We start from the raw sequence: 135,001 nt of genomic DNA on the forward strand, positions 1-135,001 counted from the left end.
GTATCATAAAATAAAAAGCACCGCGTTGTCCTATAAAAGTTTGACATACCTTACGCAAAAGTACAGAAGTGCATAATTCCAACTTGCTAAGAATAAATAAAGACTATCTTAATTCTTAAAATAATTATTTAATTAGCGAAATTAGCATTACAAATAACTCAGTGGTTTGTCAGGTAATAGTACCACCTTATGATAAAACCGATGTTGGGAATTCACCTACTTTGGAAGCAAACTGGTTTCGTATCGTTTAATGACAATGTACTGAATTTTGTGGACTAAATTACCTCACTATTATATTAACATTATAAATCCTCCAACTATAAAATTGCTAGTCCTAACTCATTGTTTTTATTTCCATATTATTAATACAATGGGTTCGAATGCAATATTACCTGATCAGTTGTATACTAAAATTGAGGAAAACACCAATTGTGAGAATTCCACGAGTTATTGGTCTTGTACTCATATTGAAAATATATCAGGTTCATAGGCAATCATACCTCGTATAGCAAAATTGGGGAATACACTGACTTTGAAAATGGCATTCCTACATTTTGGATTCGTATCCATATTGATAATACACCGGGTTCACAGGCAATCCCATTTTATAATTTTTATGGCAAAAATGGGGAATACACTGACTTTGAGAATGCTATTCCTACCTTTTTAAGTTAGTATCCATATTGATAATACACTGGGTTCACAGCCAATAATTCTACGTCATAATTTATATAGCAAAGTTGGAGAATACACCGACTTTGAGAAAGCCATTCCTACCTATTTGGATTCGAATCGATATTGATAATGCCCTGGGTTTACAGGCAATACTACTTCAATTTTTTGAATGCACTAACTTTGGGATGTATCTCCATTTCAATATGACTCATTATCCCGCTCTCACTCTCTTTTTTCTCTCTTTCACTATCTGTGTAGCGGTATAAAGTCAAGTACTCTCTACTCAAATCCAACCTCCAATTAAATAAAGTTCTATAATGTACATTTTTATTATTTGAACATAGCACACTATATCGCAGAGTAGTTCAAACCGCTCGATTAAGCTTTAATTATAAGGACATTATGGAAGTGGAAAACACTTAAAACAACGCACCGGTACAAAGGAGTGGCAAACAAGCTAATCATCGCACCGCTGATACACAAAGGAACAATGGCAGCAATTAATCTCAAAAGCTGACAGGCGGCTAATTTATAACCTGTTGGCTTGAAAGCTAACTACACGCTACTGAATGGCTATTTGTGTTCAAGATAGTTTTTGCGTGGTAAAGCCCACCTAAATGTACTGATCATTAGTTTTAAGCCGTGTCTCCTTTTTGTTTCTTACGTCCAAAACCATGCTTTGATTTTAGAGCGTTGATTATTTCAACATCTCATCGAAGATACAGCAGAACCCACTCCTTGCATAGTCTATGAAATCTTGGTCTATAATCAGGAAAGTTTGGTTACTATTACTAATAAATATGAATTTACACTGAAGCTATTCAGTTAAAAATATTCTTGTTTGTTCAATGTTTTCTTACACATTACAAATTACTACCATATCAAGAGTATGCTTGGTTTAACTTTAATTGATGTTGGTAAATGAATAATATTTGTAATATAATCAGTAGTGTAGGTTTTACTATTTAATATTCAGCTGAAGACTCTTTGATGGCAGTGGAAATAGTTTAGAGCATTTCTCTGCTAAATCAATCAATACTGATGATCGTATCAAAGTGACCGTTGTACCTATCGTCCGGTTTGACTGCCGTCTCTCATTGGTGGACACAACGCGTGGTCCTGTTTGACTGTCCGCTGTCCAGGAGCGTCCCTTAGACGCCCGAACATTCAGTTGTGCCATAGGAGCCGCTCTGGAGTTATGGCCCGGTCGCGATTACTCTTAAGTCTCGCATTTTGTTCTTCTTGTAATCTCGTATTAGAGCTTGCCATGTCTTTTCTCTCTTGGATAGAGTAGTACCGTTATTTTTTAAATGCCATTTTTCTCGTATTCCTCGTAAATGAGTGTATCGCAGCTCCCGTTGGATGTGACCTGGTCCGGCCGCAGTCGCTTACCCCTTTGTTCTCGTGATGGTTCCTCTCTATACTTGTTCAGTGAAATTAAACCCGTTATTCCGTGGATCCCGCTGGAGCCCTGAATGACCTGGAAGTCCCACCTCGGATGAAGTGAGGTAAGAACCAAGATCAACATCGCCATCTATCCTTAAATTTGCCCTTTATACCTCATGCATAATACGTCTTTTCAACTCCGGGTGTAATTGACTCCAATCTAAGTCTCTTTGTAGCTCTTCCTACGTCAATATTTCTTCCTCCGAACCGGATTTTCAATATTTCTTTCTCCTCTCAACAAATATTTCCAGATTTATATGAATATTACTAAAAGGGCATTATTAAATAATAATATAATAAAAATTATAATAATTACAATAAATAAGTAGTTTGTTTTGATGCCAAGAAAAACACACACACAGTCTATAAAGGTTCGAAAGTTTACTTCTTATTCTTATTAGTTTACACGGGTTTCATAAAGCCTTATACAGTATCTATAAAAAAGCTAGACAGTAACATTATCGTTAATTCTTGCATTACACTACTGATCAATCGCTGATCAATTCCACTGTCTGGATAACTAATGTGCTTCATAAATGATTACAGAAAACATTGAAATAATAAGTCATGTTATTTTTATGCATTCTCTATGGTTTCAAGACTATAAATATCAATGCATTTAAAATGCTACTTAAATTAGTTAAAACTATCGTAGTGCTGTAATATTATAATTTTTAAATATAACACGTGATTACATTTTTACAGGTTCTTTTAATAAATGAATATCCTTGCCTCTAGGGCGCAGTATGAAGTTATGTAACAAATTTCATCACTCTATTTTTCATGATTTTTGCTAGGCATTGATAAGTAATTAAGAACACTTCCTTTATATAGATAAGTTTTAATAAACTAAATTAGTCATAAAGAATCAAATTCCGTCTTATTCAATTCACTTCTGCCTAAGATATTTCCAGTACCATTTTTTAGTTTGCCTTGTGCTGTAATCTAGAAAATATATACTAACAAGAACAAACTTCTTTTAGAAGAACAAATTTTAATTAACTTTCGATCAAACCATATTCAATTACATTTGTGGTTGCGTACATTTAAATTCACAGCTCTGTACATTGAGATACTGTTTAGAAGAGCGTAAAAATAGTATTACATTACAAAAGACGGTTTATTGATCATTAGAGCAATCTAAATTAAAATGTAATATTAACTTCGTCTTTGCAATCTGCATTAAAATTTTGATCAAATATATTACATTAAGCTAATATTTTCTTAAAGGTTAAATGTATACACATGTTTCTGATATTTATTCTGATATTTATGAACTACAGCTGAGAGTGTTAACAGCTGTTAAGTATCAGTTCACTTTATAATACGTGTAATAGTGCAGTCAACAATAATAATCTTATAAATAAAAATGAATGTCGAAATGTGTTGGTAAGCGCTAATCTCGATAACGGCTGGACCGATTTGGTTAATTCTTTTTGTAAAATGTCCATTGAAATCCAAGGAAGGTTGTTATGAAGAAAAGATAAAGAAAAGTTTCCTGGAATATTTTGGAATTCAGAAAAATTGTAGTTTTTTACGTTTTGTAATTCAAATTAAACTGGCACTAAACAGCTGTTGACCTTCAGCTACAGTTCGACAAATTGGCTGAAACATCTGTTTACATTTAAAATTGATTAATTATTAAGTAAACAGTGCTTGATCAATATAGTGTAATGCAGATAGTAAATAAAAAATAATATATAAATTTTACTCCAGATAGCTCCAGTGACGAATTTAAATAATCTAATGCATTTTAAATACTATTTAAACAATGTTATGTTACAAACCTTAATGAACAAAGTTATGAATGTTTTCACATAATTTACTTTAAACAGGTGGGTTTCCTTTACATTGTGATATGGCATTTTAACAGTGGCTCATGGGACAACAGAGAAATGAATACTAACATGCCTGAACGATTCATTCTTTCCCTAGCTACCGTCCAAAAAAACAAGTGTAACGGAAAACTTTAATAACGATTATTTCGGAATGTTGCATAACTTTATTAAGAATATTCCTCTTATACCGAAAGTACATAAGAAGTAGGTAGGACTCCCCCCTAGGTCGTAATAGGCTTTTCAGTCCTACTTATGTGTGTATATTTTCTTCATCAGAAGAAGGCAAACTCAACTATGTCAACACGATTTTGACCAAAATAGATTTCCGAGAACTAGATAATCGAACGTATATAGTATTTTGATCGAGGCAATATGGCAAGCTAAACTGTGACATAGTAGGTAAGTGAATTTAAACGGTCTTAAGTAGGCACTTTTTAACCGAAGTAGGCATCTCGGTCCTACGTAAGTATATATTTTTTCTTCGTCAGAACAACAAGGCAAACTCTACTATGGTGCTGGAAATATCTTAGACCTGAAATATATGACAAGGATTGGAAATATACGCTTTTTGACAGAAGTAAGTTTCTAAGACCTGTGTGATCCCAGATTTGTGTTTTCTTGATCGGGATGACAAGGCAGATTCAGCTATGACGCTATGTATATAATTAATTAGAACCGGAAATGCCCCTACACGTGCCAAACATGATATAATAATTAAGTAAAACTCTGATACTATTTACCATGAACTTAAATAATATCTACCTGATATATGCCTATTTACGTTTTAAAATTTGTATAGGACTCCCATCATATTACACCATAATTGCTTTTAACTAAGTAATATAAGCACTTCGGTTCTAAAGATTGCGTGCGAAGCCGCGGGTAACAGCTTGTAATACATAAAAAATCAATCGAATAAACAATTTAAATTAGATCAAATTGTAAATCTTCACCATTTTCGTATGCACCTGAAGGCACACTAGAAATAAATACATAATATATAAAATATATAAATATAATATATATATATATATATATATATATATATATATATATATATATAATAAATATATATAAATAAATAAATTGAATTGGTTTATTTCCAAAAGCTTACATTTCAATGGCCCCGCTAAGTACAAAACTTGTCAGCGGGGTCTAAATTAAACTATCTTAACTAAACCATACAATATATTTATGAAATTACTTGCCAAAATTGGCACTTATTAGTTTGTTAAAGTCTACAAGCAAACATAACAGCATACATGTTTTTTTTATTTTATCTTTACATTTCAAATTATAAACACTGATAAAATCGGTTTCTTAACTCTTAAAAGTCAGTTTATGTTCCTAACTAAAAATTTGCACTGGTAAATAAATAAATATATATAGCTTCTTAAGTGTTTTATGTAAGGCAGTAATGTAATTGTTTATTGTGTAAAAGAAATTTCTACGTTGGAACTTTGTATTTGTGGAATTCAATAATTCAGTTAATCCATAAACACAGCAAGGCCGATAACGATCACATGATAAGTAGGACATGCAATATACCAATCATTTACGAATCAGATTATACAGATTAAAGTACTTCATTATTCAATTTATCCAGAGCTTACAGTTCCTTTTTTCCTTAACCTTTATTGAATTATCTACGTTAAACAGACTGGTAGATACATTATAACTATATCAAAGTACTCGTAAGCATATTTTACTCAAATATTTAAATTCCAGCTGTATTATAAATATTGAAATGAAATGCATACAATTTAGGATTACGGCACAATACATGTCGTATAACACGCTTCACTGATTTCCTTGCTAAATATTTATTGCATATTAATTAGGCCACATTTAAGATCTTAAAATTTCGTTACGATTTTACTCAATTTGTTAACAAGTATACTTACTTTTCAATTATCTCCCTGTCATCAAGGTTGCCCGTAAGACTTATATATAAATGTTCGCTAACACCTAGTCAATGTCATACACCACCATAGAAATCGAGGATACTTATAAAGAAATGCAGTTTCAATATAAATACAAGTCTGTTGGTTAGTTCGTTCCGGCAGACAGATAAAGCCAAGATAAGAGTAATTGTTACCAAGCCCCTCAACTGATGGGCTTCCCTAACGCTCAGCCAGTAAGTAACTATTTATAAAGTAAATAAATTAGGTGAGTCTTAAGTAAATTAGAAATAAATATTATTGTGCTTGTCAGATCTTACTCGACATATCTAGTGAATAGTTTTGTTGCAAATATTAATGTCATGTATTAACAGTTCATATAATTGTGTTATATTGATTTTCAAAACCATGTATTATCCAGTTTTCTCGTTGCCATTAAGGTTATCTTTGACTAAAGTATAATAGCACGACAAAGCTCTGTCTTTCAAATCTTCTGAACTCGATAATACTTTTATAGAAGTTAATCTTCGTTATGAAATTAACAGTTCGTTCTTAAGATATTATCATGGGAACACACACACACACACACACACACACACACACACACACACACACACACACACACACACACACACACACACACACACACACACACACACACAGGCGCACAGTCAGAAATGAAATGATTCAAGCCTCTCAGGTGATGTTTTCAGCTGCTTCGCTAACGCTCTGCTAATGACTCCATTATAAAATGGAAAAAGTAAATCAGTAACAGTATAAAATATAATTTTAGTTTGTATTCAATTTATTGTATTAAATGTTCCATGTATTCAGTACAAAAGTCCTTCTACGACTACAAATTAATGAATTTAAGGTAAATATTCATTACCATCAATTTTTTCATTAATAACGATTTGTGACGTTATTGAGTTAGTTTTAAAGGCTAAATTCAAGTATATCAACGACCTGAAGCATTCAATTGGTTTTGACCGAATCAAACTACTAGTAAGTTACCTACTTACTGCGATTTTATTATTATTAAATGTCACAAACAGCTGATAATATTAACATTTTATTAATACAAAGCAAGTAAAATATTTTAGACCGATCGAGTTTAGTTTACATTTATTTGCTTACCTACTGTACAAATTATGTGGAAATAACTTTTAGACACCTAACAGAACACAAGTACGAACGGGAAAATGGTGAACGTGTTGTAAATATTTAAATAATTGTTATCTATAACACTACATTGAACGGTTTTAAACCGATATTTAGTTCTATTCTCAATTATGTATGTAAGTATGGTAATTAGGCTTTGTAAAACGATGTGGTGAGAAAGTGTAAAATAAGATATCACTGCGAAGGAAGTGAGAATTAAGTTTGAAACTCAAATTAAGAAAGTTATGAAAGTTTTGGAGATTCCTTGCCAAGTGGAAGGGAAAGTTTTTCCAATAATACAACTAATATTGCTTTTGGCAACCCTCGTGGTTGGTTCCTCTAAGTATTGACTATTCTTATACTTTCATTAAACTGGTGTTTGTTGGTTGTTCGGTAAGTATAAACAGCGAAAAATGCAAATACTTTTAAAGTTCGTAGTTTATTTGATACTTAGTTTTACATAGTTTATACGTGTATGTTGTATATAGGTTACGTTTAGGTTTGTTTAATTTTTTTTAAACAGGATGCGACGAAAATTAGGTAACAGAAAATAAATGCAATTTAGCTTACTCACACTTTCACTACGAAACGCCTGGTGGTCTAAACTAAAACTCCTGAGATTTATACAAAACTAAATTTAATCGAGACGCTGTAGATTAGATAACCAGCGGAGTTGAAAAATAAACAACGGTACTCGCTGACCTGAATCGGCTGCATCCGACGTATCTAAGAAATGTATTGTCATCAAGACATAATAAATATTTTAGGTTATGTTCAGTATTATTCGTAATAAAAGCAACAGGTTTAGACAAAAGGAAATGAAAAGATCGTGAATGTTCCTTGCAATAAAATTCTGATTCGTACTGAAAAAATATACAAAAAAAGAAATTGTGTATTGAACAGAGTTGAGATATACAGGGTGTTTAATAGTAGTAATCTTCCATACTGCACAAGCTTATTCCTCTCATCAAATGAATGAAAAAGTTCACATAAACTTCGGTCCGGAAAATCTTCGTTGCCGAGTTATACAGGGTCAAAGATTACTTTAGTATAATATTCAGCTCCATTAGTGAAATTAATTTGCACTTAAATTAAGTTTGTCTTAGTAATTAAGTTTGTTAACCAGATAGTTTTGATGTAAAACGAGCTGACAAATCATATAAAACCTGTTCCAGAAATCGAATTCCAATAGTTTATAGGAGATATAAGAGTAAAGGAAAACAAGTTTAAGGTCGAAAACGCACTTTTTGCGTTTGTATTACAATAAATTCTATTGCCTAGAAACAATGAAAATGTTGAATAAAATTTGTAGAGAGTTTTATTCTCAAAAAGTTTTTTAAAATACAATTTTATTAACAAAAATGGAATAGTTTTCCTTTAAATTATATTTCATTCAGGAACACGAGAAACTAAAAATTATAAAATGCTTAATCTCTCCATTTCTTAGAACATTTAGACGTGAAACGGTTAAAGATGATGTTCTAATCACAAGGAAAAACCTAACTTAATTGAAAGAGATATTTTAAAGGGTACAATATAAAATAAACTGCTCACTCTAGTGGTAAGTATCGTGTATAATGATACGCTCAGCTCAACTTGAGACTAAAATTTCAGTGGGCATACAATACACAGCGGGAAAGTGTTATTTTGTTGGAGACAGCAATACTCACTTCATGAATTATTCAACCGACTGCGATTCCCACTGCTGGAGTGAATTCTACCCGTCTTACACAGGTTTCCACCTCAGATTACCGTCATTATACGTGTTTAAGACATCAAGGACGACCTTTTATATATTGGCAGGGTTTTCCTCGTAAAGTTTGAAAACAGATTCTTGGTTAGGCTTTAGTAATACCTTTCTCTTAAGAAGTTTAAAATGTCTTATGGATCTAATTCGCTTATATACTGTCTAAAAATACCAATTAAAAAAGCTTTTTGAACAGTTGATGTAATGCTCGAAGTATTGTGACATTGATTGTGTTTATAATATAAATTTACGTTTGTCACTCAATGTCTGAATAGCGAACGCTGTTATATTCCCCAATAAACATGTCTCAATAATGAGCTTCATTGGCAAATAATTTGGAATCTTTAAAATTATTTCTAGGGTGTCCTCACCAATGGACACGTGTGGGGTCATACTTTGGTAGAGTCTAACACTGTATTGGTACATACTATGTCTTTATTATTAAAAGGCTAGAAGTAATCAAAGAAGAAAATAACTTGAAGAATATACATAGTACCAAATAGTAAACATTTCTGGCGTATGATAGGAATTGCCATATTGATCTGATCGTTGGTCATAATAGTCGCTGACTGTGTATGCTTCAAGATATGCAATTAAGATACAGCTCCACCCGTATAAGCGGATAATATTTGTAACAGTTTGCGTTTAACTATTAACTGAGTTATTTGTTTCAAGTTTGTTATTGACGATGGAAGGTTTGAAAGGATAACAGGACTGGACATTTGCTATCGTTATAGGTTATAACTGCATCCTACAGTGGGTAATCAGTATTCCACTGTACCCTGTGCTAGTGTGATGTGTGATTTTTGCTCGGTACTTTTGGTGAAAATACCCTGGACTGGACTCCAAGAAGCTTGTTGGGTAAGCTTGAGTCCTTTTTCTTCCTTCTTTACTTCTCTCGCTTAGTTATTTTTGTATGTAGTAATACCTTCCTCACCTGACGAAGGGGATAGATTCCAATCCTCGAAACGTTGTGTTATACCATTTATAACCTATAAAGATGGAATATTTCCCAAATCGTGTTATTCTTTATTAACTTAGGTTGGCTCTCTACAACAAAATCTAAAGGTTTAGAGATTTTCAACTTTAGCATCAATAATTTGACACAATGAGAACCATAAAACTTTAATTAAAGTCATGAGACAGGCCGAGTAACGTAGGAACTAAAGTTACTACTAATGTTATTCCATACTATACGTCCGTAGGTAATTTCAAGTTACAAATCAGATACATTAAGAGAGGATTTATTTGTTCATTACTACCGTCAAAGATGGTTTAATACGTATTTACTTCTCAGAGAGGGCAATATTTTATGCATGATTATATTCAGGGACGGCGGTGGGATCTCGTGGAGAAATACCAAGTCAATTGGTAAATAAGAGACCCTTGTGTTGCAGAGACTCTGGTGGTAACTAGAGTTGGAATGTTGGAAGGTATTCATGCATCTAAATTGGTGGATTATCGTGATAAACATCCAGTCACTGAGTATTGTTTTGCTCGAGAAGTAGACTAATGTATAAGTATCATTCTCTGAAGAGCACTGTACTTTTTACACCGTAATTCACTCGGGATTAGATAGTTAAAGAACTGACGTAACCTATATAGGTGTACAACCAATTAATATAATTATTTTCTTGTTTATTGATCAACAAACCTGCAATAAAAAGGATGTAAATATTTAGGCACTTTCATTACTCTGATTTTATAGTTAGGCCCACTTTCTAGACAAAAATGTTTCAAACAGTATGAGTGATACTGAATAAATTTATCCTGGTCTGAAAATAGGAAACATACTCTGTATTATAGAAAGCCTACAAGATTTTGTTTATAAGTTTCGTTATTTGTATCAGGGAAGCCAATAGATGTAATTTATCCATTTTTGTACAAATAATATTGAAGCAAATATAAATTGATACTTGTCTAGCATATATGTTTTCGGAAACAACTTGGGAATAATAAGGAGGGAAAACAATTTAAACCAAAGAGACAACACCAAATTATCGAAAACCTGCAGTCTGTAATAAATACGCTACATTGATAGCTTATTGGGTAAGCTTCAGCTTATCACTATAAAACAATTAGGTGCATTATTAGTACTGCCAGGTTTGGTTTTAAGAGGCAGCTGTACTGACGGTCTTCTTGATTTTCATCCCATTATAACAATGCCGAATCAAATGCATTTTTCAATTTTATTTTAAGAAGTGTTATTTAAGATGTCTAAGATTAAAGATATAACTAATAGACATTCCAACGATTTTTAATATTCAGTATAAAGTTTCAAGGAATTTTGTACATAATCCTTATGAATCATTGTCGTTTTCACTATTTATATCTTTAAAATAAAATATTTCTTATAACGTTATGATCAATCTTAAGGGCTTGAGGTTTAACATTGTTGTTATAAAAAATTAAACTTAATGTTGTTTCACTATAGCTTGTTCTTAATATTTGCTGACGTTATATGTGTCTACGTAGCAATATCACATAACTTAAGATTATATAAGTAATTTCATGATCAATTCTCCATTCAGTGTAAACCGGAAAACAAATTATTTTCTCTAAATTACTCCTTAGATTCAGTAAAAACATACTGATCTATAGAATTACTTAGAGTCAAAATTGAGTTGAATACGTCATTAGATTAATATTTCACATCTATTTGACATGTAATTCAAAGTAAAATTAAGTACGTAACAATAACTAAATTTGTTACAAAGTTCTTTGGAGACGCATTATAATGAATGTTCCGTCACGGATATTAAAATATAAATTTGTAATGGAGTAAAATAGATTATATTGCACGATTATAAAGGATCAAACTTGTGAAAAGGAGTTATTCTAATTTTTAAACACTGACACAACTACAGAGACATATTTTCACAGTCGTGTTTAAAGTTTCGATAAAAAAACCATCTACTTCACATATTTTCTAAATTATAATTTTGATTTATATTTGGTTCAAACAGTCTATTACTAGACAAAACGAGTGGGTAAATGTACAAAGAGAGGAAAGCAATGTTTATGGAGATTCCAGCAGACAGATGTCGGTCCCTATCATTGACACAGCCGACAACCCTGGCACAGTTACCCGCACGCTACGCTGTTCTAACGGCTGATAACTTTCCTTAAATCCTCACCATCTGCATGACTAATCACGAAGTTTAGTCAGTTTTACCCACTCTTTTTATCACGGTATTTTAAAAATATACTCAAAATAAATAAACTGTGAAAGGCTGCTTAGGTTTTAATAATTAAAAGGATGATAGTGTTCCAGCAAAAAAAAAAAAAAAACAAATTATTCTTCTGAAACCTCTGTTAATCACAATGGGATTAAGTACATGGAAAGTAGTTTCAAATGGAAGCTTGGTTGTGTAAAGATTTGGGTGATTTTCAAGGTCTCTATTTTCTCTTATCTTGAGAGTTATGACATCTTGTGATGTTAACATCTTTGGTATTTTACAAAGACTATGACTAGATATACGTAAAGAACCCAAAATGATTTACTTTTGAATGGCAAATCAGACCTAGACAACAAGGCAAAGTCTATTATGGCCCTAAGTTCAGATCGAAAGTATATAACAATGTGTAAAAGTAAATACTTGTTGATCTACGTAGGTTTCTGAGACCTTTGTATTTGAATTTCTTGATCAGGGCAACAAGGCAGACTCATGTATTGTGACATAAATATAATTAATTCGAACCAGAAATGTTACTTCACGTGCAAAACTTTATATGAGACTCAGGTTAAAATCTGATCCTCTTAAAAATTGCGTGTGAAGCCGCGGGTATCAGGTAGTAATTAATATTGTCTACAGCTTTGAAAATAAACCAACACTGATTAATATGCACGACAAGATTTGCTGATAATATTTTATAGTCTCTTACGTAAACTCGTACAGGAAACTGTAACAATGATATAGTACCACTGCAGAGCTTAGAACTATAGATTATATCGTTATATTTATCAACACATTAAAACACTCACGACAAGGTTGATGTTTATTTCTTCGTTCTATGCGGAATACTTGGGTCACGTTATCAATTACAAGAGATATCGTCAGAGATTTGGTAAACATCACAAGCCGTACAGAATTGGGTTGGGACAAGTCAATTGTGTCCAGACAGTACATACACTACCGCTTGTTGGTGCCATGTGAATCCGTTTTAGAGATCTAGAAATGTTACCATATTAAGAGTACTCTCAACTTCAAAGTTTGGACTTTAATCTCTCGTAAATTTTGAACGATCTAAGGAACGAAGGCTTAAGATTCTTTAATTAACTGCTGTCCATGGGATGAACGGCTATAAAACATTAGACATACTATAGGAAAACTCACGTATTATCAAAACGATACTTCATTAACATGTCAAAACAACTATTTTGGATTAAAAAAAATCATATGTTACGATTTGTATCGTGAAACGGTTTCACTAAAGTTTATTATGTGACACCTAAAAAAACTAAATTTTCGGTACTCACTCAATTGACTTTTACAACCTATAGACAGTAAGTCTACTTCAGAGTTTGAAGTAAATTACTAATATACAAAGTGACACGTCAGCAACATTCAATGATTTGACTAATACCAAAATATACCAATCAACGTTAATATAAATTGTAACATATTATAAATAGCCATAACTATTTAAGAATTTATATATATATATATATATATATATATATATATATATCAATGATTCCAACCGGCCCCTTCAAGTTATTATACTTTAATATACGAGGATGTGTATAATTCAAAATCCTAAATAATTTTTATCAGGCCCTTTAGTTTATGGATTTCCAAAGTTTTAAAGTATAGTAATTTTAAAAGTATCTAAAAGAACGTATTAATACAATTAGCTGTATGTATTAAAAATGGGCTACCCTATTTTCATGGTATAATGAAACTCATTTTACAAAGTCTAATTTTTTACATTGTTATAAGAAACACGAGGAGTAATGGCATTAGCTAATGAATCGCGTTATCTGTCTTCGCCTTTATAACGAAGACTTTTCAAAGATACGAAATTAATGAGATTACTTGTTGTTTAACTAATTTTCATTTTGTCTCTGAGAGAAAGATCACACCTATGTTATGCTGTATCCAAACTTTACATAAATACGTATACAAGCATGCAGCTTATTGTAAAAAAACTAGTGTCGATAAAAAAATACACAACAGAGTGTAAATAAAATTTAATTTAACATAATTACATACAGTATTCCTAGTTAATGTCTCATAATAAACGTGACTTTTGATAACTATATTGGAACCCACTGTACGGGATTCAGCTTCATTTTGTAAAAAAAAAGAAATAACACCTCACATAACTGTAACTAATAAATAGTAATTATATCCCGTGATATGACAAAAACTAATTATGTGTATTATTTCAAAATTCATTTTATAATACTTACACTTTATTCCAAATTACATAAGGCTACTGTATATATTGAAAATGGCCCTGCTAAAAAACTGAAAATGTATTGAATACATTTCGTAAATTTTGAAGTGTTCAGTTTGAATTTGTTATATATAACACATTTTGCTTTTAATTGATTAAATATTGCATCTTGTATATTTCACGATTAGAAAATACCTCATAAATATTTTGCTGTATATTGTGTTTGAATACAAATAATTTATAATAAATATAGAATATTCATAAAGCCTGAATTACTTTATTTTAATTTATGTATGATATATAGTCTTGTTCAAAATAGAAAAAGTAGCTTTAATAGATTTAATGCTGTTATTAATAATGAATGCTTCAGTACATGTATGAGTTGTTTTCCACTTAAGACGGAGCACCGGATGCAACTTTTTTTACTATAGGATTAGGAAATATCTTTAAACAAACACTCTTAAATAAACTATGGAAACGAACAAGGAAGCTTTTCTAATAAGTTTTTTAAAGGTATAACAATACCTAGGAGTTGACAGTAACATGTAATAGATTACGACAAATCTTTGAAAAAGTAATTCGAGGATATTTTTACTATATTTTAACAGTTGAATATATTTGATAACATACCAACAGTATTTGAGCTGCGGTACATTAGCAATAAAATAAGTTATACTGTTATATTTTGATACAACAAGATCACAAACAACCCCTAATTATGCTGCCCTCTTTTGGTTTAACAAATAAATCCTTAATATATCCTTAGCGTACAACTTGTTCTGTTACCCATTAGACTTTTCCAAGTTCACCGCTATACATATACATTTATTATGTGTGATCAATGTTTCTTTGCCATGTGAAGAAGACGATAGATTCCAGTCCTCGAAAATGATTATTTGTTTTTTTTGTAATATAAATTGTCTAAAGTCACTATGTAGTTAACATCTGTTTAATAATCCATCGTTGCATATTGTAAAGAGATTAGCTTAGAAAATGTGAAATATTAGATTAGTATGCAACAATAACTTTCGATAAATAATGCTCTGCATTTATTAATACTCAAGCATTTCTTGGAATAAAAATGGATAAATCGAATAGTTTTACCATTCAATGGCATTTAATTTTAATGAACTGTATTGTGGGAATTTCCATTTTGCTTTTATTAATAAAGCATGATTATGGAAAATAGGTTTTATGATTATTTTATCACGGTTGATTGTCTGCTGCACAACGTTATTAGTATCGCGTGTTTGCGTTGCGTGCAATCATGTCAGCGTGCATGTTGTCTCTTGTCATTGTGCCAATCTGTGATATGAACCTCCAACTGTTTATCCACACGCGAACATGTGTAGACAGGTATTTATAAGGTTAGACAGGCATTCTAACTGTGTGGTTTTAATCAAGCCTAAAATAAGAAACAAATATCACCGTTTGGTTTTCATTTTATGTTTTATATTGTATTTTATATTTTTGTAATATTTTAACGTTAACTTAAGACACTTAGACATACAAACTTAAATTCATTAAACTGGTGTTTGTTGGTTGTTCGGTAAGTATAAACAGTGAAAATGCAAATACTTTAAAAGTTCGTAGTTTATTTGATACTTACTTTTACATAGTGTATACGTGTATGTTTGTATATAGGTTACGCCTTTTCCGGCTCGCAGGCAATGAAACAATGACTCTTATAAAAGTACACAGACTTTAAATATATACGAGTATCCCTGTAAATCGCCTATCTTATATATAATATGTGATAAATTTAGTTCTATCAAAAACAAAGTATTACAAATAGTGTTGTAATTAATCATATTTAATACTATAGTTTTTTTGCTGACAAAAATAATAAGTTTTAAAATGTTTGAAAATTAATTACAATTTATATGTAAATTATTGAAATTTTTAATTGTTTTTTGGTTACTTAATAAAATAAATTTTTGTAAAACAGGATACGACAAAAATCAGTAAAACAGAAAATAAATGCAATTTAGCTCACTCACACTTTCGCTACGAAACGCCTGGTGGTCTAAACTAAAACTCCTGAGATTTAGGCAAAACTAAATTTAATCGAGACGCTGTAGATTAGATAACCAGCGGAGTTGAAAAATAAACAACGGTACTCGCTGACCTGAATCGGCTGCATCCGACGTAACTAAGAAATGTATTGTCATCAAGACATAATAAATATTTTAGTTTTATGTTCAGTAAAATTAAGTACGTAACAATAAATATAATGTTTTCCGTCACGGATATTAAAATATAAATTTGTAATGGAGTAAAATAGATTATATCGCACGATTATAAAGGATCAAACTTGTGAAAAGGAGTTATTCTAATTTTTAAACACTGACACTACTACAGAGACATATTTTCACAGTCGCGTTTTAAAGTTTCGATAAAAAAACCATCTACTTCACATATTTTCTAAATTATAATTTTGATTTATATTTGGTTTCAAACAGTCTATTACTAGACAAAAACGAGTGGGTAAATGTACAAAGAGAGGAAAGCAATGTTTATGGAGATCCCAGCAGACAGATGTCGGTCCCTGTCCATTGACACAGCCGACCACCCTGGCACAGTTACCCGCACGCTACGCTGTTCTAACGGCTGATAACTTTCCTTAAATCCTCACCATCTGCATGACTAATCACGCACTTTAGTCAGTTTCTACCCACTCTTTTCGTCACGGTATTTTAAAAATATCCTCAAAATAAATAAACTGTGTAAGGCTGTTTAGGTTTTAATAATTAAAAGGACGATAGTGTTCCGGCAAAAAAAAAAACTGATTCATCTGAAACCACTGCTAATCACAATGGGATTAAGTACATGGAAAGTAGATACAAATGGAAGCTTGGCTGTGTAAAGAGTTGCGTGATTTTTTTAAGGTCTCTATTATCTCTTATCTTGTAAGTTATGACATCTTGTGAGTTTAACATGTTTGAGATTTTACAAAGACTATGGCTAGATATACGGAAAAGGACCCAAGATGATTACTTTCGAAACGGTAAATCAGACCTAGACAACAAGGCAAAGTCTATTATGGCCCTAGGTTCAGATCGAAAGTATGTGAAAAATGTCTAAAAGTAAAATACTTGTTTGACTTACGTAGGTTTCCGAGACCTATGAATTTGAATTTCTTGGTCAGGGCAACAAGGCAGACTCATGTATTGTAACATAAATATAATTAATTCGAACCAGAAATGTTACTTCACGTGCAAAACTTTATATGAGACTCAGGTTAAAATCTGATCCTCTTAAAAATTGCGTGTGAAGCCGCGGGTATCAGCTAGTAATTAATATTGTCTACAGCTTTGAAAATAAACCAAACACTGATTAATATGCACGACAAGATTTGCTGATAATATTTTATAACCTCTTACGTGAACTCGTACAGGAAACTGTAACAATGATATAGTACCACTGCAGAGCTTAGAACTACAGATTATATCGTTATATTTATCAACACATTAAAACACTCACGGACAAGGTTGATTTTTATTTCTTCGTTCTATGCTGAATACTTGGGTCACGTTATCAAATACAAGAGATATCGTCAGAGATTTGGTAAACATCACAAGCCCGTACAGAATTGGGTTGGGACAAGTCAATTGTGTCCAGACAGTACATACACTACCGCTTGTTGGTGCCATGTGAAACCGTTTTAGAGATATAGAAATGTTACCATATTAAGAGTACTCTCAACTCTAAAGTTTGGACTTTAATCTCTCGTAAATTTTGAACGATCTTAAGGAACGAAGGCTTAAGATTTTTTAATTAACTGCTGTCCATGGGATGAACGGCTATAAAACATTAGACATACTATAGGAAACTCACGTATTATCAAACGATACTTCATTAACATGTCCAAACAACTATTTTGGATTAAAAAAATCATATGTTACGATTTGTATCGTGAAACGGTTTCACTAAAGTTTATTATGTGACACCTAAAAAAAACTAAATTTTCGGTACTCAATTGAATTTTACACTCTATAGACAGTAAGTCTACTTCAGAGTTTTAAGTAAATTATTAATATACAAAGTGACATGCCAGCAACATTCGTGATTTGACTAATACCAAAATACACGAATCAACGTTAATATAAATTGTAAAATATTATTAATAGCATGACTATTTAAGAATTCTATATATATATATCAATGATTCCAACCGGCCCCTTCAAATTATTATACTTTAATATACGAGGATGTGTATAATTCAAAATCCTAAATAATTTTTATCAGTCCCTTGAGTTTTGGATATATATATCAATGATTCCAACCGGCCCCTTCAAGTTATTATACTTTAATATACGAGGATGTGTATAATTCAAAATCCTAAATAATTTTTATCAGGCCCTTTAGTTTAGGATTTCCAAAGTTTTAAAGTATAGTAATTTTAAAAGTATCTAAAAGAACATATATTACAATTAGCTGTATGTATTAAAAATGGGCTACCCTGTTTTCATGGTATAATGAAACTCATTTTACAAATTTTGATTTTACATTGTTATAAGAAACACGAGGAGTAATGGCATTAGCTAATGAGTCGCGTTATCTGTATTCGCCTTTATAACGAAGACTTTTCAAAGATACGAAATTAATGAGATTACTTGTTGTTTAACTCATTTTCATTTCGTCTCTGAGAAAGATCACACCTATGTTATGCTGTATCCAAACTTTACATAATACGTATACAAGCATGCAGCTTATTGTAAAAAAAACTAGTGTCGATAAAAATACACAACAGAGTGTAAATAAAATTTAATCTAACATAATTACATACAGTATTCCTAGTTAATGTCTCATAATAACGTGACTTTTGATAACTATTTTGGAACCCACTCTACGGGATCAGCCTCATTTTGTTAAAAAAAAAAAAAGAAATAACACCTCACATAACTGTAACTAATAAATAGTAATTATATCCGTGATATGACAAAAACTAATTATGTGTATTATTTCAAAATTCATTTTATAATACTTACACTTTATTCCAAATAACATAAGGCTACTGTATATATTGAAAATGGCCCTGCTAAAAAACTGAAAATGTATTGAATACATTTCGTAAATTTTGAAGTGTTCAGTTTGAATTTGTTATATATATATATATATATATATATATATATATATATATATATACCACACACATTTTGCTTTTAATTGATTAAATATTGCATCTTGTATATTTCACGATTGGAAAATACCTCATAAATATTTGTTTTATATTGTGTTTTAATATAAACAATTTATAATAAATATCGAATATTTATAAAGCCTGAATTACTTTATTTTAATTTATGTATGATATATAGTCTTGTTCAAAATAGAAAAGTAGCTTTAATAGATTTAATGCTGTCATGAATAATGAATGCTTCAGTACATGTATGAGTTGTTTTCCACTTAAGACGGAGCACCGGATGCAACTTTTTTTACTATAGGATAAGGAAATATCTTTAAACAAACACTCTTAAATAAACTATGGAAACGAACAACGAAGCTTTTCTAATAAGTTGTTTAAAGGTATAACAATACCTAGGAGTTGACAATAACATGTAATAGATTACATCTTTGAAAAAGTAATTCGAGGATATTTTTACTATATTTTCACACTTTAATATATTTAATAACATACCAAGAGTATTTGAGCTGCGGTACATTAGCAAGAAAATATGTTATATTTTGATATAACAAGATCACAAACAACCCCTAATTATGCTGCCCTCTTTTGGTTTAAAAAATAAATCCTTAATATTTCCTTAGCGTAGAACTTGTTCTGTTAACCATTAGACTTTACAAGTTCACCGCTATACATATACATTTATTATGTGTGAACAATGTTTCTTTGCCATGTGAAGAAGACTATAGATTCCAGTCCCCGAAATGATGAGTTGTGTTTTTGTAATATAAATTGTCTAAAGTCACTATGTAATTAACATCTGTTTAATAATCCATCGTTCCATATTGTAAAGAGATTAGCTTAGAAAATGTGAAATATTAGATTAGTATGCAACAATAACTTTCGATAAATAATGCTCTGCATTTATTAATACTCAAGCATTTCTTGCAATAAAAATGGATAAATCGAATAGTTTACCATTCAATGGCATTTAATTTTAATGAACTGTATTGTGGGAATTTCCATTTTGCTTTTATTAATAAAGCATGATTATGGAAAATAGGTTTTATGATTAATTTTATCACGGGCGATTGTCTGCTGCACAACGTGATTAGCATCGCGTGTTTGCGTTGCGTGCAATCATGTCAGCGTGCATGTTGTCTCTTGTCATTGTGCCAATCTGTGATATGAGCCTCCAACTGTTTATCCACACGCGAACATGTGTAGACAGGTATGTATAAGGTTAGACAGGCATTCTAACTGTGTGGTTTTAATCAAGCCTAAAATAAGAAACAAATTTCACCGTTTGGTTTTCATTTATTTTTTATATTGTATTTTATATTTTTGTAATATTTTAACGTTAACTTAAGACACTTAGACATACTAACTTAAATTCATTAAACTGGTGTTTGTTGATTGTTCGGTAAGTATAAACAGTGAAAAATGCAAATACTTTAAAAGTTCGTAGTTTATTTGATACTTACTTTTACATAGTTTATACCTGTATGTTGTATATAGGTTACGCCTTTTCCGGCTCGCAGGCAATGAAACAATGACTCTTATAAAAGTACACAGACTTTAAATATATACGAGTATCCCTGTAAATCGCCTATCTTATATAATAATATGTGATAAATTTAGTTCTATCAAAAACAAAGTATTACAAATAGTGTTGTAATTAATAATATTTAATACTATTGTTTTTTGCTAACAAAAATAATAAGTTTTAAAATGTTTGAAAATTAATTACAATTTATATGTAAATTATTTGAAATTTTTAATTGTTTTTAGTTACTTAGTAAAATAAATTTTTGTAAACAGGATGTGACAAAAATCAGTAAAACAGAAAATAAATGCAATTTAGCTTACTCACACTTTCGCTACGAAACGCCTGGTGGTCTAAACTAAAACTCCTGAGATGTAGGCAAAACTAAATTTAATCGAGACGCTGTAGATTAGATGACCAGCGGAGTTGAAAAATAAACAACGGTACTCGCTGACCTGAATCGGCTGCATCCGACGTATCTACGAAATGTATTGTCATCAAGACATAATAAATATTTTAGTTTATGTTCAGTATTATTCGTAAAAGCAACAGGTTTAGACAAAAGGAAATGAAAAGATCGTGAATGTTCCTTGTAATAAAATTCTGATTCTTACTGAAAAAATATACAAAAAAGAAATTGTGAATTGAACAGAGTTGAGATATACAGGGTGTTTTAATAGTAGTCTTCCATACTGCACAAGCTTATTCCTCTCATCAAATAAATGAAAAAGTTCATATACACTTGGGTCCGGAAAATCTTCGTTACCGAGTTATACAGGGCCAAAGATTACTTTAGTATAATATTCAGCTCCATTAGTGAAATTAAATTTGCACTTAAATTAAGTTTGTCATAGTAATTAAGTTTGTTAACCAAATAGTTTTGATGTAAAACGAGCTGACAAATCATATAAAACCTGTTCCAGAAATCGAATTCCAATAGTTTATAGGAGATATAAGAGTAAAGGAAGACAAGTTTAAGGTCGAAAACGCACTTTTTGCGTTTGTATTACAATAAATTCTATTACCTAGAAACAATGAAAATGTTGAATAAAATTTGTAGAGAGTTTTATTTTCAAAAAGTTTTGTAAAATACAATTTTATTAACAAAAATGGAATAGTTTTCCTTTAAATTTAATTTCATTCAGGAACACGACAAACTAAAAATTATAAAATGCTTAATCTCTCCATTTGTTAGAACATTTAAACGTGAAACGGTTAAAGATGATGTTCTAATCACAAGGAAAAACCTAACTTAATTGAAAGAGATATTTTAAAGGGTACAATATAAAATAAACTGCTCACTCTAGTGGTAAGTATAGTGTATAATGATACGCTCAGCTCAACTTGAGACTAAAATTTCAGTGGGCGTACAATACACAGCGGGAAAGTGTTATTTTGTTGGAGACAGCAATACTCACTTCATGAATTATTCAACCGACTGCGATTCCCACTGCTGGAGTGAATTCTCCCCGTCTTACACAGGTTTCCACCTCAGATTACCGTCATTATACGTGTTTAAGACATCAAGGACGACCTTTTATATATTGGCAGGGTTTTCCTCGTAAAGTTTGAAAACAGATACATTTTCTTAGTTAGGCTTTAGTAATACCTTTCTCTTAAGAAGTTTAAAATGTCTTATGGATCTAATTCGCTTATATACTGTCCAAAAATACCAATTAAAAAGCTTTTTGAACAGTTTATGTAATGCTCGAAGTATTGTGACATTGATTGTGTTTATAATATAAATTTACGTTTGTCACTCAATGTCTGAATAGCGAAACGCTTTTATATTCCCCAATAAACATGTCTCAATAATGAGCTTCATTGGCAAATAATTTGGAATCTTTAAAATTATTTCTAGGGTGTTCTCACCAATGGACACGTGTGGGGTCATACTTTGGTAGAGGTCTAACACTGTATTAGTACATACTATGTCTTTATTATTAAAAGGCTAGAAATAATCAAAGAAGAAAATAACTTGAAGAATATACATAGTGCCAAATAGTAAACATTTCTGGCGTATGATAGGAATTGCCATATTGATCTGATCGTTGGTCATAATAGTCGCTGACTGTGTATGCTTCAAGATATGCAATTAAGATACAGCTCCACCCGTATAAGCGGATAATATTTGTAACAGTTTGCGTTTAACTATTAACCGAGTTCTTTGTTTCAAGTTTGTTATTGACGATGGAAAATTTGAAAGGATAACAGGACTGGACATTTGCTATCGTTATAGGTTATAACTGCATACTACAGTGGGTAATCAGTATTCCACTGTACTCTGTGCTAGTGTGATGTGTGATTTTTGCTCGGTACTTGGTGAAAATGCCCTGGACTGGACTCCAAGAAGCTTGTTGGGTAAGTTTGAACCCTTTTCTTCCTTCTTTACTTCTTTCGGTTAGTTATTTTTGTATGTAGTAATACCTTCCCCACCTGACGAAGGGGATAGATTCCAATCCTCTAAACGTTGTGTTATAACCTTTCATAACCTATAAAGATGGAATATTTCCCAAATCGTGTTATTCTTTATTAACTTAGGTTGGGTCTCTACAACAAAACCTAAAGGTTTAGAGATTTTCAACTTTAGCATCAATAATTTGACACAATGAGAACCATAAAACTTTAATTAAAGTCATGAGACAGGCCGATTAACGTAGGAACTAAAGTTACTACTATTGTTATTCCATACTATACGTCCGTAGGTTGGTTACAGGTACAAATCAGATACATTAAAAGAGGATTTATTTGTTCATTACTACCGTCAAAGATGGTTTAATACGTCTTTACTTCTCTGAGAGGGCAATATTTTATGCATGATTATAATCAGGGACGGCGGTGGAATCTCGTGGAGAAATACCAAGTCAAATTGGTAAATAAGAGACCCTTGTGTTGCAGAGACTCTGGTGGTAACTAGAGTTGGAATGTTGGAAGGTATTCATGCATCTAAATTGGTGGATTATCGTGATAAACATCCAATCACTGAGTATTGTTTTGCTCGAGAAGTAGACTAATGTATAAGTATCATTCTCTGAAGAGCACTGTACTTTTTACACCGTAATTCACTCGGGATTAGATAGTTAAAGAACTGACGTAACCTATATAGGTGTACAACCAATTAATATAATTATTTTCTTGTTTATTGATCAACAAACCTGCAATAAAAAGGATGTAAATATTTAGGCACTTTCATTACTCTGATTTTATAGTTAGGCCCACTTTCTAGACAAAAATGTTTCAAACAGTATGAGTGATACTGAATAAATTTATACTGGTCTGAAAATAGGAAACATACTCTGTATTATAGAAAGCCTACAAGATTTTGATTATAAGTTTCGTTATTTGTATCAGGGAAGCCAATAGATGTAATTTATCCATTTTTGTACAAATAATATTGAAGCAAATAAAATTGATACTTGTCTAGCATATATGTTTTCGAAAACAACTTGCGAATAATAAGGAGGGAAAACAATTTAAACCAAAGAGACAACATCAAATTGTCGAAAACCTGGCAGTATTTAATAAATACGCTACATTGATAGCCTATTGGGTAAGCTTCAGCTTATCACGATTTCATCCCATTATAACAATGCCGAATCAAATGCATTTCTCAATTTTATTTTAAGAAGTGTTATTTAAGATTTCTAAGATTAAAGATATAACTAATAGACATTCCAACGATTTTTTATATTCAGTATAAAGTTTCAAGGAATTTTTGTACATAATCCTTATGAATCATTGTCGTTTTCACTATTTATATCTTTAAAATAAAATATTTCTTATAACGTTATGATCAATCTTAAAGGCTTGAGGTTTAACATTGTTGTTATAAAAACTAAACTTAAGGTTGTTTCACTAGAGCTTGTTCTTAATATTTGCTGACGTTATATGTGTCTACGTAGCAATATCACATAACTTAAGATTATATAAGTAATTTCATGATCAATTCTCCACTCAGTGTAAACCGGAAAACAAAATATTTTCTCTAAATTACTCCTTAGATTCAGTAAAGAAATACTGATCTATAGAATTACTTAGAGTCAAAATTGAGTTGAATACGTCATTAGATTAATATTTCTCATCTATTTGACATGTAATTCAAAGTAAAATTAAGAACGTAACAATAAATAAATTTGTTACAAAGTTCTTTGGAGACGCATTATAATGAATGTTCCGTCACGGATATTAAAATATAAATGTGTAATGGAGTAAAATAGATTATATTGCACGATTATAAAGGATCAAACTTATGAAAATGAGTTATTCTAATTTTTAAACACTGACACAACTACAGAGACATATTTTCACAGTCGCGTTTAAAGTTTTGATAAAAAACCATCTACTTCACATATTTTCTAAATTATAATTTTGATTTATATTTGGTTCAAACAGTCTATTACTAGACAAAACGAGTGGGTAAATGTACAAAGAGAGGAAAGCAATGTTTATGGAGATTCCAGCAGACAGATGTCGGTCCCTATCATTGACACAGCCGACCACCCTGGCACAGTTACCCGCACGCTACGCTGTTCTAACGGCTGATAACTTTCCTTAAATCCTCACCATCTGCATGACTAATCACGCAGTTTAGTCAGTTTTACCCACTCTTTTTATCACGGTATTTTAAAAATATACTCAAAATAAATAAACTGTGAAAGGCTGCTTAGGTTTTAATAATTAAAAGGATGATAGTGTTCCAGCAAAAAAAAAAAAAACAACAAACAAATTATTCTTCTGAAACCACTGTTAATCACAATGGGATTAAGTACATGGAAAGTAGTTTCAAATGGAAGCTTGGCTGTGTAAAGATTTGGGTGATTTTCAAGGTCTCTAATATCTCTTATCTTGAGAGTTATGACATCTTGTGATGTTAACATCTTTGGTATTTTACAAAGACTATGACTAGATATACGTAAAGAACCCAAAATGATTTACTTTTGAATGGCAAATCAGACCTAGACAACAAGGCAAAGTCTATTATGGCCCTAAGTTCAGATCGAAAGTATATAACAATGTGTAAAAGTAAATACTTGTTGATCTACGTAGGTTTCTGAGACCTTTGTATTTGAATTTCTTGATCAGGGCAACAAGGCAGACTCATGTATTGTGACATAAATATAATTAATTTCGAACCAGAAATGTTACTTCACGTGCAAAACTTTATATGAGACTCAGGTTAAAATCTGATCCTCTTAAAAATTGCGTGTGAAGCCGCGGGTATCAGCTAGTAATTAATATTGTCTACAGCTTTGAAAATAAACCAACACTGATTAATATGCACGACAAGATTTGCTGATAATATTTTATAAACTCTTATGTAAACTCGTACAGAAAACTGTAACAATGATATAGTACCACTGCAGAGCTTAGAACTATAGATTATATCGTTATATTTATCAACACATTAAAACACTCACGACAAGGTTGATTTTTATTTCTTCGTTCTATGCGGAATACTTGGGTCACGTTATCAATTACAAGAGATATCGTCAGAGATTTGGTAAACATCACAAGCCGTACAGAATTGGGTTGGGACAAGTCAATTGTGTCCAGACAGTACATACACTACCGCTTGTTGGTGCCATGTGAATCCGTTTTAGAGATCTAGAAATGTTACCATATTAAGAGTACTCTCAACTCTAAAGTTTGGACTTTAATCTCTCGTAAATTTTTAACGATCTAAGGAACGAAGGCTTAAGATTCTTTAATTAACTGCTGTCCATGGGATGAACGGCTATAAAACATTAGACATACTATAGGAAACTCACGTATTATCAAACGATACTTCATTAACATGTCCAAACAACTATTTTGGTTTAAAAAATCATATGTTACGATTTGTCTCGTGAAACGGTTTCACTAAAGTTTATTATGTGACACCTAAAAATCTAAATTTTCGGTACTCAATTGACTTTTACACTCTATAGACAGTAAGTCTACTTCAGAGTTTTAAGTAAATTACTAATATACAAAGTCACATGCCAGCAACATTCATGATTTGACTAATACCAAAATACACCAATCAACGTTAATATAAATTGTAAAATATTATAAATAGCATAACTATTTAAGAATTCTATATATATATATATATATATATATATCAATGATTCCAACCGGCCCCTTCAAATTATTATACTTTAATATACGAGGATGTGTATAATTCAAAATCCTAAATAATTTTTATCAGTCCCTTGAGTTTTGGATTACCCAAGTTTTAAAGTATAGTAATTTTAAAAGTATCTAAAAGAACATATAATACAATTAGCTGTATGTATTAAAAATGGGCTACCCTATTTTCATGGTATAATGAAACTCATTTTACAAAGTCTAATTTTACATTGTTATAAAAAACACGAGGAGTAATGGCATTAGCTAATGAGTCGCGTTATCTGTCTTCGCCTTTATAACGAAGACTTTTCAAAGATACGAAATTAATGAGATTACTTGTTGTTTAACTCATTTTCATTTCGTCTCTGAGAAAGATCACACCTATGTTATGCTGTATCCAAACTTTACATAATACGTATAGAAGCATGCAGCTTATTGTAAACAAAACTAGTGTCAATAACCAATACACAACAGAGTATAAATAAAATTTAATTTAACATAATTACATACAGTATTCCTCGTTAATGTCTCATAATAACGTGACTTTTGATAACTATTTTGGAACCCACTGTACGGGATTCTGCCTCATTTAGTTTAAAAAAAATAAGAAATAACACCTCACATAACTGTAACTAATAAATAGTAATTATAGTCGCATCCGTGATATGACAAAAAATAATTATGTTTATTATTTCAAAATTCATTTTATAATACTTACACTTTATTCCAAATAACATAAGGCTACTGTATATATTGAAAATGGCCCTGCTAAAAAACTGAAAATGTATTGAATACATTTCGTAAATTTTGAAGTGTTCAGTTTGAATTTGTTTTATATATATATATATATATATATATATATATATATATATATATATATATATATATATATATAAAACACATTTTGCTTTTAATTGATTAAATATTGCATCTTGTATATTTCACGTTTGGAAAATACCTCATAAATATTTGTTGTATATTGTGTTTTAATATAAATAATTTATAATAAATAAAGAATATTTATAAAGCCTGAATTACTTTATTTTAATTTATATATGATATATAGTCTTGTTCAAAATAGAAAATTAGCTTTAATAGATTTAATGCTGTCATTAATAATGAATGATTCAGTACATGTAGGAGTTGTTTTCCACTTAAGACGGAGCACCGGATGCAACTTTTTTACTATAGGATAAGGAAATATCTTTAAACAAACACTATTAAATAAACGATGGAAACGAACAACGAAGCTTTTCTAATAAGTTGTTCAAAGGTATAAAAATACCTAGGAGTTGACAATAACATGTAATAGATTACGACAAATCTTTGAAAAAGAAATTCGAGGATATTTTTACTATATTTTCACAGTTGAATATAGATAACATACCAACAGTATTTGAGCTGCGGTACATTAGCAAGAAAATAAATTATACTGTTATATTTTGATATAACAAGATCACAAACAACCCCTAATTATGCTGCCCTCTTTTGGTTTAACAAATAAATCCTTAATATTTCCTTAGCGTACAACTTGTTCTGTTACCCATTAGACTTTTCCAAGTTCACCGCTATACATATACATTTATTATGTGTGATCAATGTTTCTTTGCCATGTGAAGAAGACGATAGATTACAGTCCTCGAAATGATGAGTTGTGTTTTTGTAATATAAAATGTCTAAAGTCACTATGTAATTAACATCTGTTTAATAATCCATCATTGCATATATTAAAGAGATTAGATTAGAAAATGTGAAATATTAGATTAGTATGCAACAATAACTTTCGATAAATAATGTTCTGCATTTATTAATACTCAAACATTTCTTGGGATAAAAATATATAAAACGAATAGTTTACCATTCAATGGCATTTAATTTTAATGAAATGTGTTGTGGGAATTTCCATTTTGCTTTTTTTAATAAAGCATGATTATGAGAAATATGTTTTATGATTAATTTTTTCACGGGCGATTGTCTGCTGCATAACGTGATTAGTTTTGCGTGTTTGCGTTGCGTGCAATCATGTCAGCGTGCATGTTGTCTCTTGTCATTGTGCCAATCTGTGATATGAGCCTCCAACTGTTTATCCACACGCGAACATGTGTAGACAGGTATTTATAAGGTTAGACAGGCATTCTAACTGTGTGGTTTTAATCAAGCCTAAAATAAGAAACAAATTTCACCGTTTGGTTTGCAGTTATGTTTTATATTATATTTTTATCGTATTTTAACGTTAACGCTCTTCAGGAAATATATCATTTATATCCTTAGATATACAAAACTTAAATATCAGTATTTGGTAGAAGTGGCTAAATAAAATTTAAATGATAGCTTGTATGCAGTATTTAGATTTAATAAATAACAGTAAACATGAAAAATAATATACATAATATTTTCAAATAAGGATTTTGGTTTTTACTCTTTTGTGAAAATTTCTTTTGTTGAGTCCATTTATAGCTTAAATATTTACTGATAGAGTCTACAAATATGCACGTAAATTTTAGGCTATCGTGATTGTTATTTTTTTCATAAAAATCTGTTATTTATAAGTTTAAGTTTAACGGTTTATCTTCAGAAGAATGAAACAGCAAATAATCCTTAATGATTCTGTTTGGGCTAAATTGTACCGCTGATCAATACATTTTGACTGTGAGGTCTTGGTCATAGTTCTTAGATATTATTTATTTATTCATTAACATTTTTCACGTTGTCCTGTTTGATCCTGTTAGAAATCCAAAGTTATGTTGTAGGTGTAGGATAGTAGGGAATCATAAAACTTCTCCTTGTTATTTTCTTTATTTGACACACACACACACACACACACACACACACACACACACACACACACACACACACACACACACACACACACGCACACACACACACACACACATGTAATATATGTATATATATAGTATACGCACATGTGTAATTTTCTTAAGTGCAAATTGCATTCTATTTATAAGAGTAGATTTAGCTTTTAATAATAAGAATAGAAAATATTTATTATAAATTCAACAAACATTATAAACAATTCTTTCAACTTATACGTGAGGTTAGACGTATTCAGGGCGAGGCAGATCACTTCTATAGAATGTATTGTGATTGTACCCGCTACACTGAGCCTTTATTAGTATCTTATAATAATAAAACACAGTTGTAAATATTATACAAGACTCATTCATTAAGTATCTTCTATCGAACTAAACACAAATCGTTGCAATAAATATAATTTTACAACAAAACTTTATGATAACTGTCTTAATTTAAACGGGGATTACGTTTAAAAATAGCATATGCATGTGGCATTTTAATGTATGTAATGAAATGTTCTATTTTAGTTGGTTCATATTTTATTTCAAAACGTCAGTTACTTTCTGGATGGCCCTCGTGAGTGAAGTATTAATTATGTAAAGGATCCTATTTCGTGGAAAAACTTATAGATTTAGCTATTAAAAATATACGAAGTCATTCAATCTTGGAATGGTATTTCCATAAATTTACATAATTTTTGTTGCTGTTACAGAAAAATACAAACTATAATGATATGTCAGAACATGGTGTAAGCGGTTTACCGCAGGACCGCTGCATTGTAATGCTTACATTACACAATAATAATTGCCTCTTACGTCGTACACACGTGTCGCCCGCTCTTGCAATATCACAACCTGTAAATATCTTAGACTGGAAATATTGTGCTATTCAATATTGGAGTGAATGTTTATCTTACTTCACATCTATGCAACAAGTATCGTGTCCCATGTTTGAAAAATATCTATGATATTGCTTTACAGTAATTTCATTATTTTTACACAAGAAATACTGACATAATAAATTTAATATTAGTGACATGTTTCTTTTTTATTCGAGGTGGTAAATACAAGCCAATTATTTAGCTTTGGCACTAATAAAATAACATGGGCAAGTAAGCTTACTTGTGAATAATATTACTTTTGCTTATAAGTTCATAACGAATGTAAACTAGTATGTAAATAATAGTGTAGCATGAAATATATTTTTATCTTACTTGTTGAAACTGTTTTCACTAAACTGTGAAGTTTTAAATAGTGATTTTTGTAAATTAGTGGTTAATTCCCTACGAGGGTTTTAGTATGCTTAATAGCTTTTTGTGAACATTTAAAACCCCGTTTAGATTGTGGTATAATACTATAATATATGAAATTATTTAGGTTACAAGCTTATAACACAGGTCGAAAATACCATAAGTTGCTCTTTAGAATCTGTGTAAACTAGTACTTAATTGAGTAATAGTTTTAAAATATAAAGACTTTTAAGTTGAGATTTTGTTTGTTTAAGGTTCTGGTCAGTTGTAACTAACATACTCTTACTTTTGCTTGCAAAAATGATTTAAGTCTCCAAGTTACTAATTATATTTGGAGTGGTTGATTATGAATTATTATTGTAAAGTTCCTAATCTATCACTGTATTGTCTTTTATCAGCAATTATTCTGCATCTCGTCGTTCTTTATGTTACATAAAACAATATTATTGTATAAAAAAATGAAATGGCTTTTAAAATGCATTATAATGGATGCAGTAAAAGGAATATAAATGGCTAGCTTGGATACATTATTTATACGATTTTGTCTTTGTTGGCCGAATGTTAGCGAAGCTATCGGACGATGGACTGGACAAATTTCATATTTGAGTATGTCTGTCTGTGTGTCTATTATCACGATATATCCAGAACAAACTATTCCACATTCGTGTACCACTCATAAGCGCTTATAACAAGGAGAGAGTAACATACGTGTTGACATGACATATGAACACATGCAATACGAATGTGTTCACGCAATAATACAAGTGGTCACATAATTTAGAAAATATCTACAATATTACTGTTAATACAAAAACCGAGAGAAATAAAATGTTGCAAAATATAAAGCATAGTAAATTAATGATAATTATTTGAAGAATCAAACTAGTACATTTACATGAAATATGTTCAGTTCTAAATACGTTTTTAATAGTTGAAAAACATTAAAAACATTTAAAATCTAGATAGACATCCTAGTACTATAAATAGTATTTCCTCCGTTTCTCCCGGAATTACTCTGCATTACATTGCATCTAACATTACAGGTATTTTATTGAATGCTTCAGTAGCATTAGAACTACTTTAGACCAATATGAAGAAACCTCAAAGCAGAAGTTCATTGCTTTCTTAGTGAAAGCATTTTTGATATAATACGATAGAATGAAAAATGGACACGATGTCCTTCTTTAAATTTATATAATTCGAAAATTGCATTTAGAATATAGTATATTGCATTGTAGTTCTACTTGCAGTTACCCGTGGCATCGAACGCAATTTCATGGGCTCTGTACGTGTATGAGACTTTTCTGTTGAGTGTACTATATTTCCAAAGCTAATGGTCAATAAGCAACAAGAAAATGTTCAGAATTGTAGATTTATGGCATTTTAAATTACTCCGGTCTTAGTATTTTTGTCTATGGATGGTTTTGCCTTGATTTCCCGATGAAGAATACACATACATACATAAATCTAAGAAGCCTACTTCGATTGGTAAAAAAAAACTAAGATTGGTTTTATAGTAGTCTTTAATTTATAGTCATCGTTATAAACTACATCTGCATTACAGTACTGACCAAGCAGTGCGTACTTAATAAAGTAATATTTTTTAACTTTTCGTGTCAGGATATTTCCGTACTTTGTGGCCAACAGCGATTGCAGAAAAGGTTGAAATAAGAAGTGTTGTTATTATCAAGCTTACACATTACAAATGTGAACAATTTGAATATATTGGTTTGATTAAGTAAACGTTTAGTGATGCTGCCATAAAACCATGTTTAGACAGAAAATTTTGTTACATTTCACAGGTTAAAATAATATTTTCCAAATCTGTTTCAAAGAACAAGATGGGATTTCGCGCCACTTTAGACATCAGTGTGCCGTAGCCAGGAGGGACTTTTGAAGTCAGGATAGGACTATATTCGTACTTAGAACTCGAAAAATGTCCATATAAAATATCAGTATAATCGTCTGAATAGTTTACGAGAAAGACCAAAACGAACAAGGAACGTTCGCATTATAATATTATTAGGATTAGGATTAACTAACGGATCTCTGATTATAAACTTCCAATATTTTCCAAAATACCTTGCGTGATATAAAGAAATAAATTAATGATATATTCTCCTTTAAACTTTCTTTTCTTCCTGTATGTTGTACATGTTTTATGATATTTATTTTTAATTTACAATTTGAAACAGAACGATAAATTTGTTTGCACTTATTATTGGGTTACTTATCTATAACGAAAAGACACACGCCCACACACGCACACACACACACACACACGCACGCACACACACACACACACACACAACACACACACACACACACACACACACACACACACACACACACACACACACACACACACACACACACACACACACATACACATATATATATTAACAAAATTTCAAGAATCTCAAATTAACAGAATATAGGCTTATTCTACATTAAACCTCATTGGTAAAATTATTATTTATACAAACTAAAAACAACAACAAACAAAAAAGTTTTGATAGAAATCTGCTTATTTCAGTTATGGTATTTCCGGAATATGTTTTTAGATTTTCTACATCATAATCCTCACAATCCAAAACTACCATACCGGTAATCCGAAAATTTCAAAATAGAGGTCATTCAAAGTTTTGTCAAGAAATTGTTTTATGAGTTATTATACCACCATATTATACACCATAGACATGGTGTATGAGTTATTATATACCATAGTACAAAATAATGAAATGTTTAGAGTTATTAGGTTTTTTAGAATAATGTTTGTTGTTACGTGTTTTCCATATTTTGTAAGATTTTAATAACTGTAAACACCATAACTATCGCAATTGTTAATGTATTCAGACTAAACATGATACAGATGGAATATTCACATCTTAGCAAGATTGCCATCTTGAATATTTCATAACACAAATCACTATTATTACTTTTTAAATTACTAAAAAACTCTAAAGGGGTCTAGATAGTGGTGGTGTGTTAAAGTTATTAAAAGTCTACAATTTAACCGTGCCTGTATATATTTTATTAAAGATGGTTTTGGGTTGATTATAACTAAATCAGGTCTAAGTTTTCAGAAAGAAATATACATTCTTATAAATAATTTTTTTTCGTAACGTATTAAGACTATGGAATATGCAAATTCTTGAAACGAACTACAGGTGATACGAGTCTCGTATATACCATAATATATATATATATATATATATATATATATTTATATATATATATATGAGACGGAAGGAATAGTTTTATTTTAAAATGAGTAATGCTGTGAACTACAATGATAGGAATAAAAGTATTGTAACTGTGTTTAAATGTATTTTATTTATATAGTATATGAATGAAATGGTAGAATTAAATTAAGGTGGTTTAAAGACGAACCACGTCATATACCAAAGTGATATTTCTATCAAATCCCAGGAAATCCTCTTCAGAAATTGTGTTTATTAGTGCTTGATGATGTGAATCATACTGGTACTTGTATTTTAGTTTAATAATTAAAACATAGAAAATATATTGTATTATTGATCACCAACATGATTTCCGACAGCCATAATGTTTGGTTGTTAACAAAAAAGGATATTTAGAAATAAGATAAACGTGTGATTAAGGTAAACTATAAATAATCGCGCACTCAATATACATCCTTGTGGAATGCCATATGGAATTTAGTGGTATTTGGTAAAAATGGCTTGAGGTCCAAAAATACATTTTTTCTGAGGTCCAAAGACAATTTTGAAAATAAGAAGATCACTGTTCCTTTTCTTTACTTAGTACACCCTAATGGATAATTTAATAACCGGGAGAGAATGATTGAAATAATCAAGTTAGACTATATCCATTCAACAATATCTACTGCCTATTATGATTTTGTACAGTGATTATAATACTTGTGTACACTGGCAGGAGGCAATTACTGTTTAATATAAGCATTACAATGCAGCATTATCGCGGTAAGGCTCTAATACTATGTTTGACCGTTCACTTGATTTATGTAATACAACTTAAAACAATCAAAATATTGTTAAGCTTTATATGTCGTGATTTACATCCTAAATAAGTTTAAGAGGTATTTACATGTTTTCCAAAAATTTTGTGTACAAAAGCAGTTTAGGAGTGTAAATACAAAATCAATATCATAATATTTAATAACAAATGGTTGTAAAAACACACATTTACAACTTGCTTACGTTGCAAAAGCAGGCAACCACATGGACACAACGCTAGAAAGCAGTATTGTATAATATAAGAATTACAATGCAGCAGTATTATTGTATGCTCTTTATAACGAGTCTGCGATTTCATGTTTTATGTGTCTTGTGAAGCAATGTGTATTCTGCATAATTTTATAGGATTTTAAATATTATCAGTTTAGGATATTTATTAAATTACGAAAAATATATTCAAATTTCGTGTTATTAATTTTTTTTGCACTTTTATTGAAGTGAAAACTTCTTTAGGCGCGTTGAGCGTTTTGGTAGAGGGTAAAATCCTTGGTTCGCGTCACCGACATGCTAATGATAATACTATATGTAAAACAGCTGATCCCTATCAAAAGACAAACTGGTTGTTGTTCCAGGCTTGTGCAAGCCTACCTTTAACGTGGTTGTGTTTACTTGGATTGACGGAATTTAATGAAACAAGTACCGTTGGAATTGTAATGTAATTTTTAATTTAATTGGTGTCTAGTAAGTTTTTTATAACTGTACTAGTTTTTTCTAATTTCCCTTTAAAATTTTAACCGTAGACTTGGCCGCGGACTACTAACCTGCATGAAAAAGTCAGTCTCGCTGTGTGTTAAAACTGTCCCGGCGGAGTATGAAAACAGACTGCGAAAATCAGTGACCTCTACGGCTTCCTCTTGCGATTTAAAAGTGAAGCCAATGTCGTACAATTCTGTAAGATGCGTTTTGACGCATCGTTTTTAAAGCTCTTAATATTGGCAATCTATTAGTTACATTTTTAATAATAATTTTGATTATTGTTTACATTTTACATAGCGTTTACAATGACAAGAAAAAAGTAGTAAGCGAGGATTTTTTTTTATTTTTTGGTCAGACAAAATTTGTCAGCGAGAAAGTTGTGTGAAAATAGATGAATATTTTTTTTGTAATTTATCATTTTTTTATTGGAAGTTTAGTTTAGCCCATAGTAGCGTATGAAGTGATGAGTGAACGTTTCTGCCGGAACTGTAGTTGGCGCATTGGCTCACTGATACCGTATTAACTCAATAAATTAGTTTATTGTGCAATAAAAATACCTTTACGAAAGAACCAAGTAAATTTAACTAATTTATTAGTCTTAAAAATATTGTGGGTTTAATTGTTATTGCAATTATATACTTTATCCGTAGCAATAACTGTATTTTATATATATATATATATATATATATATATATATATATATATATATATATATATATATATATATATATATAGTGTTAACTCACTTGTATTCTATGTTTAACTAACTATTAATATTGAGCAATTACAACAAGTATAATGATTGCATTGAACTTTTTTGCATTAAAATAATATTCTTTAATACCTACAGTACTTTTTTACAATGGAGCGGCGAGTTCCTCCACATCACTGGCGTCACTATCCTCTTCACTATCGCTGGTCTCAGAATCACCAATGTTTATTATAAAAATTTCACTAATACATCGACTATTTCTGACTGTATTATGTGCGCGTTGGACGCTTTTTGGATAAGTATAATTTTGTGAGTCACGTCAACAATACGTTATAGTAGCAGTACATCTTTATAATTTTTTCATATAGTTTTAATTACTCTCAACTTAATAGTTCTGTTTTCACTTCTATCGGCAGTCCCACGACTGCTACTGTTTTTTTTTTAGAATTAATAGTCACAAGGAAGATCGCTATCTTCATAGGATACGCCTGAGATTGTCTGTATTCAGCCTTTGGCTGAGATCTTACACGATAACGTTTGGTTGTCAAAATTATATCACTAGTAGTACTGAATATTTTAAAAGTATTTTTGTGTGTTAACGAATTACTTTTTTAAAACTATAGTTGTATGTTTGGAACATGTGTTAAAAATAATGTACGAGTTCATGAAAAAGAATGAAATCTTGGAAATCCGCAATATTTATAAATTCTCAATAGCTATTTTCCAAAATTTTTTAACCAATATCAGTCACTGACCGTGATTAGTGTGTATATTATTGTGTATTATACAATGTGTGTGTCATTATAATAATAAACGCAATCACCAGCTAAAATGTTTTCAGGTTATTGTAAATGTTACAAAATAAAACAAGTTATAATAACTGTAGTATTGGTGCATGTGAACTATTTACATTTAGCTTTACAGTACGTTTAGTTTGTCATCTAAATGACTTTTTCTCTTGTAACATACAATACAACACATTCAATTTAAAAAAAGATTCCTATTCACTGAATACATTAAAACTAACATACTACCAGAACCATGCTTTAATGTTTTACTTGAAACGTTTACGTAAAACCTTTCTCTTCCGTTTAAAATTGTTTCTTATCGAATGTAAAGTATTCATTACACAATCTATTTTTTTAATTTTAAATATAAAAGGTATATACAGTTAGGCGTGTTCTTAATCCAACAGCTATTTTATATAAATATTTAAAAAAATTCAACTATTTTATATTATTAAGAGTCAGTACGTCATTGTGTATTAAAATAATTCCCTTAGTAAGGTGGGTAAAACTTTCATTTTCCATATTGAGTGAAAAATCAGCGCATTCCTTCTTTATTTTAGTTATGCTATGTTTGAATCATCGGTACAAACCAAAGTTCAAGAAATACTTTAAAAAATAAAATATAGAACGTACAACGGTAGCTAGTTTTATATTTAGTTGCTTCTAGGTTTAAGAATGAGAACATGAGATATGAGCGCTTCCAGCGAGAAAACACTACGGCAAAGAAAGAGTTATTGCATGAGAGACAGAGAACGACACAGCTCTCATGAATTATTCAAGTTACAGCGAATCCCACAGCTGGAGTGAGGCCCACTCCCCACATCGGTTTCGGTCAAATATGACAGTTAACACCTTTGCTGGGCTCATAGAGTGATACAAATAGAGGTCTCATTCACGATTTGTAGACCTCGAGTTTCTGGCATCGTCAATATTCTCAGCTCTAACGGAATAGCTAAATTGGTAACTGTGCTCCAAAATGTGCCATTACTATTAGTAAAATAAAATTATATATTAGATAAACAGGCAAGAAGTTTTAACATCCGCCCAAGAGACAAAAACTAAATTAAATCAGCTTACTGAATGATGGGGTTTCATGGGCTGCAGTATAATAAGCAGCTACCCACACAATCGGATGATGATTATCGAATGATATGGAATCATCGATATTCGTGAACATCCAAAGGGCTGAAAGCGAAAATTCCGACCAAATAACGTAATATATATTTCAAAGAACAATATACAGTTTTATACTAGTTTTCAATCTTAGAAATTAATCAATTAATTAATTAATTAATCTACAAGTATAAAATATCTAAGAATCTATCTATCTAATCTAATCTATCTATTAATAATAATCTATTTATCTATTTACATTAATTAATTTGTCTATTTTTAACTGTGTTCTTAATGCAGTTTAAAAATTTTAGTATAAAATATAATTAAGATAATACAATAAAATATTCTTACCATATGATTTTTTAAAGGCTAAACGTGACTGTTTATGAAACAAAGAAGACACGTACGTCACTGCTCTTGTCGCCATTAGTAAATAACGAAACACATGATTTTAATTTTAAATTTATTTCCAAACACGTTTAGCTGTATCACGCTTCAGGCATTAAGAATGTTAATATAGAGGAGCTATACCCCAAAAGCAGTTTATTTGATTTAGATTATACAAAATAATTACATTTTATTTAAAGTCCGTTTGAACTGCGTATTTCATACGATTACTTTAGATAATCAGAAATGTTAATTCTGCTGTCAAAACTACATTCATTAATTAAAATGTCATAGTTTGTTTGATTTAAAATAAAATAGAACACAATTTTTTGTATATTCATAACACCAAATTTAAAATGTTCGAAGAAAGTATTCTCAAGTTCGTTTTTTCCGAGTCGTGTTTGTTCTGACTTTTCTTGTAGTATTTGATTTCCACCTTTAATTCTAGCTGTCACCTTCTCACAACAAACATGATACTTCGGATTTAAGGAGCTAGCTCCTCTCTTGCAGCCATCTAAAACATTGCACAGTCCCTTTGAAAAACAAGAAACTTCGAAGAAATTTTGAATTGTCAACAGCTGTTGAGTGTCAGTTAAGTTGGATTATCAAATAAAAATATTACCATTATTTTCCAAATCCAAATTCGTAAGTGTTCAGGAACACTTTTCCGATGTTTATCCACATATAAACCATCGTTGAAATTCAACGAATACTTCTAAAAAAGAATTAACCAAATTATTCCAGCCGTTATCGAGATTAAGCTTAGCAATAAAGTGATTATTTTTATACGATAAACGGATTCTGAAATATCTAATTGAGCAGATCGTAACTGAAGTGTTATCATGCAGAAGCACTGAGCCTAAAGCCATGAGGACGTACAACAAACGTACATTACATTGTATTGTAAAACACAGTCAGTTGTATATTTCACTTGATATTTCGTGATTACCTACAGGGTTGAGTGGTCACTACAACAGACAAATGACCAAAGGGCTATTTCTGAACACACAACACGCTGTTGTGTTGTTTTGTTGGACCAACTTGTTCTCCCTTCGTCTTATATCGTTTTACTAATACAATTACATAATGAATTTAATATATGTACTCAATATGTTACAATTATATGAAAAACAGCTTATTATTGACACATTCTTCGAAATTATGTTTCATAATTACAGAGTAATAGTAAAACATTTAAACACAACAAAAGAATGTTTATTACAAGGTCAAGAATATGACATGATCAACTTTGCAACGTTATCAGTGTTGGATTCAGAAGTCTGCGCTATTTGAATATTAAAAAAACATTCATTATATTCGTTTAATTATAATATTATATCACATCTACATTCTAAATTTGATTTCACAGTTCAATCAATAATATGTTGAAACTGTAATAGATAAGACACATTTTTGTTATGATAAACAATTAACCAAAATTTAATCATCCCAACTAATTCTCATCCCGATTTTTACATCATTCCATATGCCATTAATTATAATTTCAATTGAAAACCTGTAATATATATATATATATATATATATATATATATATATATATATATATATAAATTATAGAAATATATTAAAATATATAAAATTACATTATTTATATACACATTTAGAAATTACAGTATATAAATATATTTGAATTATATCAAATATATACCATTATTAAAATATTACAAATTAAATAATGTGTGTGTATATATATATATATATATATATATATATAATAGGAGGGAATCAAGGTTTATTATGTATATATACAGGGTGACCACCGGGAACCGGACGTCTTTTAAATAAACATAAACCACTTATTTTTTAACATAAAACTTATTTTGTTACATAGAAATGTTTGTACTTACATGCCATTTAAGAACAATGTTACTTATGGAATATAACGTCAAATAGATGGTGTCCATTTTCTTGAATGCAGGTTTCTAACCTTTTAAGAAAATCCGCATGTACACGTTCGAGAAGCTCTTGATCAATTGCTGCCACTTCGGTCTTGATTGCATCCTTCAGCTCTGCCAAGGTGCGAGGTTTGTTGTTGTAGACTCGTGATTTGAGGTACCCCCACAAAAAAAAAGTCACAAGTCGTCAAGTCTGGTGACCTTGGGGGCCACTGGATGTCGCCGAAACGGGAAATGAGCCTTCCTGGAAACATTCGGTGGACCACAGCCATTGACAAGCGAGCAGTATGCGGTGTGGCACCATCTTGTTGAAAATAAATGTGTTCATTTCTGTCTAGACCTCGTCTTCTCAGTTGTGGACGTAAGAAAGCGTTCAGCATGTGAGTGTAACGTTCGGAGTTGGCTGTTACTGAGGCTCCATTTTCACCTTCAAGAAAATATGGACCAATAATTCCAAAAGTGGCAACCGCACACCACACAGTTACACGTTCTGAATGGAGAGGTTTTTGGTGAATTATTCGAGGATTCTCGGTTGCCCAGTAACGTAGATTTTGCTTGTTAACTTCTCCATTTAAATTAAAATGTGCCTCATCACTCATAATGATTATTGTGCTGTCATTATCTTCGAGCAACACTTGCATGTGAACGCCGAAGTCCTCTCGCTGAGTGTAATCTCTTTCCTTTAGCTTCTGAACAACACACATTTTATAGGGATGAAATTTTAAATCACTTTGCAAAATTTTCCGTACTGATTCACACTTTAACCTTAGTTCACTTGCATGTCTTCTTGCTGAACGACTTGGGCTCCGAATGAGGGCTAGTCTCACCCTCTCGACGTTTTCCGGCGTCCTTACGGTCTTCCTTGGGCCAGGAGATTTTTTCTTTAAAATAACTCCTGTCGTTCTCAGATTTTGAACCCACCTGAGAATAGTATTGCGGGTAGGAACCGTACCATGGCGTCCAAGGTTGAAATGAGTGCGAAAAAGCCATTGTAACGTTGTAACAGACTCGCCATTTTGCACATACGCGTCGTATGCAAACATGCGATGCTCCACTGTCCACTGCTCCATGGCTACTGAAATGGCATTGTATAGCGAGGTCATTCACCACACTCTCCCCCCTCTCCCATCTTGGCTGAGCGTGTACTAGCAATTCCAAAAACGTCCGGTTCCCGGCGGTTACCCTGTATATATAATATATATATATATATATATATATATATATATATATATTCATATTTGCCTGTACATCCATTATAGACTTGTAAACTATTTGACTGATCATTATGAAAATTTGTATGTTTATGTATGTTTTTACGGGTAAGATTGATACGCTATATCCATTGATGTAACTTGTTACCAGGTGGCACTGCAAAGGTGGTGCTACGATATGGTTTATATTTTTCTTTAAAATGAATTTCTTGTTGAACTTTGAGTGTTAGACCACTTTATAATAAAGTACATGTACGTGTACAATGGCTATAAATACTTTGACAGATTGTTTTGATCGTGGTAATAATACATAATTCTACATGGGCATTGTAAATATAATTCACATGAATCAGAAGTACTGGTAAAGTTTACAAGAACCATGCGAAGCCGCGGGAAACACATAGTGTATTATAATGTGTTGTTCCATATTAATAACACTATGAGAAGATGGTTTTAAATATTCGGAAATAGTGTAAGAAATTTATATTTATCAGAAAATAATACCCACCATATTGAAATTCGAAACAAGAGGAGAATAAATTGACTATTAAATACCGAATTCCCCAAAAGGTAGTCTTGCATAAATTAATAATTTCATTAATTATCATCCCTGTTGTCTCTGTATTGCTGTAACAAGCGTTCTCTTCGCCCATTATCGTGCAGTACTTAACAGATACAGTTTTCGTGTATCCATTCGTAGAGAATTTCGAACCATTGTAGTTTTCATACAATTTCTCTTTTAACTATGGTAGGTATTACAGAGTAAGTTATAGGTTACGTTGCTCATGCTGCTGTGGACATATATTTGACCTATATCCGATTTTCTGTAATTCATCTGAATTTGACATTCGACTTTGCGAGGATGATCGATATAGTTCCACGATAACAACAGGCACAAGTTTTTAGTGCCATCTTGTACACTTAAAGGTGTGGATCCAAAAACAAATGAACAAGTTTAATACATTTTGAGAATCCCGAGTCAGTTCCTTTTATATATAGCTTTTTATGAGTTGGCACAAAAAGAGGTACAAAACTAGAAACAGGACTTTCTTTTTTTCGGTTTACATTACAGTTTATATTACTTAACATCTTACAACTTAGACGTTATCATTAGAATTAGCAAAATGCAGATAATTCCTCCTAACCACCATAATGTAACTAAAGTGTGCTTTGAACTGGGAATACAAGGCATCCAGAGATTTCAAAACAAAGCAATAGGTTAAAAATTATTTCCTTAAAGAATATTTAGAGGCCCAATTGTGGTCCCCAATCTCCGACAGTTTAAGAGGCGATTAAATGTACAGTTTGCTGGAGACAGGCGAAATTTCATGGAATATTCCAAATTGGGAGACTTACCAATGGAAGTTGGAGGACACCTACCAAAAGCAAGAGAAGAGGACAAGTTCTTGGAGACCACATTCGCGGGAGACAACTTACTTCACCAAGCAAAACGAAGCACATTAAAAGGTAAACCCCAGGAGAACAAAAAAGGCACGATGATAAAGGAGAATGGCGAAGGATGACAAAGAGGGGAGATTGGATAGCTCATAGAAAAATGAACCCTTGCAGAAGTCACGAAGCCAAAACTGAAAACACGGAATAGTACAGAAAAAAGGTGTATCGTGTAAAAATAACCATCCCTTCACGAGGGATGCAGCCCCACTGGCCAAGACTAGCGTCGAAGGCTCAGGTGTGGTTTGGCTGTTATAAATTTGGATATTTCGGCTTCTATATGACTTATAATGGATTTTGGACATACAAACCGATGTCGGGCATAAAACTGAGAAAGCAAGGGTTGTTAAAGTTACTTTTTTATCTCTACCCTTAAAATGGATAGTTGATGATCAATAGCCGTTCTCTTTCACTGCTTCATCGTTTAAACAGTATGACTAATTGAATTTGGCTATTTCTAAGTATACTTAAAACTAGACCAAAGAGGTTGACTATGACGTGTACGGTATGGGCTAATCAAAGATAAGCCATGTAATTGCAAATTTTGCACTCAAACAACCAGATAAACCACGAGAGTTGGATTCTATGAGCGTTGTAACTGCAGCAATTTACAATCAACTCTGCATAACAGTGATTACTTCAATAGCATTTGGTTCCGGTATACTAGTTTACAACAATGGGCCGTATAATGTTTATGACAAGGCTGATGACGTGTACATAGGAGTTCTTACTTGATGTGCTCTCAGTGATAGTGTGGACGCCATAGCCTCCAGAGATGGTAATATTACATCGTATATTTACTTGTAGGTATAACATTATACTTTTTTTGAATGAAGCTTAATCTTTAGTAAAATTATTACAGTTATCTTTGTTATATAAAGTGTAAATTTATTAGTTAAAAATATAGTTCTGTGCCTACGTTTATTTTTTATTCAGAGGTTTTCTTCAGCCCGAAAAAGACGGATGTAAAAATGCAAGAGTTAATCTCGTATGACTACCAGTTGCAAAAACTTGTCAACTAAATTGTATTTTATTTTTCAAATATTTTACTGACCGAAAAGTGATTTAATTTATATTTAATATTTAGAACTGTTACTACTATCCACTGAAAAGGCAAAGATCTCAGTAAACTTCCCCGTATGGCTTCTAATAATAATTATTTTGCTTATACAATACACACTGCCGAGTCAGTTATTAGTCAAACTCATAGCAATCCCAAAGCATCTTTATTAAATACGAAATCGTAAATACAATGTTTTCCAAGAAATATGTGTGAATAACAACTACACTACGACATCAAGTGAAATGGGTAATGCCCATCAAAAACATCCCCAAATTATATATTAAAATAACAAGTACAATACGTGATCCCTTACCTTATAATTGAGGCAAGTGCATTTTGACGATGCCACTACTGTCTCTTACCGATATGACGGCGAATAACAACTTGACAGTTAATAAAATCTATACCTTTCTTCAAAACCGAATTAAAATTTAGTTAAAAAAAATTAAGGAGTGATTTTTCATAATAATGAGTATTAAAATATATTTGTGGCGGTACACGTATTGATCTTAAACAATAGTAACAGTTACAAAAATGTTTTACATAACAAGTCCGCGAAGAGACGGATGGACGCTTGCCACTGCGTCGCAGTGTTGCCGATGCCCGCGATAAAACGGACGGACGCTCAGCACTGCGTTGCAGTGTTGCCGATACCCGCGATAAAACGGACGGACGCTCGCCACTGCGTTGCAGTGTTGCCGGTACCCGCGATAAAATGGACGGACGCTCGCAACTGCGTTGCATTGTTGCCGATACCCGCGATTAAAACGGACGGACGGTCGCCACTGCGTTTCAGTGTTGCCGATACCCGCGATAAAACGGACGGACAGTCGCCACTGCGTTCCAGTGTTGCCGATACCCACCTCGCATTAAACGGCAGATGTCACAAATGAAAAGCATGAGCACGCACACTTATTGTTATAAAGCATTTTCAATGTATTTACAAAGTGAATAAAAGGACTATTATTATAAATATAGTTATAGTTTCGTGAAAGTTAATTCTAAATAAGTAATTCTTATTACTCGAGACATACATATTCATTTCATATTTATCTTCCTCAATGTTTTCATTATCATACGATGGTTACAGGTCGCACTATTTGGATGTTTCTAGTGTTGTATGTTATCTTCACATCTGTATTACCAGCTAGCTCTAAGGAAAGGACTGAGCATGTAAGTAAAACCGCAATAAGTTATATTGAAGCGGTCGATGTTTGTATCAAAGGTTTACTTTCTTATAGGTAAAGAGAAAGCAATATTTTTGCCACAGTTCCAAGAAATTTTCTTTAATATGAGCTTGAAAAAGAGGTGAAACTGTGTTGCTAAGAATAACTAGTCTATGTTTATATATAATAACTACATAGATAAATAAAACGAAATAATTTAAGTTTACACTGATTTAAGTAATTGAAATTATGATTTATGTGCAATATACATTTCAATATACTTGTTTAAACTTAGGGGAGTTTTTGTTACAATAAAGATGTTTATAAGTGTTACTGTACAAACCTATATCAAATTGTTTTATGTATATTAGCCTTGGAAGTTTCACTTTTATCTTAACTTAAAAGCTTTTTATGTGTTATTTTATTAATGTTACATTACTTTACAATATTAATGTTACAATATCAGCATTGAACTGGTCAGACCTGACATTTAGTTTATGTTAATTTCGTACTACTGTAATTGTAATTAATCTCTTGTAATGGTTATGTACATGAATTTTATTAATAATATTAAATATGACACTGATTGCCATAAATACTCAAGATTTTAATTATTTTACTAAACTGATTAAACGGGACGTGTACTGTGTTTTATACAGGATATCCAGTCGAGGAAGCTGGCCAGAGACTTATACTACCAGCTAGAAGCCGGTATCGTGAAGAAGGCACCGGAGCTGAAGATAAGTCCTAATTCTTCAGTACAGGAGCGGAAAGAAGCTCTGCAGGACGTGACCTTGGCGCTCTTGGTGAACTCTGCAGAGAATCTAAAGGCTCTTGCCAACATGAAGGCTAACCCCAAACTTGCAGGTTGTATCGCTTCCACCTTCAGGAACTCCACGAAGGTAAATAGTGTGCTCCAGGACATAGACGTGATAGAGTCGCCACTCCCTGCAATGACAAAGCTTATCGAAGAATTCGCTAACCTTTTTATAACAAAGTATTAATAATTTTCAGAACTGAAATAATATAATAATTTAATGATTGTATCTTGAGGGACAAATTTATAGTTTTTGTAAAGCCTCAATTCTTACCTTTTTGTCAATTCCTTGTTGTTATTAACGATTTATCTGTAAGTAAATTAATTTTTTTTGTTCAATCATCCTGGAACTCCTAATTTAATTAAAAATTAAAATTCAAAACGTATCCTTAGTATTCTATTAATTATTAAACATTACACAAGCAACTAATTTAGACAAATATCGCACACTGAAGTTATTTTATCAGAAATTTAAATATTTCACTAGAGCATCTTTTCAATATTAGTACGTGAGATATATTCTTACATCAGCTCATCGCTAGTACTAGTTTTTTCAGTTTCAGTTTCGACTATTGGAAATAATCGATATTAAAATTAAACAGTTATACATTCAACAGAATATTTGTACACAGTTCTTTCGAAACAAAAATACGAATTGAGGGGTCTTGAAAGTCATATACCCGATATTTTCACATATGAAGTTAGTACAGTGCCACTCGTGGACTTAAAATCATGTGATCAGGCGGATGTGACATCGGGTTTTGATTCACCCGAACTAGGTACATACACTAGGGGTTTTGGCACAATCTACTGCTAAATGAACCAGCCAGAAGTGAACCCTCCTGAGGATTTTACTTGTCTGCTTAAATGATTGAAGTACATTTTGAATTTTCCTAATCTGGGGTTCATCAATTTCTGTAACAAGTTATATGTCCTTAAATGGAATAAAGATGAACAGGTCATAATTTGCAGATTATTTCGTCTAACTGAGGCCTATTTTGAAAACACTTTCAGAAAAGTTTAAAAAACATGTTCAGATTTTAATAACTCAAAATATTATGACTGATCATATTCACTAATAGTGGTAATAGTTTATTTTACCCAATGTCCAGTATAAACATAAATTATAGCTTTACAAAGCTCTAAATTCTTCACAGCTCTAGTGTATATTATGACTGTAATAATAGTTTAAATGTTACAGTATATGAATAACTGATAGGGAATCCTCAATGAGCCCTACGAGCCAAAATACTGAGACTTTCCTTTTATTCATATTAGGCTGAGCGTTAACAACACTTATCACTTGAAAGGCTGCAAAAGTTTTATTTATATTTTGAATTACAAACCTGAAAATTGTGTGAAAAACATCTTCACAAGATAATACTCGGAATCTAAAATACGAGACATTGCAAAATATAAAGATTCCTTATATTAAAAAGAAATATACAAATGTACCTTGTTATTGTCAACACTACAATTACAGCTTCAAATATAACAAAGTTATGTTGTTTCGTCAACACATAATATTCATTCTCATTCAGTATGCAACCGTACCCTGTGCTAGTGTGATATGTGATTGTGATCCTCGTACTTGTGATTTGTGCTCAGGACTAGCATCATGTGCAGTGACAACGCCTGACTGGACTCTAAGCAGCTTTTGGGTATGTTTGAACCCTTTTTCTTCGTTTCTTAACTTCTTTCTGTTCGTTATTTTTGTATGAACTACGTCTCCCACCTGACTAAGAGGATAGTTTCCAATCCTCAAAACGTTGTGTTATACCTTTTATAACCGATAACAATGGCGAATGTCTGAAATCCTCTTATCCTTTCATAATATTTTTAATTTATTGAGAGCTTCAAAATTATGTCACACACGGATGTGATTATAATCATAATGATTTTATGTACAAATAAAACACAGCGTACATGTTAATTCTGTGTGTCTATGTGATCTAAGAGATCAGTCTCCCCTTAAATAAAAAAATGTTTGTAAATTTATATTTCCATTAATACCAATTTAATAGACTTATAAAGCCCAAGGTTGCCAGGCTATAGAATGGCTAATAATATCAAATGAGTTGTTCTCACCGACATTTGCACGTACTATAAGAGTTATTGGTGTAGGTCAACTCCCGCAAGGCTGATATACTGCTGACCAAGCCCTCTGCTCTGTCTGATAATAATTCACTTCTCAATACGGCTCTAGGGCTGGACAGTTAAATGTATCTCGTTTCTCGTATTACTGTAAATATCAGTTTATTTCCAATAGTTATTGCATATTAATTTAATAGCATATTCTGATAATGATAATTGTCTATTTTAATGATTGTTATTTTTAAATGTGACATAATAAAAACGTTTTTGGATATCACAGCTACCAAATTTTCTAAATAATCTTATAATTATTTGATTGAAAACCTCAATTATTGTTAAGCTAAATTAAAGCCATTTTAGACTAATTTTCATTTGTAGAATGCAGTTCTGGATAGAAAGTTAGGCTTTCTTGTGACGCCATGTTTAATTCAAACAAGAAGTTTTGAACCTGACAACATGGTTCAGAGTGGATTTCAGTTACAGTTTAAATACAAACTGCATACCACCTGATTCGTAACTGCCGCTAGAATATAGGTCACATGAAAATCAGATCCGTAGTTATCTAATCTCTGAAAGCTCGCGGTCTAAATTTGTTGTGACGTTTATTAGTTGTTATCTCGAGGCATGTGAGCGCAGAAAGATAAGAGACCTTATCTAGTTTATGTTTTTGCTTCTTCTTTTACATCCTATACTATTGTATTCATAATTTTATCTACATTAAGACTCGGCTATTGGGTTTTTCACAAAACAAATATTGTAAATCTCATTAATTTATATTCCTTTAATTTTCCTCGTAGATTTATGGGTGATCTCATTTTCAGGATCATATTAATAAAAAACCATACGATTTTTAGTTTTTTTTTGTAAAGTTTATATTTTTACAATTATTTAAGAGATGAAGTAAAAAATATTGACTTTTCATGAGCAATAAAAATATTGAAAAGACCAACAAAGTGATTGTATTCTTAATAATATCTTTAAGATGAGACATCTGCATTAACTATGAACTCTTAATTATGTAAAAATGCGTGCGGTTTAACATTGTTCTTATGGCGCTAAAATTGAGTATTTGCACATTGTAAATTAATCAGCTCTTAAAATTAATCCTATTATTATTACCACAATTAATATTAACTATGTGACTAAGATGGTTTTTTTATTATGATTGACAAATTAATATAATAGATCTATAAAACATTATTTTCAAAATGTTTTTGATCAAGACCTACAAGTATGTTAGATTGTAATTCATAATTTTTAGTGGAAATTCTTGAATTGTTGAAATTTCTTGTATGTTTTTAAAAACTACGATCTTGAAGAGCAGTATAAGCGGAGGATGGGAGTAAACTACTGGAAAGGAGTATGAGCATGAGCATATATGAGAAAAGGCATTGTCATTGCATAAAAGTGACATTCCATAGATCTTTTATAGAATCTACCAACTATATACTTACTATACAAGATGGTAACTATAATAATTTTCAAATATGTGAGGTCACTATCAATGATAACATCTATCCGCACAAGAGAGTTAGAGAATAGAGAGGACCATCATCAATTGGATCCATCCACACACAAGAGTTAGCGTGTAGAGAGGACCAGCGTCGATAGGATTACTCTGTGTACCAGGGTTAGCGAGTAGAGAGGACTATCATCGATAACATCCATCCACACAAGAGAGTTACCGAATAGAGAGGACCGTCATCAATTGGATACAACCACACTCAAGAGTTAGCGTGTAGAGAGGACCAGCGTCGATAGGATTACTCTGTGTACCAGAGTTAGCGAGTAGAGAGGACTATCATCGATAACATCCGTCCACACAAGAGAGTTACCGAATAGAGAGGACCGTCATCAATTGGATACAACCACACTCAAGAGTTAGCGAGTAGAGAGGACCAGCGTCGATAGGATTACTCTGTGTACCAGAGTTAGCGAGTAGAGAGGACTATCATCGATAACATCCATCCACACAAGAGAGTTACCGAATAGAGAGGACCGTCATCAATTGGATCCATCCACACACAAGAGTTAGCGTGTAGAGAGGACCAGCGTCGATAGGATTACTCTGTGTACCAGGGTTAGCGAGTAGAGAGGACTATCATCGATAACATCCGTCCACACAAGAGAGTTACCGAATAGAGAGGACCGTCATCAATTGGATACAACCACACACAAGAGTTAGCGAGTAGAGAGGACCAGCGTCGATAGCATTCTTGGTGGTAATGACGAATTTGGACTAACCTACCACTACACCAGTTCTTGTTGGTCACGATGGATTTGGATAAAATTATTAAATGTTTTTACACTTATTTTTGTTGTTTAATGTTAATGTTCCTAATTTAATGTATTTTCCAGAAAATTTTTAATTTACTTATATATATATATGTATAAGTAAATTAAAGATTTGCTGAAAAATACATTAAATTTTATATATATATATATATATATATATATATATATATATATATATATATATACATGAAATACATCAAATGTTGAACGAGTATTTTAAGAAGCCTCTGACAAACCCATTATTTATTCCATTTGTATTATTAAACAATAGGTAATAGAGGTTAGGTTAAAAAGCTAACATCTTATGAATGTAATTAACATTTCATTGAGGCAAACAAAGTTTTGTTTGTACTTTTACGCACAGTGATTCTAGCGATATCACGGTTGCATTTTAACTGTTCGCGAATTCTTGTCGCTACGTTCCTTTGGAGGACCGAGAGTAGTAAAAGCTTTTAATTGTACACCACATTTTTTTACTACTTTTTACGGTAAGGGATCTCCAGGTTTGACTTGAGCAGGTGCAGGTAACAGCCAATTACGAAGGGCTTCTTATCTGCCCTTAGTGTAATTTAACGGAGTTATTTGTTAACCGACACACAATAAGTAAACACACTATGTATTATTGATTGACTTAAGGAATCTTATATTCCAATCCTTATCATTTTCAAATTACAAGTTTTTATTTAATTTTTTGATTTGTTTTTCAACACTAACTTAATACAAAATGTGTGTGATAATTGAGCCATAAAATATGGACTAGTGAAATGATTCTTAATGTAAAAACTTGCTTAGATTACAGTTGTTTTGTAAAATTCTTTGTCTTACTCATCTTTTTTTATGAAATTCGGCTGCACCAAAAAGCGCATTAGTGTTTAAAGAAACAGTTTCTGGGCGCTCCTTCATATATGAACACCTGGGAAGCTTTCATCTTTTATAAGTTTTATACAGCAGAGTTCTGGTCTTTGGCAGTTCGCTGTCTCTTTAAACTTCCGCACTGCAGAAGTTTTTGGAATTATTGAACTGCCACCGGCCTGAAAACCTAAACCTCTAAGTATTCAAACTTTCTAGAATCCCCTAATCATAAGTACTCCAGCTTCTAAAATAACGTAGTCTGTAGGGTTTCCACCTTTCGATAATCCTTGGCCTATGGGGACTTCCCGCGTGAGTCTTTTTGCCTTTGTAATGTTTTAGTCTGTAAAAAGTTCTGGAATCTGAAAAACCGAAGGCACCATCCGGCCTCTAAAACTATCGGTCAAATAGAAATATCCAGCAAGGAATTTAGGCTAACAAGGACTCTGGGATTCAAAAAGAGCTCGGCCACAGAGATCCCAATTTCCGTAAGATTTGAGGTAGGGATGGGTTCCGGCCTCTGAATACTCAATGGTTCTGAAAGCTCTCACAACGTTATTCTGTGAAATCTGGAAGATACCTCTAGAATCTTCAGCTTCAAGAAGTTTACTATCTCTGTGAGGATTCAGTGACAAGCAGTTTCAGCTCTTAAAGTTCCTAGCGTGTGGAAAATTCACGACAATGTAACTTAAAGTTTTAAATTACGAACAATTTTAATTCAAAAATATATTTATGTGAAATAAAAGCAAGCTAAAAATATAATAAACCTATTGTAAAGTTACGCATTTTCTAATTAAACAAATTGATAATGTTAAAAGCGTTCCATTGTGTTCTGGTTTTTCCAAATTAACGTTTCTTTCATATAATTGTATTTGTCCTCTAAAATCCGTTGCAATTTCATTCAAAAACTTTTACCGATTTCAATCGGCTCTACTCTCTGAAAGAACAAAATATAAATCGTTAACCGACGTTGAATTCGATTAGAAGAGTTAGAATTATCAGTGATAAGGCAGATGTAGATTTAATTAGTAGCATTAGTCCCACCGGTATAACAGATGCCATAGGCAGGGGGTGCCTCCAGTGACGAGCAGGCGTCGCGACGCCGCGGGTCGCCGCCCACACGCCCGTGTCACACAAGCCATAAATACCGGTTATCACTTGAGCCGGCCGGAAACAAAGAAACGTCATCGATTTAACGCGCCCTCGGCTAACAATAGCGGCTAATCAATCCCGTCCTCTGCCGAGCCTCCCCATGTATTCGGCGGTTAGCGATGAATAATGCGTAATTAATGCCATTCAGACGAACCGCTGTCTATTTGTGAGTCGCTTGTTTACATTGTATAATTGCGTGATAATAGATGATAAGTTATGAGTATGGAATGGTAATGAGGGCGGCCGGGCGGAAGGGTGTCGGGGGAGGTGGTGCTGTGGGGAGGGGAGAGAGGTGGTGCTGTGGGGAGGGGAGGAGGTGGCGCACCGCGGCAGTCCAGTCGTGACCGCGGGTGTGACAGGTTGTGATTGCGAGTGCGTGCGCGCTCTCATCAGGTCTTATGTAGAAAGCGTGAGTGGGTGGTTCTGTGATCTTCGCCTCCCGCAGTTGGATAAATCATGCGACTTGCCGTGCGGATACACACTATAATATAGGTTTGCAAACTTTTGCATATTTAATTACTCATAGTCATTATTATTTATAAAAAAATAAAGCCTGTTATTAAATAAAAAAAACAATATAAACTACGTCATCTTTTTTTAATCGACGAGAACGTGAAATATTTTTGAGATACTCTTATTGTTTATAACAACAAAGTTACACATAGCTTACATAAAGATTTATACATTAATTTATTTATTTATAAATATTGTCATTGCTTCTCATTACGTGCGCCATTGGATAAACCCAACTTTACTGCACTGCCCGCATTGGCAAGGTCGGATCTAATGGTGGTTTCTACAAGGGATTGGAATGGATTCCAATCATTGGATGCGGTAGCGCTGACATTCTGAGCTCTTACTGGAGGATAATCAACGTAATGACAAATCGTTACCTACCTCTCGTACTTCTTTACCAACGCAACGGCGTCTTTTCCTACTATTGTATTGTTAAACTAGTTTGTATATTTAAAAAAAATTATATTAACCAATTTAATTCGAAAATTTTGAATAACAACTTGGCTTGTAGTTCTCTTAAATCCTAAAATAAGGTGGTGTAATCCAGTAAAAAGTAATGGTCTGAATAAAAGTAATTTTTTTACATATTAGTAGGCTATTGTCTTGTAAGTGCTGTAAATATTTTAGATATGAGGGAATATTGCTTTAAATCAAACAGATTAGACTTTTTATGACTTTATAAAACTGATTACATAACAATATATAAGTTTTCTTCTATAATAAATATATCGATAATGTACAAGATAGGTAATTTCTTTACTATAACTGGCAGTAATGTATGTTTCTCGTTAAAAAGAAACCATCACCGACGATATTTTTGTATTTAATTAAAGCTTTTTATAAAATTTTTACTATTTTGAGAAAAATGTAGCTTTTAACTGAATAAAATAAATCTTATATACCAGAAATATCTGTTTAAACATTTAGTGAATACTTTTATAATTATTAATTCTGTACGGTAAACTTTGTTATGAAAACAGTATATACTTCTCATCCTATGATATATTAATTTAGAGTTTAATTCTCGGTTTATTGATAATTATTACAAAATAACTTGATGAGGGTAGGCAAAGTAGTCTTATACAATATGCTGAGTACATGTATATTTTATATTATACATTTCCTAAATGCGTTTATCCAAAAGTATCATTTTCTTGTTGTATTTTTTAATAAATGTTCAGACACGACGATAATTAAAGCACTTTGTTTTTCTTTCTCTTAATTAAACCATAACTAAATTCAATATTTCCTCTTGTTTTTATTCCTTGCCTCTTTCACCCGTTGCATCCTATACTCTCATAATTGTAAACAATAATATTTGTTTCAAACACTAATTTTATTTTTATTTTTTGTAAATATTGTATTTGTTTGGTCTTTAATAACCAATTTATGACTAATATATTTGAAATATTGTGACTAGCAAATATATTGTTTAATAACATTAATAATAGTAAAAGGGAAATTCTATGTAACTGCTACTCTACTACATAAGCTAAACAAAATAATAAATTAAGATTATTATCAAAAAGATACATGATAAAGTCTGACTGAATTATGTTATGTTGCTCATATTCTAAATCTTATATTTTAGACTAGCTTTTTTACGCGTATTCCTATAAAATATATACTGTTGATCTAAATGACTAATTTATTGAATATCTGTTCATACTGAGTATAATAATTATAAAGTCCAGTTAGAAAAAATCATGTTCGTGAACTATTCTGACATTAATTTTTAAGCGGGCTACTTAATGTTGCAGCTAAAAAGAAAACGACCAAAAAATGTTTAATAATTACTAGTTTGTTGTAAGTACTGTAAGAACTTAAAAATGTGTGTAAACAGTTAGTATTCACCACTTGAAAGGAATTCGATTTGAACAATTTTAGATGCGACTCATCATAGTTATTTATGCTTTTCAATATGCAGCTATGTTCTTCAGATGGAGCTCGTATACCCCTGATGTCCAGTTTATCTCTGCCATGAATTTACCTTTAAAACTCGCCAAGCCTGTAAGACAGTCTCTGTACCTGCATATAACGCTGACGCCCAGTTTACATCTGTCGTGAATAACCTTAAAACTCACCAACTCCGTGAAACAGACACTGTACCTGCATGTAACGATGATACCCAGTTTACCTCTGTCGAGAATAACCTTAAAACTCACAAATTCCGTGAGACAGACACTGTACTTGCATGTAACGATAACACCCAGTTTACCTCTGTCGAGAATAACCTTAAAACTCACCAACTCTGTGAGACAGACACTGTACCTGCATGTAACGATGATACCCAGTTTACCTCTGTCGTGAATAACCTTAAACTCACAAATTCCGTGAGACAGACACTGTACTTGCATGCAACGTTGATGCCCAGTTTACCTCTGTCGTGAATAAAATTAAAACTCGCCAAGCCTGACACAGTACGTGCGTTTAATGGTGATGTCCAAATTACCTTTGCCATTATTAACCTTAAAACTCGCCAGTCCGTGAGACAGACACTGTACCTGCATGTAACGATGATACCCAGTTTACCTCTGTCGTGAATAAAATTAAAACTCGCCAAGCCTGACACAGTACGTGCGTTTAACGCTGATGTCCAGTTTACCTCTGCCGTTAATAACCTTAAAACTCGCCAGTCCGTGAGACAGAAACCGTACTTGCGTTTGACGCTGATGTCGAGTTTACCTCTGCCATGAATAATTTTAAAACTCGCCAGTCTTTGAGACTGATACTGTACCCGCGTTTAACGCTGATTTGCATTTTACCTTTGCCATATTGCCATAAACCCTTAAAGCTGGCCAATTCTGTGGGACTGACACTATACCTGCGTTTATTATACGATTTCAGAACTGCGTTTTAGACGATTTGTATAATTGTCTAGATGGAGTTTTTTGAGGACAGTTTTCTTCCATTTCAAAAATGACAGCAGTCATTATAATTTTAAAGAAAACCCGCGAAATCTCTCGACTCCTAAAATATTTTCTAAACTATACAATGCTATTTTTAATCAATAATAATCAATATATATATATATATATATATATATATATATATAAATTGATATATTATTGATTAAAAATAAGACGCTACATCTTCCCCTTTTCTTACATCTTCTCATTTGCAAGGCTTCATGGAAGATGATTTGACTGCCTCGAACTTGATGGAGATTTGTTATGAGGTACGTTACCAGTTCTGGAGTACCTCAGTGCTCAAAATTTTGCCCTATTTTATTCATTATACGTATGAATGCAACTTATTTGATTTGTATTATGTTTATGCAGATATGATCGTAAAAACAGACTATATAATCCTGCGATTTCTCACTATTTCCTGTAGAATGGTAGTAGTTAGAGCACTCAAAAATATAAATACTCGTAAATGTAATATTTTATAAGAATGCTTCTATATTAAATCACGTTTGTTGATATTGAATTCCTTTACATGCAAACAATGTAATACAGCATAGTGTCTGTACAAGACTTAGTTAACTGCCCGTCTGGTTACTAAGGCAACATTCGATGTGAATGTGAACCCTAATACATATAATCGAACATTTTTTTCTAATTGGTACATGTTAAGAAAAAGATTAAAGATAATTCTCTTATCGTTATGTGAAACTTGTTTATACAGTTAATTGTTACATATTAGCATAATTTTAATCAGCAATACAAAAGAAATACATTTTAAAATAAAACTACTGTCGTTGTTTTATAATATTTGATGGCATAATAAGTTAGTGCTGCACTATCGCAAACCTAGTGGCTCAGTGACTTATGAATAAAATAAATAACTTTTCGTTAAATGTTTTTGTTCCTACTCAAAATAATCAGTCAGATGATATGTAGGCTTGAATATACACAAATTCCAATCCGCTTATTTTGTGCATATTCCATTTTTTTAATGCGATTCCCTTAACAAAATCTATTATTTTGTTGTAACGGTATACTCGTATACAGCGCATACATTTAACGGAAAATTATTATTATTATGTTGTATTAAATGACCAAATTTGTTGTTTCTACATATTTTCTTGATTACAACAGTTCTGTAAAAAGTACTTCTGTACATCTCAAAATATTAATGAATATGAGATTTTTAGAATAAAATCCTAAAATTTATGTAGTGAATTCAAATTAGTCTTCTCGTTGGATGGTTACGGAAAAGACAAACAGACTACGTCGGAACATACCATATTGTTTATTAAGACAACATGTACTCATTTATTCCTGTACAGAGAATAAGCGGCAGCCATTTTGAATATGGTTGTTGTAGTTACGTTTTCCTGCTGTTGACGAATTTCTCGTACAAACAATGTTCATTTGACGTATACTGTAATAATTCATCAAATTAAAAATATTCTCCTATCTTTTCGACATAACGTTTCCTTAACATATACATCAGAACGCATAAATTGTTACAAAACTCGTGAGAAAATATGTTTTAATTTATTTTTCATTAAGAGAACTAAATTTTCAGGTTTTTATCGCTTCCAATTAAATCTCGAATATGTTTTTTTAATTACAACAATACCCATAAGTTGTATCTTTGAAGTTATACACGATGTAGTTCCGACGCCCTTTAGAATAATTTTACATGGAATAATCATATATGTAACTTGACATACGGCTAATTTGAGATAGTTTTATTACCTTTTTATTAACCTATTACCTATATCTTTCATATCACTGTAATTATCTCACTTTTAGCAAGGTCTTAACATTTTCTCATTTTTCTCTACTAAGAATGTCAAATAAATATTCCGCTTTAATTTTCTCTTTGAGATAAAACAGGAAATAGTGATTTTGTTTTATTTTTACTGAAAATGGAATCATTCAGTTTAATATCTTGTATTATGGTTAATTCTGTACAAAATTATGTCATTTAATTTAAGCATGATTACATTTCTATTGGGGCACATCATACAACCAACATATTATCCCATAGAACGTTTTAATCTGAAAAATCAAATTTTAGCCAGAATATTTAAAAACTAATAACTTAAATGGTCACTATCGAATATTTTTTTCCTTTCTTCTTTCTTGGGTCTTGCTTGATTTAATAAAAGAACTGAAACATACAATTCTGAGAAAATATTTAGATTGGTGGTGTTACTTTCATAACGTAATGTAATTTTATCATGAAATGTACTATTTATTATTGTTATTTGGTGTAGTTTGATATATAAATACTCTTGTATTGAAATGACAGAATTTGACCTGTTCAACTTTTCATTCAGCATACGCCTGGATAATAAAGGTAATTAAATTTTAATACTTTTTGCGCTAATTATATTTATTGATTTCGAAATTTTGACATAACTTCTGAGAAGTGAAGCATGTACCGAATTTGTATTTTCTCCCTGCGTACAACAAAAAATTACTAAATAAATCTACTAAACGAAGTATTTATTGTTAGTATCAGCGTTTTAAATGAATGGGCTAAACTGGATTACTATTGCTGTGTAAAACATACGAATTAAACATAATAACAGAAGAATTTTCTACTTGAGGTGAACGCGACCTGAGAAATACTGCGGTAGTCCGGCAGACTGCAGGTTAATGTACACATATTGACCTCCTGCACAGCTCTTGTGCTGCACAATTTCTTCAAGGGAGCAAAGGGCAGCTGATATCTTACGTTCATGTACGCATTGACCTCCTGCACAGCTCTTGTGCTGCACAATTTCTTCAAGGGAGCAAAGGCAACTCATGTCTTACGATGATGTACACAATTGACCTCCTGCACAGCTCTTGTGCTGCACAATTTTCTTCAAGGGAGCTAAGGGCAGCTGATGTCTTACGTTGATGTACACATTGGCCTCCTGCACAGCTCTTGTGCTGCACAATTTCTTCAAGGGAGCTAAGGGCAGCTGATGTCTTACGTTGATGTACACATTGACCTCCTGCACAGCTCTTGTGCTGCACAATTTCTTCAAGGAAGCTAAGGGCAGCTGATGTCTTACGTTGATGTACACATTGACCTCCTGCACAGCTCTTGTGCTGCACAATTTCTTCAAGGGAGCTAAGGGCAGCTGATGTCTTACGTTGATGTACACATTGACCTCCTGCACAGCTCTTGTGCTGCACAATTTCTTCAAGGAAGCTAAGGGCAGCTGATGTCTTACGTTGATGTACACATTGACCTCCTGCACAGCTCTTGTGCTGCACAATTTCTTCAACGGAGCTAAGGGCAGCTGATGTCTTACGTTGATGTACACATTGACCTCCTGCACAGCTCTTGTGCTGCACAATTTCTTCAAGGGAGCTAGGAGCTAAGGGCAGCTGATGTCTTACGATGATGTACACATTGACCTCCTGCACAGCTCTTGTGCTGCACAATTTCTTCAAGGAAGCTAAGGGCAGCTGATGTCTTACGTTGATGTACACATTGACCTCCTGCACAGCTCTTGTGCTGCATAATTTCTTCAACGGAGCTAAGGGCAGCTGATGTCTTGCGCCACTTCGTCATTTGGGTATAATTACTACTATATTCGCCATCATTTAGAAAAGCCAAATTGTCGCAAATTTTAACGGGGTGAAGCGAATAAGAATTTTATGAAATATCCTTGTTATCTACTATGTATGTGAAGATTCTTTTAAATCACTGAAGGCTATCTATGCATTTACTTAGTTATAACACAATGTTATAAAGAAGTTTGAAAAATACTTATGTATATTGTATGAAAGTCAAATATAATGTAAAATATCTATTTAAGTGCAATGTACTACAAAAGTTAATTAATATGCAATTTAATTTGCATATTGCGGAAAATGAAATGCTGTATTAATTTACATAATTACATTTTGTATTACGCACTTAATATAATAGCACGAGAGGTATGATCAAAATGTTTATGTTGTAGCTAATTACTGAATAATGCGTTATTAATTATCATAATATTGTGTAAACTATAAGTTATAGTTTAGCGAAACACATGTTTAAATACATAAACCGTTGTTCATTACTCTAATAACGTATATAGCACATTTGTTTGTTTTATTTTAAAGTTGTGATTTAATAAAACTAATCAGCATTAATAATTATAGCTATGGTGTTCCACAGAGTTACTTTAACTGATATATTTTTCATGTAACAATTATTAGAATATTGCAACAAGTGAAAAGTTCTGATTAATATACACATCACATGTTTTTGAGTCACGAATTAAATGAGATACTTATTTAAAAATATATAGTCAGGGTGAGTTAGTAAGGTACGATAACCACATAAACGGCACTTTGTAGCCTAGAATGTAAATGCTATTTTCCATTTTTAATTTTTAATCTTATTTTATATGCTAACAAAACTGGAAGTTTATGATTTAAATCGCAACATTTTGAATATAAATGTACGGCAATGGATTTAATACTTAATTAAAATAACAGTTTTCGTGAAATTATATTTAATGTTTGAAAATGGCATACTAAAACATTGCAAAAGTAAGGTTTAACAACAACATGAGCTTAAAATGAAAGAATTAAATTCTCATTCAGCAAATACTTTCCTTTCAAACTATACGGTACCTATAAGAACATGCGGAATATAATATACAACTAATTAGAAACATCTTGTGTGTACTACTACAACCATAATCAACATGCTACGAAAGATATGTACACAATTGTAACTGACAAGACATTATGGAGCAGTTAGGGTAACATAAGCATCTCATGTGATTAACTAAATAAGATGTAAATTGCATGGAACGATGCAAAAAAGCAGAACATGCACCGTGGCAAGAGGTTGACATGAATCCATTGCGAGACATGCGATTCCAAGTCGGTGACATTCTGCGAGACAGTTATTGCATATCCTGCACTCGGTCGATTCACGTCACTGTACGTTGATCTGGTTGGCTGAAAATTGCATAGAACTTGGCAATGAAGCAGAAACATGTACCGTGGCAAGAGGTTGGACATGAATCCATTCCGAGACATGCGATTGCAAGACGGTGACATTCTGCGAGACAGTTATTGCATATCCTGCACTCGGTCGATTCACGTCACTGTACGTTGATCTGGTTGGCTGAAAATTGCATAGAACTTGGCAATGAAGCAGAAACATGTACCGTGGCAAGAGGTTGGCATGAATCCATTCCGAGACATGCGATTGCAAGACGGTGACATTCTGCGAGACAGTTATTGCATATCCTGCACTCGGTCGATTCACGTCACTGTACGTTGATCTGGTTGGCTGAAAATTGCATAGAACTTGGCAATGAAGCAGAAACATGTACCGTGGCAAGAGGTTGGCATGAATCCATTCCGAGACATGCGATTGCAAGACGGTGACATTCTGCGAGACAGTGATTGCATATCCTGCACTCGGTCGATTCACGTCACTTTACGTTGATCTGGTTGGCTGAAAATTGCATAGAACTTGGCAATGAAGCAGAAACATGTACCGTGGGAAGAGGTTGGCATGAATCCATTCCGAGACATGCGATTGCAAGACGGTGACTCTGTGAGACAGTGATTGCATATCCTGTACTCGTTCGCTACATGCCACTATACGTTGATCTAGGTGGCATACGACATTCAGGACTAAATAGTGGATATAATAATTAATCTATAAAAAATTCAAGTAGGATTGGAAATTAGTATTTTTCTGATTGGTTATTGTAATTTTCACTATAGACATTTTCAAGAAACCACAATATACAATAATTTTGTGATAATAGAATATTAAATATATAGTGACACATAGTACTAGCAATGTTTTTTAATAAAAACAAACACTTTAGTTATTTTAGGAAAATTAATAAGAATATGTGGGTTAAATAAATATTCAAACGTTAGTTTGTTATTAAGGACAAATACTATTAATAATTACAAATACTAAGGACACTATTTATTCAAGCTTCACTAAAATATAACTTTCGAAAGCAGGAAAACAAGAAAAAGTCTGAAGAACTATAAGAAACACGAAAGGTGAAATTACACTGATTTTAGGTCGTTGTGATTGATTTTCCATTCGAGTCTTTTCGGCTTGGGTCTTGGAAGCATTATGGGTAATAGAATGCATTTACTTAATTATTTACACCTTCTAAGCAATTTACGTGCTATTCAGATAATTAATAAGTAAAGAACAGCCGATACTTAAAGAATTTTACTGTTAAACCAAATTAGCATCATATCATTTTTGAAATGAAAATCGAACGTTATAAGTAAAAAGTCTTATGAGTAAGCAAAATTTTTCATCAGATATGATTGAGTAAGGAAATTGTGCACAGGATAAGATGTAATTCTATAATTAAGAACTGTGCTACAAATGAGATTTAATTCAACAATTAATTATAAGTAGTACGATATTCTGGACTAGATAAGATGAGGTTAAATAATAATGAATAAAAAAAAACTTTTACACCGGGTAAGAGGAAATTTAATATTATGGGTAAGGCAAGTTTGTCCCAGATGAAACTATTGTTGTAAGAATGCACGGTACGTCGCACCTTAAAGCTTCCCACACTCAGCAGAAATTGGCCGTGCATCTGTCTTCTGTTTAATGGAAAATCTTGTTTAAATTTAAAACACATTTCTCATACAACATTTAATTATCTAATGGAAATTAAATTATTATTAATATATTATATTTTACTTTTTTATTAAATATATTATTGTCTAGATACACTTAAAACATGTAACATTCGCTTTGCTAAAAATAATTTACTTAAAACATGTAACATTCGCTTTGCTAAAAATAATTTACTGTGATATTCTTTACAACATCAATATATTTGGTCTTTTTTCTCACATTATATACGTTTATAACATAAAATAATCTTCTACAGTAGATTTATATTTGGAGCGGGTCTCAGTTTTTTTTTCATATCCTTTGGTTCTTGATTACCATTTTAAATTTTAATTTTAATTTTAATTAAAAAATGGGCTTTAATTTTATCCCAATGTTTCTCTTCACTGTGAGGGAACACGAATTAACTTTTAAATGCAACTGCTAGGCTTTTCCCCATTTTCCGGGTTTCCTTTTCACCACATTTATGATAAATAGTTTTCCTCTGATAAAGTCTATTAAGCTTGGGAAAAATGTATGTTAGCTTTTATGGAGTTAAAAATTAATCCCCCAATTACTATCATATGTTTCGTGGAAATTATATATATTAAGTGAATATAATATTGTTTAATGTTTATCAAAAATACTTGTTTAGACATGTTTTAGTAGGTAGTAGGTACAAATTAATGCTCAGGTTTCAGTAGCTGTACAACTCTGTATAAGGACGGCAGTGAAATTTAAAAATTGAGGAAACATTTTGGATCTTTGAAAAGTATATGAAATAGTCTGAGGTGTTGCCTATCGTTTAATTATCTGTACACATAATGTATTTTTAAAGTATTAATTATAAAACCAAGATTCATATCTTAATTTAACTGAAATGTGGAAGAAACGATGTTTTGAAGCCGTTTTCCTACCAAATTATCTAAATTACTCCAACTGCTTTTATCACAAAGGTGTACATTTATTTACAATTAATTTTTATATAATAGTAGTAACATTAAGTTTTCTTATTTATTTTATCCTGGACTCCGACCTATCTTAATAAATTAATCTTGTATGCAGTATTCTAAAAATATTGATTTTGCATTTTAATTTAATTTTCTTATAGTAACTGTTTTGTGGGTTGTTAGTTATAATGACAGTCATTCTAAAACCGTTGAGAATGTAATATTATATTGTAATGCGTCTTAAAACAATCATATCTATGTGAAGTACAACCATGTAAATTACATATTTAAGATATTTTAAAAAGAACGTTTAAGAAAAAACATAAACTCAGATCGGTGATATAACAAAAACTAGCAAAATGATTTAGTTGTTTTTCGACAAATATCATTAGCTAATGTTGTTATACAATATGTTGTATCATATCTTATAAAGTAGGCATTGGTTGGATTCGTGCCATTAAATATGCATGAAAATACAAACGGTTAAAGTTTATTTGATAATTTTTCTCCCACCACAACTAATGAATATAAGCACGTTATAAGATATAGGTCTCGTCTTTTGGGCCAAAAACAAGACACGTGGTAATTGATTATATAATATTGTATAGTAAACCTCACGCAACTTGGGTTCCTCTATTAAGAATTATTGTCTTATAAGCTATATGTCTTGTGTTGTGGGCCACACACACGACTGATTATGTAATATTGTATAGTAAACCTCACGCAACTTGGGTTCCTCCATTAAGAATTATTGTCTTATAAGCTATATGTCTTGTGTTGTGGGCCACACACGCCACCTGCTAACTGATTATGTAATATTGTATAGTAAACATCACGCAACTTGGATTCCTTTATTAAGTATTATTCTCTTATAAGCTATATGTCTTGTGTTGTGGGCCACACACGACACCTGCTAACTGATTATGTAATATTGTATAGTAAACCTCACACAACTTGGGTTCCTCTATTAAGAACTATTGTCTTATAAGCTATATGTCTTGTGTTGTGGGCCACACAAGACTGATTATGTAATATTGTATAGTAGTAAACCTCACGCAACTTGGGTTCCTCCATTAAGAATTATTGTCTTATAAGCTATATGTCTTGTGTTGTGGGCCACACACGACACCTGCTAACTGACTATGTAATATTGTATAGTAGACCTCACGCAACTTGGGTTCCTCTATTAAGAACTATTGTCTTATAAGCTATATGCCTTGTGTTATGGGCCACACACGACACATGCTGACTGATTATACAATATTGTACAGTAAACCTCACGCAACTTGTGTTCCTCTATTAAGAATTATTCTCTTATAAGCTATATGTCTTGTGTTGTGGGCCACACACGACACCTGCTGACTGATTATGCAATATTGTATAGTAAACCTCACGCAACTTGGGTTCCTCTATTAAGAACTATTGTCTTATAAGCTATATGTCTTGTGTTGTGGGCCACACACGACTGATTATGTAATATTGTATAGTATACCTCACGCAACTTGGGTTCCTCCATTAAGAATTATTGTCTTATAAGCTATATGTCTTGTGTTGTGGGCCACACACGACACCTGCTAACTGATTATGTAATATTGTATAGTAGACCTCACGAATCTTAGGTTCCTCTATTAAGAATTATTCTCTTATAAGCTATATGCCTTGTGTTATGGGCCACACACGACACATGCTGACTGATTGTACAATATTGTATAGTAAACATCACGCAAGTTGGATTCCTTTATTAAGAATTATTCTCTTATAAGCTATATGTCTTGTGTTGTGGGCCACACACGACACCTGCTAACTGATTATGCAATATTGTATAGCAAACCTCACGAATCTTGGGTTCTTCCATTAAGAAATTCCCTCTCCTGCGCATTTTGAGGCAAACAGACCAAATTGCAAGAGACAAATAAACAAGTATGAAACAATATTAACACTTTCCATGGAGTAGAGTAATGTGACTACAAGTTGTAACTTGTCTAACCGACCATATTCAAATAATAAATTAACACTACTATGATAACAGCTGTAAAACGCCAAGTAGAAGTATTCAGATCCAAAAGTTTTACTGGGAACACTCTGAAAGGTAATCCAGTGAGAGAAGATTCCAACTTTCTAAATCCGTTTTTCGTGCTCTAGAACTGTAAAATCCGCTTTTAAAAGAGGCTTTATCACTGGTTTGCAACTGCTGCTGCGGTAACTTACAACTAGGAAACTGTTAAATTTGAAAGCTTATAATTATTTTCATCGGTGACAAGTTTTTGAGTCAAGTTATTTATGGAACGAGATAAAATTATTAATCCAATTACGACTTTAGAGTATTTATCGTATGCATTCACCGTATCCTTATTGTAATAAATACATTATTAGTTTTTTTTATCTATTATGATGTATACGTACTAAGTACGGACAATTTCCGAGCATTTTCTTTGGTTCATTATAAAATTAACGGTCGCACTCAATCTATGCCAGCTATTTTGTTTCGTATGATCAAATTTTTATTAAGTAACTAAGACATTTGGAATAAGTCTTGCCCATTACATTTACTTAGGTTATATTTAAATAAATACATTAATTTATGCATTAAAACGTATCAACGAAAGTCGTTCAGAACCAACTAAGGCTACAAGTAATGTTCATTTTGCTGTTGCTTATTTAAAGGCTCAGGTGATTACTAATTAGACTCACTAAAAGGGTTAAATTATGTGTTTAAAAAAATTAATTTAATCATCTTTCCATCTATCTTAACCCTAAGTTTTTGAGTGCCGACAGCCGAGCGGTCTAATAAATTGGACTTAAGGCTTAAAAGAGGATCGGCCTCTCCTATTTACAATAAAAAGCTGCAGACTTTAAATTTTGTATCAAACATCAGAAAAGGATCGTTATGCAGAGTAATCATATATTGTAGTGATATAAATAGTTGTCTATTCAATCAATAGATTAATAACAACGAAGCCACCGTGTTTACTCATGTAGCAAATACAGGGTAGTAATCTGATAAAGGACTAATATTTGAAGAGTCTCAACAGTAAACAGAATGAAACAACACGCGACGTTCTCAACGCTGTAGAATTGATTACACTAATTCATTCAATTACTGTTAATTACAGTAACAATTTAATTTATTTCCAGTACGTGGGTAGAATTGGTGTTATCCTTAATTACACCTACAATGAGAGGCGGTTCTTAATAGTTCTTATACAACCACGCCTGTATGTAGGCTCTTAAGATAGTAGTAAGTTGCGACTCAGTATTTACTCATTTGCATTGCCAGAGGCATTTTTCAAACTATTTGCAGCAATACCCCACTGTGAGATGTATGACCAATAGATAATTACGCAGCATAGCGGGTACAACGGTTATCGCAAGATAACCGGATCAAGCAACGTCGAGCGTGGCTACTGCTTGGATGGGTGACCCCTGAGCGATCCTTTCCTTGCAAGCAGCGCGCCTGCCCGGCCGTTGGTGGTGGTTCGAAAGTCATCTTTATGCCATTTAATACCCAAGTTACGGATTTTCTAAGCCCTAACTCCGCCCGGTAAAATAAGACATCCGTACTTTTTTGCCACCATACAAATGCAAGGAAGCCGTATATCCAGGTTCTTGTATTTTTCTCAGTTTATTAATGAGATGAATTAATTCCATTTGATAACAGAGTTTCACTGAGTTAGATTTCATAACACTGCATGCCTTTTAGATATATTTAAATATACAGAGAGTAAAAAAATAACTATAAAAACGAAAATGAAAATTTATGCATAAAGGTGTATTCCATTATCAGAACTTGTACTTATCACATCTTCGAATTCTAAATAAGTAAAAAAAAAAAAAAACAGAATTTCTTTGGTGATAAATTAAGTTAATATTTTTACAACAAAGAAACAAGCACGGAGACTGCGGTTTTCAATTAAACAATAAACAATATTTATAATAGTGAATCTGATTTTTAGGTTAATAAAACGTCCGTGTGCAAGACTTCTCGATAAGAAAATGTGCAATAGTTCAAATTACACATTTAGTTCATTTAAGTATGAATAATGCAAACTTTATAATAACAACTTTTCTCTACTGTACAGTTAAAATTTGTTGAGTCCTAACACTTTTGAACACAATTACCAGCTTGCTATGCAGAATAACTAAACCTTCATTAAAGTTAAACCCTAATGACTGATTGTCGCTGTAGTATCCATTCTGTCCAGTGGTGGTCAGTGTAGTGCACTTTATTTTTAAGTTGAACTCCTTTTCCCATTTTGTTTATGAAGTTCCCGTTCAAGACCACATATCTTCTATCACCTCAGAGTAAATAAACATCCCCCAATCGTAAAATGTTTATAAATATCAAATATTTAACATTGTTTAAAAAGATTATCTTATACTACTACTACAGAAACTGAATTATTATTTTATTAATATTAAAATAATTTTACTAACAAATTATTTTCAGTAAAGAGTCTTTCAGTAACGGATTATAAAAAATCTTTCTTTTGGGTAGGTAGAGCTGATTTGGATTTATAAACCAATCACCCGTAATCTCAAACTGATTTTCGTGTGTTCTCTCGGCACTTTGCAAAATAAATATTCTTTCTCCAACTTCTAGTCTTTTAAACACAGCCCTTTGAATACAGAAATATGTAAAGTGGTACAAAATATGCTTGAAAAACATAACTATTACTGATAATTACATTCTTGTGGAGCCATTTAAGAATAAGTTCTTTCTCTATGCCTTTTCCGTCGTAACCAAAATTTATTAATACGAAGGCGGGGGAAATGTTTATGTAGTATCTTATGAATATATAATAAATTTCGTAAATTTATAGAACCTGAAATTAGTTTTAAGTATTTATCGCTATGCAAGAAATGTTAACTTCTTTCTACGTGTTGAATTTTCCACACATTTTAGTAAAAAAATTTAATACATGCACCTTGTGCAATCAATAAAAAATAGGTATACGATTATTCCTGCAGAAATTAGGAAAAATAGAACATTCAGTTATAATTTATATCAAAACAGTTTATTTTAGTATTTGTTAAGTCTATCCAAAAATATGAAGTAAATCAAAATTGTAGAGATCCGATTAACAAACATTCAGCGTGAGCACTTGTGTTCAAATCTCATTTCACAAGCCTCCAGATAGATCTGTTCCTTTTGAATTCCTTATTTCAATCCAGTATTTTGGGTCATGGTGTGGTAGCTATTCGACCAAAAATATTAGAAGAATTTAAGCAATACCATGGTTTTATTGGAGTGTATACATCCAAAGTACAGGTCTCATATAACATATAAATATTGTTCTTTAATTGTTTAGACATACTGCACTACTTTATTATAAATGTACTTCAAATTTTTAGACTTGTGGATTAGTTTTTCCACAAGTAAATACGTTTAGAGTATGTTATATAAACCCCTTTGTCAGCCTGTTCTCAAAGTATTATTCATCTTTATAAATAGTTGTGATTTGAAAACTAATAACTGGAGGTGTCAGTATTGAACGATTCTTCCAATACTTCCAGCGACTTTTCCAATAAAAATACGCGGATACATGATTTTGCAAATTTCAGCTTTATTCTCACTCCAACGAGGGGGAAAACGGGGACATTTCAATCACGTTCAACGAACCAAATCACGTTAACTGCTGCATGGTTCAACGATATTCATAGCACACTTTTTGTTCAGACCGTACCATATCTCATCAGACTTACACTATTTTGCGGATTGGATATTTTTACGGGGTTTAACTGATTTAATTAAGCACTGAAGTGGTGATAAGTATATGTTTTAATTATTAAAATAAAGCGTATCATTACATATGAGACATCGATGCTTAGTTGTTGACTTGGAATTGTATGCTACGTTATTGCATCAGCCACTAACTTAGATATATTAGTCAACCTATTAGTCAATCGATTAAACATCAATCGAGACAGTCCGCTTTGGTTCCAATTCAGAAACAAAAAGAAATCCAAAAGTATCAACCAGATTATTTATTTGTAATGAACCAGTCACAGTATGGTTTTAAAATGTTCATCTAGCATGAACCAATAATAAAAACGGCCCACTACTGTTCCCTTTTATATTGCCGCCATCATTTTTCTGCCGTGACGATTGCCACTCGTTACCGGCCTGTGGTCAGTCGTAGGTGGTTGGTTGGTGAATGCAGACATATTTTGACCTGTATTCTGTGGATTAGTTTTAATTATTAGTGTTTTTGTTAGTTATTTAATTAAGTGCATAGTTTAGAGTTATTGAATTTGACACACCAGGGTGGTTGTGATTCCTGACTTACGCGTGTCACAACGCTCTGGTATGATTTGTTTATTTTAACCTAATTTGTAAATATGTGTTAGAGTAGTTATTTCCCTGAAAAAGAGATCAGATTGCAGATCTCGAAATGTTGTTTTCTGATTTTTTTATCAGTGAACGATGGCAAATATCTAGAAAAATTCCTGTTTCCTTCACTCCAAATACAATTTGTGGATGAATATTCAATGAATGTAGAAAAAGTTTTATATGCTATGCTATAGAATTTATTTCTATTATTGCAATGTTTGGGAGAAAAGATTTTCTTTAATATAATCCTTTTTTATGGAGCAGAAAAAGAATGGATGGGATAAAATATATACAATGAAAAGAGCAGATTTAATAAATGACACGACCAACTGAGTTTATTTTAGCACGGTCAATTATAAATTGCACCTTTTAGTGTAAGCAACATACTTAGCACGAATTGTATAGTAAATTTAAACCGCTACGTGAAATTAAGATTGTATCCTATAGATTTGTTACAATAGACTTGTGGTTACAAACATTGTCAATGACTAGTGTTCGTCATCCGGTTACAATTTACCTAAGAGTAATTAATTAATCACAATTAGTGTTGAATCGAACTGTTAACTTGATAGGCTCAGGTAAAATTCAACCAAATCGTAAGAACTGAAACATCGGATTGACGCATTATTAGAGGTATTATTAGGAGTATTAGATTTTTATCTTTTGTCTAATATAAGTAGCTACTTTGTGATGAAGATAAAACATTATGTTTTTTGCACGATAGTGTCATTATTAAGATTGTAGATTTAAATGGACACATTTAAGAATCTACTAACTCTTATAATAATTATAGTTGATTTATTCCGTCCAGGGGCCAAATATACGTTCATTAATATTAAAATACTCAGGATGTTTCACAATAGTTAGATAATTTATATAACCAGAGTATAACCTGTATAAAATGGACTAATTTTGAAAATAGTTGTTATTGGTTTATAGCAATGTAAGACAATTGTCAAATATATGGCCACTTGTTTAAAAGAACTCAAAATGTTAAAATTTACTCGAACAGAATTCAATTATAGTACATGTATCTTCATCTGAAATATAAATTTACTAACAAAAAGAGCTACACTGTACATTTTGAAAATACGCTCGTTTGATTTTATTAAATTGGCGTAACTTTATTATAATATTAAATTATTTCGATATCACATTCAATCAAGTACAAGGATCACAATCACACATCACACTAGTACAGGCTACAGTGGGATACAAACAAGAAATATATTAAAACCTCCCCCCCTGACGAAGAGGATAGATTCCAACCCTCGAAAGGTTGTTTTATACCTTAAAACGATGGCAAATGTCCAAAATTTAGTTGTATTTTCATGACAAAAGGAATACACTTTTAACTTGTTTTTTTTTTTTTTTTTTTTTTTTTTTTTTAAATATTACATAGAGATAATTGTTTGTAATTGTTGATTTGATGTCATGCTGGTTGACAAGAATTATTTTGCTAGTTATTCTATATACGTGCTTATAATTGATTATATCATTTAAACAGTACATCAGAATGAGGAGCAACAGGCTTGGAATAAATAACGTTTGAAGTCAGTTTAACTAAACGATGGTTTCAAAAAAGGTTAACCAAGGAAAATGTGTTAAAAGAAGAAATATATGTGGAGAAGACAAGTAATTTTTATCTTCATTCTCTAAAGAGAGGGTTAGACTTCACGAACAGACCCACTTCTTTGGAACAAGCTCTGCAATTAATACCTGTGGTGGTGAACCCTTTGTCTGCAGCGAATACCCGGGCTTTAAACTTGTTAAATGGAAGGGAAATTGCGTTCATTTGTTTTCATTTGGAACCACAATTCATCTGCATGTTTCAGATTTAGTTTATTCAACAAGGCTCATTAATGAAGAAATGATTGTTTACTAATTAATCATTTAATAAAAAGTGTAGAGAAAGCAATTTAATAATCTCCTGCAGATAAAACAGCTAAACTCATTACGGATGATTGATTACCATGCATAATGCTTTTAATGAGTATTCCTTAGTTTCAGCAAACATTGTTAAAGGTGTGTTAATAGTTAATGTTTTCTTAATGTACAAAATATTTGTCCATAAACAAGTTATCAGTGACATTTATTTGTTTATAGTTCATTGTGTATTACACTTTCTAGTAATATGTTTTATCTATTTTTAGGCTATTTATATTCCATTATCTCGATTTGTTTATAATATTTAAGTGAACAATGTTGGTACTTTTTATTCAGTAAGGAGGGTCTGATGATTTGCTCATCGAGTACGAAAGGCCTCACAAAAATAAAAACCTATATTATTGGAGTGTTTGTTTTATATAATTAACTAATTTCCAATAAGAAGAGAGCTTCAAGAATGTTGGTACTGTAATTTTAAACAGTTTTCACGTGTATTTACTGAACGAAGTGTGATATTTGATATGTTATGTTTGATATTTGACCTGAGATTTCGAATACGTAAGATTTAGATATAGAATACGGTATTCATACCATTATTCTGCAAGAGAATATTTGCATTGCACAAGAAGACAGTATGGATTCTGGTGAAATCTACAAAGGTTATTCTCTTAAGAAGGAACCAATCAAACTCACCAAAGTCAACTACGCTATTTTTGTAAAGGTAGAAATTGGGAGTGCAGAAATATAGTTCAAATATCACATTTTATCTCAAGGATGATATTCTGATGATTCTTCCGTCTCAAGAGTCATAAGTACAATAATTTAGTTTTGCTATGGAAAATTGTCCTCAATTCATCTATTATCTACTCGGAAATCTCTCAGGGTGATTTGTACCTTGTAGTTGAACCTACACAGGATACAGTAAAAACTAATGTGTTACTTAAATCTGGGTAATCTTATGGATGTTTAGATTTACCCATCACTTACTACACATATCGAGATACCCTATAGAGATAGGGGTGCAAGGGAAGATAGATAGGTCTAGTTTACTGCTGGAGATGACTGTTGGAGTTGGTGGTTCTGCTTAAGAGTTAAAGGCAGTTGCTAACCTAGACACAATGGCATGCCACTTCCTACCTTTTTTGACTGCAGAGGCTAGTAGTCTAACTTCCTCTTCTTCGAAGGCGACAAGACTGAGATAAATGCCAAAAATCCTTCCTCATGGATCTTAACAGGAAACGGTCACTAATTTTAACCGTACACATCCAGAATATCCTGTCACTCCGGAAGTAGCACAAAGGACCTTTTAGGGCTTAGTGCAATTTCTCAGCTTCTTGTCCTAAAGGAACGGAACCAGGCAATCTAAATCTGATATAACCATCAGGTTTAGCTCAACATAATTTTATTGTCCGAAATATTGTATCTGACAGCAGCGTTGTGTGAGAAATCAGAAGAAAGGTAAAGTAGTATAGATGCTATCTAGCAAAGTTAGTTGTATTAATGGGGCTTTGAGGCTGTGGTAGCGCCCTTTTAAAGTATTGCAGAAAAGGGTCTTTAGTAGTGATGCTATATATAATTCCCACTACAAATGTATATATAATAACTATGCTGCAATAGTACATTGACAGCATTAAAAAGAATACTGGATAGCATTACTACTATAGAAAAGAAGATAAGCTAAGATGTCAAAAAAGTGTCATAACGCATACAAATGATGTAATTGACCTATTTTGTTATTGTTATTGAAATAAATAGCTATATACGTAGCATTAAGATTATATTTACTGTTAGAAACAAATCCTTACAAAAAACAGCACATACGTCTTGCAGTGATATATAACGTTTGTTTTGTGGTAAACTACTCGAGATGTGGCAAATTGCTCTTGTGGCAAGTCTCAAAAAATGTTACATAGTTTATAGAAAAAAATATTTTACTAAACTAAAATAGGTATGTTTAGTCCTTGTATTTCTTGGATTTAACCACTATTTTCATATAAAGGGTTTGGTTTATTCTTCCGAAAAAAAGTAATTTCTTTATAGGACACTTACGAATACATTCCAGTTATTTAAACCTCACCTCATATTCCGAAAAATAGTTCATGAGCATTTTCGCGGTTAAATCAATTCAGGGCAAAAGTAATACTCCTTAAAATTTAAATAAATATGTTATGAATTCGTAGAATTTGAAAGAAATGTGTAAGAAAGTTTTATATTCTGTTATAAACAGTAAAACCCAGTTGTGATTGAGGGACACTTGTACCAAAGGTTAGAGTTCCAGGGTCAAAATTTATCTCCTTAGATTAATTCCTCAGACACAAGCTCTTCTACAGGTCGAAAGCTTATACGTGTGTGGAGCTTTTAAAGTATTATAGTTTCTGGTACCAGGAATTTCAATGGTAGTAAGATTCGAAAGGTCAAGGGCTTGTAGAGGCTTCGACATTGAAGAGATAGAGAATTCGTAAATTTTGGAGTTTTTGGTTCTTTGGAGTTCATAAATATCACTTAAACTCTCAGACAGTAAGATAGTTCAGATCCTAGGAGCTAACGTAGGACAATATTTCACAGAACCCTTGAACGTAATAAGCAGAACCATTGAGCCCAAAAGCTCTCAAAAGCTACGAGCTACTATAGAAAGTAGTTTCTTAGAGTCCGTTGTATATTTAAGGTTTCTAGAAGCTGTAAGCTTCCGTAAGCCACAGTTTTCCAGAGACCATTCGCTGAAAGGTTGGGAGCTTCCTGAGCTATGACTTTAAGTTTTAAACAGTTATATTTGTGTTAGTTAATATAATGTAAGGATATTTCATCCTACTGACCTCACATATTATATTACATAGGTGGTCACAGAAGCGTGTTTTCCTTATTGAAATTAATTAACAAGATGAGGATAAACTAAGGGTTTCCCTTATTTCACAAATACAGATCGAAATTGAAACTATAGAGGCTCAATTTTCTGACCGTTCATTTCGTTAATTGATTTATTCATTTTATCATGTCAGTACTACTGATAATACTGTACAAAAGTAAAGAAGCGGCAACATTTAACAACAGAGAAATAAACTACCAGGAACCTTAATTGATCCAAGTGAATTGTCAAGGCTGTTTTCATTTTACGGTTAAAATCTCTGATTCATAGTCAATGAAATTAATCATATTACCTATAAGTTTCAAATTTTTACGCAGAAAGTAACAGTGAAATCATCATGAATTACTTCATATTCATCTGAAACATTAATAGTTGTATAAAACCTAGTAATACAGGTTTAACAATAATAATTTAATATAGGATCCATAAACAAAATCGACGACGAAGCACTCTAAACAAACTTTTTCCACTGTTTCAACGTTGGGGACATCTAGGCTACAAAATATAGTGTAATCTAGGTAAATAGGAACACTCATTGTCTCATCAGGTGCACAATTAAATGCACTACGATGTTTCGCTCAGGATCCCAAAGCACGGTGGAGCAATCTAGTTTCCTAGACACACTGTACGTACTGATATTCTGAATATTGACATTAAATGCTACATTTAGCACGCAAAAATATCATAGGTGACTCAATATCACTATACGAACCTAAAACCACGAAATGGGATAGTAAATTTAAAATTGTCCAGTACACTTTTAAATACAAAAATAAGACGAAATAATGAGATAATACAAAATTGAGGGAATTCCACCAATAGGAATCCAATTAATGAAGGGTCGAAATACAAACTAAGTATTCATTGTTCAAGACAGATTATTCTGAGAAACGACTTCACTTTTACGGTCTTCTGCTGATCAATATAACAAACGTTCAGCTATCTACGGAGAAAATGCCTTCATGTCTCACTTCTGTTGATGATTCTATTTGTAAATTTTGTGTATTTTTCAATGGGGTTGTACAATCAACATCTTGAACTTGTCGAAGATAAAAATGGAGGACTAAATGCATTTTAAGAAATTAAGGATTAATATTTTTCCATTCATTTCACTCTAACGGTATAAATATTGATTTATTACAACCGTGTGAGACATACCACCTGTAAAGTATGTATAGCGGGAGAACGGTTTAGCGTAATGAAGTGAAACATGTTCATCAAAATTTATGTACACTGTGTTCTAAAATTATAAAGACTTTTAAATGTAACCGTAGGCCAAAATCATACATCATCTAAATCTCTTGTTAAAAGGAACTCATTTGTGAAAAACAAAATTTATTGTTATATATTTTCTTAATAACAAAATAACAAAATATATGATCTTAAATGTTTCAAAATGGCGGAATTTTTTAAAATGTTTAAATTTAAAGAACACCTTGTATTTTTTAAGTTTTCTTTATTCTAATGCCAATTTCTGGCTCACGAGTAAATCCGCTGTATTCTTATGCCGCATTACTACTTTTGAAATTATTTTGGGGTTAACCCTAACTAAAATTTAGAAGATTTCAAAGTTTATAATATTCAAAATTTTTAAACTGCAACATGCATAATAATGTAAATTATTTTATACCTCGTTAAGACCAAAAATATTGAATACAGTATCTCCAATGGTTTTAGAAAATTAAACAGAAGTCTTTTTCACGTAGTTTTTCCTAGGTATTGTAGAAATTCTGGATCTGAAGGTACGAAGTTGGAATCTAAATTCGTTCTTAAGAATAAAAATTATACATAAAAATAATTGTATGAAAAAGTGCATCAATACAAATAGTTAAGTAATATAACTGTAACATTAATACCAGCCCTTTTCTAAAGGATGTACCGAGAAATAGGATGTGATATTTTCGTTCAACGACTGAGAATAATGATCGCCGAGAACAGCTCGCGCCCCCGCCCAAGCTCGCACGCTCACTTCAGCTCCCACAGGCGCAAACATTTGTCTCGCCTTTATATGGTTATCAGGAAAGCAAACTTATCTTTGTTTGTGCAGCAGTTAAACTTTTCCTCCCCTGTCTTGCCGTTTGTATGGAAGGGTAAAATTTAAGTATAGGTTTGAAAATCGATTAATGAGTAAAATTCTGAAGTGTTCAAAGCTACGTTTCCATGAAAACCTTTTTAATTGTTATAATTCGTAAAAAAATTCTGCCCGTATATAGCAATTTTTGTTGTAAATATTTAAGCCACTGGATTAAAATGAGTTCGTTTTAAGCAAATTGTAATATACCTACCATGAGCACCACACTCGAATGTGTAAACAAAGAATACAGAATATGAATGATAATATAATCGGCGCTCCAAAGTGCTTGAAATAACCCCATGCATCATACGACATACATATTCCTAAATAAACACTAGGGTTTTATTAATTATCTAATGAATCTTTGATTTATAAAGTTCCGAATTCGACATTGCTGGATCTTATAACTTACCTAAAATAATACAAGAAAGATAACTATTTGAGAAAGTATTGTAAAACCAGTATATTGTTTTATTATGTATCCATCGACATATACAAAAATAAAAACAATAAATAAACGCTTTTATCATATAATGTTGTAAAAAATAGTTTCTTAAAGTCGATAAGTTCTTTGTTCGACGTTTTTTATTGACTATGGAGGGTATGACACGAAAACAGATTCTCAGTTGCCATCGTTATGTTACAAAATGTTTAACATAAAGTTTCGAGGATTGGAACCTATCCTCTTCTTCTAGTGGGGGTAGAGGTATTATTACATTCTAAAATAAAGAACACAAAGAAGAAATATGAGAAAAGAGTTCATACATACCCAAAAGCTGCTTTGAGTCAAATCCAGGCGTTGTCACTGCATTGCGTGGAATCTTTATGTGGAGTATGAATGCTGTTGGAAACTGGTTGTTGCGCAAGCTCTCCAAGGACCACTCCGTAAGCCAGATGGTTGTAAAGGAAGACATGATAGGCCGGACTCAGTACCTGACTCGGGCATTGTTTTGCTAAAAACCTCAGAACAAAAATGCCTGATAAGATTTTTGTGCAAAAATGGTCAATGTGTTCATTCCAATTCAGCCCTCGGTCAAGGTGCATTCCTAGGAACTTTGAAAAGCTAACTTCTTCCAGTGCGGAGTCTTCCAACAATATGGCAAACCCACACTGGTTGCCTGCAGTGCGCAAGGGAAAATTTAAAATGTTTTTGAAGAGGCTGTTGTGAGATGAGGCTGCGGAAGTATTGAACACAGTTGTTCCATAGCCGAAGTAAAAGCCTGTTGTTCCAAAACTAGTTGATGAAACTAAGTCAATTTATGATGATGGAATTTTCAGATAAGGCGGACCACCATTAAATGTTGCTTCCGGTGGGTATTTATACAAACAACTGTAAAGCTACATCACGCACAAGAACTGGCTGCCATCTATAATGTAGCCCCATAACAATGATATTAAACCACATTCACTTTTGCAACCTAGTTTATAGGAGTAGAATTGTGGGAAATTATCTTGTTTTTAATAGAGGAAAGTACCCAAATACGGACCCCTGCCTTAATGTGGACCCCCATGGTTATTGTCTCTGATGAGTGCTGAAACCTAGCAACAAACAGTTTAAAATACTAGTGCAAGGTTCCACCACAAAGTAGAAGAGCGCTAGCGTCCACCTGCTCCAGTTGCTTTCTTGACAGTCGGCCATTACGTGTTTTTTGCAATACTAAAAGTTTTTGTGAGTGCTCAGTTTTTTTTAGTTGGACGCGATAAGTGACAGGTAAGCCTTACAACCCTTATATATTCTTAAATGGTAATGTTGAAGGAATCACGTAACCATGTAATTATTTCCATGGGATATTTTTTTTTAATTAAATATGGCGTTTTAAAATATTCAGAAATGAGGTGCCTAAAACGGACCCCCAACAGTTGCCTAAACTGGACCCCCTGCATAACGTGGTGATATTTTATTTAAAAATAGGCCTAGTTATTTTTTCCAGATTATATTCCTTATTGTATTGTTTTCAGATTAAAAAGAAGAATGGGGAAAAATAGGCCCAGCGAAAATGGAATGAATCTGACATGATAAAAAGCAATAGACGCAGTTCGTAAAAAAAAATATGGGATGGAAAAAGGCTAGTAAACACTTCAATGTGCCCAAAACTACTCTTATAAGATTATCTAATGTTAAGTACAGGCACATCTGAAGAGGCAGTAAAAGTAAAGAGGGGTAGGCCAACTGGTTTTTGAGTAAAGATATTGAAGAGGAGCTAGTTACTTACTGTCTTGCGATGGAGGCATCATTTTTTTGGTCTTACTCGTGCTGATCTCCGAAGAATCGCTGTCCAATTGGCAGAAAGAAATCAAAATCGCACACCCTTTCAAAAAATGAAATTGCAGGGAAAAAATGGGTACGTCTTTTCTTACAAAGGCACAAGTCTAAGTTATCAGAAAGAAAAGCCAACTGGGACTTCTTATAGCAGGGCTCTTGGGTTTAGCAAGGAAAATGTTGAGATGTTCTTTGGCCTTTTGGATGAAGTTTATGAGAAGGAAAAATTTACTCCTGATTAGAATTTATAATGGTTGACGAGAGCGGAATAACCGTTGTTCAATCAAAAGTAGCAAAGGTTGTAGGTCTAAGGGGGAAAAAACAGGTTGCTTCCTTGACTTCAGGAGAGCGTGGGAGCCCTAATCACTGTTGTAGCTTGCATGAGTGCTAGTGGTTCTTTTGTGCCCCCGTTGGTAGTTTTCCCTAGAAAAAACATGAGTGAACAACTTACAAAAGGAGCTCCAGCTGGAACTATCTTTTTCCACACATCCTTCAGGATGGATTCAGACAAAATTCTTTCACAGAGTGGTGGTTTCGACATTTCATTAAGTTCTCCAATCCCACCAAAGAAAAACCTGTGCTCTTGTTGCTGGATGGGCACTTTAGCCACACCCAAAACATAGATTTAATTGACCTGGCAAAAGAAAATCATGTGACCATTCTTTCTCTGCCTCCCCACTGCTCTCATAAACTCCAGCCGTTGGACAAGACCTTCATGGGTCCTCTGAAAATCCATTACAGTGATTGAAATAAGACAGTGGCTCAGAATTAACCAACGTCCTGTCACCGCGTTTGATGTGATGGAGTTATTTGGGTAAAGCTTACATCAAATGTCAGAGAGCTGAAGTAGCGATCAATGGTTTTTAAAGTAACTGGGATATGGCCATTGAACAAAACAATATTCTCGAACGCTGAATACATAGAAGAAGCTAACAAACAAAGAGATTCCTCTTTTTATGAAGCTGTATTGAAGAAAAATAAACCTAAAGGCACAAACCTAAGCCCACCAATAAATCAGAACCAAAGTACTTCGAATGAACAAGGTGGTTTTCAAGAGATCGATTTAAATAGGCCATCAGCATCAAACAAGTTCAGTAGTTGGTTTATCTTCCTTTGCCGGATGAAGAACTCGAGATGAGCCCTGCCACATCTTGTCAGATCAGCCCATTTTGACATAACCCCACTTCCACAAGTCAAGAAAAGAACGTCAAATAGAGGACGAAAAGCCTGCAAGTCTACAGTCATTACTTCTACTCCTTATAAAACTCAATTAGGAGGAGGCCAAAAAAGCTAAAGAAGAGAAGGAAGCACAGCAAAAGGCAAAGAACCGTATTACTGGAGGATGTCGGGGGAACCGGAAGAAAGGAAAACAACTGGTTAAGAAAACGTCTTTCTTTTGATGAACGGGATGAAAAAGTATCCGGCAGTGAAGCAGATGATGAGAGTTGTCTCATCCGGAAATTCAGAACTCGAGGTACCTCCTGGTGTAATTCCAGCCAAAGAAGACGACGCGGCTTGTATGTTTTGCGACAGAAAGTTTTCAGAGGACAATAAAGGAGAACTCTGGGTAATGTGTATCATGTGTTCTATGTGGGCCCATGTAGATTGCGCAGGAGCTGATAAGGACATTTATATCTGTGATTTTTGCCTTTAATAATCTACAACCTATTCACTGAACCCAATGTACATTTTCCCAACCTTGAATTTTCACATTTTCAATTTTCTACGTTAAAAAAATGTTCAAATAAAAAAAACTTTTCTGTCAAAAAAAACCGTTTTGCAATTGATTTTCAGTTTTATTCCCTTTCCTAGTTCAGTAAATTAAGTTTTTTTGTCATTTTACCCAGGGGTCTAGTTTAGGCAAAAACCTTTTTGAAATTCACTGAAGTGTGTAAGGTTTACAAATTTTTTTGTATTTACTCCTGTAACTTATATATATTTTTTGGCATAAATAAATTACAAATAGTACACGACATAGTAAAGTAAATATTACATAGTTTTAAAAACAGGTTTTTTTCAATAATTTATATATTTTATAATATAAAAACAAAATGGGGGTCCGAATTTGGGCACTTTCCTCTATATAATTATTACCAATCTTAACGTTTTTTACTTTTTGGGATATTTTTAAAGGTTATCCAAGAAAATAAAAAACTTAAAACTTCTCGGTTTAAATAACAAAACATACTTTATAAGTAAAATTTGAAATCGGGTGGACGCATATTTTTTTAAATATGCACTAAAATAAGGTCGAAGAGTGTTTATTAATGTCCTAGCGTACCAGAAACCGATTTAAAATACATTCCCTAATGTTGTGTTCAACTAGCTTTAAACTTGACTGGGAATGGTAAAATGTTTATATAAAAAAATCCAAAATCAGTAACTTAGAAAGTGATAACAGTACACATCCCTAGTATTTTAAAAATATGTATAAATAAGTGTTGTGATGTATTAGTAAAGATTTGGTTCCAATAAGATATGTTTTGAAAATTTTAGCCTTTTACCAAAATTTGAATACTCACATAAATTTCTGTTAGGAAAGAAATAGGTTTGCACTTACAAAGATTCGACCTCCGATGGGGTTTGAAACTCGATGCTACAACGAGGTAACAACATATCAAATATATTCTCGGTATCGTGTTCTTTCCTAAGAAAGAGTTGGTCTCCAAAAACTTTGCGTACTTCAAACATTAAGAGATAATTAGCTGTCCCAGTGTTACATATTTTATATTTTCTCATTAAACCATATAATTTTATGAAGTATAAAATTCGGTGTGTTTCATGGTAAATAATTGCTGTCTACAAGTATGTGCATAGTGCTACAATATTTAATCCTCTAAAAGGAACAACATTTCTTACGTCATAAATAACTCTCAAAGTTGCTATATGTACAGTTATTATGAGTCTGAGTTATTTTGAAGTAAAACTTTTATTTAATCGGAATGAGATCATTGGGCATTTCAAAGTACAAAATGTAGAATTTACGACCTGGCATTTTTCAAACGAATAGCTGTGAATGGGAGAATGTTTAACTGACCTACAAAAGCGAAATGATGAATGGCTGTTTTGTTTCCGCTCGGCGAGTTTGCTTTGCGATTTAACTGTTCGTACCTCCGCGCTATTATTTCGTGAAACACGATAAGCTTCAATCATCTTTACTATTCGCCATTCGTGCATAGACCGTAATTTCAATAGCGTGAATTCATGCATATGGAGAGAGGATGGTAGTTTTATCAACGAATGTAGTTTTGATGTTTCAAATTGATAAGATGGTTATTATATATCAACATCCTTTTCACCGACTCCTTCCTCATTGTTGTTCTTGCCTGCTTGTCTGAGCTAACACTAAACATGCATTCAGGTTAGTAAATAATAACATACCTAGATAATAAAAAATGGTTATATTTAACTTATTGATATATACTCCCATTTGAGACATTATTTTACAATTTCCCTTATTATATTTACACAAATTATGGTTTAAATTTGTCGTTCTGATAAACGTTGTTGTGTAATTTTAAAGGAACAAATATAAATTTATAATGTTTATTACATAATAATTATTAGATATCCACAATTCCTGTTGTATTCATATCCATTTTACTCACAATAATAATTATTCTTCATTGTTTATTGATCTTAAATATGTTGAATGAAACAATGTTTCATTAATATTTTTCTCAAACAGCTTAAACAGTGGCTATTATCTCTGAAAGATATTGAACAAGTACTTTTTAAAACTAATATTTAAAATGAGATTGTTAAATGTAATCTGTTTCCAATAATTATAATAATGCATCATTTAAATTCTGCCTCTTATAAAATCATTATGTTGGCAATCTTTATTTTTTTAATTTTTTACATGTAGGCTTAGTTGATTATTGTATATATAGTTAAGATATTTGTATTAATTTAGTAGAATATTCACGAACGTAACTCAAATTTAAAAATAAATAGGTGTTGCAAAAAATATTACTGTATTGTGCTGCTACTTTTTCTGTTAATTTGATGATATTTATCACTTCAAATAGGCTTTACCTTGAAGGTTTTTCTTTAATTCTCATAGTGATGTATAGTGTAATAGTAGTCGTAGTTGCATATGTATGTATTGTTTATGTGTGAGTACATGTAATATTTTTTATAAAAATTGTATCTGTAATTTTTATTTGTGAGAGATAAAGTTTCTTTCTTTCTTATATTGTAATATTGTATATGCAAATTCAAGTGAATAGCGGATTATCTTATTGTATTAATTAATCTTATTGTAAGGTTACTTACAATGGGTGTTTTTATCGTTTGTCGGAATATTTACATTTAATATAAACATGTTGATGATTAATTATACAGTTTAAAATGTATTATGTAACAAAATGTAATGACATTATAATACAATCATGGTATATTATTCCATTGTATATATATATATATATATATATATATATATATATATATAATTAAAAAAAGACTGCAGTTATAACATATCTTTGGAGTACTACTGTTGTATTAAAACAAACAATATTATATGGGAAGGACCTTAAGGTGTTCCATTACATTAGAGTTTCCAGCCGAGCGGAGAGGCGCCACAACATCGCCGCCAAGATTGATGACTGTACATAGCACTTTGTAAACGAGCCACTTCCATGGTGAAGTGGAGGATCTTCAGCATTTGCTCAGCAGATAGGCCCCACAACATCACCGCCAAGATTGATGACTGTACATAGCACTTTGTAAACGAGCCACTTCCATGGTGAAGTGGAGGATCTTCAGCATTTGCTCAGAAGACAGGCGCCGCAACATCGCCGCCAAGATTGATAGCCACTTCCATGGAGAAATGGAGGATCTTTAGCATTTGCTCAGAAGACAGGCGCCACAACATCGCCGCCAAGATTGATGACTGTACATAGCACTTTGTAAATGATCCACTTCTATGAAGTAGTTGAGGTCATTGTACTTTTGCCGAAGTAACAGACACCATAATATCATGGACGCTAAGATTAATGAATGTACATAGCACTTTGTAAACGAACTACTTCTATAAAGTAGTTGAGGTTCTTGTATGTTTGCTGAGGTAACATTCGAAATGTAAATACGTAACTAAAACATTCAAAGACTCAGCAGATGCTTTTATGCCGTTAGTGGCACAGAAGAAAAATTTAATGTATCTTAAATTTAAACCAGTTGGGTATATAGATTTTAGAATTAATTGATGGTATTATTAGAGAATATTTAATTTTAGTCTATTTAAGTTTTTTACGACAAAATTAAATCCCAAAATTGTTTTTATTAGAAATATTAAATCTATGCCCTGTTATTTTAACTCTAAAATATAAAACACGGAAATTTGCTGCACCATGCTGGGAAATAATTTTGAAACAAGTGTTCATGACGATCAATCTGCAGACCGGTGACGGTGGAGAGGGGGCGCTAGGGTGAGGCGGGAGGTACAACGCGGGCTGTCAGATGTCATGTGCACGCGTAATGGAATTCTGAAGAATGTGCACACAGGAGTAAAAACCCGTGTTCACTTTGTATATGTTTTGTTGTAATCTCTGAGAAATACGCTAACTCCTGACACTTTATGCTTTACGCCTTTGTTTTTTATTATTTCTTAATCATGTCTAATATTCCTTTTCTTCTTAAGCGTCACTGAAACTTACCTCTTGAGGGGATAAAAAATTGCATTTCTGGTTGTCTGTCTACACGATATCTCGAAAGGTAACTAACTTGAAATTTTCTAAAAAGCTTCATTTCTATATAAGGTGAACACTGATTGTGAATGACACTACATAATTTGGCTGTGCATTAGCGGAAAGTTTTACACGTTAGCGGTGTAAACGTTTATCTGTGTTCTTTTCTGCCTGACCACCTGTCCTTAGGACATCTCGAGAATGAAATGGTCTATAGACTTATGTTTCAAGTGTATCCTCAAGGGAAGCCTGTTACTTGAAACGTGATGTGGTGTACTCCTACATTGTATTAGTAAATCACTATTCATGTAAATTGAAAAAGGACTAACTTTACTTAAATTAAAACATCTCCGCTTAATGTACGTGTTTTGAGTGTAAAATGTATTGCCCAGTGCACCTGCATTGTTTAGTGGTTGAATTTGTGCTTCTTTTTTCCAACGAGGCTCGATTTGTTTTGTACAAATATCATGTGGCCTAATGTTTAACTTTGGCATCGTCGTTTTTTATTGTTCCTGCACTTTTATCGACATAAGACAAAAAAGACTGATATCCGTTATCAAAATCCAGTGTTTTATATTTAGTAGCATATCACGTTCCAACTAATCCCCACAGTACCGGTTCATTTTAGAAATCTATTCAATAATTCCAGAATGTTTTATTATGTGTTCTCCGAAATTACAGAGCTATTTTCAACCATGCCCTAAGGTCCCATTTACAAGTTATAAAAAGGCATAACTTTGCTATTTCTTGCCTAATTGTTATTGTGTTTATATTGCCACTATATGTTTTTGTGCAAAAATATGTGTACTATATACTTAAAATCTTGTATGAAAAAACTGAAATAAAAATCTTAATTTGATATTCCTTTCTAGTGTTAACCTCATGGAAATACACATTTAATAATTCCAAGTTAAACTAAAATAATACTATATTTAAACGTATGTCTTAATTTGTTTTAAGTTATATACGTAAATAAAAAAGGTTAAAGCTTTTATTTTTTTTTTATATTGGAGTAAAACTATGATGATATTTTATTGTTACTGCTGCATAGCTGCAGTATGCAGTATGTAACATTTGTCAAATAAAAAACGTTTATTTTCAGTGAGAAAAATAAAATAAAAATATAAAGTTTTACATAATAGGAATATATTTTCTATTACGGATGCAAATGTTTCGAGAAATATCGTGTTATCTGGTCTAAGGAAATAAAAAAAAAAATGAAACACTGTATCCCCTCGTAATAGCGAGATCTAAAACTAAATATTTTCATAATAAATAAATTGTATATAAAAAGGCTCATAATTTAAATTACATTTATTTTTAACGAAGAAATTAATACATTTAACAAACTTGAGCAAAATCTGTTGGTTTTGGAAACGAATTTAACACCATAAAGAGACTTATTTACATTTAACGTGCAAAAGTACAATTTAATTTAATTTTTTTATTTGAGAACTAACTAAATTATTAAAGAAATTAAGTACTTGATTTAAATATTCAAATTTTGCTTAGAATGTTTATTTTATATGGTTTTTTTTTCACCGGATTGCATCTTCTGCCCGGGCGTTCCCAACGACGCGGAACACACCTTATTTTATATGGTGGAAAATAACCTGGTTAACATAGTTAAATAAAAAGCAATCATCACATCTATCGAATAATCTGATTCGTTGTACAAAATTATTTTAAAGTTTTTTAATTAATAAATTAAATTAATAATTTATAGCAAAGAATGGTAAATGCTATAATTTGGATTATAATGTTCAAAAAAACGTATTTTGTGCCTTAAAAATAAACTGGTGGTTTCTACTAAGTCGGGATTATATTCTGGTTTTAGGAGGAAAGTTACTTATTTTATAGGCCTTAAATCTTTGTTAAACAGAAAAATGAGAAGAAAAATCCTCCTAACGTGAATGCGGGGAAGGAACCTACCTACCTTGCAGTCACGACCGCTACCGCTGACCTCTAACCACAGCTGGGCGTAAAATACTCCTAACTTAATTAGTTTAAGAGTGCCGTCTTGATACGATATTCTGTAAGAGACCACTTGAAATATTGCTCCTCTCCGAATAATAAATACAATAACTTATCTTCGGAACCTAAATGAAACCCCAGCATATTAGATTAAAATATTATAAAGATACAATTTTTATTCATGGTGGTTAAACATATGTTTTTTACAACTTTCGAGAAAGATATTTGACCGCCAGAGAGTGCAGGTTTTAACAATCTTATGTACACGAATGGCTTACTGAAATAATAAACACGGAAATTCTCTCTCCAGCTTCTTCTTGTATATTCTTCCTCCTTAATTTCCTCATTTGGATTGATTTCTATTAATCTAGGATTTTACAGTTATGATAAACATAGCTGTATAATCCCTGATCCATAAACCCTTTGCTCTAAATAAATAGCAATATCAGATAAAATTAAAAGAAAGCTTAGAACTTTGCTTAGTTCATTACGTCTACTTTTGATGTATAAATATCCCTAGTCAATAGTACTCTTGTTGTGTAATATATTATAATTGCCCACAATTTTTATTCTTCAAAACGCAAGGCTTCAGCAAAGAATTATAACTCAATTTTAAACTATTTACGTTAATTATTTCATTTTGTACAACTTAAGATTGTTACCTAAATCACAATATATGTACAGTAGTTTTTTACGCAAAATAATTAAAACATTTAAACAATGAGCGGAAGCAACACACTAAAATATATATGTCAAATACAAAAAAAGAGATGTTTTAAAGAATTTTATTACAACTAATGTACTTCATGCTGTAGAAAGACTATTGACTATCTACAAGATCATTGGCATCCCTTATATCCCATTCAATAACCTATAAACTGATACACACAAGGGAGGGGACGACCGGATGTGGCATGCGAGTCACGTAAAGTGTCGGAGAACCAATTTATAATTTCCGGTATGCGGATACTTGAATTACCCCGAAATATATCCCTTGAAACAGATCTGAAAGTTGCACTACACCAGGGGAGTAACGAGCGGATGTGGCATCTAAGTCACGTAGAGTACCGGTGTGCCACGGAAGACCAGTTTATAGCGTCTCATGTGCAGATACTTAGATTACACCGATATAAAACAGATCAGCAAGTAACTCTACAACAGGTGAGTAACGGGACGGATGTGGTACGTAAGTCACGTAGAGTACCGGTGTGCCACGGAAGACCAGTTTATAGCGTCTCATGTGCAGATACTTAGATTACACCGATATAAAACAGATCAGCAAGTAACTCTAAAACAGGTGAGTAACGGCCGGATGTGGTACGTAAGTCACGTAGAGTACCGGTGTGCCACGGAAGACCAGTTTATAGCGTCTCATGTGCAGATACTTAGATTACACTGATATAAAACAGATCAGCAAGTAACTCTACAACAGGTGAGTAACGGACGGATGTGGTACGTAAGTCACGTAGAGTACCGGTGTGCCACGGAAGACCAGTTTATAGCGTCTCATGTGCAGATACTTAGATTACACTGATATAAAACAGATCAGCAAGTAACTCTAAAACAGGTGAGTAACGGACGGATGTGGTACGTAAGTCACGTAGAGTACCCGAGTGCCACGGAAGACCAGTTTATAGCGTCTCATGTGTAGATACTTGGATTACGCCGATATAAAACAGATCAGGAAGTAAACCTACAGCAGGTGAGTAACGGGACGGATGTGGTACTTAAGTCACGTAGAGTACCGGTGTGCCACGGAGGACCAGTTTATAGTTTCCGTTGTATGGTTACTGATAATATACCGATTTGATTTCAGGTGTGTAAAGAATTTTTAATTTATATTGTGTATGAACATAATTTATGTATAAATTTTGAAGAAAAATTTTTTTTATGTACTGAATAATGGTACTGGTTTAGGTTCTTTGTTTATCTGCACGTTTAAAAAATGAAACATACTTTTGAGTTAATGATTTTGGTAAGTGAAAACATTCTTCTTTTAGTAAGACTTTATGTTCTTACTAATAAATGTAAAATGTGGCTATAGGGAATTAAATATATGAAATTGTATAAAGTCGAAAAGAAGTAGTGAATTGTGGAAAGAGACTGGATATTTTAAGAGTGAAGATGGAAAAGAAAAATATTAACAATGTAGGTTGTGTCAACAGGTTTTCCTGAGGGAACAAACCTAGCGACAGCAGATGTCACGGCCACCTTGACTACACCGAACCCGAATCATGTCTTTGTCGATGTTTGAAAACACTCCTTAAATAATAACAAAAACTATATAACGAATTTCTTACGTTTGGAAAGAAATCAATTGTTGTGTTACGTGAACTGTTTCATGTTAGTCATATTAGTATCTAGTATATACAGACATTATATGTATTTTGGTAACATTAATTGATAGTCAATTGTCTAGTATTATGGTTGTATCCCCATGACGCTGAATTTTTATACTGGTTTCGTTTAGAAACACAAGTAATTTGTCCAAAATTTAAAGTTAGAAAATGTAATTCGGAATATAATTGACAATAAAACTCTAAAAACACCAGCTTACCATGTTTATTAGTTCTAAGTTTGAAGTTTATTTTTGACGACGGAAGTATTGTTAAGGAAACAGGAATTTTCCGGACATTTTCTATCGTTCAGTGGTACAAAAAATCAGTAACACTACGTTTCGAGATCTGAAATCTGATCTCTTATTCAGGTAAGTAACTAGCCTGAGACATAATTACAAACTAGGTTAAAATTAACAATTCATACCAGAGCGTTGTGACAAATATGACATACCTTCGCTCTAGGTCTGGTTGTTATTATGGGTAGGTTAGTTATTTACCTGAAGAAGAGATCAGATTTCATATCTCGAAACGTAATATTACTGATTTTTTTGTATCTCTGAACGATTGCAAATATCCGGAACATCCTGTTTCTTTCATGTTTATTAGGTCATTTAAGTTTGTTGAAAATACAGTATTTGTCAAACTTTTAGCTGAAGTTTTGCAGGTTGTATAGGTTTTGTGTTGGTCTTGCATGATGATGGAATTGCTTAACGTATTGACTGCGGCGGGCGCACGCTAATGCTCGCTCGGCTCTCTTTAAGTGTATACATGACTCATGTTGCAGAGATGGTGTTAAAAACATGATATAGCTAGAGATGTATCGTAGGTTAATACATTGACTGCGGCAGGCGCACTCTGACACAATCTCCGCTGTCCTAAAGTCTGTACAAGTATTACAGCGAATGTTCTAAATGCCATTATTCATGGTAAAATATAATATATAAAATATAATTCTACTGTATATGGTACAAAGCAGCAGTGCGCCACGTCACGTGTCGCTGAACTGACTCCTCTGAGGTTTGGTACAAAATTCATATCTAATGTCAGTTTCATTAGGCTACGTGTGTCACTATGTTAAAATGCCATACGATTGGACTCTGCTAACACGTTTATTTATTCTTCGGTTTTCTTTTGCCCACTACTCTATACCAGTGTAATCATGTTCGCTAACCCTCACCAAAATCCCATAATGTAGAATAAATGTTGTATAATAATGTGAAATCATGCCAAATGTAAAGTTTATAGGTCATGTTGTTCTCGGTATTTCAGAACACAAACATATAGACATTTTTATAGCCCCTCGAGTAATAGGCTTTGCTAACCCTAAGCCAATAAAAACCATTAGAAAACTACAAGTGAAAGTTGTTATTAAATGTATGAAGATTAAGTTGTAGTTATTTCTTGCACTACACACATAAAAGGGTGTGCAGATAAACGGACGAATGTCAGAACATAAGATTAAGAAGGCATACAACTGAAAAATCTAGATTTGAACTACGGGAAACTATTCTTGCGACAACATTTTTAAAAAGTATGACTTTCACTTGCGATTTCAACCCTATCTAATATTGCTAAGTAAAATTTAAAAAGGCTACGAATTGTATTCCTTGAAAATTAACATTTGTGGGGAAGAATTGATGGTCGAGCAATCTAAGACTTTCGGATTTTGGTTCCGGTCTGTCCGGCCTGGGCCACTCCGGCCTCTTCGCAAACTTCGACCGGCCTGGGCCACTCTGGCCTCTTCGCAAACTGCGACCACCCCGGCCCGGACGGACGTTGGCCCACGAGACATCGGCGCAGTGGCCCCAAGAGCCTACCGTGTCAGGATAGTCCGGACCGATCGCAGTGGGCGCCTTGCTTTTGAGATAGCGCAGGTTCAAGTCCTCTCTGTGACCGTTTCACTTTTTATCACCATTGACCTTTGAGCCATGATACCATTAATAGTTAAGGATAATAACGACTCTCCTCATTATTCTATTTGATAAGATCCTGACACGGACCACCGGCCCAAGATGAAGGGTAACACTTGTTGTATAAGAGGATCGCCCACGCTTTTTCTTATCGAAAATATTGTAATATACGGAGAATTGGAAGAAAACTAATAATGTGTCGATTGACAAATAAGGAATGGGTAAGTACGGAGATAAATGGACGAATAATGGATAGAGGGAATGGACGAATATTCTGAAGTAACGATAGCTGAATAATTATATTGACTCAGATGGATATACATATGTAGACAAGTATGTGGATGGATTCGTAGATTAACTGAGACATGCAAGTTTATTACATTTGAATGAATGGAAAGGTAGAAGTTTATTGAGATCTGATAGGGAAATAATGCTGTCGTTTGTATAGACTGAGGAAATTAGGAACGAACATAAGGGTTTATGTACGAATAGTAGCATACATGTTGCAAGAATTGTAAGTATAAAAATCATTTTAAAATTTTGTTTAATGCTTGTAAACCAAAATCTACGTCTTACTGGCTGGATATTAGATCGAAAAGAGTTTTCAATATTCAAAAAACATTGCTTCAATTCACTTCCATTGCCAAACTATCGTACTCAAAAGATTGGTGATTATAACAGACTTGATATAAAAATAGTTCGATGACCAGAGTAATCTTTTTACTTTAGCCACAAATGTTGATCGTCTAAGTATGGTGCCTTACTACATGATTAAATAGTTCAATATTGAGCTATTTATCGTGCAATTGCTCAATGAATTCACATATACCCAACGGCGAAGAACATTTAAAAGATAGAATATCAGTAAATGCCAGTTTTATGACCAGAGTAGTCTTCTTTCTTTAGCCACAAAGGTGATTTGGAGTTCAAGTATTCACTCCTATAAACAGAGCAAACTAAGGATCTATAGCTGAAATATATCTAATGACGATACAGTTGGTTGTTCGTCTGATTAAGGTTCCTAACTACATGATTGAATATTGAACTATTTATCGTGGAATACAGTAGCTGAATTAATTAACTTATACCCTACGATGACTTATATTTAAAAGGTGGAAGATCAGTAAATGCCTATTTAATGACCAGAGTAGTCTTCTTACTTTAGCTACAAATGTTATCTGGAGTTCAAATATTCACTCCTATAAAAAAGTACACTAGAGATCTAGTTTACATGATTGAATATATATTTACATATATTGAACTATTTATCGTGCAATTACTGAACGAATTCACATAAACCTCACGACGATGAACATTTAAAAGACGAAATGTCAGTAAATGCTGTAGTAAAGCCGCATAAGAATTGCGGGGCTGATGATATTTCCAAAATCGCACAACACATATTCACAGTCCATAAAGAGAATGGCACAGCAAGGGTAGCGGAGTGTGTAACGTTTATCGCTGTTTTAATCTGCCGGACCCAAGAGACTACATGTTGGCTGGTCGCTACAGCTAGCTGTCCGGCAGTGACCTGCCAACTCGGTTAGGGCTGGTGGACATTTCCAGCTAATTGGAACGGAAATAAATGAAGCAACACTTTTGATTTATAACGTCCCCTTTGTGAAAGATTTTACAGTAGGATAACTGAGACATCATATTTTGTAACGTCACCTGCAATAAACCGTACTGAAGTTTATGCTTATTCACCGAATACTGTTGTTTATTTTCTATTTTAAAAGTCAACTTTTCAGTCATTGCAATGTATATTTTACAGCATTTTTACACTTTTGTATTTTATTTACTATAATGTATTTTTATTTTTTATGTTCACTTTGCATATAAAAATAATTGTTTAAATGTTATATATTTTATATCATTAGTAGATAATGCTCCCCCCGGCATGAGTACCAAAGTTACAAAAGCTGGTTATGTTAATTTAAAATTTTTGTACAATAAAATGATCAGAATTTTTAATTTTCCAACTGACTCTTACTAGAATTGATCATTCATTTTTGGGAAATTCGTCTTATCACAGCTTTTTCACAGGATTGAAACGTCACTATGGCATACCAAATTTGTAGATATGTGTAGGGTGGAATCCAACTGAATTTATCCGTATAATTATGTTAAAAACAGAACTATATTTTTATAAATAAAAATGAATCGCTAAATGTTTTGTTAGTGCTAACTGAGGCTTCTTATTCCTGTGAATATATATATATATATATATATATATATATATATATATATATATATATATGCCTTTTTTGATGGAGAGAGAAATGATGATAAGGCCAGAATAAGTTACAATGGCCGTAAAGGTAAATCTTTTACAGATATTCACTCAAAATTGCCGTTGGAAATATAACTGACTTGAACCAAAAGTACTTATACACGTGAAAACTGCGTGCGAAGCCGCGGATAACTGCTAGTGCAAGATACAATTTGAACAAAATATGTATTTTATTTGAAGTATGCATTGCATTCCTGACATTGTATGTACATTATTGTAGTTACGTAATTATTTGTGAATTAAATGATCAAACTAGGGCACAATGTAAATATAATAAAAACATCACAGTTTTACTATAGGTGAACTAAGTATTTTTGTAAAAATGCAATAGTATAGTAGAAAATTCAGTAAATATGTCGGTTACCAATTAGTATAGAATAGGAATAGGATTAAGGCAATGCATTTGTGATGAACGTGCCTCAACTTGTAATAATACTAATTTGAATACAATTACTGCGGTACCGTTGTAATGTAGGTTATCCAACTTGTAAGTAAGCAATGCAAATGTGATGACGGAATTACAGTTGTACAGTAAGGTCGGTGATAAGTACAAGTTTTAGTGAGAGCTATTCAACTGTAATGGCAGTAATAAGCAGAGGTCAGTGCCAATGTGATGACCAAAATCCAATTGTGACGTTCAATATCAACGCAGTGACATTATACACAAAGGTGTTCAGATACATGCAGATGTGATGAGAGCAACGCACTGTAGACTGACGATATTGTGATTTCAGTTGTTTAATTTGTGATGCTTTTGTGACATTTCAGGAATGCTGCCAGTAAATTGTGATGTCGACTAGTGGTTTTAATATTCTTCTGATAGGAACAATATTTCTTTAATACTGGTAATATGGCTGTGATATTGAATAGTGATAGTAATGCAATGAGGTAAATACTATCGTAATACAGACAATACAGTTATAATTTCGTCTAGCAACACTCAGGTTGTGAGTACAATACTTCCGTAATACTAGTAATACGGTTGTGATATCGAGTAGTGATTGTAATTTAATAATGACAATTGTTATGTATCACAGGTAATATAACTATATTTGCGACTGGTGACTGTAACGCTCATGTAGTATTAACAGTACTTCTGTAATACTAGTAATACTGTTGTGATATCGAGTAATGAGGAATATGTTGTCATGTAATGAGGAAAATACATACGTAATACAGGTAACGCATTTGTAATTGTGACTAGTGATAGTAATGCGCTTGAAATAGGAACAATATTTCTGTAACACTGGTAATACAAATTTAATATTGACTATTTATTGTAATTTGGTGAGTGCAATAATCACGTAATACAGATAACGAAATTGTAATTGTAACTAGTGATTGTAACGCTCGTGTGACAAGAATAATATTTCTGTAATACTGGGAGTACGGTTACAATATTGATTAGTGATTGTAATTTGATTAAGACAATACTCATATAATAAAGTTGTAATTATGGCTAATGATCATAACGCTCTTGTGATGAGATAAATATTTCTGTAATACAGGCAGTACGGTTGTGATATTGACTAGTCATTGTAATTCGATGAGAATAATACTAAGGTAATAAAGTTGTAATTACGAAAAGTTATTGTTACCTTTTTGTCATAAGTAAAATACTTTTGTAATGCTGGTAATAATGGATGTTAAACTGACTAGTGTTTTTAGTGTGATAAGGACAATACTTAAATAAGGCAGGTGATACATTTATGACTGTTACTTGAGATAGCATCGCTCTTGTGATGAAAACAATACTTCTCTAATATTGTATACATTTTTAGCGATGGCATCGACCACTGAACTCCAATATTACAGTGATCTTAGAATTTCTGGTGCCAATAGCAATGCATAATTTTGAAACCCTTAGTGTCTTCAAGGGAGCATTCATTGCCCAAACCAGACATCAGTTAAAAATACCACCCACAGTCTTTTGTATTACTCTTTCATCCTCTTTTCGTAAAGTCAAAACGTAACAAAATTTAAATATTTTTAAAATACTGAACGTAATGAACTTTTTAAGGTTCATGTACGTACTTACATCATGAGACCATGCTTACTGCAATAGACATTTCGGCGTACTGGTTCTGGCAACGAGGACCGCATGATCGCATTTAGTATAGGGCCGCAATGAAGGTGTTACTAGACTGAAGGCTTGAATGTAAGAGCGGATTTCCCCAGAAGGGTTCAATTCTGGCTGGTTTATGCCTTCCGGTTGAACCCACAGTGGGTACAGCAAAAACCGATGTGTCACTTTAATTTAAGCAACCTTATAGATGTCCAGGAGCAGCACATCACTAACCGCAAATGTCGAGATTCTGGGGTGGAAGGGTAATTATATAGGTCTAGTTTACTGCGCGAGATGACTTTGAAATTGGTAGGGTTTCTTCCCTAAGAGTCAAAGGTTCTTGCCAGCCTAGACATAAGGGTGTGCCACCTCCTGCCTGCTTTGACTGGAAAAGCTGGTTCAGAGCTGGCTTCTCTTTCTTCCTAGGACTTGAGATTAGTGCCCTAAACTGTTCCTCATGAATCTTGACAGGAGGTGGCCCCTACCCCCAACCTTAGCAATCTAAAATATCCTGTCACTCTGGAAGCAGCACAAGCACAAAGGTCCTTATAGGACTAAGAGGCCAAAAAACGTAAGAGCGGGGGTCGATATTTTTTACGGATAAGCATGTCACAAACATTTTGCTTTATAAAATTACAAATTCTAAAACGGAGCTATTATTGTATTTTTCCACCAATTCAGTCGTACTTAAAGATAAATTTGTATTCATTCATTTTCTAAATAATATGTTTAGATAGATTAACCTAACGAGAATGGCCAGCAAGGCTTACTAGGTCATGAGGAATTTCCACTCAACAATCTCAACTGGAAACGAAATGAGATTCGGTTGATTCCACAAAACAATGCAGACGTACAGCCCTCGCCTCGCTGAAAAGCTCTAAGAGAGACTATCGCACTTGCACAAAGGATATCTACTTTATTGCACAACACACATTCCTCCCTGCTTCACTCGGGGTTAACGTAAAGAAATACGTGCTCCCCTTAGTCTTTCTATTACTTTTAACACAAATATGAACAGAGAGTTTTAAATTTCTTATTTTTCTCTTTATGAATACATCGAAGTTCAGCCACCAATATTTACGTTTTTTTATAAATGTCATTTTTACCTTTCTTGCTGGGATCGTCTTGTCCGAGTTAATGTGCATTCAAATTATGTTCGGTTTATTGTTTTATGCTTACGCAATGTTATGGTAAATCTTGCTTGATTTGAAGTTTTTAAATTTTAGTAATTCAATAACATTTTACATTGTAGGAAGTTGTAAATGATTTTTAAAACTTAAGTGAAACATAACTGGAACTGGACAAAATCCCACAGTTTTATTTTACCACGAGGTGCACAATAGAACTTTAGGAATTAATTCCATTACAACTTTCTTGATAATTTAATGTTAAGAACAGAATAACGTTTAATTACATTTTATTTAAATTTCTAGAGCCATTTTATTTTGTTATTGAGAAGAGAGCATTTTATTTTAGTTTTATTTTATAAATAATATTTTTCCAAAGAAAGTTTTGAATAATAAAAAAAAAATGTTCCAAATTTCAGTTATATAAAAATTGAGAATACAACAGCAAAGTGTTTAATATTGAGTTTTGCAAGTGAATTAAACATTTTAAATTTATTTTGAACTGTGAGTTTGGTTTTAAATACTCTAGTAACATATCATATCCTTAAAAATTTAAATGAATGCAAATTAAACATTATATGTCATATAAGTATAGCAACTGAAGTACCGGTTCTTGTTACAGAAGACTCTCCATGGTGTGTGACGCCACGTGTTGGGATTTATCTAGGGAGCGTATCGGCCGTGCCGAACAAACCATCTGAAGACACTGGCATGGCACACTGGCCTGTCTTCAAGACTTTCCCTCTGTTGTAACCAATCTAAGTATTCCAATTCAAGTGGTGGTTCTTGTTACAGAAGACTCTCCATGCTGTGTGACGCCACGTGATGCGATGTATCTAGGGAGCGTATCGGCCGTGCCGAGCAAACCATCTGAAGACACTGGCATGGCACACTGGCCTGTCTCGAAGACTCTATCTCTGTTGGGAGTAGCGATTCTGGTGCATCTGATTGTCATGACTTCACTCGCTGACAGAGGTAAGAGTAACTGTCTTATTTTAAGAAATGTTTCAAAAGTGTCTTTGGGAATTCCAATTATGTTACATGAGATCGTAATATATGATATTTTAGGGTGTGATATCCTTCATTCTCTTAGAAAGAGCCAAAATTTACTGTTTTGAAGGCAGCGGTTTTGGTGCTAGTTAAAATTAGAACACAATTTTTCGAGAGAGGTATTACCAGTTTAAAGCCTTACATCGGTCTCTGTAGAAAGAAGGACTTCTGGTGCATATAATATTCATAATGCCTCCTTCGTGAGAGATGAGTTCGCTTCTTTATTAGCCACAAGTTTAATTATTAGTATTGTGGAGAAATGTAATACTGTTGAATTTCCATGAGTAATGAAACATCAATTTTACGACTTGGAGCTTTATTTTTTTATATCTAACGGACATACTTCTCCATTTTATATACAATATTCATACAATTAACTTAAACTTAACCTAAACAAGAATCTCTACAAACAAACCAAATCATGTGGATGGCTGATAAATTATACTAACTTAATAAACTATGGCAAGGCATAATGTAAAACGATAATATATATGTATATATAAATATATATATATATATATATAAATGTTTTAAGACAGTAACAATACATACAGGAAATCAATAACAATAAATAAACCTTAACAATAGAAATAACATAATAAACTATAGCATAATATAATAAGAATATTATGTATCAATGTTTCAAAACAGTAACTATAACAATAATAACACAATAAACTATGGCATAAAATAAAAAATAATATAAATATTATATATAGATAGAAAATTAGCAGTTGAAATAACAAAACTAGTTCTCTGTGAGCCTAGACGTAATTTATAGTTTTTCTTGCAGCAATAGGGCAGCCACCGTATTATTGATAATAGTATTGCGGAGCTGCATTAATAACTATAGGCTGTCTTTATTTGTGAAAGATTGAGATTCGTTGTAATAAAAATCGTGCTCTTATGGAGAAGGACAAGCTATATTGTGGTTGGGTGACGCTCTCAGCCAATGACGATCAATATTGATCAAGCCTCAATGTTCATTTCTACTAGAACATTCAGCAATTAACACTACTGCCTTATCAAAACCTACCAACTGAATGACTTGACAAAAAAAATATACTTTTATTACATTAATAATATCTGAATATGATAAAATGTAAGGCATAATTTAAAGGAAAATAACTATAACAAGAAGGAAATAGTATTACCAATAATACGGTGGCTTGTGATAAATAACACGTTTTAAAATTAATTACTCAGCGCATCCACAAAACTGAATAAATAAATAAAACATTGCTGCCCTATTGCTGCAAGAAAAACTTTATAAATCAAATCTAGTCTCGCAGAAAACTAGTCTGTGAGGGAGGTGAATGAAGTTATTCACAGGCAGATATCTATAGGCGATAGAGAACGAAACTCTTGATCCATCAAAAAGATGTAAATAAACGTTGATCTCGTACTCTACGTATTTAACAATAAAAACATAATAATTCTCTCGTCTATGTACTATAGTATACTTATTGCATGTGCCCACTTAGAATGAAATTCAACGTACAACAGTAAACATTTGCCAGATTGCCGGTACACAATCAATATGTGGTTATGTTGGCTAAGCTTTGGATCGTGTCAGTGTAAATATATAACCAACAAAATTCATAGCTTATGAATTATATATCCTTCCCTAATATATATATATATATATATATATACATACATTAAATTTGTATAAATGGCAATAGCCTTGTTTAATTTCAATAATACCATTTTGACAAATGTTTGATCTTCCAATCATATGTTAGTTTGGTTATTTAACACATATGTGAATGAAACAGCCAAATAAAAAATAATAGAATCGTAAAAAGTGAGGGCTCTGTGGTGTAATGGTAGCACATTCACCCGGCAAGTGAGATATCCGGGTTCGAGTCCCGGCGGAGCAAGTACTTTTTAGCGATTCAATGTTTATATATATATATATTATATATATATATAATATATATATAATATATATATAATATATATATTATATATATTATATATATATTATATATATATATATATATATATATATATATATATATATATTATAATAATAATACGGAAGGATATATAATTCATAAGCTGTGACATCGTACCCAGAAATACTAGCTAGTATCCTGTGAAGGAGTTTATGATGAGATCATTTTAAAAGTGTTGTTGAATGTGCAGAATGATAGAAATTGAAGATGGTTTTTGAAGATACGTTTTCATCAACGATATAACTTTTTTCTCTTATCAAAATATTTTCCTCAACTACTCTATAAAATATTTATTTTTGTGTACAGTTTCAGTGTTTATTTAATGAGAATGTATATTTAAAACAGTAAGCTATGTCAATAAACTGGTGGGAGCGGCGAGAACCTGCAGATATCCAAATAAAACATCAAAGACTGTGCTCAATATCAATTTGGTACAGAGCCAGAGTCAGATGTACACGTAAAGGTTGGGATTAAACTACTGTTCTTGTTTTATTGTGTACTTTAAGAGGAAATGTTTGTGTTTCATATTTAATTTCCATTTTGCGCAATGCAATTCTGTTATTGGATCTGAATTGTTTCTGTTCATAATAGAAACCTATTTATGAAGTAAATTGTTAAATATATAATGGCAAATCGTTTACTCACTAATTTGATCTCATTTCGTAGTTTATATTTTCACCAAATGAATTTTTAATTGTGTATTTCTTATATATATATATATATATATATATATATATATATATATATATATATATATATATATATGAATGTTTGTTTGTCCTTTATGGAATCGTAAACTATTTAACCGACTATTATGAAAATGTGTATGTATGTATATACATTTTTCCACAGAGAAGGTTTATATACTATGCCCATTGATGTAATTCACCACCAGGCAGTGCTGCAAAAGATACCAGTTTTCAAAGCGCCTGCACACTAAAAACTGCAATTACGAGCAAGTTATGTATATTTAATAACCAAACACTATATTGAAGTGATGATGTACATATTTGTCTTTAAGATAAATTTCTGATTGAACTTAAAGTCTGAGTGTTAGACCACCTTATAATAAATTACATGTAAGTGTATGATGGCTATAAACATACACAGACTTTCTTGGTCGTGGCAATAAGGCAAACTCGACATCGGCACTGGAAATATAATTCACTTGAACCAGAAGTTCACATACACGGGCAAAGCTTACGAAGAGCGTGTGAAGCCGCAGGATACAGCTAGTTTTATTATAAACTAGACCATCGAAGTTTGCATAAAATTTAATTCTAAATAGACAAATATGAGTTCAATGATGATGCATTTCTATCTATGGGTTTTGGTTGAGTGTTGTAAAAATCCTATAACTCAGTGAGCTGAAAAGACTCTCTTATATCTGTTTTAAGGCTTAAAAATCGTTTTTTGATTAAAATGTTTATGTCCGCAGGACATTTTGAGAATGAAAAAAATTATTGACCTAAAGTTGTGCATGCAACCTTAGCGAAGTTTGTTACGAGATATTTGGTTATGGCGTAGGAACGTTGTATTCTAAAGGGCTCCTTTGTAGGGGTAGTGGTTTCTACTGAGAACAGAGAGGCACTGAAAATTGCAATTTATTTAACTGAAATTTGATTTCTTAAGCCTTTAAATTTAAATCTCCCTAGATTTTTTTCTGTGTTTGCCTTATAATTTAATCTATTATTTTGTTATCTTTTTGAAAGTTTATTGTTTGTTTCATTAATTTTATGATATTCCTGTAATATAATTAGTTCCATAGAGCTGTTATAGTTGTAGTTTGATAGTAATTGTTGAAGTAATTGAAAGTAAAGTTTTTCTGTTATAATTGCTAATTTATTTGACCGTTAATAATTTCAATTCTTTGTTTTATAAATTTGCATGTTTATATTGATTTCATTGCTAGTATGTAAATTATATTTGAGGTAGTAAGTAGTAGAGGGTATAATAAAATAGTAACTGTATGTATATATATATATATATATATATATGTATATATATATATACATACATTTACTATTTTATTATAACTCTATAATATATATATATATATATATATATATATATATATATATATATATATACACATAAATACACACACACATATATATATTCATTTATTTTTTTGAATTTATTATATATAAATCTTCAATAATAAATAGGAAGATATGAACAATTTCTATATTTGGGCTAAAACCGTCTTCACGAAATAAAAAATTATAAATAGGCCTATAAGAACAAACTAAACATTAAGATCAATACAGAAAATGAAAATTAGGAATCTATATCTGTGTGTGTATATATATATGCTTTATGTATATATTTGTATATCAAAGTAGATATTTTTGTCTGCAAATTAGTATAATTTCATAGTGTTTGAAAAGTTGACACCAAACATAGGGACAGAGTGGACATGTACACCGGCTGCTAATATTTGTAATAATAATTATTGTAATATTTTTTCCCGTACACACTTTTTGTAGTGCATGGGGCTTGTTATAAATTTACAATTTTCTTTTTTGAATAAAATTTGTTGAAATGTAATGAAATGAATAGTTCAACTGCAGGGGGTTGTGTTCCACAGGGCCCGCTGATGAAGGAACTGGTGACCGCCCAAAGCGCAGTGTCGACCCTAAGAGGCACCGAGGATCGGAAAACACGCTAGCCCAGGACCAGAACGGTAGGGCTGCCGTGTTTGCCACAGAGAACTCCACAGTCGTTACCGCTCAGATCACCAGCACAGCCACCCTACCCTGCGTCGTGCGCAAATTTGGAACTGGTGTGGTAGGTTTTTATGTGCACTCTGTCCCTTATAATAAAATAATTAAAAGTTAATACAATGTTACGAATTTATGCCTTTACTGATTTACAAAAATACACAGCTACCCTACCCTGCATTTTATCAAGTTTGGAACTGGTATAGTCAGTTTTATGCGAATTTTAGTTCGTCAACCAAATATTATTAATTATTATCGTTATACAGAGCTAAAATGAGGTACGAAATTTTTAATACTAACTATCAATTTTATTTTATTTATGAAAAAACTCACAAGCTGCCAAACTCATTCATAATCTGAAGTCTTTCAACAATTTTCTTAATATTAAGCATTTTCTCATTGTAAATGTGTTTTCTATTTGAAACTGAAAAATGAGGTAGTAATTTTTGTTCGTTGTAATCTTTAATATTAAATCCCTAAAAGTACCTCTAATTGGAAGAAAATGGAAATCCATTTTAGGGATATAGAGCAGTGTTGCTGGTTTAGATATAATATTATCAGAAGCGATAAGATAAAGAATGAAACTCCTTTCCTATAAACAAGATGTAAACAAAATGTTGCTCTCATACTCCAAGTGTTTAACAATAAAAACATAATACACGTCTGTGTACTTTAATTTACCTTTTGCATGTGCCCACTTAGAACGAAATCCGACGTACTACAGTAAACATTTGCCAGACTGCCGGTACACAATCAATATGTGGTTATGTTGGCTAAACTGTTGATCGTGTCAGTAGAACATGAACAATTGAACTATCGTACGGCACGCAAGGATGTTGCAAGAAATTAGGTTACGGGAATTATCGGTTTACTTACCAACAGTTATAATGTTGTTTTTGTACGACTGTGGCATTGAACATCAATAAATATGATAGGTCTGCCCTTGGTTGTCCAACTGCTGGAAGTTGTATATAATCTTGTTGAATGCCCAGATACTGTTACAACGGGGTTCGTTTCTTATCTGTAAAAAATTATTATTCGATCACGATATAAATCTTCAATTATATTTCATAAACAACATTTAATATAGATTCAGGATCTGTATAAGTTTTAAAATATATCCATGTAATTTATTGTGGTAGTACCCCTTACGTACAAATGCCATACCAACTAAACCTTCTGTGCTAAATATTATTGAGCATCTTTACCTCGATGGTAAAATATATATCTAGCCATTGGGTTGCATAAATCAGATTTTTTAGGCAAATATTTAACTCCACATAGGCGTATTATTTCAAGATAGTTAATTAAATGTGTTACTAACGTTTTAATCGGTGCGGTTTGAAATTTTGAGAAGATTGTCATACCACTGGTTGTGTAAGCTTAAGAACTATGATAGATAACTTTAAGCTAAAGAACTTTAAGGTAATGTTGGGCCTAAACAGAAAAATAATATGTGGATGGAAATATGTACCGTGGATTCATACATATGTACTATTTACTATTCTAAATATGGATGTATTGTAAATATGGATCTAGTATTATGGATATACTATTTATTTCAGGTATCCTGGATTAGGAGGAAGGACTTCCAGTTACTCACGGTGGGCTTGGCGACTTACAGCAGCGACGACAGGTTCATGGTGGAACACGCTAGGCACCTGCAGGTGAGTTGGTCGACATTACCAGGTATATCTTTGGTCCAAGGTTTATGATAATTATATCACCATAAGATGTTAACTATACGTTTTCTGCTCTTTGTAAAAGTGTAGTCTCTCTGATTGCAGGTCCTAATGGCAGGTATAACACTTTGACACACTTTTGATACATACGTCTGTTTAAACAATATGCATACTTGTGATACACAGAAAATATTGTAACTAAGGTCCATGGAGCAAAAATAAAAAAGATTATAATAATGTTGTTATTATTCTAAGACGATGACCATTTTTAATTGTATAGTAATTAACCTTGACTTCAATATCAAGATAAACCATTGCTATTATAAATAAATATATAACTAACTTGTATAACAATTATCATATAGTGCCCAGTGCTAAGAACCTAACCTAAGTTTAAAACCTATTATTGTGTTACTCTCCCAGGTCATACGACACTGCAGTTTGTGTAATGAGACTACGCATAGGATTGATGCACAGAACAAAAAAGGGATGGTTTTTTGTATAATACACATAGCCTTTGCCAAAATACACTGCGTATAAAATAGATACATACACATAGAGGACTATTCAAGTAAACGAGTGGCAGGCATAAATTGGCCATACTCGTACATGATAATAGGGTTTATAAAAAAATCTGCTTTCCAGTTAAAATGTTAAATAACGTAAGTTATTTCCGAAAGTGAGAGAGCCTTAATATAAATACATTTTGTGTTATTTTCTTTTTAATAACATCTTTTAAGATATAAAAAGCAACTTCACTTTAAAATTTTGAATTGTTTTTTTTATACGAGAAAAAACCTTAAAACCCTATAAAAATTAGTACCTGGAAAAAAAGCTTCTGCAGAAGATGGTAAGTTGAGATGTCCAGCAGACAGTCTTGAGTCTTTGTCTCTAAAAATGTAAGAATATGCTAAAAAGAAAGAAGGAAAAATATAACGTAAGATAATTGTTCTTCAGCTGGTGGTAAAACCCGCAATTCAAAACCTCTGAAGACTTGAGTAGGCATCATCCATAAGTAATAAAAACAACATACCAAAAATGGAGTGCTGCTGATGAGTATTTTTGTGGTTGAGAATATCTGTAATATTCAAATGTAAACTTCAAGTGAGAGCATACTTTTTTTAAACTAGCTTAATTTATCTCCCACATCTCGGGGGAAAACACACAGATATTAAATCAAGTGAAGTTGTAGCTTTGCTTTCACTCAAGCAAGGATCCTAAAATAATTTTGTTTTCCAGAACTGGGGCCTCCAGATTCACAAGGTCCAGAAGACTGATGCAGGAATGTATGAGTGTCAGGTGTCAACACATCCGCCTACCAGCATATTTGTAGAGCTCAAAGTCATAGGTGAGTTTCATTGTTGCTTCACCCTTAGATACAGTCACGAGTGGCCAACAAACATATTTGTAAAGGTCACAGTCATAGTTGAGCCTTTATCATTCACATTTATAAGCAGGTCAATCAGTATAACTTATGTTTAGTGCTCAAAGCGATTGGCAAGCTTCATCGTTACTTTAAATTGACAAACAGTTACGATTGGTCAGTAGCAAAATAACTGATGTTAGCTTTGTTAAGTGTATGTCAATATACCTACAATAGTGCCAATCTATTTTCCATTATCAAAATTTCAATATTGCCGCATTTTATTGTGATGAAATGTTATCTTAGATGAGTACTCTATTTAGTTATATTTACCGGAATTAGAATAACTACAGTATAATGGAGGAAGCAGGATTTTTCTGGACATTTGCCATCGTTCAGTGATACAAAAAAAAGCAGTAACACTACGTTTTGAGATCTGCAATCTGATCTCTTCTTTAGATAAATAACTAAGCTAACACATAATTACAAACTAGTTTAAAATAAATAAATCACACCAGAGGGTTGTGACACGCGTAAGTCAGGAATCACAGCCACCAAATTGTGTATTTAATTTACTACCCCTAAAACATGCACTTATTAAAAAACAAAACGCACTAATAAAATTATTTAAACTGAACTACTGAATACAGGTCACAATAGATCTGCAATCGCCGACCAACCGCCTACGACTGACCAGATGCCAAAAAATAAATGACGATCGTCTCGGCAGAAACAAGAGGGTGGCAAAAATTTAAAAAAATCCATGAACGATGACAAATGTCCTTAAAAAAATCCAGTTTCCTTCACGATCCTCCCATCGTCAAATACAAAGTACAGTATAATATTGTTCAATGTAACAACTGGTTTAAGTTTTTGTAACAACTGGCTATATTTTCATTTTTGAAAAATGTTCATTGCCTAAGATGAAAAGTAAACGTAAATTCTTCAAACTGAGAGTAAACTTAGGTTATACTTTTCCAAAATAATACGTCTCAAGTAGCTTTCTGATTAAAAAATATCCGAATATAAGAAATATGAAAGTATGTACTGCTTGTGCTGAACACTTTATGTACAGGATTAAAATATCACCTCTTCACGAAATTCACATTCTGATTGGGAAATGAATCCGTAATTCATCTTTTATTAATATTAACATTTCCGGCCGCTATCTTTAATCCATAATTTTTAAACATTTGCACATTTTGAAATGTAAGTATTCAGATGTTGTGACATTTCGAAAACGTTTTTGAACTAAACATGATGTCATGGTTTGTTTGTTTTTTTGCTGATCTTTATTGTATGATCAATGTAGACTTTGAAATATTATTTTTGTGTAATGTAAATTATTCTATTTTTATTTTTAACCTTAATTTATTGAATCTATTGTTGCCAATCAAGTGGCAATTAAATAAAGAACATATTGATAGTAAAATTTAAGTTATTTTAACTGTAATGAAAATGTACTTTTCTTGTATTTCTGTTATTTTTGCAATTTTGATATTTATTTATTTCCTACGGTAAACCAGTTAATGGTTATAATTTATATACGAAATGTGATTGTGCTGGTATTTTTGACTGATAGTTATTAATTAGTTGATTTTCAAATCTTTCAGTGTTTTATGTTTTATTAAGAAACATACAATTAGCGTCTCATATATTAGCATAATAAAGCAGTCAGAAAAATGTGTCATAGGATCATATGCATCAAATAATCTATTTTTCAACGTTCCTGTCCAATTTATCAACAACTACATCAAAATAATGTACTATTGACTCCCCATTGACTATCTTGATAAGTATTATTGATTGTACTGGAATGGCATTTTAAAATTATACTGCTTTAATATTAAGGTCATTAAAATCTTACATGAAATTGTATTAAAATCATATAAGCATAATAGTTTTTTTAAATATAATTAAAAGAAATATAATATTTAAAAAAATTTGACAAAAATTGTAAGTAAAGGCTTAAACTTGTGCAAGGTTCTCCACTACCAAAGTATATTTTTGATGTTTTATTGATAGTTTGATACTATAGTAACTTTTAAAATGAATGGTTATCAATATGGATGACTAAGCAGTTGAAGCAACATTTCTGAAGTGAGCTCAATCCTAATAAGCTAAGTGGACATTTCAAGCTATACCGATTATAAAGCCATTAAACGAACTATGTATTCATAATACTTCAAGTAGTATAATGTGTGTAAATTGAAAGCACTAGCCAAATATGAAAGTATAAGGTGTAAAATAGATTCTAACTTCAAATTATGAAACTGAAAATTCTTAAAAACTCGGATAAAAATACACCCATTAAAAACATTGCCCTTTGAGTATAAAACAATTATTTTTGACGTAAAGTAAAGTATAAATAGGTGTGAAAATAGTTTTATTAATTATAATATATTATTAAACTATATATTAATACGAAAAAATATTTTCCTAACAGCTATATCTAACCATTAAATGTCTCACGCAAAAAAAAAACAGGTATAAAACAGTTAGTAGAGTGATAGTTAAACCAAGCAGTTTATTACACCTCTTCGAGGTGTAAGATGACAACAGCAACATTAATGGTGTCGCATAAAACTTGTAGGATATAACAGAAACAGTTTTTTCTCGTTATCTACTAAACTAGTTTGTGTTAAAGCAAACAATTACACCGGATTATTACAAAATTGTATGACTTCCTGTATAGGCGAGGATGTGTTTCTACGCGAAATAAATAAAAAAATATTCCATGATTGCATACCTAAATAAATAAAATATACTGTGTAGTATTAACCAGAAATTATTATAAAATATTCGATTTTTATCAAGAAAATTGGCTAGTAAAATATAAAATCCTTTATTTCAAGAGTACGAAATTGTAATTTGACAAAGATAAACATTATAATTATATTCGCTGCACAATTACGGTAGAAAACATCACATATTCTTCATAAAAATTCCCTCATACGCAGGAACTAACATAGTTTATAACTGTGACTATAGGGTAAGGTTAACACAGTTAGAAGATCTGCTCTAAATGCCTCTTACTGATATTTGTTGTTGATAATAATCTGTTGAAAATCGTACGGTCACAAAGGGTAGTCCAGGCGTTTACTTATCTGAAATCAAACATATGCTCAACACGTAGGGTCCCTACTACGCCTTCCAGTGAACACATGCATACCATGTTCTGCACTACTCTACAGCCCTATTTGTATTGGTTCAGAAGCATCAGCTAAAATCCAAAGCTTCTATTGACCCCTTCTGGTACTACGGTATCTTTATGTTCATTATCTTCCCTCCTCAAAAATTCTGTTTGTGGAGTTTCAGAAGCATTGGCTGACGTACTTGGGTCTCCCGACCTCCACAGCAAGAGCGGCAACCAGCTGCGTCTGAACACGGAGGCTTCCTCGACCTCTTCTGGAACCACGGTGACTGTATACTCACCATAACCTAACCCACTCAAACATTCTATTTGTGACCTTTCAGAAGCATTGGCTGACATACTTGGGTCTCCCGACCTCCACATCAAGAGCAGCAGCCAGCTGCGTCTGAACACGGAGGCTTCCTCGACCTCTTCTGGAACCACGGTGACTGCATACTCACCATAACCTAACCCACTCAAACATTCTATTTGTGACGTTTCAGAACCATTGGCTGATGTCCTCGGGTCTCCCGACCTCCACATGAAGAGCAGCAGCCAGCTGCGTCTGGTCTGCACACTGCGTCAGAGCACGGAGTCACCTGTCTACGTGTTCTGGCACCATGGTGACCGAATGATCCGATCCCTCTCTTCGGTCTCTCTAATTAATTCTATTTTTGACGTTTCAGAAGCATCAGCTGACATCCTCGGGTCCCCCGACCTCCACATCAAGAGCGGCAGCCAGCTGCGCCTGGTTTGCACACTGCGTCAGAGCACGGAGGCTCCTGTGTACGTGTTCTGGTACCACGGTGACCGCATGATAAACTACGACAAGGAGCGCGGGGTCTCCGTGCTGAGCGACCGGAAGAGTAGCGTTCTGGCCATCAATGCGGCGGACAAGGCGGACAGCGGCAACTACACTTGTGTGCCGTCCAACGCCAAACCTGCCAGCATCAACGTCCACGTGCTCAATGGTGTGTTCAACCGACAGAATGTTCGCCCGATCGATCAATTACGTCACAGGCCAGTCGTTCCTACCCACAGATACTGTAAACTCACTCCCCCAAGCTGCTTAGAATAACCAATAATATACTATCAACGGTCCGAAAGGGCTTTCTTAACATCACGTTCTTTTAATAAATCATTATAAAAAGGTGTTAGTTACTTGAAAATCGGTACATGGGTTCCTCTTGGTACAAGAAATTCCCTCTTAATTTCGGAATAAAAAGTGGACTTTGTCTTCCCGTCTGTCCACTGTGCTTTTTCCGAAAGTCTTGTTAGGCCTTCCGATATTCCCCGGTATTAGACTGTACCTTTGACAGGTTTTTTGCGGCAGTCACCTGTTGGACTTTCGGCCACCATACCACTGAGCGATACACCATCATTGGTTTGATGACTCTGGTGTACAGCCAATGTGACATGTCGGGTCTAAGCCCCCATTTGCATCCTACCGCACGTCTCACCATCATCAATGTAGTCTGAAATCGGCTGATTATGTATTCCAGACTATTCCAAGTGAGTTTATCATCTAGTTTGACTCCTAGATATTTGAACTCCCTGCTTATCTGTATCTGGCCCCCACATAGGACTGACTGTGTGATTTCCAGTTTCCTCCTACTTGTAAATGGTATCATGACGGTCTTCAAAGGATTCACTGCAAGTCCTTCTTCGTCACACCATCACTCCACAATGACCAGTGCTCTCTGCATCATTTCCAGACACGTAACCATATGCTTGCCTCTTATGAGTATGACAACATCATCTGCATAGCCTTGATCATACATACCCTGTTCATTCAGAGTCCAGAGTAAGTCGTCCACAACTATGTTCCACAGGCTTGGTGATAATACACCTCCTTGTGGACATCCTCGCTGCGTTTTGACCTCTCTTGTCACATATGCCTCATATGCCTCTCCTCACAGATATGCCTGTGCTCTTCTGCTCTTAAGCATGTTATTTATCCATCTAACAACAGTTTTCTCCGTACCCCTGCATGTAAGCTTAGACACTATAGAGTGAGTACTCGTATTATCAAAAGCTCCTTCTATATCCAGGAATACTGCTAAAGCTATTTCCTTTTGTTCAATAGCTTGCTCAATCTTGTCAACCAGACATTGTAGGGCTGTTTCACAAGATTTACCTTTCTGATAGGCATGTTGATTTGAATGTAAGGGACGGTTGATGAGGACTGTGTCACTTAAATGCCTATCCAGAACCTTTCCTGCAGTAAAGCAGGATAAATGCCATCGGTACCTGGTGATTTGAATGTCTTAAAAGACTCCAGGGCCCGTTTTATCCCTAAGTAGTTGATAACAGTCTTTGTACTGTTCCAGTCCTCCTTAGACGAGCTATCTCTAGGTCCTCGCCGCCATTCACTAACAACTGTTTCACTGGTTTGAAAAGATCCTGGGAAGTGTGTATTCAGTAAACACTGAAGAATCTCCTCAGGATTCTTGGTGTGAGTCCCATCTTCCCTAAGTATAGTACCCACCACATTTATGGGGCTTCGAGCAAGGACTTTTTGGAGTTTTGCACAGTCAGGTGCCTTATCAATACTTCTCTTAGCTCTTCTCACCTCTTTATTGTACTCTGTTATGGCAGAAGAGTACCTTTCACAGTTCCCTGCACGCTTGCATGTATTATATGCTCTGCGAAGGTTTTTCCTCAAGGTTTCCAGCCCCTGGTTCCACCAACATGCTTTTTTCTTTGAGTTTTTTTCTATCACGATGCAGGTTTTGTGTTACGACTCTTTCATGGCGTTTTGCAAAGAGTTCGCCATGTACTCGACCCCTTGCCCCTTATACCCATTTTCTCTTACTAGATTGCTTTTTAGCTCTGCATTGAAAGCTACGCAATCTGTTTTCTTGGGGTTTCTATAGGTCTCATTTATTTTGTACGACATCATGTCAAAGTAGATATACCTATGATCTAAAGCATCTGCTTCATCTAGCACACTCCAGTTTAAAACTTTAGTTGCAATATAGTTGCTAGCCAGAATTATATCTAAGACCTCTTCTCTTACCCCTGTACCTCTTCTTTGTACTAAAGTTGGTTTCGGCCTTGATTCATAATAACTAAGTAAGATTCTACTATAAAATTCAAGAGGCACTCACCTTGATTGTTGATGTTGCTGCTCTCCCAAGCGGTGTGGTGGGCACTCGCATCACAAACGACGATCAGGTGCCTCCACGTAAGGGTTCCGAACTCCACAATCCGCCCCATCTCCGCAGTTGGCGGTGATTCTGGAGAATCGTGTGGGAGATAAACCGCTGCAAACAGGATTCTGATGTTGCCATCATCTGTCTGCAAGTGAACCTCTGACACGGCTGTGTCTCTAGAACACATGTGTGCCATTTTTAGTGATTTGATTTTGTTACTGACATATAAACATGCTTTAGGGTTGTTACTGCCAGAATCGTATATCAAATTACCTTTAGCGGTGCTCATCCCCATCACACGACTGCCAACGGTCCATGGTTCTAGGATCAGGACCACGCCTAGGTCGTCAGCCAGGATCTTCTGGCAGAGTGTTGCAGGAGCTGTTCTGCTGTGGTGTAGGTTTATCTGGAGCACCGCTGTTATTCTCTATTGATCGTTACCTCCCTGCAGCTTGAAGGTGATCCTGTCGCTGCCCAAAAATGGGCGCATCGCCAGAGTCTTCAGCTTCTTCAGGGAGTCTTCTTCCACATGAAGGACCAAGAATTCGCCGTTGGTGCTAGATTTCTCTCGAATTGAACTCCTCCAAAAGGACTCAGCTCTTGGACCTGCTTCTCTTGCCACTCCTTAGTTTCTGTGTTTACACAGCCGACGTCTATCGCTCCACCATCAACATGAAAGCTGGACATCCTAACGTTTTTGCCCTTAAAGGCGCGTTTGCCCAGCACTTTCTTCAAGTTGGTGGCTTCTTCCATCGATAGTTTTACTTCTGGGTGTTCGAGCCGGACAATAGCCAGCTTCTCCACAGAGATCTTTTCGGCATATATTTCGGGTGTCTTCTTATTGACACCTCCATCATGCCCCTTCCTTCTTTTCTCCCCTCCCTTTGCTTGTTCTTCAGGTGTCAACTGCGATCGCAGCCTCTTCACACTTGCATAGCTTGGGGTTTGTTGTTTTTGGGCTGGTACGGAATGAGTTTTCCCTTGCTCTGGGGCCCCGACAACAACCAAGTTCCCCTTTGCGGAACCGGCTTCGTTGTGTGGTTTTATCAGAGCTCGGTTTTTCTCTTCCCACCCCTTCTGCCTTACTTTCTAGGGGATTATCGGCTCACCTCTAGCGACAGCCTATTCAATCCTCCGCGTTCGTAGTCGCCTCTCGAGAGCCGCTTCTTTTTTGGCTCTTCCGGCCGAACTTCGCCTTCTGACAAGATAAGTCTGTCTTCCTCCATTGAGGTCATCTCAGACACTCTTAATTGCTCAATCGGTAGCTCTATTGGTTGATTTTCGCTTACCTCTTGAGTTTCAGTTTTGTTTTGTTTTTACTTTTCCATTCTCCATTCTGTTCCCACGAGAACCAGGTGTTTGCAGTCCATCTTCCCAGTGACCCGATTAGGAAGATAAGGGTAATTACGACTGGGTGTCCCCTGGTTCCCAGAAGGCTCCGTTGAAGACACTGAATATACCCTCAGTGCCTCGAGACTCTCAGCACGGGTCGCATAACACCTTAGTCTGGGGTTGTTGGTAAAGTAGGGGTAGGAACATCAGGAAAGGAAGGGATAGTTAACTACTCTCAATTTCAGGGCCAAACCAAGAGGGGGGAAGGGTTTTCTACCCTCGTCACTGGAATAGTGATAAGGGAAGGTGGCTTCCTCCCCTTGCCCTGCCACTCCCTTAGAAGTTGCAGCGCACGACGAGGATGGTACATCACCCACGATCCCATCTGGGACAGTGGCTGATGCCGATGAGGATGCAAGTCCCCCACGGGAAAAGTTAAACTTAATATGCGTATAAATACTAGACTAAAAAATTACTTTTAAGGTAATTATTGACTATTAAAATATAATAAGGGATGGTCTAACAATTTACTGTCATTCATGGGATGGTCATTTTGAGTTACTCTTTTTATTACGTAATAATGAACAAAACGTATACATCTACATTTTGTTTTCTTGTGATAAAAACGGTGTTCATCACACGGAGTAGAAGTTTCCATTTGAAGCTTAATTGTATTTCCAACCTTAACTTTGCCTCGCTCGTTCGATTCACATCGAAAACAACCACTTCATTGTCTCTTGGTGTAAATAATATTAAAATTTTTTTAACTTTATGGATTATTCTTGTTTTGTTAATTATTATTATGGCTTACTTGATTATTTATGGAATGTGAAATGAAAAAAAAATCTGTGAGGAACTCTCTAATATGCTCATATGATGGAATATTTAATTAACTCTTTGTAAATAATATAAAATATATGAGAGACCTTAACAAGGTCTATTAATAAACTATTAATAATCAGCTCATACATATTGTTTGGTGTCTCACGGGAAACTCATGAGATACGCCGATGAAAATTATATATATATATATATATATATATATATATATATATATATGTATTTTTATAATAACGCTACATTGCCTGGGGTGAATAATGAAAAATATCTACTGAGAAGGCAGATTTTATCTTAATAAGCGTTAATTGGCTAAGCGGTAACGAATGAACTGGGAATCTTTTCTATCAGTCTGTCTGCACGAGTCTAAAAAATAAACCGATCTGCAGAAAAAATTTTGCTGACAGCTTCATTTACATATAGGCAACATCGAGTTCGATCATGATACATATCACTCCTTAGGATATAGCTGAGCGTTAGTGAAGGAACTGGAAAGCATTTATACCTGTCTGCCTACACGATATCTCAAGAAAGAACAGTTCTGCAGACGAAATATCACTCTCTGGGATTTACCTGAGCATTTACATTGCGCTTTTGGGTAACAGTGATTACAACAAGACAATTCCAAAATAAATAACTTTATTATCAAACTGGTTACAGTCATATGGAATGTTTGCATGGATCATAATATTTATTTATTATAAGATTCACGTAGGTTTATAATTTTCTGAATAGCTAAGGATAAACATGTGAATTGTCAACACTTAAAATATACTAATATACTAAAATAAACAAATCAAGAAATAGTTATAGATTTGCAAAGCTTAGTGAACTTTGTCTAAAAATTAATAATACGTAATTTCCCATAAAAAAACTCTTATTCACATAAGTATTCATCAACTACATAGTATGCCCGGATACTGAGGTAGGATTTAGGAGGTTTTAAATTCATTTATGCAATTGTCCCTCTTTAGATTTGGAGAAAATTTATTATAGATTTCAAGTGCTGAATAATAAGGAACCTGCTCGAATATTTTTAACCGGTGTATGGGGTATTGTAAGGAATGATCTCTGATGTTATAATAGTGAAATACTAGATTTTTTTGAACACAGTTATTAATTTTAAATAGTAATGAGGTTTCTACAATGTATTGAGATGGTAAAGTGGCACTTCCAGTCTACCGAAATAAACTCTAGCTTTGAGACGTTTATTCTTATGTTTATAATTAGATTATTAAAGTAAACGTTGCTCGTTTATAGCTCTAGATAAACAAACAATTATCAATTTTACACCATGAATAATAATTGAAAGGTTTGAAGACGAATTCTTCGCAAGTAAATCTTTATCACTTCCTAAATAAAATTATTTATGTTAAATCCAAATTGGCCCACTCCCCTAACGTTTCATATACCAGATTTTCTTTTAAATATGCACTATATATGTGCATGGTATTCAGATTAATCAGGGGTGGTAACTCCGGCTGTGACAGTAAAAGCTCTAATGGAATTGTCTCTTGTATGTAAACTTTGCATCACCTGTGAAACTAGCTTCAAGAGCTTCCTTCCCAAAGTGAACTGCTAAATTAATTCAATCAAAGTTTCTCTAACAGGGGCATAAACAAGGTAACTCTCCCATGTAGCAATTGCATTAATTAAATTAGGGTTTTGTCTCTCTGGCGACGGAACTTTATAATTCAAACGAATTTCAATTGAAAGTGTGTCACATGATTTTGCAATCTTCAATTACAAACTTTACCTATTGTACAGGCTATACTGTAGCATTTGAAAAAACACTGTAGACCTAATTAATTAACATTGCACACCTTATAAAATATATATATGTATTGAAATTTTTACAAATTTAAGCGGTTTAAACATTTAAAATTTTAACTTATAGTAACTCCATATTCTAATAAGTGACATTTAAATTATATAAAGGGTTACTTGTATTGAATCGACCCTGAGTTTCCCTCTTAAGAATTAAATAAAAACGTTCATACTTAGTATAATGTGAACAATAGGGGTTATCACATTGTATAGATAACTTTGTTTTTTGTAAATTCTTTTTTAATTTGATCGATAAATTAGCGAAACCTTAGCATTCTTTAGGCAGTTAATAAAAGTATTTAATACATTAATCAGAGCTTGTATTAGTGTCCATTATATCTATACAATAAATTATATCTCGTAACATTCTACGACTAATTAGGCTGTAAAAGTGTAAAAGTGTTGTAAAAGAGATTTAGCACTGTTCTTATGTGGCTACAACCAAGATGATCACAATTACAGTCGGCTTTTTACATGAGCTATAGGTGAGCCTAGTAGAAAGCCTAACAAGGGGGAAAGGGCAGTGGGAGAAGATCGGCAGGCGTGCCGTTGTCATGGTGATCGTCCGTATTAGTCACTTTAAAAATAAGGTTCTGCGCATTTTACTTTCTTGTTGGCATCTTTGGGTGTAAATGTTTTCAGGACTCACAGTACATCGTGGGACGATCTGTCACTATTCCTTCCGTTATTCAATTCTTGAGACAGGAACTTATTTTTTGAGTTTGAATAGATTTTATTTTTGATAGTTATATTTACTATTGTTGGTGTATGGTATTTATTACTTTAGAGAATTGAGAGACCCAGTTTAGAAACAACGGCTGCTAAAGATAATATTTATGTTTTGTAATAGGGTTTGATGAATGTAAACTAAATTTTAACCATGTATTAGCTCCACACTAAAGGGAAAATTTCAAAAACAGTTCGGGCCTCCATATAAACCAACTCCGTGTGCTTTTGTTTCTTTATGTAAGGTTTTCAACATTTGACAAACAAAGAAACACTTAGGGTACTATTAACGAATTCTTGAAATAATTAGAGAAAAAGTTTATAAACCAAAATACAAAAAAGATGTACAATATCAAAATATTTTATTTTATTTTCACTCCTAAGTTGGTAAATAAATCGACCTTTAAAAGTACTAAATTAACAATAACACATCTATTGGTTTAAGACTTCCTACAGAGTGTTGTGTATTAAAAAAATTGAGCTAATATTTATAGTATAAATTAATATGATACGAAAATAATTTGTTATATACCAAAATAGATTTATAATATATTTAATTGAGAGAAAAGCGCCTGTTATTGGAAAATCCATTGCAGTAAGAGAAGTTCGACACTTCCAATAATACATCAGTAATTGCATTGTCAGGTGTGAATTCCAACACCTTGACACATTATAAATACTCGCGACCTTTAAAAACAGTTATCAGCTGTATAAAACTTTTTAAAATAGAATATATTTATCAAAGAATGTTCTCATATTTCTTTTATATAAATACAGTTTCAAATTGGTATAAAATCGTTGTTTGATATTTATTTTTAATATCGGACTATAATTAAAGACTTAGTACAATTGGAAACAAATATTCATCATTTTCAACAAATTCATCCTTCCCAGGTGATGAAACCTTTGGTTTCTGAAGGCCTCATCCAAAAAATAGACTGTATTGAAAAGTATTATTTTTATATCATTTAATACTGCTTTATAACACCATAATGTTTCATAATCGTCAGGTTCTTCATGTATATAAACTAATTTTTATAAATTTAACAGTTTGTATATTTTCATTGGTGTATGATTTTAAACATGTTTTTATTTATATTAGTGATTTAGTTCATGTGTGGTGTGGTGCAATATCGTATATTTAAACTATACTAACAGGAATTAATGTTTGCATATCGATTTTGACTAAATATTTAAAAACAGATTCGATTTTTATTCCAGGAGAAAAGCCCGCAGCTATGCAACATGGCGGCCGAAGCAGCGCACCTCGAGCTGAAGGACTGACGCCCCTGGGGGTGTTGCTGGCCTACTTCCTCAGCAGGTGATCCCCCACCCGACAGCTGATAGTCGACGTGGTTTGGTGCTAGATCTGTTCAGACTGTTTCGTTGTTTCATATCCTACATGTCTTACTTATATGTGGATATTTCACTAATATTACAGACGTTGTAATATATGAGACTATTTAATTTACTATGACCGTATTTGTTACAATTTGCTAACGATGTGATAAAGTATACTCATTTAAGGACGAGCCTTAAATATATTTTGTCTTAAGTGTAAATAAAACTAGAATAAGAATTCAGTTAGGTTAACGTTGGTCTTGGGCAATAATGTATTATCCGGTACAGCGTTTTATTATTAGTTTTGGTGAATTTCGTTTATCAGTTTCAGTTAAAATGATAGTTTTATTAGTAGTAAAAATAATTTCCATGAAATCCGTTTCATTTTAATCTGACTCAACATTATAAAAACAAACCATAATTAAAAATGGTTAAATATACCCTCACTTTATTTAATTATATACATGAACGAGATACTAAAATTTAAAGCCTAGGCACAAATCGTATTGGATTATGAAACACCTGTTATGGGAGTAGTGCGCATATGAAGTTAAATTGTACTCGATCATTAATACTAATTTGTAACTGTATTGAATCGATAAGTTTTGTGAAAGAGTCCCTGTATCAAAACGACTAAAATTGTTTCTGTAAATGTTCTATCATCTTTTCAGCATTCAACCGTCTGTGTATTTTTACCTAATGATTTAATAACTCGTGTATGAATTTAGCTCTTTTAACCGGGTTTTATGCTGCCAAGGTAATTTGTAATTAGGTTGTTCCGTGTATATTACAACAAAATTTCGTCCTTTGTAATAACGTAGAGAGAATAAGCATGAGTCTCGGCTGTAAATTCATTGGAATACTTACAGTTTTACTTTGTGCTTCACTTCCTCATACGCATGTTTTATTAATAAATTAAAAAATTTGAACATACATACATTTACTCGAAAAACATTTTTATTACGACGTTCGTTTGATCAGGTTTCGGTTAATCGACATTCTAGTACACATTTTCAAGTAGTGAAATTCAACGACCATTTTTAATGTTTAATAATTGTTCAATAAAAACCGTTATAAATACAGAAACACGATAAGTTTTAGAAAACCGTTTAAAAGCGGAAAGCTTTTGTTCTATATTTGTTCAGATCAGATTAAAAACAAGTAAGGAACAAGAGAAATGTACGTTGATAGAAAATGTTTTGATGTGAGGGATACTGTCACAGGATCTGTCGGAACAATTCAGATACACTAAAATATACGTCACTATTGTTGTTCAACCACAGTTTCTCAAGTATTTACCTCAAATAAATTTCACAACAAATAAACGATATGACAAATGTCTAGTCATTCATGATCAAAATGAAATTGGGTTGTCAAAAATAAATATATGTAAACACGCCTAATTTTCTAACTATGTATTATGTTATTATTTATTTTATATATATTTTTTATAGATTTTATTACACTATGAATATGCAGGTAAATATGTTTTTATAAATGCAATAAAAGTTGTTTTGAGTTGCATGGTGCTAATAAAACATGACGACTTGTGTAAACCATTATGATTTTTTCTGACAGGTTTTATCCCCTTAATGAAGGGGGAAGGGTGATCAGTATAAAATGTTTCAATGTTACAAATACAACTGTCTTGTATAATTGCTTCAAAGTTAGACCTAATACAAGGAAAATAAAGTGTACATATATTATGTCTTATTTTCTATAATAGAGGAAACATTTCCAAATGAATACGTAAGTCATGTTGTTTATATTGATGGGTACAGTATTATTATTAATGTCATAATAAGATTAAAGTTTAGTTCTTTTCTCAGTTGTATTTTTTACACTCAACCCTATTCCCATCTTTAATGTACATATATCGCAATTCACATGAATTCGCCTGTAATATTTATAACTATTTTCTAAATAATGCCTGTTTTATACCTGCAGACCAATATCCTTTTTTTGATAGCTAGGGTTAATAAAACAAACTTTAACTTATAAAAATAAACTGTATCAAAAGATATAAAGAATTGAAAAAGGATTACAATTAGTGTAGTTGGCAAGACACAGTGGTGAACCACATTCAACTCACCCGAACCTTACAATTATGATAAGAGGAAGGATCGATTACCTTTCCGGCAAAAGCCTTATGTCCTGATTTTCCATTTATTCCACTTGTACTTTAGAAAGTTTCAAGCTATTTTCAAATACGGAATTTTTACTCAAGATCCAATGTAATATTTGCACTTTCTGTAATATTACGGAACTCATCTGAAAAAGAACAGGCAGGTAATGGTCGTGCAGGGAGGGGGGGCTTTAAGTTTTAGGTCTGTATATTAAAGACCTGACGAGTAAGTTTATTGGCCTTTGACGAATATTTTGTTCCCCTGCCTAGTTTGGTTATGAGAGATTATCTGTGTAAGGTTCAGTCTCAAGCCTCAAGAGAGTTTAACAGCTAAAGACAATAGATTTTTATATACTTGAATATTTATTTTTTATTTTTGTTACATAAGCATGGAAAATTCATAAACCCTGTTATACTTTCATATTCGATATCACCAATAAAAGACATCAAAGTTTTGAAAGTTATCACTCTTAATGATGAGAGGATTTGATGAACCTTGCATCTGTAGATTTCCGTAGTATATTCAGTTTTATGAATGTTTATTTTAATGTATGGACAATTTTAGTACGCAAGCCACTTGAGAAGATACCTTTTACAAGGGCGATTTAGTACTTCTGGGCTGACCAGTTTTAGTTAAAGGACCATGTCACTTGCGGTCCTTACAGTAACTCGCAAAACTGTGGGTCGAAAAGACATCTATATGCTGATTGCTTATGCAAGAAAATGTTTCATCATTCCAAGTACGAAAGGACTGTGAGCAACGGATTATAGATTGCAAATTTTAGACTGTTGAACGAGAAGTTTCCAGATATAAAAACTATCCAGGATGTAAATTTTATCTTCTTTTGGTGTCGTGGAACCAATCGAACCACTTTCATATAGCGGAATAGTGTCACAGGAGAGAATAATACATAACTTTAAAAACTTCATATTTTGTCTTTTTTGTGGGTCATGATGATGTGAATACCAGTTGTTATTTTATGTATATCGTGTGTAAAGCTTAAATTTTCCATATCTCAATAAAACTTGACCGTTATAGGCATCGTACATACATCGTACAGAGAATACAAAATATCGATGACCCTGAATCTAGTTAAATTTGTACGATTATTGAAGTTTATTCAAGTTTGTTAAAGGCAAGCTGGGAAAAGATACTCAACAATTAAATTGTAATTAGACACAAATTTTAAGGCATTATTTTAGACTTTTTAAATTGTTCTCAGTGGCTATGTGATGCACTACAATTGGTTTTTTGGCAACCAACACTGATCTAAGAAAGGGTTAGATTTGTCTTTCTACTAAAGTGAAGTTTATTCAATGCACAGTTTTAAGGCGTACAGTGAGACATTCTGGAATCATAATTAAAAATGTCCCTTGACCAGAAATTACCTCAGAGCTACAGGCCGAGTTTCGACCTTAAAAGTTTTAGCTTGAAGTTTCTTACAGGAGCTGATGCAAGATACTGGGATATTTGATATGATGATGATTCCTTACTATTACTATATGAAATTTAATAAATTATGAATTAATAGAACAGAATAAATAACGATTTCAACAAATATGGTAACTTCAGGATCACTTGCATTGATTAAGCTCTTCATCAAGAGGTAGGCAACAATAAAATAAAACTAAATTGACACAGCAATAACAAAAAAATAGAAGTTTAATCATCACAATGTTATCGATTTTACTATTTTATTTTAAAAAGTTCTCAAACAAAACGTGCGAGCTTATATGACATTAAAAGACCAACATTTTAGATGCTATTAAAGGAAGAATGAAGAGGATCGAATTTATGGCTGCCTAGATACGTGTCCAGCATTAGCGCAAATATTGCATATTACGTTATTGGAAATATCGTCCAAGCGATGTTCTTTTGCTAGGAAAACTGCTGTAAGAGAGCACAACCACGATACGGACATATAGTATATATGTTAAATTTGTTAATGTTAAATTGTCTTCATTTTAAATTTAATATTGGAATTCAATTGTAAAAAATAGATTTTTTATAGTAGATATTAGGTTTTAGTTTTCTGATTTTACTGGGATGTGCTCTTATTATAATTTGTCTTATCAACCACTGTATAGGTTATCATTTACGCAAATCAGACATCAAAAGGCAATATTACCTACTAAACAAATGCGTTTGGTTTATTTTACTGATAATAAGTGAAGTGAAAGTAGTGAAGAAGATTTATGGGATACAAGTGAGCCAAGGAGTCTGAGCGCACATCTGGGGCTCTACTACCCATCCAGGAAACATCGACCTTACCAACGCGCTGTCAATTTGTGATTGATTTAAATGAACTATCGGACCACGATTTATTTGAATATAGCCAAGATACAACTAATGGAACCAGGAAATGTTCTAGTTATTGGATTTGGGTCACGAAAAAACCGAAGGATAGGCTATAAGGGACAACTCAATGTCATCGGAAAATGCATCTGCGCGGGCACATTCCCTGGACCATCTTTACATTTTAGGCCATCTTTTCGGTGTTTGACCTTTAATTCTAGCATGTATTTTTTCTGAAATAGAGAAGGTTATTAAATATACATATCATATAGCAATGCAAAGACTTAAGAGAGCACTGAATTTTGACTTTCCCATCTTTTTATATCTACGAGTCCATCATCTATGCCAGGGTTCATTGTGCAAATTTAGTAGATGGAGCTGCGACAACACGACAACACGAGAGCCCGAGTAGACCTGCGACAAACCCAACATCGCTCAGCTCTGGCGGGTAATATTCCTCACCACTTAGTGGCTAGGTTTCTTGGAAATTCCCCAGTAATTTGAAAAATATAACAGAAAGACAATTAATAAAAACCAACTAAAATAATACCTATTAGAGGGTTGTTTTTATTCAGTGAGGGAATTTATAGTCTAAACTCTGTTGGATTAATCGTATGTATTGTTTTATTATTTAATGCCTAATTTCTTATTTTTTTAATAATGTACTTGAGAAAGTTGTCATACATGTAATATAAGTCTACTACGGTAAAAAAATTTAAATTTAACAGATATGCCTATCAGGTCTACATTTAGAATCTTCAGGCTTGAGTAGATAATATTTTTATTCATCTTTAAATTTTACTTTCTCTTACGACAGAAAGTGAACGTAATAGCCTAAGTAAGAGCTGAATGAACTCTATTAGGAACGTGTAGGTGTAACACATATTAATATAACTAATAATGGTAATATTAAATCATTGATGGGATTGACGTCGAATAAAATCCTTGGAGCTAAATAAAATGAGTGCTCATACTTCGGTTGTGTTCTTCAAATGACCATAACTTATTTCAGAAATACTGAAAAGCTGTCTTTACATTATTGATTTACATCCAATACTGCTGGAAAGATCTTACTATTTAAACTAGTTAAAAATTAAAACATTCAACTAAAATTGGACTACATTGTTGGAAACACATTTCATTATTTCTAATCCTTTATGGGGAAAACAGAAACAGTTATCCATACAAAATACGTCCTCTGTAGAGATGGAAACATATCATAACAAAACAATAACGTAAAATAACATAACTAATACAACGCTATTAATAAAATAACAATTTTAATCATTTAGAACAAAAAGTGGTAACAAACACTTGGATCTTTTCCCAAGTTTAGTAGATCCTTCAATAATTTTATTCTGGAACTAAAGATTAGTCTATATTTCTGATACCTTCCAAAATACTTCTTAATAACCATCAACTTAATTAACTTACTTTATTACTTCTTAATTTAGTGTAAATTCGTAAAACAATTTAAAGAAAAAATTGGTTCTCCAAAAGCCACTCTTACACATAAATACGAGTAATATATGAATGTTGCATAACCTGTGAAAACGTGTCTATAACTTGTTCGTGAGGTAAAATTTCCGCAACCCAGACTTAATTATGTTCTTTATATCTCAATATTGACCCTAAAACTCACAAATAAGCTCTGAGCACACTCCCAAAGAATGATACGGAATTATTCATAGATACCTCGTTGAGCATCTCATAACGAAGCACAATCACGTATTAGACGCCGGTATTTTGGGCCGGATGCTGTCACACAGCCAACTGCCGCGCCAACAGGAAGTAACACGAATGTTATGTGTTGTAAAGACCACAGTGAGCAAGTTTATTGTTTCCGCTCTTCCTTGAACGTTGGCGTCTCCGTCTTTGATCCCTATCTCGGCTCGCAATACACTCTAACTTCGTACTGTACTTCATCTAATGGAATATGACGTATTTCATTTTCAGAGAAGAACGCTGCCTGAACCGTGTGTTTCGAAATAAACATGACAAGTATTATTAACAGAGAGAGAACTAGCACATCTATTTATTATCTTGTATCGTTTTCACGAATATCCCATTTGAGTTATGGATTTAAGCATTTTAACTGAACGGAATGTTCCTGATATGGAGGTAAAATACTGGAAGCAATAACTCTACATAGAAAGTATAGATTAAAACTTATTTGCATGGTTCAAATATTTCTCTACCATTTAAAATACAGGAGTCATTGCATCTGAACACTTAGGATTGGGGTGTCCTAGAAATATGGGTGGAGAAATCATTTACCTTACATAAATATATGCCAAACTCAGCAAGAATAAATGAGCAGACTTTTGTCTAGAATCCTTATTCGGATCTCAAATAGTTGGCATTAGCAGATTTTTCTAATATAGGAGCATACTATTCCGTAATTTCTAACTAGAATTGTAAACATTTTGTTTTAAGCCGATTTTACAGCCGATACATTTCGATTTTAAAGACTCCTAATTCAAAATTCACCAAAGTAAATATAGACGAAGTTGGGGAATATCTGGGATCGAATAAGTTATAGGAAAGTCTTGTGCAAACTCAAACGACATTGTTAGAATCCTTACACTTAACCCAGTCCTTTATCTTTTCAACAACGGAAGTAACAATCCTGCAATCCATCTTCTTCTGCTGTCCCTCTTTTACAAATGTGATGGAGATCCCTTCCACCTCATTTCTACTGGTGGAAGATACTCATAAGTTGTAACATCCCTCATAGTCACCGGAGTCTTATCAAACTGTCTTACAGAGTTTGTGGTAAGCCAACGGAAATACGGTAGACAATATCTAAAGAATAGAATTTCACTAAAACCCAAAACAAATAATTTTCTTCATACATGCATTTTTACCCAACAACTGCAGTAGTCCAGGCTACTCTTCACAGTCCATGCACCAAGCAGATCACTAAACTGTTCGTATACCAGAAGCACAAGTAAATTTTTTCTAACATCACCATTAAAAACCGAGACTTCTATATAAACAGAACCGTATGATTGAATAAAACTCTCGATGCATTTAGGAAAAATAATTTAACTGGAACATTTATTATATACGTAACCATTATATTTACATTAACTAATGTAAAAAACGTTTCGTGGCCTTATATTTCCTCAATATTACGCTAAGTAATGTACAATTACCGTAGTTGTGCAATACATAAAATATTCATAAATCCATATTTTATGCAATCTCTTACATTATTGTGCAAGGATTGAATCCAATATTTACGATGGTCAGTATTTGAACGACGGATTATTGTTTACATTCCAAGCAATGTTATTCTAGGTCAACATACCGCTTCCTCTACTTGGAATAATACGAATTCAATATGATGTCAATCTATTCATATGGTTAACGTGTACTGTGCAGCTTATTTAAATAACCCTCATATACTGAACAAAAATTCAATATTTACTTTACCATAATCAGTCCACTGTTTTATCATTGTGACGCATCACTTTATGTTGTCTATATATTTTGTGACAACTAGTAGAATACTTCCACTATACCTTTAAAACTAACTTTTTAATAATATTTTTGATTTTGACGTGGAATTCTAAAATTTATTTAACTGTTACATTTATAGTGTAGGTTCACAGAGAAGGTTTCTTAGGACATGAAATACTTAGATTTAATGTGGGGCCCTTTTTTTGATAATTTTTATTACATTTTATTTCAGTAGATAGACAGCTAAAACTTATATCAATAAATTTACATGGCTTTTATTTATGACATTTTTATGAAATACTAGCAGTTATCCGAGGACTCGCACGCATTTTCTCAGGCTTATTTGGTCTTACTACTTTTTTGTGTCATGGTTGATTTTCCTTCCTCCCCGATTAAGAATATATATTTACATACACAGGTCTGAGAAGCCTATTTCAGGTAAAATACTCCTAATATGGGTTTTATAACAAACTTTAATTTTATAGTAAACGTTAACTGTAACGGTTACAATGGTTATCGCAAGAAACCAAATCAAGTAACGTCGAGCGTGGCTGCTACTTGGATGGGTGACCGCTAAGCGATCTTGTCCTTGCAAGCAGCCCGCCTGCTCAGCCATTTGTGGTGGTTCGGCAGTCACTTTTAAGCAGTTGGTCCCCAAGTTATGTGTTAGAGAGGGCTTTTTATCCCTAACTTCGCCTGGTAAAATAAGACATCTTTACTTTATGTTAACTGTGTAAGTAAGAACTACTTAATACATTTTTGCTAAAATGTACAGTAAAAGAAAATTTTTACTAAAATTTCCAATTTTATTACCTGAATGACCTCTGTACTCAGCAGTAATTACAGAAAAGATTAAAATAAGATGTATTGTTAATTATAAGCCTACTCTATGATTTCAAGCTATTGATATAAACAATTTAAAAATGTTAGTTAAACTAATGTAATTTGTGATTGTACTGGTACAATAAAATGCTTATAAGGAATTTTAGTATATTTTAAGAAGTTCTATCCATTAATAAAACTTTTGCCACCATGTATTTATTATATAAATTTTCTAAACTTTAGAGGCCATTCTGCTAAAGACCTGAAATAAGAGGAAGAAATTCGTTCTTTGTGGCCTTCTAGGACATAAGACCGATGGGTGACGATGTACCAAATTTGGTTTTTGTTGGACGTTGGTGAAGCAGTAGGTGATTCAGGCAATCGAGTCATGTTTTATAAACAACAATGTCTCTAGGGTAATGAGATTTTAGTTCAGTAGCATTTCAAATCCATAGGAGCCAGTAATATTAAGCCTTCTAAACACATTTGTACGGGTACGTTTCAATAGAAGTGAGCGGTAAAGCTACGCCTTTGAAATCTACTAATTTCAGATGAATACATGTAATGTTTGAGTGTGTGCCAACCCATTCGTGTATACATTACAGAGTGACACAGGCCAGGGGAGCATTATACAGCGCATTACCCTGTTGGGTTTTGACATCGGACTCAACACAGCGCGTGTTGTTTATAATCTCCGTCCAACACAGCTCCCTTGTGTAGTGCTGATACGTACCACAGGATTTCTCATATACTCAATACCTCAGTTAGAATTGCTAAAAGAGTATAATTATAATGATTGAATGTGGTTATAATGAGTGTTTTACCATATATTTTATTACTTTTATTACGATATATTATTACAATATTATTTCAAGAACCTTTTCACGCTAAGTTTATCTAGTTTATGTAAGGTTTATTTATGTAATTTAAACGTGTATATTATGGATTTAGAATATTATAAACAATTTATTATGACATAAAATGTCATATTTGATTTGACTTTAGTAAAGCATACAACGGAGTTTCTTCTTGAGTTAACATCCAAGACTAAAACAATAGATACAGTAACCTTATTTTTGTCAGGATACCTCTATACCTCTATTATAAGGACTTATATTTTATGTTGAATAGAAAATTAATTCTATTGTTATTAAATATCGCAAGACTTTTGTAAACAAATTTTAAATGATTCGAAGTACTTAACTTAATTTGGTATAAGCATCAATGGTTCTAAATAAAGTTGTGTAAAGACTTTTTAAAATGGTTCATAAATTGTGTGTAAATTAAAAAGGCTAAGTATATTTTCAGTACTAGATATTGTTTATTATTAATACAAGTAATAAAGTAAACCGTTAACTGATTTCTATTGTTTGTAAGTGAAAAAATTTAAACTAGAAAAAATGGTGTATATGCAAAAATTTATTTTAATACAATATAGTTTTATATACGGATGGGCGATTTGCTGCCTCTCAGAAAGGTAGCGTTCTTTTTTGATGTACAAAACAACTTATATTTCTTTATTTATCATTTCATTCACGCAATCTAGCAGCTGTATAATTTACCACGTGAAAGCTCTGCCTATTTGATTTTTTATTATTACTGTTACCCCTATTGCGTTACCAGGATAACTGAAAAGGTAACTAATAGAATTCAAAGTGTGACACTTTGCTTTATATTTATTCCACATGTTTTGAACACGTCCACCTATTGGCAAGATACCAATATGCTAATGGAATGAGTGTGTGGGATATTGTCCAGCTGCAAGATATGTAGAATGCTAGTCTATAAAACTGCAGTACTTATAATGCTTTAAATGTGTTCCATGAAACATCAATAGGGTTAATGTTTCTCTACTAATAAAAATAGAGAAGTGTTTGGTCAAAAAACCCTCCCGACTCGTCTGCTTATCCCTTTGAAACTTTTAGATTAAGATTTTTACTGTAATGCCCAACAATGTTTTTTCCGATTTGAAGTATCTTTTTATTTGTTTTCTACTGCAACTCTTTATATCTACCACAGTGTCCAAATGCTTTAATAATTATTGTTGCATCAACAGGCCATGTTATGGACAGAAGTAGGTAAACCATAAAGAAATGTTACAATTAAGTTCAAACATGTTTGAAATTAAATGTTTTGAGTTATACATTGGTTACAGTTAGTTTTACTAATAACTATGATAACTCATAAAGACAAACGTGGCCTAATCATTAATAAGCCATACAGTATAGAAATTTTCTCTCGTGTATATACAAAACTTTAAATAATGAAGTGCCTTGGTAGTTTGGTTTGATAGAGAAGTAAAACCTCAGCATTTACATCTTTATACGTATTCAGGTATTTCGTCGACTTATTAAACTTTTTATAAGCCATTTCTTGCAAATCTTGAGATTTACTTCCTAAGTTACTTTATCAAATTCCTTTTAAATATAACTAGGAATTTCCATATTGCCTTATTCTCATGTTCCTGTTAACGAAACCCCAATGCTTTAAACCATTAAACCATGGTTAACGAAGTTCATAGAACTAAATTCCAAGAAAAACGACTTGTACAGGGATGTTCATATCAATTCTGTATGTCTAAAATTATCCTAAGACATTTAGGCTTGCTAATGGCTAAATTTCAACTTAACTTTAAGGCTGAACTGCTACATAACATCACTTTTACTGGAAATAAAGAACCTGAAAGATTGATTGTACTTGCTGACGTGCCTTGGATAAGTTAAAAAAATTATTTACTATGCCAAATGCACTAAGAAGGGCTCATCGAAGTAGCGTATTCAATTAAGATCCCAAAAATAGAAGAGCTTGTATCAAACATGCTATAATGCTATTTAAATCTTGGAATAACTTTATTTCCTTATTGACTGAGCGTTAGCGAACACTATCGCTTGAAATTATGGAAAATATTTAATTTCTTTCCATCTATCTGGAAACAAACTGACCTTAAGACTTGAAATTTTGTATAAAACATCGTTTATATATTTGTAAAACTGAAATCAATAAACTTTATGGGATGTGGCTCACCATAATTAAATTTTTTACATTAGTCTTACAGTTAGCATGATGGAAAGAGTGAATCGCATAATAAATGTTACGTAAGTTACACATATGACTACGGACTTGAAATTTTACATAAAACCTCAGCGCAGCCTGGTATGCGACACATATTTGACGTATACCTACCTTGTATGTTATTGCAGATATAGAAGTGTCATTGAAAATTTAGAGCATTCTGATCTTATTTATATTTGTTTGACTTTTTGTTCTCTTAGGACGAGAAGCTTGGAAAATTGCATGTAGTCCTATAAGGACCTTAACGCTGCTTCTGGATTGACACGATATTCTGGATGGGTAAGGTTGGGGGTAAGGGATTCATAAGAAATATTTAGGGCACTAAACTCAAGTCTTGTCCCCTCGGAAGAAGGAAAAGCCAGCTCTGAACAAGCCTCTCCAGTCAAAACAGGCAGGGGGTGGCCAAACGCTATGCTTAGACTAGCAAGAACCTTTTATTCCTATGGAACGAACCCTAAGAACTCCTGAACTCCTACAGCCACTTCCCGCAGTATACTAGACTTGCACCCCAGAATCTCGGCTTTTGGCGTTATTGATGTGCCACTCCTGGACATCTAAGTCACACATTGGTTTTTGCTGTACCCAATGTGGGTTCCACAGGAAGGTGTAAACCAGCCAGAAGTAAACTCTTTGTCTGTCCGACATAATTTTATAATAATAACGGACGGAAATATATAAAAAGAATAGTTTTTAATAATTGTTTAAACAAATTTTCTAAGGAAATTTTGAAGAGACAAACCAACAGAGCTTAAGTTTTTTTTGTTATTTATATATTTATCCTCAGAAGGCAAATTATGAAAAGAGTTAAAACAAATAACATAAAAAAATTAATAAACTTATCATATCTGTGTACCTCGAGGAGGTCAATGTAAACAGCTAGTTGAAGCTTGTCGTGGCTTGCCAAGCTCTTGAGCATGGGTTGCTAAATACCCTAATCATCTCCCCGATCGCAACCATTATCACGTGCTTAGGGTGAAAGCCTAATAAAGCTGATAAGGTTTCATACAAATAATATTGTTACTGAACACGCCTCCTCGGTTTGAACGCAAACCTGTTTCCAAATTCCCAGACTTTTAGCTGGTAATGATATTTCTATGGGTCATCTGCGATCAGTGTTTTTACAGGTGGTAAAAAAGCATGCTTTATTAAAAATGCCTTAATAATTAAAGTTTCGTTGATTTTTCCAACCAACCTCTAAATTTACGTTATTTGTTAATGCTGGATTCGGCATCCTTTTATAGCAAAGAGGTTTTGAAGCAGTTTTAAGGCTAGTTTTTTGGAACACCGCCATTTTAATCGGCACGCCATATTGGTAGTAATTGTGGAACCACGTATATAAAAACAAACAAGCCGTATGTAATGGTTACATGAATATAATTATAATTCCAATATTAATTTTATATAGCAAACTTAACTAATTTCACGAGACACAGAAACTAACTCGTAAGAAGACAAATAGTTTAGTTTATTTGTTTGTGATCGAATGATAAATGACTATGTTCCTGAAATTTCGCAACAATTTTAGTAAAATTTAAATAAAATTTACTATTACTCAAACATTAGTGTCTCTTAGGAACAACCCCATCTTGAACAGCAGCCCATATTTGTTCAACCGTGTACAGTCCTCATATGAAAACGTATGTCATGTATAATGTTTGCACGAGTATAAGTCTAATTCCAACAAAACAATTTTATATAAGATTTAACAAATTCATGTAACATAGATAAACTATTTTAAACTAAGCGATCGGATGATAAAGAAGTAGGTAACGCAATTTTTTAGTGCTCTTTCACAACCGATTTGAGGAATTTTAAATGGAACTTACTGTTAGATAAACATTAAAAGTACATTTATTGGTCATTTATTATTGGTCCTAATGGTAATTTTAGTTGTAATAAGATGAATATTCACAAAGTTGCAACAGAATTGCGTAACTCAGCAGTGAGTTATGAATCTTAAAAAGGAGAATATGTTTCAGATATATGGAAACAACATAATTATAATTGTTAAACTAAACAATTTTATAAAAGTTATGTGGTTTTGGACGGTTGTTTAAATAAGTTTGAATACTTTTGATAATAATAAATTTGTAATACATAGTGTTATATATAAAGAGACAATAAATAAAAACCTTACAATACTTCACTGTTAAAAGACTGAAATGTTTTCTCATTACAGGGAGTGGGACAGTATTTGAATAAGAGTAAACTGAATGAACAAAGTTGTTGGCCAGCATGAGACGCTGTCCGTGTTAATCCGAGTTACATGACGCTCGTAACTCTGCCGCTGCCGCCATTGTACTAATTGAGTTATGTTTGAGAGTTTCCTCCTGAATCGTTAACATAACGTGTCCAACTTGTAGTATTGGAATAAGAGTAAACTGGTTGAACGGAATAGTGAGTCAATATCAGAAGCTGCCCTTGTAAATCAGAGTTACTAGACCATGGTAACTCTGTAATAGAGTTCATAGTGCGACACATGTTTATTCCACACGTTTTTGAACACGTCCACCTATTGGCGAGATATCAATATGCTAATGGAATGAGTGTGTGGGATATTGCCCAGGTGCAAGATACGTAAAGTGCTGGTCTATAAAACTGCAGTACTTATAATCCTATAAATGTGTTTCATGAAACAGCAATAGTTAATTTTTCTCTAATACTACCAATAGAGAAATGGTTGGTCAAAATTCCCTCCGTACTCATCTGCTTCTCCCTTTTAAACTTGATATTCTTTTATATTGGAATAATGAATATTTTTTACCGATTTGAAGTTTCTTTCTTATGCGTTTTCTACTGGAACTTTTTGAATCTAAAAAAGTGTCAAAACACTCTAATAAGTATTGTGGCGGATAAAGGTTAGGTCATGATCGGGCGTAGGTAAAATGTGTGACTTTTGGTTAACCTGTAAACCGCGAATAAATGTAACAATTAATTGCAATAATTTTGTACAATTTTTTTATTTGAGTAATGTATTGGTTTTAAGTAGTTTTACTAAGAAATATAATAACCTATAATGATAAACTTGGTCAGTTTTAATATGCCTAAGCACTAATATGTCATACAGTATAGAAACTATCTTTTATGCATGTACAAAAAATGTATTGTTTAAACACTGTATACTGTAATTATTTATATAATGAAGTGACTTATTAGTTCAGTTTGATAGAGGAGTAAACCCTCTCTCTGCATTGACAGTGTTTATATTCATGTATTTCGCGGACTTATTAAACTTTTTATAAGCCATTTCATGCAAATCTCGAGATTTACTTGCTAAGTTACTTTATCCGTTTCCTGTAAAATATACCCATGAATTTCAGTGAATTTTTGAGGTGAACGCACGCAAAAACATTTATCCTGGCAAAATTAAAAGCATTACACATTAGTTAATGAGGTCAATACAAATAAATTCCTAGCAACACACGTGTGACTGGATTGTTCATATCAGTTCTGTATGTTTAAAATTATCTTTATTACAATTACGCTTGAAATTGGCTAAATTGTAACTTAAATTGACGGTGGCCATGTCATAGCGAATTGTTTTTTACTGGAGATAAAGAATTTAAAAAAGTTTGGCCCACGTGCCTTGATAAGTTTGAACAAAATAGTTTATTTAGGAAACCATGTCATTGCATGAAAAGATTATTCATTTTATGGTAAAATTTAAATCTGTTCTTACTATTTATTGCAGTCATAAATATAGGATTCTTAGGAAGTGATAATCTATTTACCAGTTGTGTGATTTGAATTTTTTTAAATTAATGGATCTGAAATGTATTTAAATATTAGCTATTACCTACGACTTCATATGCAATGCTGTAATTGAAGTCCATAGCTAAATGAGTGAAAGCACTAGTGGTGTATGATGAAGTCTCATATAATTTTTTTAAATATAAGAAAGCATGTATCACATACGTGTTACTTTATTGTTTATGGTCAAGAGGATTTTGCAATTGCCTATATTTTCAGGCTAAGGCTAACTTTGCTTTTGTTTCGGTTAAGAAAATATATCCTACACAATATTCAGAAACTTACTTCGGTCAGAATTCCTCACCAAGTTCATGTAATATTTCGTAATAATCTTTTGCATAGCATTTGCGTCAAAGAAGTAATTTATTTTAAGAATTTAGTCTAAAAAGAACTGGTCTTTTAGATTTGTCAGTTTATCTAAAAACCACTGAAAAATTTGCATATTAGGAAACCAATTAGTTTCAAGTCTCTTATATGTAAATATTTACGGTTTTATTCATTAAGGTGGGTAGTATACCAGAGGCTAAATAGTATTTCCAATGTATCTAATGTTTGATTAAAGTTACATTGGAATTAAGAACCACACACCTTTTATCAATACTTTTTGAATTGTAAATTAATCCAAGAACCTTTTCAACCCTTCTCTTTATATAAACCTCCTCGAGCCTCAACGAATATTAAATGGTTAGATTGGGTCAACCATACTCCAGATTATTGCTCAGCAACAAATTTAATGATTTATTTTTTATTATTAGGAAGATAAAATTCCGATTATGTTACGGAAAGACTTTAGGCTTATTTATTAAAACCAAGGAGAACGAGGTTATAAATAAAAGTCACTTGGAAGATACAGCCTAATATATGTAATTTCCTTACAAACAAAGGGGCATAATTACGTTTCCGGCTCTTTATTATTAGTTTATTTCCGTAAAACGTGGATGTCTCTTGCTCCATTAAATACTAACTGGTTGTTGACATTAAACCACTTAATGTAATAGAAAAAATAAATGGAATCCTTATTTGTGCTCTTTAATTACTCACAAGTGGGTGTATCGTACTATTCTAATTACAAGCCAAACCTTTAAAGTAACTCCAGATGTGGGGCCTTTAACCATAATTAGTCAAAGAAATTCATTATGATATATTTTATAGTATATTAAACAAATGATATACGTATTGATATAATGTCTTTACACTTTAAAACAAATATTAGGTACTGAACAAGGTATTAGGCGTTCTTCCTATTAGAAAAAAGGTTACACTAACCGTAGATTCTATTTAAAAGTCGTTAAAAATGTTGCGAAATTTCAACAACATTGCTCACTTAGTAATTTATTATTCAATCACAAATCAATGAACTAAAGGGTTTGTGCTCTTATGAGTTCGTTTACCTGTCTCTTGGAGTTCGTTAAATCTGCTATGTCAAAATTAATATTGGAAGTATTGTTTTATTTTTTTAAGTATTACATACGACTTATAAATTGTGATATAAATGTTTCCACAATTAAATAAAGCATAGCGTGCCGATCAAGAAGGGGTTGTTCCAAACAAAATAACCTCGATAATGCTCCAAAACCTCTTACCTTGTCATAAAAGGATGCCGAATTCAGAATTCGCCCATAACCTTAATTTAGAGGTTAGTAATAAAAATTATTCACAACGTTAAATACTACGGCAATTTTCATAACGCATGCTTTTTTACTACCAGTGTACATTACTTTTCACAGATGACCCGTAAAAATATTATTATCGACTAAAAGTCAGTGATTGTGGAAAAATGTATGCTTTAAAAAACGACGAGGCGTG

The 135,001-nt window shown here is 32.7% G+C and overlaps 2 protein-coding genes across 3 annotated transcripts; both read left to right on the plus strand.

The window, feature by feature from the left end:
• The first annotated feature begins 23,039 nt into the window (after positions 1-23,039).
• On the plus strand, positions 23,040-46,754 carry LOC124355390. Of its 2 annotated transcripts, none has more exons than XM_046806515.1 (3): positions 23,040-23,203; positions 45,467-45,549; positions 46,202-46,754. In XM_046806515.1, the coding sequence occupies exons 1-3, from the start codon at positions 23,140-23,142 to the stop codon at positions 46,544-46,546; spliced, it is 492 nt and encodes a 163-aa protein (XP_046662471.1). In that variant the 5' UTR covers positions 23,040-23,139; the 3' UTR covers positions 46,547-46,754. The 2 variants fall into 2 exon arrangements, with proteins under 2 accessions (XP_046662471.1, XP_046662472.1); XM_046806516.1 differs by lacking the exon at positions 23,040-23,203 and adding an exon at positions 44,024-44,116.
• Positions 46,755-53,066: 6,312 nt separating this feature from the next.
• Positions 53,067-119,489, plus strand: LOC124355391 (lachesin-like). The gene is made up of 7 exons (XM_046806517.1): positions 53,067-53,241; positions 97,331-97,510; positions 102,137-102,336; positions 103,835-103,936; positions 105,191-105,299; positions 109,134-109,418; positions 117,546-119,489. Exons 2-7 carry the CDS (start codon positions 97,366-97,368, stop codon positions 117,647-117,649), a joined length of 945 nt encoding a protein of 314 aa, XP_046662473.1. The 5' UTR covers positions 53,067-53,241; positions 97,331-97,365; the 3' UTR covers positions 117,650-119,489.
• The last annotated feature ends 15,512 nt before the right edge of the window (positions 119,490-135,001 follow it).

The sequence above is a fragment of the Homalodisca vitripennis genome, chromosome 2 (genome assembly GCF_021130785.1).
Source record: "Homalodisca vitripennis isolate AUS2020 chromosome 2, UT_GWSS_2.1, whole genome shotgun sequence".
Taxonomy (NCBI): domain Eukaryota; kingdom Metazoa; phylum Arthropoda; class Insecta; order Hemiptera; family Cicadellidae; genus Homalodisca; species Homalodisca vitripennis.

Bases quoted from the DNA above. Each gene is read 5' to 3' on its own strand.
- LOC124355391 (XM_046806517.1), top strand. From the start codon at position 97,366: ATGTATCTAGGGAGCGTATCGGCCGTGCCGAGCAAACCATCTGAAGAC. The intron at 97,511-102,136 runs GTAAGAGTAACT...TGTGTTCCACAG, and splicing joins GACTTCACTCGCTGACAGAG to GGCCCGCTGATGAAGGAACT. The intron at 105,300-109,133 runs GTGAGTTTCATT...TTGACGTTTCAG, and splicing joins TGTAGAGCTCAAAGTCATAG to AAGCATCAGCTGACATCCTC.
- LOC124355390 (XM_046806515.1), top strand. From the start codon at position 23,140: ATGTGTGATTTTTGCTCGGTACTTGGTGAAAATGCCCTGGACTGGACT. The intron at 23,204-45,466 runs GTAAGTTTGAAC...CGATGGTTACAG, and splicing joins GACTCCAAGAAGCTTGTTGG to GTCGCACTATTTGGATGTTT. The intron at 45,550-46,201 runs GTAAGTAAAACC...TGTTTTATACAG, and splicing joins CTAAGGAAAGGACTGAGCAT to GATATCCAGTCGAGGAAGCT.